The sequence below is a fragment of the Bubalus kerabau genome, chromosome 14 (assembly GCF_029407905.1).
Source record: "Bubalus kerabau isolate K-KA32 ecotype Philippines breed swamp buffalo chromosome 14, PCC_UOA_SB_1v2, whole genome shotgun sequence".
NCBI classification, from domain to species: Eukaryota; Metazoa; Chordata; class Mammalia; order Artiodactyla; family Bovidae; genus Bubalus; species Bubalus kerabau.
The window spans coordinates 13,627,944-13,772,122 of NC_073637.1; the positions used below are offsets into that span (position 1 = coordinate 13,627,944).

The 144,179-nt window shown below is 39.9% G+C and overlaps 3 long non-coding RNA genes across 3 annotated transcripts; 1 reads left to right on the forward strand and 2 right to left on the reverse strand.

The window, feature by feature from the left end:
- Window positions 1–19,713: 19,713 nt before the first annotated feature.
- LOC129626591 (uncharacterized) lies at window positions 19,714–24,647 on the reverse strand. The gene is made up of 3 exons (XR_008702054.1): window positions 24,320–24,647; window positions 21,058–21,175; window positions 19,714–20,214 (listed from the first exon to the last, which is right to left on the reverse strand). It is a non-coding gene; the product is annotated as an uncharacterized LOC129626591 (long non-coding RNA).
- Window positions 24,648–24,760: 113 nt separating this feature from the next.
- LOC129626597 (uncharacterized) lies at window positions 24,761–73,333 on the forward strand. Its single transcript, XR_008702060.1, has 3 exons — window positions 24,761–24,951; window positions 26,156–26,197; window positions 73,082–73,333. It is a non-coding gene; the product is annotated as an uncharacterized LOC129626597 (long non-coding RNA).
- An 18,117-nt stretch (window positions 73,334–91,450) lies between these two features.
- On the reverse strand, window positions 91,451–93,987 carry LOC129626598 (uncharacterized). Its single transcript, XR_008702061.1, has 3 exons — window positions 93,743–93,987; window positions 92,802–92,913; window positions 91,451–91,721 (listed from the first exon to the last, which is right to left on the reverse strand). It is a non-coding gene; the product is annotated as an uncharacterized LOC129626598 (long non-coding RNA).
- Window positions 93,988–144,179: the final 50,192 nt, after the last annotated feature.

Sequence of the window (144,179 nt, forward strand, 5' to 3'; positions counted from 1 at the left end):
AGTATAGCACTTTCACAACATCATCTTTCAGGATTTGAAATAGCTCAACTGGAATCCCATCACTTCCATTAGCTTTGTTCATTGTGATGCTTCCTAAGGCCCATTTGACTTCATATTCCAGGATGTCTGGCTCTAGGTGAGTGATCATACCATAGTGGTTATCTGGGTCATTAAGATCTTTTTTGTATAAGTTCTTCTGTGTATTCTTGCCGCCTCTTCTTAATATCTTCTGCTTCTGTTAGGTCCATGCCATTTCTGTCCTTTATTGTGCTCAGCTTTGCATGAAATTTTGCCTTGATATCTCTAATTTTCTTGAAGCACTCTCTAGTTTTTCCCCTTCTATTGTTTTCTTCTATTTCTTTGCGTTGATTGCTGAGGAAGGCTTTCTCATCTCTCCTTGCTATTCTTTGGAACTCTGCATTCAAATAGATATAGCTTTCCTTTTCTCCTTTGCCTTTAGCTTCTCTTCTTTCTCAGATATTTGTCAGGCCTCATCAAATAACCTTTTTGCCTTTCTTTTTCTTGAGGATGGTCTTGATCACTGCCTCCTGTACAATGTCATGAATCTCCATCCATAGTTCGTCAGGCATTCTGTCTATCAGATCTAATCCCTTCAATCTGTCACTTCCACTGTATAATCATAAGGGATTTGATTTAGGTCATTCTTGAATGGTCTAGTGGTTTTCCCTACTTTCTTCAATTCAAGTTGGAATTTGGCAATAAGGAGTTCATGATCTGAGCCACAGTCAGCTCCCGGTCTTATTTTTGCTGACTGTATAGAGCTTTTCCATCTTTGGCTGCAAAGAATATAATCAATCTGATGTCTGTATTGACCATTTGGTGATGTCCTTGTGTAGAGTCTTCTCTTGTGTTGTTAGAAGAGGGTGTTTGCAATGAACAATGTGTTCTGTTGGCAAAACTCTTGTTAGCCTTTGACCCGCTTTATTTTGTAGGTCAAATTTGCCTGTTACTCCAGGTAGCTCTTGCCTTCCTACTTTTGTGTTCCAGTCTATAATGAGAAGGGTATGTGAAGATAATAGAGCAAGGATGCTCAAAATGCTACAGGGACCAGGGGAATAAAGAGCAGCTGTGAAGCAGGCCAGCTGAGGATTCTGGGTAATATGTCAGGTGGGGACTGAGATAACACATGATCTTTTCAAAGGAAGAAAGAGCCTCTCAGCCCCAATCTATCATTCCCATACAAGAATCCCAGCCAGAAGTGCTGACACTTCCAATTATTTGTGGGAAGCTCTAAATAGAGATTTCCACATGATATAAACTGAACTTTAATTTTTTTAAAATTCAAGAGGAGATAGGAATTAAAATATTCCAGTGAATGAAAGAAATAAACTTGCATGAATTACCTATTCTATAAAAGCAGGCTGATCATTGAAGGGAATGTGAGTCACTTGGTTTAATTACTTGACTCTACCCAGCAGTACCTGAGTACCTGAGTGTCCCAAATGTATTGTATCAAAACTAATAACATTGAGTAACAATTGAAGCCACATGGCTTTGCTTTAAAATCTATTACATACTTGATGATCTCTACTTAACACCTGTCACACGCTCTCCCATGCTTCTGACACATTAAGTTGCAGAATACTCCTTGGACACAACAGACTTTTCACAGCACTGTGCTTTCTCAAATGCTGTTTCTTCTGCATGAAATTCTTTTCCGATTACTGCATAGTGGAGCTAAGGATTTTTCTTTAAACTCCAACTCAGGTGTAATTGTTTCTATCCCCCAGTTTAAGCTTGCTATGTAGAAGTATTCATTTTGTGTTTCGTATTCCTATAGTTCTTTGCTTATATTCCTGTAATAGAATTTGCTAAGTTGAATTAAAATATGAGACATTTTTTATTTCAAAAGACAGAGCATCTAAAAGTTAGGAACTAAATTTTCAACCTGTTAGACCAGCACACAGAGAGGTTACTGAAATATCATGGGTTCTCCAGAAACATTTGTTGAAAGGATAAACAATAGAGTTCCATTTCTACTTAATATATAGAATAGTGGAAAGAGTATTGAGTGAAAGATTATAGCTTTTCTTCAACCCAGTAAGGACTGAAACTAGAGGGAACCATACAGACAGAAATCTGAGGAAAAACCACTGCTGCTGAAGAGAGATAAATACAGGCATGCACACTGTGTCTCTATACACAAGCAATTTTATTTATCCACTCATCAGTATACACATAGGTTTTCCTCATATTTGGCTATTGCGTATAATCCTACAATTAACATGGGAGTTTAGGTATCTCTTTCAGATACTGATCTTCTTTCCTTTGGATATATACTAAGAAGTGGGATCACACCAGCTGTGTGGCATAATGCATAGTGGGTGGGATAATGTCTAAGTACCAAGTTTTTCTTAATGTAATTTCTGCACTTATGATAAAAACATATCTCTTGAATGACTCCACATACAACATTGATTAGTGGAAAGCTATTTGTGTCTATAATATTTTTAATGTATACATATCTCAACACATGACATTATGCCCTTAGTATACTTTTTACTTATTTATGACTCTCAGCAAGTTGGTTGGGCAGTGACATTTGGTGAGCCACACTGTGAAAGGTCTCAGCCAATGACACGTGACTTCTACCATGCTAGCCTGAATTGAGAATGCTCTGCAACGGGCCACCATGCTGCCCACTTCACCGAGAGCCACCTTTCCCTCATTTATATGTATACTGTACCCTGTGGTTTTTCCAAAGTTAAGATAGCTGACTGAAGATGTGTAAGACATGCTTTAGGTGTGTTACAAAGTAGCTAAAAAAGTATCAGGTTGAGTGCTGGTCCTCTTTCAAGTACATGGTTGAGGAAAGAAGGGGTAAAGGTCAGAAGGCAATTAGAAACTGGTGAAAGTCTTTTGACAATATTTCAGATGTCATAATACCACTATAGCCTGGAACAATTATACAACACTATTTTAACTGTAGTTGGCAGAAACCCTGGCTGGAGGTATGCTTCAGGCAAATTTAGGGAATTGAAGAAAATAATTTCTAAAACCAGTTAGCTTTCCCGTTCTCTAGGACATACCCAGTCTCTCTCACACTCTTCAAATTGGTCATATGGTCATTTGTTGAATGAATGGCCTGACAATTAATTTATGACTGCTATGAATGAGTGGTAGATTAATGACAACTGTACATGGTAACTAAAGACTAGGACTACACATGTGGTCTTCGTAGGATGTTGCTTGTGTGTATAACTTTCAAGTCCTGGGGTGAGGCTATCCAATATCTGTAATACAGAGTCAACATTAGATTGTACCTAACTGAGTAATCAGTTCTTTATGTTGAGTCCAATCATGGCTTCTTTGGCTAGCTGTTTTTAAGATCACACCTGCAAAATTTCTTCCCATGTACTACTTAAACCTCTGATTCTAAGGAGATAATTCCCCAAATGATGGTTTCTCAACCTTTGCCACTCATCTCATATTAGGGTATAATCTTTCATTTGAAAGCACAGAAAGAAAATATAAACCAACAAGTGAGAGAAAAAGATTATTTTGCAATGTACCTGGAAAATTGTGAAATTTTGGAGGGTCTCAGATAATATCAAGGTGTGTGATTATATCATCTTTGAGGTGATTCCATCTGATTGGGTAACTGCCCTTCTCAGGACAATCAGTGAAGACACTTCAGTTCAGTTCAGTCGCTCAGTCATGTCCGACTCTTTGAGACCCCATGAATTGCAGCACACCAGGCCTCCCTGTCCATCACAAACTCCCAGAGTTCACTCAGACTCACGTCCATTGAGTCAGTGATGCCATCCAGCCATCTCATCCTCTGTCATCCCCTTCTCCTCCTGCCCCAATCCCTTCCAGCATCAGAGTCTTTTCCAATGAGTCAACTCTTTGCATGAGGTGGCCAAAGTACTGGAGATTCAGCTTTAGCATCATTCCTTCCAAAGAAATCCCAGGGCTGATCTCCTTCAGAATGGACTGGTTGGATGTCCTTGCAGTCCAAGGGACTGTCAAGAGTCTTCTCTAACACCACAGTTCAAAAGAATCAATTCTTCAGCACTCAGCTTTCTTCACAGTCCAACTCTCACATCCATACATGACCACTGGAAAAACCATAGCCTTGACTAGATGGACCTTTATTGGCAAAGTAATGTCTTTGCTTTCAATATGCTGTCTAGGTTGGTCATAACTTTTCTTCCAAGGAGTAAGTGTCTTTTAATTTCATGGCTGCAGTCACCATCTGCAGTGATTTTGGAGCCCCCCAAAATAAAGTCTGACACTGTTTACACTGTTTCCCCATCTATTTCCCATGAAGTGATGGGACCAGATGCCAAGATCCTCGTTTTCTGAATGTTGAGTTTTAAGCCAATTTTTTCACTCTCCTCTTTCACTTTCATCAAGAGGCTTTTTAGTTCCTCTTCAGTTTCTGCCATAAGGGTGGTGTCATCTGCATATCTGAGGTTATTGATATTTCTCCCAGCAATCTTGATTCCAGCTTGTGCTTCCTTCAGCCCAGCGTTTCTCATGATGTACTCTGCATATAAGTTAAATAAACAGGGTGACAATATACAGCCTTGACGTACTCCTTTTCCTATTTGGAACCAGTCTGTTGTTCCATGTCCAGTTCTAACTGTTGCTTCCTGACCTGCATACAGGTTTCTCAAGAGGCAGATCAGGTGGTCTGGTATTCCCATCTCTTTCAGAATTTTCCACAGTTTATTGTGATCCACACAGTCAAAGGCTTTGGCATAGTCAATAAAGCAGAAATAGATGTTTTTCTGGAACTCTCTTGCTTTTTCCATGATCCAGTGGATGTTGGCAATTTGGTCTCTGGTTCCTCTGCCTTTTCTAAAACCAGCTTGAACATCTGGAAGTTCACGGTTCACATATTGCTGAAGCCTGGTTTGGAGAATTTTGAGCATTACTTTACTAGTGTGTGAGATGACTCTACACATGGGCATCACCAGATGGTCAACACCAAAATCAGATTGATTATATTCTTTGCAGCCAAAGATGGAGAAGCTCTATACAATCAACAAAAACAAGACCAGGAGCTGACTGTGGCTCAGATCATGAACTCCTTATTGCCAAATTCAGACTGAAATTGAAGAAAGTAGGGAAAACCACTAGACCATTCAGGTATGACCTAAATCAAATCCCTTATGATTATACAGTAGAAGTGAGAAATAGATTTAAGGGCCTAGATCTGATAGAGTGCCTGATGAACTATGGACTGAGGTTCGTGACATTGTACAGGAGACAAGGATCAAGACCATCCCCATGGAAAAGAAATGCAAAAAAGCAAAATGGCTGTCTGGGGAGGCCTTACAAATAGCTGTGAAAAGAATAGAAGTGAAAAGCAAAGGAGAAAAGGAAAGATATAAGCATCTGAATGCAGAGTTCGAAAGAATAGCAAGAAGAGATAAGAAAGCCTTCCTCAGAGATCAAAGCAAAGAAATCGAGGAAAACAACAGAATGGGAAAGACTAGAGATCTCTTCAAGAAAATGAGAGATACCAAGGGGACATTTCATGCAAAGATGGACTCAATAAAGGACAGAAATGGTATGGACCTAACAGAAGCAGAAGATATTAAGAAGAGGTGGCAAGAATACACAGAAGAACTGTACACAAAAGAGCTTCATGACCCAGATAATCATGATGGTGTGATCACTGACCTAGAGCCAGACATCCTGGAATGTGAAGTCAAGTGGGCCTTAGAAAGCATCACTATGAACAAAGCTAGTGGAGGTGATGGAATTCCAGTTGAGCTATTTCAAATCCTGAAAGATGATGCTGTGAAAGTGCTGCACTCAATATGCCAACACATTTGGAAAACTCAGCAGTGGCCACAGGACTGGAAAAGGTCAGTTTTCATTCCAATCCCAAAGAAAGGCAATGCCAAAGGATGCTCAAACTACCACACAATTGCACTCATCTCACTTGCTAGTAAAGTAATGCTCAGTGAAGACAGGTAGATGTCAACTTGAACCTTGTGTGTCCATCCCTGTAGATTTGGAATAGGATACTTTTCTTTTCTTTTTTTTTTTTTTAATATTATTTTATTTTTAGACTTTACATAACTGTATTAGTTTTGCCAAATATCAAAATGAATCCGCCACAGGTATACATGTGTTCCCCATCCCGAACCCCCCTCCCTCCTCCCTCCCCATTCCATCCCTCTGGGTCATCCCAGTGCACCAGTCCCAAGCATCCAGTATCGTGCATCGAACCTGGACTGGCAACTCGTTTCATACATGATATTTTACATGTTTCAATGCCATTCTCCCAAATCTTCCCACCCTCTCCCTCTCTCACAGAGTCCATAAGACTGTTCTATACATCAGTGTCTCTTTTGCTGTCTCGTACACAGGGTTATTGTTACCATCTTTCTAAATTCCATATATATGCGTTAGTATACTGTATTGGTGTTTTTCTTTCTGGCTTACTTCACTCTGTATAATAGGCTCCAGTTTCATCCACCTCATTAGAACTGATTCAAATGTATTCTTTTTAATGGCTGAATAATACTCCATTGTGTATATGTACCATAGCTTTCTTATCCATTCATCTGCTGATGGACATCTAGGTTGCTTCCATGTCCTGGCTATTATAAACAGTGCTGCGATGAACACTGGGGTACACGTGTCTCTTTCCCTTCTGGTTTCCTCAGTGTGTATGCCCAGCAGTGGGATTGCTGGATCATAAGGCAGGTCTATTATACTTTTCAATGAAGAGAAAGACTGTTGGCAAAGGGGAGATGAGTAACATGGAGCTAGCTTATATACTTTTCTGATGCTGTGACTCCTGGAACCCAAAGGATAACTAGGGTGGGATCAAAAATTCATTTGCTTATGTTTTTTGCTCTAACTGGATTGCTCTCTACCAACTTGCAAAATATCTATCTAACTTGCAAAATATCCTCATGATCCTTTGTTGTTGTATTTTGTTTAGTCGCTAAGTCATGTCCGACTCTTTTGTGACCCCATGGAATGTAGCCCGTCAGGCTCCTCTGTCCATAGGATTTACCCAGGTAAGATACTCGAGTGAGTTTCCATTTCCTTCTCCAGGGGATCTTCCCAACCCAGGGACCGAACCCATGGTCTCTCCTGAATTGGCAGACAGATTCTTTACTACTGAGCCACCAGGGAAACCCCACGATCCTTTATTTGTCCATAAAACCTCCAGGATAGAATGAATTACTCTTTTTTTCTGAAATCCTATAGCACTTATTATCTAAGTCACATTTTCAGTTAAAACCAATCCACTATTCATTTCTTGCACTTATATCACATCTAAGACATTCTGCTAAGGAAATGCAGAGATAAAAGGGCCTCTGCTGGCCATTAGGCCATTTTAAATATAACGTGTGAGATCAACATGTCCGCGACCAACCACAGATGAGGCAGTCTTGGCAAATGTGTACTCAGACACCATGTGCTTTCCTGCCTCTGTCTTGTTAGTGCTTTTTTCTTCTGTCTGCAATGCCCAATTGTTGGGGGACAGTGTGAGGCACTCCGCCCATGGCAAAGGTCATGAGGAAGGAGGCTCGACATACGCAAAGGCGGGATCGAGCCTCAGGAGTCCCCCTGGAAATCCTCGAGCATCTACCCCCATAACCAGAGCCTGCCTACTTTACTACTTTGTGCTCTTACCTACACCTCTGACTTTACGGGGGGCTGTCCCCCACCACCTCTTTCGGAGAAGGAGTTAACCTAGAGCTCCAGTTAATAATAATTCCTGGGTGTGATAGGAATGTTTCAACCTACAAACTCCTCTGAAGGTTCTCTAGCCTACCTGACAGGCTTGTCCGGCCACATGTGATTGCTCACAGCCTCCCAACTGTGAGAGGCACGAGATGCTTTAAACCTTCTAAAAACAGGTTCTTTAGAAAAGTTAGAAAATTATTAGTATAAGTATAATGGGCTGGTTAGAAATTGTATTGATGAAGGGTTTTTTCATTTGTTGAGCCAATGTTTGTTGCTAAGTCTCCATATCCCCTGCCCTTACCCACATTAATGAATATATAAAAGAAATAAGTATTAACCTTTGATATAAATCACGTTAGACCTTAGGCTAAGTAAATTCTTTCCTTAACTAAAACCCACTACACCCTCACCCTATAGGAATGTAACTTTATTTGGGTGGCGTCTGTTTTAAGAATAATCACCCTTGGAGAAATAAGTGTCCTGGTTGACTGACCGCTGTCACAAGGAAAGGGTCGTAAATTGTCAGCAGGCCCCCTGGCCAGAAGATGATGTAACACCCCTAAGACCTCTGTATACATTTGTATGAAGCACCTGACTTTGATAAAAGTCAGGACTGCTGACCCCACGTGACTTTTGCATAACATCTCAGTGTATAAAAGAAGACCATGGAAAATAAAGAATTGGGATCAGTTCCTCGAAAGACTGGTCTCCCCATGTCTCTCTCTCTCTCACTCTGGTTGAGTCTCCATCTGGAGCGCGGAACCCGCCATGCTTACTAATTATGCCTGGGCTTCTAAGATCCGACCGGGGAGGCCTCAGTGTCTCCTCTCCTTCGGGAGAACGGAAGGACGCCTGTGGCCTACGTAAGTGGTGCAAACTTCTTGTCTTGAAGTTTTATTGGTCCCCCACGTAAACCAAGCTACTCAGCCTCTTTTCTCCACTGAATTTTCCTACTGAGCTATCCTCATTCTATTACTCTTTATATCCTTAATTAACGTTTAATTAAGCAGTTGTTCCCTGACCCTCGCCTACGCCGTCTCTCCTTCGAATACCCTGGATCAGCTGGGGCTGGACCCCGGCACCCAATCCCTAATATTTATTTCAGATAGAGCCCAAATGTTATTTTCTCTGCAGACCAAGACATTTTTTCTATTAATACACTTCCTCCATAAAAGAACTAGGCTTATAAAAGCAATAATAAGTTATTTGTTCTTATGTGTGTTTCTTGTATCCCACTATAAATGTCTGAAGGGCAGTGGGGATGTATTATTTAATGCCCATTTTCTGGCATGTAGTGTATCAGCACAGAGTAAACCATCAATAAAAAGAAAACAAACATATCTTTTGCCTCTTGTGTGAGTGAGCATGTCAAGTCCTGTTGGAGCTAGGGGCATGGAAAGCAATCTGTTACAGGAGAAATCACAAACGTTTAATAATTTCCAATGTCATTGTACTCTTAACAAGAACCGTGTGTACTACTAAAGTATTTCCATTTTATAGGTGCAAAAACCAAGGCACAGAAGTGAATTGACTTGCTCAAAGTCCTGGGGCTTTAAATGATAGAGCTATGATTTGAACCAGGCAGTCTAGTTCCAGTGTAGGGCTCTTTAGCAATTTTACTGCCTCCCTAAGAGAATACTATATTTTAAAAATGCATACTATATTCCTAGGATTCAACAACTATTATTTAATTTTTGTCTCCCTTTTATTCTGACTTACTTCCATCCCTGTCTTAACTGAGCAGAAATTCAAAAGCCAGTGCTTATGGAGGTGCTGACATCTTACAAAGAAAATACTCTTCCTAAAAAGACACCTAAAGGCAATGATTGGAGAACTTCTCTATATATTTTCTCAAACGTTAGAATCTAATTCTCTTGGTTCACTTTGTCTCATTCTGGAGACAGCATTTCCATTAGACCACATGTGAATTTCACTGAAATACCAAAGATTCAAATGAGAGCATAGCCCAGAGACATTCACTTATACTGAAAATAGGCAGAAATCAGCAAATGCCAAGTGATGTAGTCAGAGGTCTCTGGCACAGACCCCTGTGGAGCTTTCATCTGCTGGAAGCATGTCACTCATCTTGGCATTTTGTGGGGAACCACAACTAAAGGACCAAGGCACATTCCCATAAAATGGTTATCAGATGCAAGTCTGCAGTTTCTCAAAGAGCACCCTGTGGTTTCGAATTAGCAGTTCACCACAGAGCTAAAGACAATTCCAGAGGCCTCCTTCAATTCTCCTCAGAAAAAGGAAATTAGTCAAACATAACTGAAAAGATAAGTAGTTTATTCCCTGTGATTGTCAGATACATTGACTTACCAGAAACACTATGTTGGAAAAAAAAAAATTAATGCAACTTCTTACACGAGAGATGAGACAGTTACAGAATAACCTCAAACTCCCAGTGACATTGAGATCTTTAAGAAATAGTTGCATAGAATAGAGAGGATTTGCTGTTGTTGTTTAGTCGCTAAGTTACGTTTGATTCTTTGCAACTCCATAGATTATAGTGTGCCAGGTTCCTCTTTCATGGGATTTCCCAGGCAAGAATACTAGAGTGGGTTTCCATTTCCTTCTCCAGGGGATCTTCCCAATCCAGGGATCAAACTCATGTCTCCTGCTTGGCAGGCAGATTCTTTACCACTGAGCCACCAGGGCTCAGCTTAGTTAAAACTAATCTGCAAGAATGCTCAGTTCAGTTCATTCGCTCAGTCATGTCCGACTCTTTGCGACTCCATGAATTGCAGCATGCCAGGCCTCCCTGTCCATCACCAACTCCCGGAGTTCACCCAAACTCATGTCCATCGAGTCGGTGATGCCATCTAGCCATCTCATCCTCTCTTTTCCCCTTCTCCTCCTGCCCCCAATCCCTCCCAGCATCAGAGTCTTTTCCAATGAGTCAACTCTTTGCAGGAGGTGGCCAAAGTATTAGAGTTTCAGCTTTAGCATCAGTCCTTCCAATGAACACCCAGGTCTGATCTCCTTTAGAATGGACTGGTTGGATCTCCTTGTAGTCCAAGGGACTCTAAAGTGTCTTCTCCAAACATAAATACATTCAGAGTTTTAAAAAAGTTTTCTGGATATCTTACTGGTCCTTTTGACTAATTGAATAAAACAAAAAATTGCAGCCCATGTCGTGACATTTACATCGAATAAATACCCATGAAAGAGATGTGATGTAAGTTCATTGTGAAAATTTCAGCTTTCAATGAAATGAAGACTTAGCCTATATAATTTGTCCATCAAATATTCCAAACAAAATTTGACTTGCTGAAATGAGCTTAGGAGACAAATAGCTATGATTTGCCCACAGATACTGAAGAAGGCAATGGCACCCCACTCCAGTACTCTTGCCTGGAAAATCCCATGGATGGAGGAGCCTGGTGGGCTGCAGTCCATGGGGTCTCTAAGAGTCACACACGACTGAGCGACTTTACTTTCACTTTTCACTTTCATGCATTGGAGAAGGAAATGGCAACCCACTCCAGTGTTCTTGCCTGGAGAATCCCAGGGACGGGGGAAGCCTGGTGGGCTGCTGTCTATGGGGTTGCACAGAGTTGGACACGACTGAAGAGACTTAGCAGCAGCAGCAGTCCTCAGATATAAATAAGAAAATGTAGACTCAGCAGGGTGCTTGGATTTCCTAAGATTCTGTAGGTCCTGCAAATAAGCAGGGCCTTCAAACATAGCCCTCCTAACTCTTAACCCAATGTGTCTTCTACCATGAATACAGTTGTGGTTGAAAAAGATGTCTGAATTATTTTCTACTCTCTTAAATTTATTGAGACTTGTGGCCCAGTATATAATCTATCCTGGAGAATGTTCCATAGGCACTTGAAATAAATACTTGTTTTTTCTGTTTAGGGATGGACTGTCCTATAGATCAAGTCCAACACATCTATTTTCTCATTTAAAACTGTTGCCTTCTGTTGCCTTATTTTCTGTTTGTTTGAAACTAAACATCAGTTACAGGAAGAAAAATGGGAAAATACAAACACACGATGACTGAACAACGTTACCATGACAACAAAAAATTTAATGGATCAATGAAGAAATCAAAAGGGAAATCACAGAAAACCTTGAGACAAATACAAATAAAAACATAACTTTCTAAAATCTATGGAATGCAGCAAAAGCAATTCTAAGAGAAAAGTTTATATCATGTCTCAAGAAACAAAAATAATCTCAAATAAACAACATAGCCTACCATTTAAAAATAAGAAAAAGAAAAACAAAAAAAGCCCCAAGTCAACAGAAGGAAGGAAATAATAAAGATCAGAGATAAAATAAACGAATGAAAAAAAAAATTGAAAATGAAAGTAAGAACTGTTTTTCGAAATGATAAAACAAAATTGTTAAGCTTGTAGGTTCATTAGAAAGAGGGACAGGGGCTTCCCTGGTGGTCCAGTGGTTAAGAATCTGCCTTGCAGTGCAAGGGATATCAATTTAATCCCTGGTCCAGGAAGATCCCACATGCTGCAGAGCAACTCAGCCTTTGCACCACAGCTACTGAGCCAGTGCTCTAGAGCCCATGAGCCACGACTACTGAAGCCCGCACTTAGAGCCTGCATTCCACAAGAAAAGTTATTGCAATGAGAAGCCTGCCCACCATAACTGAGAGTAGCCCCTGCTCGCAGCAACTAGAGAAAACTGATGTGCAGCAACAAACACCTACCACAGGCAAAAAATAAAAATAAATCTTAAAATAAAGGGTAGGAAAAGAGGACCCCAATAAACGAAACATGAAATGAAAGAGGACATATTATCAATACCACAGAAATACAAAAAATTATCAGAATACTCTGACCAGTTATATGTCAACAAATTGGAAAATCTAGAAGAAACCGATTGATTCCTAAAAGCATACAATCTTTTAAGACTGAATCAGGAAGAAATATATAATCTAAGCAGAAAAATTACTAGTATTGAAATTAAATTAGTAACCAAAATACTCCCAACAAAGTTCAAGATCAGATAGTTTCACAGGGGCATTCTACAAAACATATAAAGAAGAGTTAAGACCAAAAAAGAAAAAAAAAATTGAAGAGAAGAGAATGTTCTCAAATTCACTGTTAAGAGGCCATGGTTAGTTACGCACATACCAAAGACACTACAAACACAAAAAAGAAAATTACAGGTAATACCCCTGATGAATAGAGATGTAAAATTCCTCAAAATATTAGCAAACTAGATTCCACAATACAATACATAAAAAGTATCATGCTCATGAGCAAGTGGGATTTGTCCCAGGGATTCAAGGATGGCTCAATATCCATAAAAATCAATATGATCCACCATTTTAACAAAAAGAAGGATAAAATATCACATGGATTCTGCAAAGCAATTATCCTTCAATTAAAAAATAAATAAATTTTAAAAATCACATGGATTAGATCAATGGATGCAGAAAAAGCATTTAGCAAAATTCAAAACCCCATTATGAGGAAAACCTCTCAACAAATATAGAAGGAACATCTCTTAAAGTAATAAAGGCTATTTATGAAAAATCCATGGCTAATATCATCCTCAATGGTGAAAAGTTGAAAGTTTTCCCTCTAAAATCAAGAATAAGACAAGGATGTTCACTCTCACCACTCCTACTTAACACAGTATTTGAAGTTCTAGCCACAGCAACCAGAAGAGATAAAGAAACAAAAAGCATCCAACTTAGTTGGGAAGAAATAAAACTGTCACTATTTCCAGATGGCATAATACTATATACACAAAGCCCTAAAGTCTCCATGAGAAAACTATTAGAACTAATACATGAATTCAGTAAAGTTACAGATACAAGAGTAATAGACATCTGTTGCTTTTCTGTATGCTAATAATGAACTATTGGAAAGAGAAAGAAAGAAAACAACCCTCCATTTATAATCACACCATAAAAGAATAAAATACCTAGGTATAAACCTAAACAAGGTGGTGAAAGACCTATGATCTGAGACCTGTAAGACGTTGAACAAGGAAACTGAAGATGATACAAAGAAATAGAAAGATATCCCATGTTCATGGCTTTGAACAACACTGCTAAAATGTCCTTACTACCCAAAGCCATCTACAGATTCAGTGCAATCCCCATCAAAATATCCATGACATTTTGCACAGAACTAGAACAAATAATCCATAAAAGACCCTGAATTACCAGAGCGATCTTGAGGGAAAAGAACAAAGCTAGAGGTATCATGCTCCCTGACTTCAGACTATGATAAAAAGCTAAAGTAATCAAAATATGATAGTGGCACAAAAACAGACACAGATAATTGGACAAAATAGATAGCCCAGAAGTAAATCCACACACTTCTGGTCAATTAATCTACAACAAAGGAGATGTACCCAAGGTGAGAAAGACATTGTCTTCAAGGAGTGGTGTTAGGAAAACTAGACAGCTATACATAAGAGATTGAAATTAGAACATTTTCTCATACCATATGCAAAAATGAACTCAAAGTGGATTAAGATAAATATAAGACTGGAAACCATAAAACTCCTAGAAAAAAACAAAAAAGGCAGTTCAGTCTTTGACATAAGTCTTAGCAATACTTTTTTGGATCTATCTCTTCAGGTAAGGGGAACAAGCAAAAATAATCAAATGGGACCTATTCAAACTTAAAAAGTTTTGTATAGTAAAGGAAATCATCAAAAACAAAATGAATAAACAGCTTAGTGAATGGGAGAAGGTATTTGCAAATGATATGTTGCATAGGGGGTTAATACCAAAAATATATATAAACTCAGTATCAAATAAACAATCCCAATTAAAAATGAGAAGGCCTGAATAGACATTTTTTCAGAGAATTCATATAGATGGCCAACAGACACATGAAAAGATGCTCAGCATCACTAATCATCCATGAGGTTCCAATCAAAACCATGATGAGATATCGCTCCACACCTTTCAGAATGTCTATCATCAAAACCACAACAAATAATAAACGCTGGTGAGGATGTAGAGTAAAGGGAACTCTTAATATACTGTTAGTGGGAATGTAAATTTTTGCAGTCACTATAGAAAAACACTATGGAGATTCCACAAAATGTTAAAAATAGAACTGCCATAATAATATCTAGTAATTCTAATCCTGGGAATACATATGAACAAAATGAAAACTAGAAAAGATATGTGCACCCTGATGTTCATAGAAGCATTATTTATAATAGCCAGGGTATGGAAGCAACTTAAGCATCCTCCAACAGAAGACTGGATAAAAAGAATATGATTATGCACACTGGAGCATAGTCAAAAAAAGAATGAAATTCTGCCATTTGCAACAACATGAATGGACCTGGAGAATATCCTTAATAAGTCAGACAAGAAAGGCGAATGCTGTGTGTTTTCATTTGTGTGTGGAATCTAAAATAGTAAAATGAATGAATACAAGAAACATAAACAGACTCAGATACAGAGAACAAACTAATGATAGCCAGTGGAGAGAGGTAGGGGAGGGACAAAATAGACAAAGAGGATTAAGAGGTAGAGACTCCTGGGTACAAAATGAATAACAGACTACTGAGTATACGATAAATAACATACAAGTATGTAATGTGAAGCACAGGGTGTGTATATATAATTCTAAATGGGGTATAATCTATAAAACCATGCAACTACTATGTCATACATAGTGAAACCAACATTGTAAATCAACTCATTAAAAAAAAAAATACATAAGCACTTGAAGTTACTAAACCCTTCAATGTACATGGTAACGACACAGAATTCACAAAACTGAGAACCAAGTAAGTATAGAAACTACTTAAGGATTTGAACAAGAATTTCTTCAGAGAGTTTGAATGAGATAATGTGAGTAAAGCACCTAACAGAATTAGTGAATATTTATCGAATAAATATCAACTTAGAAACAATGCCTGTGATGATGTTTTGTAAGCTGAGATATTTAGTTATTCTTGTGTTGAGTCTTAGTTGTGACTTCCTCCCCAGCCTCTTAATAAAAGAATAAAATTTCCTAAGCTCACTCTTGACTAGGCTCTCAGGCACATTCACCTTGCTTCAGTATAAATGCTTAACTTGTAAACCATAATTTGGAAGAGTTTGTAAATGAGATGATGTCACGTTGGGTACATTCTCCATGTGCCTTGAAAGGAAGTATGAAAAATTGCTGTTGGCCTGTGATGGAGATAGGCATTTTCCTCTCAGAGAATTAAGCTCATTCTACATCTCTTAGATTAATGTTAGTGCATTCTCCTAACCAAAGGAATTTTGCATTAGAGTAGGCAGCTGGTTTCACCTCTCCAGCTGCACCTCCTCAACAAACTCAGTTGATATTCATGTAGAACACAAGGCTCCAATGCGGGAATAATTGCTAGATTAGCTAATAACAGAGGTTCCTTCTTCCTGCTTCTATTACCCTTTGAATAGCTATTCTGACTGTTAAATCCATTTTTATTTCAGACAGAAGAACAAATTCCAGCAATTAGTGAACATTTTACAGTTCTTGACCTGTTTATAAGAGCATGTTTCTGTTGTACATATTATATGAGAACTCAATAAGTAGAGCATGCTTCATTAATTGCAGCTGCTTTTATGCATGCCAATTTTTTATACCACATGCACTAACTTAAAATGCAGTAGCTCAAAGAACAAAATACAAAAAATAATGTTTATTATTTACAGCCAAAGTTGTTTAACTAAGGAAAATGACTAAAATTCGAAATAATACCTTTAAAGAAAAAATTTAACCTCAGCAATTGCTTAAAGAGACAGTAGTCAGCCAGAGTTTTGAAAATATTTCTACCCTGTATAAAATAATTATTTAATAGTGCTTTGGAAAATGTTCATTGTTATAAGCACAACGTCAAGGTATCTTCCATTCCATTAGTTATACATTTTGATACTGGTACTGAAATACAATTTATATGTAACAAAATTCACTTATTGTAAGTGAGCAGCTCAATGATTTTTAGTAAATTGTTGTTGTGCTAATAGCTCAGTCATGTCTGACTCTTGTGACCCCATGGGCTATAGCCCACCACACTCCTCTCCATGGAATTCTCCAGGCTAGAATACTGAAGTGAGTTGCCATTCCCTTCTCCAGGGATCTCTGGCCCAGGAATTGAACCCAGGTATTCTGCATTGCAGGCAGATTCTTTACTGTCTTAGTCACCAGGGAAGCCCATTTAGTACATTAATACAGTTGTATAATCATTACCATTGGAGAAGGCAATGGCAAGCCACTCCGGTACTCTTGCCTGGAAAATCCCATGGACAGAGGAGCCTGGTGGGCTGCAGTCCATGGGGTTGCACAGAGTCGGACACAACTGAAGTGACTTAGCAGCAGCAGCAGCATAATTGTTACCCAAATTCAGTATTAGAACATTTCCATCAACTTTTTGTCCCTTTTCAGTACTTTTCACTCTAACCTTCAGTCCCAAGTAACCACTGATATAGCTTTTGTCTCTATTAATCTGCTTTTCCAAGAAATTTCATATGAATATATCCATACGATATGCAGTCCTGTGTATCTGGATTCTTTCATTTAGCATAATATCTTTGATGTTCAACCATATTGTATCATGTACCTGCATTTTTATCTTTTTATTGTCAAAGACTATCCCATTATATGAATTGCTGTTGTTCAGTTACTCAGTTGTGTCTGACTCTTTGCAACCCCAAGGACTGCAGCGTGCCAGGCTTCCCTGTACTTCACCATCTCCTGGAGTTTGCTCAAACTCATGTCCTTTGAGTCAAGTGATGCCATCCAACCATCTCATCCTCTGTCACCCACTTCATTATAAGGGTATGTCTTTTTAAATCCATTCACCAGTTAATGGGCATTTGGATCATTTCTACTTTTTGTCTACTATAAATAGTGCTGTTATGAGCAGTGTGACTTGCTTTGGCCAAAAGTATTTCCTTGTAAATAGTGATGATTGAAATGTACTTCCTATCTTGACTTTGGGTTCATCCATGTGACTTGCTTTGGTCAATGGGATATTCACAGATAAACAGAACCAAGCTTGTGTGGTTAGGTTTCTCTCTTGCATCTCTGCTGTCACCCTGAAAAGTCTTCCAAGACTCTTCTGGTGGTTCAGTGGTTAAGAGTTGACAACGTTAATTGTTAAACCTGCCAATGAAGGGAACCTGGGTTTGATCTCTGGTCAGAGAAGGTTCCACATGCCACAGGGCAACTAAACCCATGCACCACAACTACTCAGCCTGAGTTCTAGGGCCTGTGTGCCACAACTACTGAAGCCCACATGCCCTAGAGCTCATGCTTTGCAACCAGAGAAGCCATGGCAATGAGAAGCCCACACACCGCAACTAGAGAAAGCCCACATGAAGCAAGAAAGACCCAGTGCAACCAAAAATAAATAAATTAAATTAAAAAAGAGTTTTCTCTGTAGTTACTGCCTCACAGCCTGGACCTAAGCATAAAACACAAGTGGAAAAGACATGCATTCTAACAACCGTGAGGAGCAAAGCCCAGATTCACCAGCATCCTGAAATGGAACTGCCCTGCTGAGATCAGCTTGTAAGCCAGCTGAAGCAGCTGCTCCTAAATTTGATAGCAGAAACGTTATGGGTAATAGTCACTTAAAGCCACTGAATTTTGGAGTGTTTTAGTGTACAGGGCTTCCCTTGTGGCTCAGGGGATAAAGAATCTGCCTGCAATGCAGGAGAGACCTGGGTTTGATCCCTGGGTTGGGAAGATCCTCTAGAGAAGGGAATGTTACCCACTCTAGTATTCTTGCCTGGAAAATTCTATGGACAGAGGCACCTGGGGTCCTACAGCCCATGAGGTGACAAAGAGTCAGACATGACCGAGCGACTGAGACTTTTCACTACACTTTAGTATACAGCAGTATTATGGCAATAGCTAATGAATATAGAAGCCATGCTTAACCGTCTGCCTCTTGCCTCACCAAACTTACTTCCTACTGTTTTCACTCTTCTTGTTCTAGCCGCTCTGACACGCTTCCATATGGCCCAAACTCACCACATGGGTAGTTCTTCATCAATGCTATTTCCTCTACCTGGAAAATTGCTTCTCCTCTGCCTTGCCTAACTCATCTCCCCGAAGCCTTCATATTTTAATTGACATATTTTTGCCTCAGAAAATCTATTACACTTTTGCTGAGTAACAAACTGCCTCAAAGCTTAGTGACTTAAAGTACCATTTTATTCTCATGAAACTATGGGCAAACAGTGTGGGTTGGGCAGTTTTGCTTGGCTTCTAAGATCACTGCTGCATTTTCAGTCATCCAAGTCATCAAGTGAAGAAAGATAGTTTGAGATTCATGACCTGGCATATGTAGTTTTCAGCTGGGCCATGTCTCCAGCAGGCTGTCCTGAGCTGCTTCGATGGATGCAGAGTCTCCAGCAGCAAGAAAGAATGTTTCAGGGCACAAAATGACTGCCTGCATCACATCTTATGATGTTCCACCAGTGAACAGTCACGTGGCCAAGCCCAGAGTCATGCGTGAGAGGGCTACCCAAGGGCCTGCATATAGGGAGTCATGATAAAAAGAGGACTTACCACAGTTTTCCCTCTGACCCTAATGATTCATGTCCCTCTAACTTGCAAAACATATTAACTCCCTAAGAAGGGTCCCCAAGTATCATTCTATCATGGTATTAGTCTAAAAGTCTACAATCTTATAATCTGCATTAAGGCTAGATGCAGATGAAACTCCTTGAGAGCAGTTCCTTGACTATGGTCCTTAAGGATGCAGAGATGTGAGACATGAAGAGACAAGTTATTTACCACCAAATGACTAATCACAGTGGTGAAATAGAAACAAAAACTAATACATACTTTCATTCAAAAAGGGAAGGATGAAAGGAAGAAAGAATAGTCACTGATTTATCAAAATTATAAAGTACAACCAGGTGCAAGTTGTCAGGACCCCCTACTCTGACTGTGCTCTCCATAGGTTCCTCAGACTACTGTTATTCTGTAACAGAATAAATAATGAATAAAGACTTCTTATTCAAAGGAAAATGGGGGTTTGGAGGAAGGTCCCATTTTCTTTAATCTTAGATTGTGGAACTTTCTTAAAACTTTTTTTGGGTTTGCTGTGTATCACATTGCATCCACTCTAATAGTCAAAATCCACATCCACAATTCCTTTCTGAGATAACCTTCTATCCAGACTGTTTTGGGATTATGCTTGCATAGGAAGATGCTGCTAAAGTTCTTAGAAACAGTTTTGCCTAGCTGAGAGGGCCTATTAAGCATAACTTAAACGTTTTAGAGATATTAACAAAGAATTATAGAGCTATATTCTTGATTTAATCTAACTTGAGGCCATTTCTTGAAAAAAGGTTATGAAAGAGTTTTATTTTCCAACTTAGAAAGTCTTGGTTACATTATTGTCCCTCTATAGTGTTTACAAAGTGAGTAGTTCTCTCTTTAGCTCATCTCTCTCTTCCTGTACCTAACCACATGCAGCAAAAAAAAGGCCAATCAAGGGACTTCCATGGTGGTCCAGTGGCTAAGACTCTGTACTCCCAATGCAGGGGGCCCAGGTTCAATCTCTGGTTGGGGAAGTAGATTCTGTGTGCTGCAAGAAAGATCAAAGATCCTGCATGTTGCAACTAAGATCCAGTGCAGCCAAACAAACATATCAAAAAAAAGAAGCGAATTGATATTTTTTCAACCTTTCAAAATTGATATATTTTCATCATTCTTTTTGGTAATTTCCTGAGCAAAGCTAACCATGACCAATCCCAAAGTCAATGTAGAAGGGGTCCTCACAAGAGTGTGTTTTCAGCAAAACATATTCATTGGTGGCCAGCCCTTTTCTGCGAAGAAGCATTTCTCGACAGTCTAAATTACAACGCTTCATTTTATACCTTCTTAGTGCCCTGGAGTTTTCTTTAAAACAACTGTATAATTTGATATTTAACTTCTGACTCCCTAAATATATGCTGCTGGGGACAAAGATTATATTAATATCTTATTCACTGCCCTATCGTCAGCACATGAAAAGGATGTTTGTGCATGGCAGGCACTTTGAAGAATAAGTGATAGAATACAAATGGTCCTAAGGGAAACTCTAGTAGTCACAGTTTATTTCCTCATTTATTTGTTTAGTGTATCCTCTTCTAGAGTCGTAAGTCCCATAATGACAGGAACCCCTTCAATCATGTTCATAAAAATGCCTAAGCAAAGTATACCTTTAATAAATCTTTAGAAAGAAGGAAGAATGAAAATATTAAATAATAATAAATATGAATATATTAACATGAGAAAATAAATAGGCTAATGATATAAGCATATTAAAATAATATACTCATTCTCCATTCTGATAGGTTGTAGGATCAAAACTCAAAGGCTCCCAAAACAAACAACTCAAGACTCCAAGACAGGATATGGTCTCTCCTGGAATCTGAGCCAGACTTACTTCACTCTCTGGGAAAATTTTTCATTATGAGGTGGGAGGAAAAGAGATGGGAAAGCTGTCCTGCAGTGGAATCACGTGTGGGAAAGGCATCTCGATTCCTTGTGTCTTTGGAGGAACCCTGGATACAGATCACAACAGGCACAAAGATACGGGCAAGATGAGCATCCTCAGATAACAACAACACTGACAGAGCCAAGCTTTCCTTCCCTTCCTTAAACACCTCCCCAGTCATGACTGGAGATGGAGACGGATGTTTTGCGAGCATCCATGATAGCTCAAAGTCCCCACATGATGGCAAAGCAGCTAGGAGTAGCTCTACATCAACCTGGAAGTCAAGTGACCAACGTGATGGTTAGAAAGCATATTACGAATTCACTGGAAGGTTGCAGAGATTTATATCACATCTTTACATTCACTCATTCCTTTATGAAAACTTGAATTGCATACTTATTATAATGGTACTATAGGTGCCTAATCTATGTCGTGGAACTAGCACAGCATTCCCTGTGGTGGGAGGAGAGTGGAAAGATTTTATTGGTAGATGAAGGACAGAGAAGGACTTGCCCATTGATCACCGCATTGACAATCCGCAGATCAAGTCTGCGGGATATACAAGTGCCCTGGAGTGAGTGCATGGGAAGCCTCTGCCTGGCTCTAAAGAAGCTGGCTGGTATGTATGCCAGAGAGCCTGGGACGCTGGCGGCAGTGCATGCAAACCTTCCCAAAGGACACTTTTGTTCACCTGATCAAAGTTTCCTCACCATCTCTGGCAAAGCCTGGCCTGAGTTCCTGTGTAAGCCTTTGGTGGAACAGTTTTCACATCATCTGGTTCCAGAATATTTCCCAAGTTTCAGAGCCCCTTTGACAATAAGATATACGCAAATAGTCACTGGGCCCCCACAATGCACCAGTCTCTGTGCTCGGTGTATATCAAATCTGCTTATTTGCCTTTACACAGCCCTCGAGGTAGCGTTATTATCCCCGTAATACAGACAGAGAAATGGAGGCCTCCTCAGAGGAAGGGGGAAAAGAACATCCCTGCGACAGAAAATTGAGGCACCCTTTGACTCATTCAGCACATTCTGAGTGTCTATTCCACTCAGGGCCCATTTTTGAAGAAAATTAGTCTGCTTCCACAGTCTTGAGTTCTTTCTGCCAGGTCAGTCCAGTTACCAGAAAGGAGAGGGGGGTGGGGATGTAGAAACGGAAAGTGGGGCTGGAGGATGTGAGAGACAAGCGCCCTGGGTTTGCCTGGGACCAGCTCCCACCCCAGACCCCTCCCCAGTCCGCCTTCATCCTGACCATACCCTCACCTCCGCGACCCAGGCAAGTGTTCTTTCTCGAGCCTCTCCCTTGAAAGGATAACAAAAGTGTTTTCCCTGGCGCTGTTGTCCTGTGATCAAAGCATAGCTCAGGAAACGGGGTCCCTCAAAAGCTGTTTATCTAAAATCTCTGATTTCACCCGTTGGAGAGCGCATTCTGCATCTTATCTCCCAAGGGCAAATATTTCAGTTACCTGTGTCCTAAGAGCCAGGCTGAGGCCACACATACTTTGCTCAGGAAAAGAAAACATGGCTCTCCTGTCAGAACATTTCCCTTTGTGCTCATGTTCGCACCCACCGCCCCCGGCCCCCCAGCACGACTCCGAGGCCAGGAGGAAATCCTAATCTAGTCTCTCACAGGAAGTCTGACTGGTTCAAGGCAGGGAAGATTTAAAGACCAAGAAACTCTAAATCCAAGCTTAGGTGGGAGTGTTTTTTATTACTGATAAAACACAGAATCCCTTTTCTGGGTTATTCTGATGAGCCCAGAGTAAATATTTATCCTTTTAACTAATGGATCTGTACTGAACAGCCCTGGGACTCCCAGACAATCAAGCTGATGGATCACTTTTTGCTTCCCTGGTCCGAGGGTAGAACTGGGCAAAATTATTTGGCACGGGGAGCCCTTTTCCTGTGGCATGGCTCTCGGCATGTATGAGGCATAACATATCCCTCTTTGTGCCAGAACAGAACCGGGCGGGTGCCAGGGAAGGCCGTGCTGGGACCTCCCAGCTCCACGGCTCTGAGATGATTTAATAGTTACACCGTCAGTGTTCCCAGGGTAAACAGCCGCCTACCTCTGAGGAGAAGAAGAAAGATGGATGGCTGGATCTGTAACCTCCACCCTCCCCTTAGGCTTGAATGCAGTGCTTTGTTCTTCAGTGGTTTCAGGGAATGTAGTGTTCACAACACTCACACCCTGAAGACACACAGACACATATGAAAATTTACATGTATGAATGAATGAGGATACATATGGACACAGTGCACTGAAAGCATTTTGAGGCTGGAGGCTATTCCTTTTTCATATTTGTGTTCTATTGTCTAGCAATGCCTGGCACAGAGCAGATGATTAATATATACTTTTTTGAATAAAGACATGAATGTTGTTGTTGTTCAGTCGCTAAGTCACATACGACACTTTGCGACCCCATGGACGGCAGCACACCAGGCCTCCCTGTCCCTCACCATCTCCCCAAGTTTGTCTAAGTTTGTGGCCATTGAGCTGGTGATCCTATTCAACGATCTCATGCTCTGCCACCCTCTTCTCTGTTTGCTTTTTTTTCAGTCTTTTCCAGCAGCAGGGTCTTTTCCAGTGAGTTGGCTCTTCACATCAAATACATGAATAATTATAACCATTTACTTAGCATGTAATACATGCCAGGGATCGAAGGAAATTCTTCATAAGCATTCTCTTATTTAATTCTCACAACAGATGACTATATTTGGTGCTCTTAGTTTCCCCGTTTCACAGCTATGAAAAGTGAGGCTTGACTAGATAAGGTGTTTTAACCAAGGTTACACAGCAGTCAGTGGTAGTAAGGGATATCTAATGCCACAGCTGATACCCCTAACGCTTTCCTCTACAAACTCATCTTCCCAAGGTGTACGTTAAAGATGTTTCTACAAACGTCATCTACGAAGAGCAGTCATTGAGTTGCCAAGATGCCAAAACCCTACCTGGAGGCTTTGATTAAGCAGCGTGTCTGTTGCCACATTTCTTTCTTGTCCTTACTCCCCAGCCCCAATTACCAGACACAAAAGGAAGACATCAGATTCAGAGTAAAGATTTTGTGTTTTCAAGAAGAAAGACCCATGCGTTTAGTTCCCTTCCGACAGTACGGCAGTATAGACATTTTTTGAAGAGGAAACTGGCATAATCAGTTTTCTATCACCGCCAAAAGTTCACAGACTTAGCATTTTAATATAACATTCATTACCTTGTGTAGGTCAGGGGTCCTGGCAGGCTAAGCTGGGCTCTTCTCAGGGTATCACAAGGCTGAAACGAAGTTGTAAGCCAGCTGGACTCTTATCTGGAGGTGTTGGAAGAGAACCCACTTTCAAGCTCATTCAGGTGTCGGCAGAATTCGGTTCCTTGCAGGTGTAGGATGGAGGTCCTTGTTTCTTGGCTGGCTGCCAGCCAGGGACTGTTGTTTGCTCTTAGAAGCTGCCCACATTCCTTCTCATGTGGCCCCTTCCAGCTTCAAACAAACAAAAGCACATCCCTGTGCTATCTCATGCTCAAAAGCTTTCTGACGTCCTCTCTGGCAGCCAGCTGAAGAAAGTTCTCTTATTTTAAAGGTTCACGTGATTAGATTAGAACCACCTGGACAACCTCTCTTTAAGGTCAAATGTGCTGTATAAAATAATTATAGGAGGAATTCACAAACTGGGTATTAGGGCATGGGATCTTAGGAGCCATTTCTAAAAATAATTCCTGCCATACAGTCCTTTATTAAAACTGAGGACAAGGATAGGAGAAAGATTTATAGGGAGGCAAAGGGGATCAAGTCAGGCAGCAAGAATATGCCAAAGCAGAATGGAGGAATGACATCAGCACTTCAGAAATCAGGTAAAACATACCAGGACGGAGTCAAGAAAAAAATAAGATGGGACTTAGTAGATGCTTGATAAATGTGTATCTGACTACCTGTGTTTAAAGTGAACCATGTGTTAACACAGAGGAAGAAAAAACTCACCACACATTCCTTGGTTACATAAGCTGAGTTCATATACAGAGAGTCCTTTTAGGGCTTCCCTGGTGGCTCAGATGGTAAAGAATGTGCCTGCAATGCAGGAGACCTGGGTTCAATCCCTGGGTCAGGAAGATTCCCCTGGAGAAGGTCATGGCAACCCACTCCAGTATTCTTGCCTGGGAAATCCCATGGACAGAGGAGCCTGGTGGGCTACAGTTCATGGGATTGCAAAGAGTAGGACACGACTGAGTAACACACACATATGTGTATTCATTCATATTATCTTTGGATGAGTGTGTGATATTAGGATATTATCATCTCCATTTTACAGAGGAGGGACAACTAGATCAAGGAAATTGCTAAGCCTCGCATAGCTAGTGACTGTTACAGACAGGCTATAAAAACAGGAGCCTAGCTCCTGAGATGGTACATTTAGTTATTACAATAGATGCATCTGGAATTAGTCTTTTTGGAGTCTGGTCATAAAAGAAATGACTGGGGCAAAAGTTGGAACATAAAATAAGTATCTGTGGGTCTGTGACATAGGCTCAGTCCAATAGAGGTTCAGGGTTCTGGTGGAGGAAGTCTGGGATTTCATGTAAGACAATCTAGTGTCCAGGTGCAGCCATGAAAGTTATCAAGGTTGTGACCATGGGCAAATCATTTCAGTCCTCTGAGCCTCTGTTTCCTATCTGTAAAATGGGAATAATAACGTCTGCTTCTCAACCTTCAAAGGGGTGATGTGGTTTGATGCCGCAGCAAACATCATTTCAATGGGCTGTATAAACCTAAGATGGAAGTTTGTGAAAGTTTTAGTCACTCAGTCATGTCCGACTCTTTGAGATCCAATGGACTGTAGCCCACCAGGTTCCTTTGTCCATGGAATTCTCCAGGCAAGTATACTGGAGTGGGTAGCGGTTCCCTTCTCCAGGGGATCTTCCCAACACAGGGATCGAACCCAGGTCTCCAACCCAGGTCTCCCACACTGCAGGCAGATTCTTTATCATCTGAGCCACCAGGGAAGCCCATAAGATACAATAGTGCAACTTTCGTCTGTTATTTGTGTTTTGTTTCTTCTAGATCCCAGGGGTCAGGTGCTACCAAGAACTTTACCTTTGATGGGTAAGAATATTTTTTATATCCTTAGGCTTAGTTCTTGCTCACCTATAGGTTTCATGTTAATCCTTAAAACAACAACCATTCTTTCTGTCTTTTTCATAGTCTGCCTTTGTGTTTCCCTTCACACTTGTGAAGCCAACAAGAAATAGTTTCATTTGAGGAATTCTATCAGCCATTAGTAGAGGGTATCTTCATACAACCTGAGGGGGAAGAAAGAGACTGAAGGTAGGAGAGACTTGGAGAATGGTCAGAAAGTAGATGCATTAATCAGGCTTCTCCAGAGAAACAGAGCAATAGTATCTATCTACCTATCTAGATATATAGGTATAATTTATTTATTATAACAATTGACTCATGCAGTTATGGAGGTCAAGAAGTTCCACAGCCTGCCATTTATAAGCTGGAGACCCAGGAAAGCTGGTGTAGTACTGTAATTCAGCCCCTGTCCAAGGGCCTGAGAACCAATGTCTGAGAGCAAGAGAGGATGGATGCCCCAACTTAAACAGAGAGCAAATGCTCCTTTCTATTCCCTGTTGTTCTGGTCAGCCCTCAACCGTGGGCTGGATGATGGCCACCCACATTGGCGTGACTTAACTCAGTCTGCGAATCAAATGCTAAAGTCTTCCAGAAACACCTTCACAGACACATCAGACACAATGTTTTACCATCTATCTAGGCATCATTTAATCCAGTCAACTTCCCACAAAAAATTAACCATCACGAGACTGAAGGGACAGCAAAGGCTGAGTGAAGCCATAGGGGCTCTGATCTTTCTCTATAGATGGATAGAAGGGTGAGTAGACTGGAGAATGAGAAAACTCAAGAAAAGACGTTATAAAGAGCTGTTTGGAAAAAAGAAAGGATACTGAGTAGACGCACATTAAAGAGTTATCAAGAAACACTTAGAGCCTATCTGAGACTGGAAATCATAAATTTGTTATGAAGTTAATTAGCATGATTATGCAATTTTCCGCCAGGTTGCAGCTGAGGAACAGAAGCAAAACTCCCCAATGTTTGCTTGAAGCTCAGAAAGAAACAAACATTTATTAAGCATTGGCAATCCATCCATTTATTATTTACAAAAATATTTAATAAATAACCTACTATGTCCCAGAAACTGTTCTAGGCGTTGAGGATGATACAATAGCAAGACAGACCAATTTTCATTCCTACTTCAGCTTGTAGCTTTGCAGTAGAAAACTGTTAAATAGGTAAATAAATAGCTAATTAAGAAAATTACAGATTGTAATTTATGTCTCAACTATATGTGTATATATCAACATTAACATACATGTATATATATAGATATTGAGATACACTTGCAGATGCCTATATATCTATATAGATATATATGTATGTATCTCTATTTTTCTATCTATTTAAAATCACACTGAATTATCACACTAGTTTGTTAAGCACTGTTCACTCCCTTTACATATGAGGCTCAGGTTGAAGATCTTTGTCAAGGTCAGACAGATAATAAAGATCAGAGCCACGATTTGAACACAGACACTATGACCCCAGAGCAGTGCTCACTCTATGGTTTCACCCAGCTGCACTACTAAGCTCCCTGGCAGGGTGGAGAGTGGAAAATAGGAGGAAAGGGATTCATGACCAATCTGTTCACAGAGTAGCAGTGGAAACGCAGACATAGAGAACAGACTTATGGACAAGGATTGGAGAGAAAAGGGAGAGGGTCAGAGAGTAGCCTGGATGCATAGACACTAACATATGTAAGTAGATAGAGAGTGGGAATTTGCTGTAGGACTCCGGGTACTCAAACTAGGGCTCTGTAATTAACTAGAGGGGTGGGAATGGGCAACTCAAGAGGGAGGGGACATACGTACACCTATGGTTAATTCATGCTGATGTATGACAGAAATCCAGCCAATTTTGTAAACCAGTCATCAATCAATTAAAAGTAAATAAATATTAAGAAGAAGAGGAAAGGGATTGTATGGTAACGATCAGGGTGAACTGGAAATGACTGACAAGAAGGAGCAAAAAGTTATGAAGTCAAAAAGGGGAAGGAAAAAAAGGGTGTGGCAGGAGGTCCTGACTTGGAAAACAGGAGGAGAGTTTGCAATTTTTCCAGAGCATTTCCAGGATTTCAAGTCAGGCTTCCCTGTGGCAGATAGTAGGCTCCTGCCAAGTTCTCATCAGTATTTTACTGGGAAAGGATAGTTTAACATGTAAGCTTCTACTTTAAGATGATGTTGGTCTTTTCTTGATGATAACTATTCTGTTATTCTTAATCAAGTTTCTGGGTTCCTTACAATGGGGCATAATAGTAAGTTTTCCATTAATTGTTCTTTGAATTAATTTAGGTGTATAACGCACCTAACAAATAGTAAATGCTCCAGCATTTGGTAAGAGCTCCATAAACAGTTTACTGTTGCTATTGTCATTGCTTTCTTCCTCCAAGTGTACTTGTGATTTAAAAATCAAGAATTCCTACCTTTGCAGGGAGGAAAGGGTTTACTTGCTTCTAGAACAGGCAATTTCTTAGGCTCCAAGCTATGCACAATTAGAGAAAAGAGAATCCCTTTGTCGATAACACAACTTTTGACAAGGCATTTGATGAATACACTTGGGATCATTTAATGAGCTGAAACCACAGCCTCCTTGATTTTGCTTTGTCTGACTTAAGGGGAAGAGCAGTATTGTTTCTTTTCCCCTCAAAGACCTTCACGTTAACAGTCGGACTCACTCCGCATTACCTGAGTCAGCATATCTTTGCAAATGACAGTCTAGTTCAGTGAACAAGCAAAATGGTTTATTTATAAGCCTCTTTCCCAACTGGGATCCTGGGAAAACTGCTGTTCTCAGAAGTAAATAAAGGTCAGGATGCCTTAATATATACTCAGTGGAAAGTCTAGTGATGATTCTTTCGTGATGGGTGAGACTGGGAACTCAGAACTATTCTTGGATATGTTGGCATAAAATTCTAGGGGAGAAAGTGCCATATTGAACTCTTCCCCTCAGCAATTTTCTTATTCATTGCCCCCACCCTAGTTGACACTCTTATTATGTGGTCTGTTACAATAGCTTCTTAGCTGGCCTCTCTATTCTACTCACCCAGGATGGATCTATATTTCTTAATCACAATTCCTCCCACTTCAGCTCCTCTTTCCATAAAGCTCAAAGCATCAAATTAAAAGCCATCATTAGTGGATTTCTTTTTTTTTTTTGCCATGAGGTGGACAATTTACATAATCATTTTTGTCTGTTTGCATTTATAATTTAGTACTTAGAATTTTTGAATTTTATATACCTGGTACAAAGATGGCATAAAGAATAGTAGTTGAAAAAATAAATGATAAAATTTTTTCTTCAACACCACCTCATGTGGTGTGTATCACTTACCTATTTCAGGGATGTGAAGTTGATAATGGTCCAGTTAATTTACCCAGGACTGTAGGAGAGAAAATCCAGGCTTAAAATCTAGGCCTAGTTGATTTCAGAACTCATTAGTTAAATCAATTCTGGCTCAAATGGCATTTTAATAACTGCCCTAAGTAATTCGAAACAATAAGCTCAGCCCTAGTTGGCTCAAGTTATCCAGAAGAACCCATAACCTTCTATTGTCAACATGTCTTATATGTTGGACTTCATTTCATTCAAATCCTGTTCATCCTTAAAATCTCATCACACTCACCACCTTATCCAAAAAGCTAATCCAGGTGGTATGTATGATATGTAATTTTCCTTTGAATTCTGCCACAAACTCACCCAAGCCTCATAGTTTGATGCTAACTATTAGCATAAGTTGAATTTTAGGGGAGTGAGAGTCCTGTTGAAATTTTCTATTCCCCACAGGTCCTAATACAGTTCTGGACATTTGAAAGGGTCTTAGTTGTTTTTAGCTCAATCATGTCAAATTTGATGTCAACCCCTGTCAACTTCCAGTTTCTCCCATCAGCAGTAGTGAAGGCACATTTACCAAAAAATACTTTCTCTAGTTCGAGAAAACGTCATAAGCCAGAGAGCACTTTGGACTAATCCCAAGAAGCAAAGTTCCTCATTGCCTGGACAGAGGCTGAGAAAAGGAGTTTTTAACTTGTGCTTCTGGGCATTACTCCCAGACTCCCCTAATTTCTGAAATTGAGCTTCTGGGAACAGTCAACGCCCACGTGCCTCCCCAGTCCCCAGCACACACACTCACACACCCCTTCCATGGAACTTTACCATGCCCAGCCTTGTGAGCAAGAATCTGAAAGTGGGGTGACACAGAGAAATGCACAGTGGAACCTCAACAGGGCAGTATCTACTATGGGTTTTCTGCTACTGAGAAACAAGGCAGGAGAGCCGTCCTTACAAAAGAAACAAAGACCATATTTCTGGTGCATTGATTTGGAAATCATCAAATAGAATCCTAAATGCCAAGGTCTGAAAACCTATCTCTGCTGTTCTTTCCTTCCCTTTTAAGGCTGGCAGGACTACAAGCTGGGATAACACCAAGGTATTTTTAGCAGTGTATATTGATTTTTTTTTTTTGTCCTTGGAAGCTACTATAGTCTATTATAACCCAAAAACAACAAATGAAAAAAGCCAGCTGTGGCAAAACCTCATTGAAGGCAGCAGCATGATAATGATATTAAAATAATATGTTAGGCAGTATCTGAAGTTTCAATACTTGAATCTTCTGGCATGAAGCATCTCCCTTGAATGCTTTGCTCTCTGAATAATGCTCTTTGACTGATAACTCTATAGCAAAACTACTAGGTAAATAAAAATGTTAAGATGTGTTGCACTCACATGTTGGCAAAGCATAAATAGTACAAGAGAGGGATAGTCAATATCAATAAGTGGCACTGGTAAAATAATCATAAAAAGCTGAAAATGTGTACATTCATTGCAAACTGTTTTCATTATCCCGACTTTCTGTCTCCATCAATAACATCATCATCTATGAATTGAAGTGACTTGTCTTAAACTGTTGCTTCTCTGTACATGGGTAGTCTCAGGTACAAGACTAAATAGATTTTATGACTTCACTTGCTCTAGTAATATACTGAAGCAGAAAACCTCTTTTCTTTTTCCCCCAAGACTCCATCCACTAGCAAAGTTCTCTTTTCTTGCCTGGAAAATCCCATGGACGGAGGAGCCTGGTGGGCTGCAGTCCATGGGGTCGTGAAGAGTCGGACACGACTGAGCGACTTCACTTTCACTTTTCACTTTCATGCATTGGAGAAGGAAATGGCAACCCACTCCAGTGTTCTTGCCTGGAGAATCCCAGGGACGGGGGAGCCTGGCGGGCTGCCGTCTACGGGGTCACACAGAGTCGGACACGACTGAAGTGACTTAGCAACAGCAGCAGCACCATACAGCTAGAACACCATAGCATCCTATACCTGGATTCCTATTTATTGCCTTTTTGTGTAGGCGATACTGTTTTCTTTTAGAGTGTTTGTCTGGGTCCATAAAATTGACTTTGCATCATTCTCAGAAGAAGCATTGGCCCTTTCCTCCATTCCTGCTTTCACTTCTTTCCATAGGAATAAGTTTATTTAGTGGGTTTGTGAAATTAGTAAGGTATTAATATGCATCATCTAACCTTCTTTTCTCTTTAATTTTGCAGAGGAGCTTTTTTTTTTTTTTTTGAGACTCACAGATTCTTGTTTCCTCCATGCTCTAGTCTGGACTGAGGAGGCCAGTAGTTCTATAGAGATGTCTGTTCCTCAGGAATTACATGAGAAACTTTGATTCTGATAATATCTCAAGCCATAGTCTCCAACCCATTTTTATTCACAATAAACAGGCAAATGCATATCCACATACTTGCCTTCTGAATAAGTCCTCGAAGTAAAATCACAGTGAACCATCACACTCGTGTGTGAACCACTGTTCATTCTCATTTTACCAAAGAGGCTCAAAGAGTTTAAAGACTTTCTCAAGGTCACACACACGTAAAAGTCTGGGCTAAGACTTGAACCCAGGTACTATGGCCCCAGGCAGTCCATCCTGTGGTGTTACCAAACTATATGATGGGGCTCTCAACACTGGGCAAAGGGGAGGGTAAGAGAGAGAGAGAGACCCCTCGGCACTGATGGGAGTGAACCAAAAGGGGAAAAAGAAGACAGAAAGGGGAGGGGGGGCAAGGGTTTTCAATTTTCCTGGAGGGTATCAAGGATACTAAGAGAGGAACAGAGATGGAGAAAGTGAATAGGTCTGAACTCAATGGAAGACAATCATCTAATTTCCAAGTAAGTGCACCCAATGTTGAAGATGGCACAGCTTTTATTTATCACTGCTCTAAAGCTTTCCTCATCCTGAATTGAAAGCTATCTTGGTATATCACGCATTAGTCTTGGTGAACAAGTTTGGACCAGCATAGATGAATTTATTTTTTTTTTGCTTCCAAGGATAAAAATAATGTGGGTGAGTTGATATGATTTGCAGTTGATATAAACTTAAGTCCAGTTTTGGCTGATTCCAAAGTTTGCACTTTAAACTTCTATACTCACCCTTGATTTTTCTTAATCATGGAACATGGACTTTACTATGGAAAGTTCATGAAAATGGGAATCATTTGCTAATGAAGTTTTTCTCTTAATAGTATCTAGTGTAAAACCAATACATAGAATTAGGGGATATTTGTCGCATTTTTTTGCAAAATTTTGAACCATATTCCAAACATCCAGAAACATTCTGGATGTTTTCAAACATTGATTCTGTCATTTGCCTTTTATTCTGGTTTCATGCCACCTGTACATTTATTAAGCAGATGTTTTCATCTTATGGAATGGAGAGGCATTGTGACATAGTGACCTAATGAATGGATTTTAAGACCTTGTTGCCTGGGTTTGAAACCTGGCTTCTCAAATTCGTCCTGTATTACCTTGGGCTATAACTTTTCTGTTAATAGGAAGAAACTAGGATCTTCTGGGCTTCCCAGGTGGTTCAGTGGTAAAGAATCCACCTGCTGATGCAGGAAATGTGGATTTGATCCCTGGGTTGGGAAGATTCCCTTGGAGAAGAAAATGGCAACCCACTCGGGTATTCTTGACTGGAAAATCCCATGGACAGAGGAGCCTGGTGGGCTATAATCTATGGGGTCACAAAAGAGTTGGACACAACTTAGTTACTAAACAACAACATCAAAGGATCTTCTAGGAGTAGTATAAGAGGTATGATCCACTTTATATAGCATTTGCTTTTATAACAAGTTGATAAAGACTATCAGGGGACACCTTGTCATATATATTGCTAACATCAAAGCAATGTAAAACTTATGTCTTTCTTCTCTTCAAATATTCTAATGACTTCATCAAACTAGGAAATAAAACCTTAAGTTATCCCGAGTGTACTTATATGGGCTTTCTAGAACACCCATTGGTTTGATATGTTATAACTATATATATATATGGGAGGGATTGGGGGCAGGAGGAGAAGGGAACGACAGAAGATGAGATGGCTGGATGGCATCACTGACTTGATGAACGTGAGTCTGAGTGAACTTTGGGAGTTGGTGATGGACAGGGAGGCCTGACGTGCTGCAATTCATGGGGTCGCAAGGAGACGGACACGACTGAGCGACTGAATTGGACTGATATATATATAAATAATCTATCCCAGAATTTTTCTTGGGATTAATAAAGGATCTTATCTCTTTGTTAGTTTTATAATCTGTCAGAAATCATGGTAGCACTTGCTCATTTCCGTTTTTTCTAATACTTTTTCCTTCTACATGATTCTATGAGATGACTTGCAATTCGTCTCTACTCATATTAACAAGATGTTTTGGTACCTTGGAATGTAATCTGTCTGCATCTGGAAACTTGAATGAATATAAAGAAGGTAGGGCTTGCTCCCTAATTATCTTATCATCTATTGTAGCCTTCAATTGCCGACTAACTGCATCTGTTCTATGCTTTGCAGTTTGAAAATTATCCGCTTTGAGTCAAACAACAGGTGCTTAAAAGCTAAGCAGCTCTGGTTTACTTTGCCATCTGTTAACACGCCACCTGCCACAAGCTTTGGCCTCCCCTTGCCTTCTTTGTGCTTTATTCCTTATCATTTACAACTACCGATCAGAAAGTTACCTCGTAAAGTCTCCCACTGGATTCCTACCTATCAGTGTTTCATTCTAAGAAATCAACCTTTTAATAATATTGATGATAAGCAGCTTGATTCTCTTTCTTAGTTCTGAGTTCTGTTTCTTTCTTTAGAAAAACTGTCCCTTCCATGCTACTAAATAATTTTCAAACCCTTAGGAAGTCCTTGCTTATGTCTTTAGAGTCTTTTTGTATCTCCAATGAGAGTATGAAGATCAATGGTAATGGTGTGGCACACCAGGTGAGCCATATAATTTATTGTGCAAACTTTTGAAATATGTACTTTTGAAAGTGGAAAGGTCACCATTACCATTACAGTTACACCAGTACAACATACTGGGACAGTTTTTGGCAACTGGAATGTAGGTAAACCCATGGCATACGTAGCAGTATTATGAAGGTAGTCAGTGGTTTTTATAACAGAGAGGAATCTGGGTGCAATAAACTAGAGACCCAAAGCCAACTGAGTAAGATCAGTAGCTTAGAATCAAAATTGATGATTATAGAATACTAATCTTCTTCAGATGTTACTGGTGATCACCTCTGCTGTAGGTGCTCAGGTCACAGAAACGCTATCCTCAAGAGATCTCTCAGAGGACATTGCATATGCTCTGTTTTCAGGAAAGGAATGGTGGTGTGGGGTATGGCAGTAAGAGAATCTGGATCCCAACCGGAACGGTGTTCTATTTCCCAGGTTCTGCTCTCACAGGTGCATCTAGCCAAGCATGTCCTAACTGCATATAAATGATGCAGAGAGATAACTTTGCTTGGCGTATGGTTTCCTGCAATGAGGAAACTTTGGTTTTTCCCGTGTTTTGGATTTGGTGATTAACAAAAACTGGATGTTCCATGTGTGTGTTCAAGGTGATACAAGAAGTCAGTCTAAATTTTGTCTCTCATGGCAAGGATAGGATGCAGTTTTGTTTCTCCATTTGGGTAGGGCAGACCTGGGTTTGAAGGTTATCTCTGTGACTTACTAACTCTGTGCTCCATCTCCTTAGTCTTCAATTTCTTCATCTGCCAAATGGGGGCAATAATCACTCCCTCATAACTTTATCATGAAATTTGGTGAGGTAATGCCCATAAAGCCTATAACACCCTGTCCAACACAACAATCTGATTTTGTTAGAAAGTACCAGGCACTATTGTCATTATCAGACCTTTCTTGGTTACTTTTTCTGTCCTTGCCATCCTGATTAAGCATCCCAGAACTCACAAATATGGAGGCTCAAGATTCTCAGAACTCGCTGGAACAATCAAATCCAAGCTGCGTCTTTTGTAGATGGGGAAACAGAATAGTAGAGAGTGTAGATGCCTTGTTCCAGATCACACAGGTAGTAAACTTGCTATCTGGGGGATAGAAAATAGGTTTCCTGACTCCTAATTCAGTGATTACTCTTACCTCATCTTATTTCCAAAGGCTACCCAAAGGAGCTTTTATTGCCTTCAAGTTCAGACCCCTAGATGAAGCAGTTCTTTATTGATCAACACCAAACAAAGATGTAGCGCTTTTTGTTGATTCAACAGCCATCAGCAACTAAATGCTTTGAACATTTTAATTTCGTTAATCCAGACAGAATCATGTCTAGAACTAACATACCATGTGTAAAACCTCTTTCACCTACCTCTCATAACCATCCACAAGTAAAAATGAAAATGCATGTATTCCCACAGCAGAGACAGGAAATTACACTCCACTTTGGCTATGAGATTACATCTTTTGCATTAATACAATTGCCTACAGTGCTCTGAGTTTTTTTTGTTTTTGTTTTTTTTCTTTTTTGCTAGAGTCTTAAAGCCTTCACCTTCTACTTCTTTCCCTACCTGCCACACTCTGGAGAAAGCTTGCAATAAAATCTCCTAATTATTTTCCATATATTTTTATTCTTCTAGCAATTCCTATAATAAAAAAGATAGTACTGTGGGAGAAGTGGTTGCCATGGAAACTGACCAAGGATAAACAGTCTCTCAGAGCATGGTATGGGGCAAGAAGACGAGAGCAGAGCATGGCCCTCAGGGGTGGGAAGGGAGCTGCGGGTCCTAGTGCGCTCCCAGCTCTATCTGCTGGGCTCTTTGGACCTTAGAGGAATGTGGTACATTTGTCTATTTTAAGGGACTCTGGAGATATGAGATGGGCATATGACACATCTTCGGGTATGTCTAACACAAACAAGAGCAGCCCACTGGATTTGCAGACACTAGCGAGTTTCAAAGAAATACACTTTTGTTGACATTCTGAGTGGTTTCCCTGGGCTGGTGCAAAGAAACTGGGTTGGTGATTCAAGCATACTACCACGTTCCTGTTGTAGTTATTCAGTCGTTAAGCTGTGTCTGACTCTTTGTGACCCCATGGACTGTAGCCCACCAGACTCCTCTCTCCATGGGATTTCCCAGTCAAGAATACTGAAAGGGGTTGCCATTTCCTTCTCCAGAGGATATTCCCAAACCAGGGATCAAACTCACTTCTCTTGCATTGGCAGGTGGATTCTGTATCACTGAGCCATCAAGGAAAGCCCCAAACTACCTGCCTACCCTAGGACAATCCAAAGTTAGCAAAGAAATTTACTAGCTCTGTTTCTTGTTGGTTAATAGTGATTAATACATAAACTTTTGGTCAGCTTTCATTGGTTCAAATTCTAATTCTTGAGACTTCTGTAGAGGTCCAGTGGCTAAGACTCTGCATTCCCAAAGCAGAGGGCCTGGGTTACTAGATCCTGTATGCTGCAACTAAGAGTCTGCAAGGCATAACTAAAAGATCTTCCATGCTGCAATACATATTGAAGATCTCACATGCCACAATTAAGATCCAACACAGACAAAATAAATATAAAAAACAAACAACAAAACAAATTCTAATTCTTATCTCTTCATTTTATATATATATATATCTATCTTATATATCACCAATCTTCAGTGTCCTTATATGCAAAACAATGATGTTGGGACAATACAACTTGAACATCCCCTCCACACAGTTCCCTTGTGATTAAACATCTTCCATGGTGCTAACTCTGTATCAGGTCTGCATGGCCTTCAACATTACTTATCTTCCAGATTGCTGGAGCAATCTCTGTGCTATCTGTGTAGCTCCAGAGTGAAGCAGAGTGACTGAAACAAGGGCGTGTTCAGTGTTTATCTATTGAATTGAACAGACTCTATCCAATAAAAGATTCTTTCAGGATTTACACCTTCTTATAAAAATCCCCCAAATCTAGAGGAAAATATGGCTTCCCAAGTAGTACAGTGGTAAAGAATCTGCCTGCCAACGTAAGAGATGCAAGAGACACGGGTTCGGTCCCTGGGTCAGAAAGATCCCTTGGGGAAGGAAATGGCAATCAACTCTAATATTTTTTCATGAGAAATCACAAGGGCAGAGGAACCTTGCAGGCTACTGTCCACAGGGTTGCAAAGAGATAGTTATGACTGAGTATGTGTAAACTCACACATATACACACACAACCACACACACACACACACACACACACACACACAGGAAAATATATCAGAATTCAGGCTCACATTAAGTAGTTATGAACCAAATGACCTGGATCTCTTTTAGCTCTTTCACAGACTAGCTCTATAGTTTGGAGCCAGCCATTTTGCAACTCAAATATTAATTCTTTTCTATCTTTTTCTCCTTCACTATCCTTCTAGCCCTCTCTCTTTCTTCCAGTATTATCCTATACACTAGGATCTATACTAGATGCTGGAGATACACAAATGAACAGATAGAATTCCTACCCTCAACATTAAGTGGACCTCGAGTTGACTTAGTCCAGGGTTTAATAGGGACCAAAAAGGAGTAGAAGCCACTTACATCAAGGTGGGGAGCAGGGGAGTAATGAAGTGAGTCAATGCGTGAATAGCAATAATGTCTGTAAGAGCTATAAGGATTTTAGTTCCTTGTACTACCTTTATCGCTACTACAAGAGGAGGCTATAATGTGTTTGTATGAGGAACAGATAGCTCCAGTGGTAAAACAGCTGCTTCTAGGCATAATAAAATAAGTCATAATCAACTACAGTTGTGAGAATCCATTAGCAACCATTCACTTGCTAGACTACTTTCTGAGCTGGTGAGTATGTGTGACCAGGACACTTGGGAGTCTGCAGAACACAGGTAAATTAGATGAAGCAGCCAAGGAAAAGGATAAGTTAGCGACTCAACAGCTGCTAAGGGAGGGTCATTTAATGGCAAAGAAGGGGCTCCACCAATACAGTATACTAACGCATATATATGGAATTTAGAAAGACAGTAACAATAACCCTGTATACGAGACAGCAAAAGAGACACTGATGTATAAAACAGTCGTTTGGACTCGGTGGGAGAGGGAGAGGGTGGGATGATTTGGGAGAATGGCATTGAAACATGTATAATATCATATATGAAATGAGTCGCCAGTCCAGGCTCAATGCAGGATACTGGATGCTTGGATCTGGTGTGCTGGGACAACCCAGAGGGATGATATGGGGAGGAAGGAGGGAGGAGGGTTCAGGATGGGGAACACATGTATACCTGTGGCGAATTCATTTTGATATATGGCAAAACCAATACAATATTGTAAAGTTAAAAAATGAAATAAAATTAAAAGAAAAAAAAGAGTACAAATATAAAACAATGATAAAGCTAAAAAAAAATAAAATAAAAGAAGGGGCTCTACAAGGTAAAATCTAGGCGAACTGTGTTGTGAGAATGAATGGAGTTTAAGTGAGAACGCAGACACCTGCATCTCCAATCCAACAGTGAGGTCTGAGCTTCTGCACATCATTTGTGTCATGGTGTGTGTTTGTGAGGGTAAGATGTAGGGAATAGCACACAGAGTGAACCATGCAAGAGACAGAAACATGCTGTTAGGAGATTGCTGGATAACGCATCTCTCAACTTTGCCTGGAGTCATATTCATAAACATCTGATGCTGATTATGAACCAGCACTGGATCAGAGGTCCAATTCATCCTCCCTCAAATATCTCTCTTCATGTTCACTGCAGACACAGGACAAAGCAAACATTATCTCTCACTTGTAAATGAAAATAACTGCGAGTCCGTGGAGATTAAGTTATATACCAAAGGTAACACAGCCATTAAGAAGCAAAATTAAGACTGGTCTTTTGTTTGTTTCCAAGTCCAGTACTTTATTTCCCATCCATAGATACAGATAAATGTGTCGATTAGCACCATTTGGATTGCTTTATGGGTGTTCACAGTTTAAATTTGTGACCTCTCATTAATATCAATAAAGGCAGGCTATCTTTTGTGCAGTTGCATGAATGTTTAAAATTCTGGGGCACGTTCTTGTCCATAAACTGCTCTGGAGAGAGTGATAAAGTAATCACTAAAATATGAGAAGGGTTTCTGGGGGTCCAGAGCAAAATGTCTTCTTTGTTAAATTTACTAATGTAAATTTAAATAGTCACATGTGGCTGTTAATATCCTTATTTGAAATAATTTTAGTCAATGATGTCATCTTGACAACGTGTTTTATAGGAGAAGGCAGGAAAGTAGACCGAAGCAGGGAGATGGAGAGGCAGGGAGGAGGGGAGAGACAGACTAGAATAATATAATTCTAGAATGTAGAAACTAGAAGAAATCTTGGAGCTCATCTAGTTTAACCCCTTTCATACAATAATGAGGGAATTGAGAACTAGAGAAATACACACTCTTATCAATAGCTATAACTTCACAGGTTAACAAAATGCCAAGAGGAAGATCTCATGTTTTAACTACATCCAGATTTCCATCTCACCAGTTGGCAACATATCCTTAAAACTAAAAATATTCACACCTGTACATCCTCTTGACAAGTCAGCACATGCCAAGCTCTCTCTTTCTTGACCACCAAAACCACTGGTTTTTAGCATGCATTTGAACATCATCTTATTCTCAGAATAACCAAAGCATCTTTGTGTTTAGAAGGACCAAAGAGGTCATCTGAAGCAACTTCCTCTGCAGTGCAGGAATTGCCTTGAGCTGCTCTGAGTGGTGCCCTTCTGTCTCAGCACTTCCAGGAAATCTGGCAAATTATTCCACTTTTGTAAGTTTCCATTTTGTACCTGCATAAAAGAACATTCATGATACTAAACTTAAAGGTCTATTTGAGAAATGAATACAGTAATCTATTATTTAGTATTGCCCTAGGTACACAACAATCTCTTAATAAGTATTAACTGCTGTCAATGTCTCTTTTCTCATTATTTTTAGACTTTGGAGAAACTCACACTAAGATTAAGGAGAGTCAGAAAGAGGAATAATACAATTTATGGAAAAACATTTGTCTTGGAATCATGAAACTCATGTTCTAGCCTATTTCTATAAAAATTATATTATGATGTAGCAGGAAGCAACATGGCCCAGTGGGAAAAACAGACACTTTAGAGTCACAGTATTTGAAATTCAAGTACTGTGGATTTGAATCTTGCCTCCACAGCTTTTAAACTACACACAACAGCTTATAAACTATCCTATGTGACCTTGAGTAAGTAATTTAATGTCTCTGAGCCTTAATTTTATCTTTAAAGTACAAATAAATCCAACTATCCTACACAGTTGTCTGATTAGAAGTGTTGGGTAGCACGTATAAAGGACCTGGCACTTAGAAAGCCATCAGTACTTTTCCAACTTACTCACTCATTTTAGTACAGGCTACAGTTACCTTAGAAAATTAGAGAAATTGATCTCCAAGGCAACTTTAAACTTTTTAATTTATCCTATTTAAATAAGTTAAAACTTATAACAACAATTGTAGGCCTCCCTGTCTGTATTTTTATCTAAAAGAACCAAAGTTTCTACAGAAATTAAACCTAATCAAAACAGCAAAAGTATAGATTTTTTTCATATAAAAAGATTTCCTGGCCCAATTCATCACTGCCTGGGTAGCTTTGCTTCCTGTTACTATGGCTACAAGAGTTTGTTTACACAAGGAGCACATCTTTAACTATTTAAAAAAATAAGACATAGGGACAGATTGTACTCCACTAAGAAACAAAAAGCCACAAATTCATCTGGGGAGGCTGGATATGATAGACCCTTTAATTTCAAAAGTAACATGGTTAAGGAGTTCAATGAAGAGATGACTTAATTTTATATTTGGTTTGAAGATGAAAATCTCTACTTTCCTTCATCAGCTACGGAGCACAATGCAGCAATGTGGGTTTATAAGAGATGTTGGCAAAATCCACCCAGTCGTTTTCTACTGTTGAGCTTTGGAAGCCTTAAACAGTTCTAGAAACATAGAAAGGATAAAGCACTTCAGTTCAGTCACTCAGTCATTTCCAACTTTTTGCAACCCCATGGACTGAAGCACGCCAGGCCTCCCCATCCATCACCAATTCCTGGAGTTTACTCAAACTCATGTCCATTGAGTTGGTGATGGCATCCCACCATCTCATCCTCTGTCGTCCCCTTCTCCTCCTGCCTTCAATCTTTCCCAGCATCAGGGTCTTTTTCAGTGAGTCCATTCTTCACATCAGGTGGCCAAAGTATTGGAGTTTCAACTTTAGCATCAGTCCTTCCAATGAATATTCAGGACTGATTTCCTTTAGGATGGACTGGTTGGATCTCCTTGCAGTCCAAGGGACTCTCAAGAGTCTTCTTCAGATCACAGCTCAAAAGCATCAATTCTTCTGTGCTCAGCTTTCTTTATAGTCCAACTCTCATATCCATACATGACTACTGGAAAAACCATAGCCTTGACTAGATGGACCTTTGTTGACAAAGTAATGTCTCTGCTTTTTAATATGCTGTCTAGGTTGGTCACAACTTTTCTTCCAAGGATTAAGCGTCTTTTAACTTCATGGCTGCAGTCACCATCTGCAGTGATTTTGGAGCCCCCAAAATAAAGTCTGTCACTGTCTCCATTGTTTCCCCATCTATTTCCCATGAAGTGATGGAACAAGATGCCATGATCTTAGTTTTCTGAATGTTGAACTTTAAGCCAAGTTCTTTACTTTCCTCTTTCACTTTCATCAAGAGTTCTTCTTCGCTTTCTGCCATAAGGGTGGTGTCATCTGCATTCCCCCAGTAATCTTGATTCCAGCTTGTGCTTCATCCAGCCCAGCATTTCTCATGATGTACTCTGCATATAAGTTAAATAAGCAGGGTGACAATATACAGCCTTGACATACTCCTTTCCCGATTTGGAACCAGTCTGTTGTTCCATGTCCAGTTCTAACTGTTGCTTCCTGATTGCATACATATTTCTCAAGAGGTAGGTCAGGTGGTCTGGTATTCCCATCTCTTTAAGAATTTTCCACAGTTTGTGGTGATCCACACAGTCAAAGGCTTAGCAGTCACCTATTAGAAGCTCTCAGATTTATGCATAGAAATTGGTGGCCCAGTGAAGGAGTGTGGCTTGCCCCCATGAATGGATATTAGAGCTGGAGTGAGATCCAAGGTCCAAGGCTCCTTTCATTATGCTGCTCTTTTCTGTATTTCAAACTGAGAGTAAACTTCGCTTTTAAATGATAAACCACAAACAAATTGGAAATCACATTTCCTACTGTGCAGATATAGATCTATTCGCCCAATGGGTTGGGTGGTAGATTTTCTCAACAAGGCCATTGAACTGGGTCGCTGTGGAAGCCAATTTAATATTGCTCCACAGCAGCCTATATCTGCTTACAGTTTCTGTGACTTTTCACTTTATTCTTATGGATTAGTCACACCTAGGTACATCACCACCACGTGCCTTAGTCAAAATGTTGAAAACCACACATGAAGAGAAAGGACCCAGAGAGAAATGAAACAGTGCATATAGGGAAACTGTGATTTGAATTAATATAGACTACTCATCAGAAACCATGAGGATCCGAAGACTGAATGAAAAATGATTTCATATAAAAGAGTAGGAATTTGTTTCCAGGAAACCTGTACTATCAGAGATACTAGAGGAAGTTCTTTGGGCTGAAAGGAAACAATACCAGATGGATATTTGGTTCTTCAAAAGGAACGAAAGGAATTTGAAGAAGTAAATAACTGGGCAAAAATGGAAGGGTAGCTCCCTTTTCAGTTACTTCATTTTACTTATGACTGTGTGAAGCAAAATTACAACATTGTTTTGTTGGAATTATGTGTATACATAATGACAACTATAGTATATAAGATAGAATGAGAGTAGTGAATGTACCTACCTGATTGTAAGGTTTCTACATTTTATGTCAAATGTTACTATCAACAGTAGGTAGAATGTGAAAGATTAAAGATATATATGCTAAGCCCTACAGTAATCACTAAAAAATAATCTAAAGAAGTAAAGCTAAAAATCCAATAGATATATTAAATTAGATTCTAAAAATATTCAAATAATTCAAAAGCAGACAGGAAAAAGGGATAATAATAATAAATAAAAGATGATGTAAACATAATAATGTGTGATGCAAATAAAGCAATGAATAGTGAGAAATTTATAGACTTAAATGCTAATGTTATAAATGTAAATAGTCTAAACAATGAACTAAGATTCCACCCTAAGAAGTTAGGGGATAAAATGAACATAGTAAATTCAATGGAAGTAAAAGGAAATAAATAATATAGATAGGTGCATAAATCATTGAAATGGAAAACAACCAAGCAATAGTGAAAAAAAAAAAATCTGAATCTTTAAAAAATCACCAGAATTCATAAAAGCTTAGCTAAACTGATGAAGACAAAAAGAGAATAAAAATTACAGAAATGGAAGAGGGATTATTACTATAATCCTATATATATTAAAATAATGAGATTATTAATAACTCTATGCCAATAATTTTGACATCTAAGATGAAATGGCAAATACTTGAGAAAATGCAATTTACCATAATGGACCAAAAATGAAAGAGAAAACCTGACTGACTTTATTAAACACACACACACACTCATACACAGAGACACACACACATACAAATTCACTTCTAAATGGCTTCATTGATCAACTATCTTGAACTCTGCAGAAAAAAAGAATATGAATCTTTTACAAAACTTTCAGAAAAGAACTAAATTGTATTGTAAAACCTGAATAACCTGAATATTAAAATCTGGCAAAAACATTAAAAAATAAAATTCCATACCAATATTCCTCATGGTCATGAATGTAAAAATTCTTAACAAATATTAGCAAACTGATTTCAGAAATCAATCAAAAGAGGTAATGTATTGTGATCCTAAGAATGTAAACTTGATATAATATTTTAAAACCAGTCAATACAATTCACAGTCATAACAGAATAAAGGAGAAAATATGATCTTTTTGACAGATATATAAATAATATTTGATAAAGGACAAAAATCCACTCATGAAATAAGCTCTCAACAATCTAGAAATAAAAGGGAACTTCCTCTGTCTAATAAAGAACACTCTAAAATAATCTATATTTACCATTCTACTCAAGGATGAAGTATCAAATATTTTCTGCCTAAGATTGCAAACAAGCAAGGATGCCGACTCTTACCTTAAATTCAACATTTTACTGGAGGTTCTAGCCAGCATAAAAAAGGAAGAAAAAAAAACCAAAAAACAAAAACGTGTGAATATGGAAAATGCAAAAGTTAAACTACTTCTATTTGCAGATGAATAAATGCTTATGTTGAAAGCTTTTTGGCTTCTGCAAAACAATTATGAGAAACAGTAAATTTAGCAAGTTCTTATGATGCAAGATTTCTATAAAACAAAACCTAAATTGTATTTTTATATACTAGCAGCAAATAATGGGAAAATAGACCAAAGCATTGACTTCTTTCACAATGGCATACTTGTCCTATTTCATTGTTCTTGAGTTTATTATCTCCCCAGATGTGTTAAGCCACTGAGGTAGTGCCTCTGAAATACCTCAGTTGGTTTCCTGCCTTTCTAAGCCTCCCAACCTAGTTTAACACCAGTGAGTGTTTTTTAAGAGTAACCTGTTACCCCATTCCGGGGGCTTTTTGTACTCCAGTTGTCATCCATGAGAGAAACCTTGTCAGTCGACAAATGGGTAAAACAACTCTAATATCCTATTTTAGCATCTGCTTTCACAGACCATTCTGGGAACAGAGTTAAGTCAATGTTCCATGGGGGAAAAAAAAACTAAGGTGGTATTAGCTGGCAGGTGGTTTACCAGGAAGTGTGCTCAGGAATAACATCTGGGAACAGGAAGCCTGATTCGGGAGAGGAAGAAGTTGAATTGTGATGCAGTTACAACAGGGCCCTCGGTGGATCCCACAGGGTGCTCTGAAGAGTGGATAGCCTTTCAGCAGCATCTTAAACTGTGGCATGGGACCGTACGCCCTTGAATTAACCAGTTACTACCAGCGAGTTGACACTGAAGAAGGGAGGTCGCCTTGCACAAAGCAATTATTCAGAGAAATTATCAGGAAGATATAAAACAAGCAACTGTCTATAGCCGCCACTTCTGGAGGCTGTGGAAATGTGTGTGTTTCTCCTGAAAGGGGTAGCAAGATGGCAGATCACAGAATCCACTACCCCTGGTCAGGAAGCTGTTGTTGTAACTCCATCCAGAGTTGATGAGGTTAAGAAAGCATCAGAGAACATGGGGAGAAGGAGGAGAAGTTGATAGTTGAGAGATAAGACTGACATGGCTTACTAACAAATAAATACAGCAGATGAGACAATAATGAGGCTGTTTTTGCTACTGAAGTTTCAGCTATCTTAGAGTCTCACTGGAATAGTTAACAATGTACATTTTTTTTCCTGAAATGGAGATACTACTAACCAGAGGAAGTCATATACTTGAAATCGTACACTATGTAGTTGCTTCTTTTCCCCCAGACTTCTTTTACTTAGCAATATGCACATAAGATTCCTCCACGTCTTTTCATGATGTGATCGCTCTTTTCTATTGAATAATATTCCATTGTCTGGATATACCACAATTTATTTGCCCATTCCCCTACTGAAAGACATCTTGATGGCTTCCAGATTTTGTGTTTTATGGATACAACTGCTATAAACATCTATGTGCAATTTTTATGCAGACGTAAGTTTTCAACTCCTTTGGGTAAATACTGGGGAGAATGACTACTGGATGTATGGTAAGGGTGTTCAGTTTCATAAGAAACTGCCAGACTGTCTTCCAAAGTGACTGCACTATTCTGCCTCCCCACCAACAATGAATCAGAGTTTCTGTTGCTCCACCTCCTCACTAGCATTTGGTGTAGTTCTGGATTTTGGTCATCCTAATAGATTTGTAGTGATATTTCATTGTTTCCTTCATAACACATATGGAGAGCATCTTTTCATATATTTATTTGCCACCTGTATATTTTCTTTGGTAGGTTGTCTTAATATTTCAAGTCCATTTTTTATATTATACTTTTTTGTTTTCATGTTGTTCAATTTTAGGATTTCTTTGTATACTATTTTACAGAAACATTTTATCAGATTTGTGTTTTACAAATATTTTCTCCCTGCCGGCAGTTTGTATTTTCATTCTAACATTGTCTTATGCAGAGCAGAAATTTTAAATATTAATTGTAATCCAATTTGCTGATGTTTTTCTTTCATGGGTTATGCTTCTGGTGTTGTACCTAAAAGATCATCACCAAACCAAAAATGTAGACCTTTTCCTATGTTGTCTTCTAAAAGTTTTATAGTTTTGTGTTCTACGTTTAGGTCTATGATGCACTTTGAGTTCATTTTTGGGAAGAGTATAAATCTATATCTAGGTTCATTGTGTGTGTGTGGATGTGGATTTCCAGTTGTTCCAATACCATTTGTTGAAAGAAGTATTCTTCCTCAACTGAATTTCCTTTTTCCCTTTGTGAAACATTAAATATATTTGTGTGCGTCTATTTTTGGAGTCTCTTTTCTATTTCATTCAATTTTTTCCCCAGGGATACACTGTCTTTATGACTGTAAACTACATAATCATTTTTGAAATAAGGTAGATCCCATGAGCACAGAGTAGAACCCCTTGGCACAATCTTCAGGTTGAAGAAGTCTCAAAAAAATATTAGTTAGACTTAAAGGTATGAAGGGTGCTACAAAATGAGAGAGAAGCATGGTCAAAGGCAGAGAAATTAAAAAAAAAGATAATACATACATACATAAATGGTGAGGAAGAAAGTCCATTTGGGTAATGAGATGTATACTTTGTGACTTTAAAAGACATTGTCTCTTTTAGGTTTGGGTGGGAACATATAGATCCGTCAGGAGACATCGAGTCACACTCATCCTCCTCCCTGACTGTGCCCATCATCCAATACTGCCACCTGGCCTTGGGTACCACTAGCAAAACATGCTAGGGAAGATGCTATCAAGAGAAGCTTACCCTTTGTCTCTACTCGCCCAGCCCTGCTGACTGGCCCTGCCCAGCAGCACTAGATGGAGCTCTATGGAAACTCTTCTAGAGGTAGAGAAAGGACTGCAAGGGAGGAGTTAATAAGTTTGTAGGATTGAAATTTCTCAACTGGAACTGAGCTTTGCTCCCTGGGACACAGCCCTACAGATGGTGCCCACTGATGGATGGCCTATTTCTAGATCATTGACACCTTAGGTTTATATATAGAAACACCTAGACAGCTGGAATCACAAGAGTCGTGCTTAGGACATCATGTGCCAGAGGGAGCAAGGGCTCTGAAGTTCACACAGAAGGCTCAGGGAGAAATTCCAGTTCTTCTGTGTAAAGCTGATCATACTTGGGCAATGTCTGTCACCCCTCTGAGACTCAGTTTTCCCATCTCTAAAGTGGTGAAGGCATTGCCTCTTTCACAAGGTTGTGCTAAAGACTAAATGAAGTAGAGGGACTTCTCCGGTGCTTTAGTGGTTAAGACTCTGCCCTTCCAGTGTAGAGGGGCACAGTTCAATTCCTAATCAGGGAACTAAGATCCCACACGTCATGCACTGCAGACCAATAAATGTTGCTAGAAAACTTGAATGCCTCTATGCAAAAATATAGCAACAACAATTGATCATACCTTGAATCATATACAAAGATTAACTCAAAATGGATCATAGATCTAATGTAAGGCCTACAAGTAATTTTTTTAAAAAAGACTAAATGAGGTAGAGAATACAAATCTGAGACACCTGGTATACAGGAAATAATCAATACATTAGGCTCTGTGCAAGCATGAACTTGGGAGGAGGGGAAGAGATGAATGTACATGGTAATTGGCAATGCTAGAAAATGCTAATGCACTAATCTGACACCTCCACTGCTTTTTAAATCCTTAAGAAAAGGGTAAGCCATGAGAGAATAGTAGAGTGAAGATAATCAGAAAAGCATCCTATCCACTAAAGTTTAAAATCCTTGAAGTACCATTTTTTTCATATAATAGCACCTCTTAGGACAACTCTAGAAGATATTAATAGTAACACTAATATTACAGCTGACACTTACATAGCCTTGATTGCCAAGCAATTTTCGAGATATTTCACATGCACACCTTCATTTATGCTTCACAACGACCCTGTCAGGCTGGTTCTACTATCTGTCTTATTATATATATATAAGGTTACAAGGTCATGCATAGGATAAGTAATTTCACACTTTTATTCACTGGTACCCTGATCTTGGACTTGAAGCCCCCAGAAGTGTGAGAAATAATTTCTGTTGTTTAAGCCCCTAGTCTATAATTTGTTGATAGCAGCCTCAACTGACCAAAACACAGAGTAAGACAAATGCAAAAATAAGACAAACAGTGAGCAATGAAGCAATTCCCAGATGAAAAATACACTCATTTTCTCCATATGTTCAGGGAGGTAGGGCATTAGTTTGAAGTCATATGGGTCATTTATTTATTTTTTAATATTATAGCAGAGTACTCTCTAGTGCTAAGAATTTTACATCCTGATATTAGTTTTTTAAAGAAAGTTGATATTTTATTCCCATTTGTTTTATATAGAACTATTTCTTATGGCACATTTCCATAACTTGCCTCCCATAAATTTTGAATCACTTTTGAAGCACAGTAAGAGAAATGTACAAATCTTAAAACTGCACGGAGAGCACATTATATATGTTCTGAAGAAGATAGCTAATTTAGAGGCAGCTTCAGGTCACTAGACGGATACAGAATAAGGCTTCCTCAGTAAATGGAAGCGCGGCACTTAGGCCTTTATCACAAGTTAGCTCTTATTTTCTCAGCATGACCCATGCATGCTATTCCCAAAAAGTCTAAAGTCCAGGGCAGGAGCATTCATGCTCACTTCTTTTCAAACACATATTATTGTTTATTGTTTCTGAGGCTCCTAAAGTAAAAAAGAATGTGTTGAGTGTGTGTGACAGAATTGTCTCTGCCGACAAAGAATTTAAAGCCCAGCCAAGGAGCAAAATAATAGTAACATCTTATGTTTGCACAGTTCTGTATACAGAGCACTTTTATCCTAACTCTGCAGCACTTAATGGTCCTCTTAGTGATACTCTCAGGATGCATGGAGTAGAAAGGCATGGGGAGGGATGGTGTTGGAACCTTGTTGGGGTCCTAATGTTTCACAATATGACAATTGCCTTGGGTGGTTATAGCAGGATTGGAATTCCAGGCAACATTTCAGTATTTGAAAGCAGATGACTGACCCCAAAGAAGACTTGGAGAACCCATGGGAAAAACAAACAAACAAAATTAACAACAGAGTTAATGAGAACTAACATTTAATCATCATTTGCTAAGTGATAGAGGTATGCCAATACCTATTTATTACTGGTGAGAATTAGATAAATAGTAGTATTATTATTCCAGTTTTGCTGAAGAGGAAATTGAGGCTCGGTAGACTAAATAATTAGTTCAAGATCACAGTGTGCCCAGTAGCTGGGACTTGAACCCAAGCCTCTAACTCCACATCTCCTGCTCTTAAGCACAAAGTTTCAGTGATGTCAACATCTTAGATCCTAGGATAACAAGTCATACAAAAGTTCAGGAGAATCAGACAGTATATGTGCTGTGAATACAGAGATGAAGAAGATGCAGCTCTGCCCTTGAGAAACACAATGCTTCACAAATCGGCCAAGAAACCTTGTAAGTGTGGTGAAATTGTACTGTGTGCCAGGACTGCGTAGCCACAGGGCCAGTAGGGCAGCCCAGAAGGAGAATGGAGAAGAGCTTTTCGGAAGAACGTATAAGTCCCTTAGGGGTGGGAGCTGCCTCATCCTTAAGCTTCCCAGAACTTCTCCATAAGGTCTAGATCAGATGTAACCCAACTGCCCAGCACAATTCATCCCACTTTCTGTATGTCAGTCTTCTTGAATATTTGATGCTATTGACACAGAGGGCATGGAGAAAGGCAAGACTCAAACAGCAAAGTGCAACAGATAGAGTCACAAAGGAATGAAGATAAAGTACTCTGAGAGGGAAAAGTGAGTAAGCATTGATTTTATGTTTGGCGTAGTAGAGGTGTCTTCCCAAAGGAGGCAAAATTTAAGTGGGATCTTGAAGAATGAGCTGAAATTTGCCAGGAGTAAGAAAACGCTGTTCAAAACATGGGTCAGCCTATGCAGAGATGTCCAAATCAAATGACTAAATGAATCTTTTGGAGAACGTGTAACAAAAGAAAACCTTAATTCATTACCTTGAGATTCTGATTCAAGTGATCTGGAGTTTGTTTGGGAGCTTGTGTTTGTACTAAGTCACCCAGAACTCTTCATGAACTCATTGGCAAGCTGTTTTAGAGTGATGCCCTAAATACACACATTTGTTTGTGAAAGGCCAGAATGTGTCAAAGAAAAGGTAAGCATTTCCATGAAGCTTTTGAGGGGGTTGACTGAAAAGAAGAGGTGAGAGATGTGGCAGAAAACATAGGTAGGAACTGGAGTGTGGAGAATCTGACTGTCTCATAGGCACCGGGGGGCATGCAGTTGTCAGGCAGGGGAGCCCCCTTATCAGGTGGCATTTTTAGCAAGACACTTAAAGGCAAAGGGAATATACAAGAAGGTATTGTAATAGTCTCATGAGTTCAGTTCAGTCGCTCAGTCGTGTCCAACTCTTTGTGACCCTATGGACTGCAGCATGCCAGGCTCTCCTGTCTGTCACCAACTCCCGGAGTTTACCCAAACTCATGTCCACTGAGTCGGTGATGCCATCTAACCATCTCATCCTCTGTCGTCCCCTTCTCCTCCTGCCCTCAATCTTTCCTAGCATCAGGGTCTTTTCCATTGAGTCAGCTCTTCGCATCAGGTGGCCAAAGTACTGGAGTTTCAGCTTTAACATCAGTCCTTCCAATGAACATCCAGGACTGATCTCCTCTAGGATGGACTGGTTGGATCTCCTTGCAGTCTAAGGGACTCTCAAGAGCCTTCTCTAACAACACAGTTCAAAAGCATCTATTCTTCCGCGCTCAGCTTTCTTTATAGTCCAACTCTCACATCCATATATGACTACTGGAAAAACCATAGCCTTGACTAAATGGATGTTTGTTGGCAAAGTAAAGTCTCTGCTTTTTAATATGCTGTCTAGGTTGGTCATAACTTTCCTTCCAAGGAGTAAGTGTCTTTTAATTTCATGGCTAGGATGGCCTTATTTAAGGGAGTGAGCATGGAGAGAAAGGCAAAGGACTGGAAGACAGTTCTAAGATGAAAAGGCCAAGGCTGCCATCAATCATTTGGTTTTGCTTTTCTTTGGTGGTATATATGACATTCATTCTTTGTCATTACTTGAGACTTGTTATGAAAACTCTTTATTGAAAAAAAATTTTTTTTCCCATCTCACTTCCTTAACAGTCAAGAAAATCAAAGAAAAACTGACATTTTTTGGTGGGAAGATAAAATGTTTTCATCTAAAATCAGGCTACATAATTCTTCAGACAATGTCAGACTTTATATGGACATCAGTTTGTTTCAGGACTTGAAGGAGAATCAGATAAACCCTAGGAAACAAAATGTTCCATATGTTTAAGACTGAGGGAGGCAAGTAGAGAAATTGGTAGCATTTTGTGACAAATTCTAGCCACTTGTCCCCAAGTATTTTATACTTTAGCATATTTCTTTCATCCACCCATCTGATGGCATCACTTTGGGGTCTACATTTAAAACAATGGAGGGGGGATTTTTGAAGATGAATTTTAATAAATATCAAAATGTAGGCTTGTGTGGAAAAAATGAAGGGAGTGGGAAAATTCATTTAATATGCTTCAGATGAAAATATAATTTTATAGATACCTATAAAAATGTTCATACCTTTTAAGCAGTAATTTCCCTACTGAGCATTTATCCTAAGAACATAATTTTGAAAGAGAAAAAAACTTATGAAAGCAAAAGCTTTGGAGCAGCATTATCTATTTAGCAAAAATCAAGACAAAAACAAACAAAAAAAGATAAATCCCTAACTATTCCAAGCACAATAGGATGGTTAAATAGGTTATGCTAAATAATTGATAGAATAATGAAATTTTTTTTACCAGAGTTATAACTGATCAAAAAAGGGTGATTTTGTTCTTTAGAAATTTGATAATAGCAGTTAGTAAATATAGTCCACTGCCTGTTTTGCAAATAAAGTGTTATTGAAACATAATCATGCCCCTTCCTGTACAGATTTCAAGGTACACTGGCAGAGATGAGCAGCTGCACAAAGACCAGAAGGGCTGAGAAACTTAAAATCTTCAACTTCTGGATCTTTACAGAAAAAAAGTTTGCTGACTTGTGCTTTACACTATAGGCACATTTCTTAGATGTGTATACTATGAGTTCTCACAACAAAGCGTGGAATCTACGGGCATGACACACGTGACAGACACAAGTGTGCATGTTGGCTCCGCCACTTTCTACCGTATGACCCTGCAGGTAGAACTTACTCTCAGAGCCTCAGCTTTTTGATCTGGGACGTGAGGATCACTCCATCCTTAGAGTGTTTCTAAGGGTATTTGAGATTATGGTTGTAGCACACATAACTTGATGGTGCAGACGTGGTCATGTCACAGTCCTGGGTACCACCAGGACTCTCCGAGGGTCAGACACACAGAGTTCAAACCCCCACGCAACTCTGTGACCTTGGGGGGAAGTTACTTATCTCCGTAATCTCTGTAAAATGAAGATGATGATGAGATTCTATCAGCGGTTCACCCCTTACATGAGAAACCAACATGAGAAAATATCTGTAAAATATTTAGCATAGTATCTGGTACCTATGTCCATGCTTTTCAACAGGTACCTAATATCCTGCTCCCTCTCAACATCCCATTTCTATCCCATCACACAAACATGATACTGACACCCTTTTGCTTAAGTTCATGTGTCCCAATTACCTTCTCATTCCAACCCCAAAGAAAGGCAAGGCCAAAGAGTGCTCAAACTACCGCACCATTGCACTCATCTCACACGCTAGTAAAGTAATGCTCTAAATTCTTCAAGCCAGGCTTCAGCAATATGTGAACCATGAACTTCCAGATATTCAAGCTGGTTTTAGAAAAGGCGGAGGAACCAGAGATCAAATTGCCAACATCCACTGGATCATGGAAAAAGCAAGACAGTTCCAGAAAAACATCTATTTCTGCTTTATTGACTATGCCAAAGCCTTTGACTGTGTGGATCACAATAAAATGTGGAAAATTCTGAAAGAGATGGGAATACCAGACCACCTGATTTGTCTCTTGAGAAACCTGTATGCAGGTCAGGAAGCAACAGTTAGAACTGGACATGGAACAACAGACTGGTTCCAAATAGGAAAAGGAGTACGTCAAGGCTGTATATTGTCACCCTGCTTATTTAACTTATTATGCAGAGTATATCATGAGAAACACTGGGCTGGAGGAGGCACAAGCTAGAATCAAGATTGCTGGGAGAAATATCAATAACCTCAGATATGCAGATGACACCACCCTTATGGCAGAAAGTGAAGAAGAACTAAAGAGCCTCTTGATGAAAGTGAAAGAGGAGAGTGAAAAAGTTGGCTTAAAGCTCAACATTCAGAAAACTAAGATCATGACATCTGGTCCCATCACTTTATGGCAAATAGATGGGGAAACAGTGGCTGACTTTATTTTTCTGGGCTCCAAAATCACTGTAGATGGTGATTACAGGCATGAATTTAAAAGACACTTACTTCTTGGAAGGAAAGTTATGACCAACCTAGACAGCACATTAAAAAGCAGAGACATTACTTTGTGAACAAAGGTCTGTCTAATCAAGGCTTTGGTTTTTCTAGTAGTCATGTATAGATGTGAGAGTTGGAATATAAAGAAAGCTGAGCACTGAAGAACTGATGCTTTTGAACTGTGGTGTTGGAGAAGACTCTTGAGAGTCCCTTGGACTGCAAGGAGATCCAACCAGTCCATCCTAAAGGAGATCAGTCCTGGATGTTCATTGGAGGGACTGATGTTGAGGCTGAAACTCCAATACTCTGGCCACCTGATGCGGAGAGCTGACTCATTTGAAAAAACCCTGATGCTAGGAAAGATTGAGGGCAGGAGGAGAAGGGGACGACAGAGCATGAGATGGTTGGATGGCATCACTGACACGATGGACATGGATTTGGGTGGACTCCGGGAGTTGGTGATGGACAGGGAGGCCTGGCATGCTGCGGTTCTTTGCTAGGGTCACAAAGAGTCAGACATGACTGAGAGACTGATCTGAACTGAATTAACTTCTCAGTGAAGTCTGGACTCCTTAACTTCACAAGGACCCTGAAGACTGGTTCCTGCTACCCTCTACAGGTTTATCATCCCACGTCTCCATCTTGCCTCCTCCCTCCTGTCCCACAGCTACAACATTTAGCATAGTTCAGTGGGCCTGCCTTATTGCAAGGGGTTCTGCATCCTTGGATTTAACCAACCATGATGGAACATAATCAGAAAGAAAAGTCTAGAAAGTTTCAAAAAAGCAAAACTTGAATCTGCCACACAGGAACTATTTACATAGCATTTACATTGTATTAAGTATTATAAACAATCTAGGGATGATTTAAAGTAATAAGAGTATATGTGTGGTTTATATACAAATTCTATAACATGTTATGTAAGGGACTTGAGCATGTTTGGTAGCCACTGAAGTCCTGGAACCAATGCCCTGTGTACAATCAAGGGGCTACTGTACCTAAATAATAGCCCAGTAATAGCTCTTTTGATTTTTTTAAGTTAATGAATATTGAGTAGGTTTTGAATGGAGACATATGACTATATTACTTAAAAATACAAAACAACCTAACACCGACAGTATGTGGTATCTGCTATGGTAAGAGCTATATAAAACTCACTCATGGAGCCCTTAAACCAGTCTACAAGGTGAGAATACCTATAAGCTTCATTCTGTAGCTAAGAAAACTAAAGCACAAAGATGTTGAATAATTCATTCAAAGTCACCTAGGTGGCAAGTAACAAACCTAAGATTTAAATTCAAGCAACTAGGTGCAGAATCTGCTTTGTTTAACACATTGTTAAATTTCACCTTACAACATAAATAGAACTGAAATTAGAGTTGACAGAATAATTTAAAAGACTGGTAATGCAAAGCCTGGTTGAAGATGCAGAGCAACTAAAACCTTCATATATTTCTGGTAGGAGTGTAAATTGGTACAACTACTTTGAAACACTTCTTCATCAGCATCTCTTAAAGTACATGCTTTATCCTATGACTCAGCAATTCCCAAGAGATAGGAATGCACGTGAACGTGAAAGTCACTCAGTCATGTCCTGCTCTTTGTGATTATACAGTCCATGGAATTCTCCAGGCCAGAATACTGAAGTAGGGAGCCATTCCCTTCTCCAGGGGATCTTACCAACCCAGGGATCAAACCCAGGTCTCCCACGTTGCAAGCAGATGCTTTACCAGCTGAGCCACCAGGGAAGCCAACGAATGCATAGGTCACTTAAAACAATGGTTCCTAACCTTAGTGGGACTAGACATGAGTTTCGTGGAAACAATTTTTCAATGGACTGGGTGGTGCTGAGGGTGCTTTGGGGATGATACAAACACATTCCATTTATTGCGCACTGTATTTCTATTATTATCACATCAGCTCCACCTCAGAGCATCAGGCGTTAGCTCCCAGAGGTTGGGGAACTTTGACCTAAAGGACATGAACAAAAATATTTACAGCAGCTTTCTTTAATAAGATTCCCCAAATGGGAACAATCCAGATAGGTGAAAGAATACATTAGAATAAATCTAATGTATTTATACAACAACATAGTATTACACAATAGTAAAATTGAAAAAACAAGTGCTACACAAAATAATGAGTTACTTTTCCAAACATATTAATGAGCAAAGTAAGCCAGACACAAAGAGTGCATTCTATACAATCCCACTTATATACATTTTAGGAACAGACAAAATTAATCCATCTGAAAAGAATCACTTGGATGTATGTGTCAGGAAGAGGGTAAAATGTTTGATTAGGAAGGGGCATGAGAGCTAAGGACTCCTTCAGTCCTGAAAATCTTCTGCTTCAGCTAAGTAGTTACATGGGGCCTCCCTGGTGGCTCAGCTGGTAAAGAATCTGCCTGCCAATGCAGGAGATGCAAGAGACATGGGTTTGTCCCTGGGTCCAGAAGATCCCCTGGAGAAGGAAATGGCAAGCCACTCCAGTACTCTTGCCTGGAGAATCAATTCCATGGGCAGAAGAGGGGCAGGCTACAGTCCATGGGGTCACAAAAGAGACACAACTGAGCACCAAAGAATTGATGCTTTTGAACTGTGGTGTTGGAGAAGACTCTTGAGAGTCCCTTGGACTGCAAGGAGATCCAAGCAGTCCATCCTAAAGGAGATCAGTCCTTCAACTGATGTTGAAGCTCCAAATGTTTCGCCACCTAATGCAAAGAACTGACTCATTTGAAAAGACCCTGATGCTGGGAGAGATTGAAGGTGGGAGGAGAAGGGGACGACAGAGGATGAGATGGTTGGATGGCATCAACAACTCAATGGACATGAGTTTGAGTCAACTCTGGGAGTTGGTGTTGGACAGGGAAGCCTGGCATGCTGCAGTCCACGGGATCACAGAGTTGGACACAACTGAACGACTGAACTGAATTGAAGTTCTGGTTATATTTCTGCTATTACATAGGTATATGACCTTGGGCTAATTATTTCGTTGCTTTAACTTTAGTCTCTTGATCTGAACAATAAATCAGTGCACTATTAAGTCTCTTCAAAATACTGTGGGTTTGTATCCACCACATTTAGCTCTAAAAGTCTATCCGTTCTTATTTCCTGCCATAGTACAAAAAGAACCACATTAAAACTAGAGACAGTTTTATTTGAACTAGAAATCTGTTGGAAATTCAAACCACTCAATCTATTCTTTTCCATAATAAGATTATTTAAAAATACCCACTCTCACAGAGAATGATTTGTGATGAAAGGTCTGAGATGTATAACCAAGGCCAGATTTTTAAAATACAGCATCATTGAAGTGAATAATGTGCAAAGTGACCTGAGAATGTTTGGGACAGAAAAGATGTAAATATTTTAAATAGTTGAGTAAATGAACATTATAATAGAAAATAGTGATTTTCTTTTATAATATGAAAGAAAAAGAGAGCTTTGAGTTTATGTTGACTCACAGTTTCATGAAACAGTTTTCAGAAAGTTCTCGTATCTGTGCTTTGCTATAGAATTGTGAAGGTGACAGCTTGAGCAGATTGATCTCCTGTCTTTCCTAGTGGAAAATTCTTATTTTCTCTCTAAAGTCTTAGGTCTGGGACCTATCTACCTGAATTCATACTATTGGAATGAAAACTCAGGATTCCAGAGGTTAAAAAAAAAAAATTCAACCCTTTGCTATTTAGTAGAGCCATAAATGATAGTTTTCTATCTCAGCCAGCTCAATATTTAAATGATAGTAAAAACCGGCCTTTCTTTGTTTCGGTTCAACTTAGTAATTGATTGAACTGCTACATTTATAATGTAATTTGTAAATATAACTGCTATATTTACAGGACAAAGGTTTCTAATTGTAAGAACATACTTCTATTAGGACTGAAATGATAATAAGAGAAAGTAAATGTACCAAAAGCATTAGGTTGATGTCTCATAAATACCATAAAGGAGCAGAATTTAATATAGTCTTTGAAAGTCACAGAAAACTTCTTGGAAGAAGTGACTCATGAGTAGAGTTTCTAATGTAAGTAGGAGTTATCCCCTGTAGAAGGAAATGGCAACCCACTCCAGTACTCTTGCCTGGAGAATTCCATGGATAGAGCAGCCTGGTGGGCCACAGTCCATGGGATTGCAAAGAGCTGGACACAACTGAGGAACTAACACACACACACCAGGCGAAGTATGAAAGGACAATCATAAAATATGTCATAGAAAAGAACTATACTAGACATGATATGATGATAAGTCGCTCAGTCATGTCCGACTCTTTGCGACCCCATGGACTGTAGCCTACAAGGCTCCTCTGTCCATGGAATTTTCCAGGCAAGAATACTGGAGTGGGTTGCCATTTCCTTCTCCAGGGGATCTTCCTGACCCAGGGCTCAAACCCAGGTCTCCCGCATTGCAGGCATACGCTTTACCATCTGAGCCACCAGGGAATTCAAATATCTGAATTATGTAATTGAAAAGAAATACTTGACATAGCTGCCTTGGTGCTTTCCAAGTGCCATCAATCCTCCTATTTGGGCAACTTGTGTATCTTTCAATCCGGCCTCCTTAACTCTGGTCTGTGCTCAACTGAAACTTGTTTCAAAGATTTTCCAGGTCATTAATGTATTTTCCCTGGGTTGAGAAGATCCCCTGAAGGGGGGCATGGCAACCTACTCCAGTATTCTTGCCTGGAGAATCCCATGGACAGAGGAGTCTGGTGGGCTACTGTCCAAAGGGTTGCAAAGAGTTGGACACAACTGAAATAACTTTGCACACAATGTATTTTTATGCATAAATCACAGGGGAGGTCATTACAAGAAAGTGAACAAAAGTGATGTAAATACCATGTGTTCATGGATTCACTTTATCCAGTTCTGCTTCTTATTAAGGAAAGGGGGCCAGACCTTTGTTGCCACACTCACCATTTAATGTGACTTTTAACTTTGAGGAAGGTCTGCCCTGGTGGCTCAAGATGGTAAAGGATTTGCCTGTAATGCAGGAGACCACGGTTTGATCCCTGGGTGGGGAAGATCCCCGGGGGAAGAGAATGGCAACCCACTCCAGTATTCTCACCTGAAGTATTACATGGACAGAGGAGCCTGGCAGGCTACAGTCTGTGGGGTCACAAAGAGTCAGACAAAACTAATCAACTAATACATTCACTTCACTTACTTAACTTTGAGTAAAGCAGCTTCCTAAGGCAATTCTCAGACTCAACTGTGAGTCACCAGTGATGGACACATTGGACAGATGGAGGAAGAAGCACCTCAGCCTCGAGAGGGAATCTGGTTGGTGAACCACAGTATCCACTATGGCTATCATATTACTTCACCTAATTAATCTACTTAAGGGTAGAAACAGCTAATCGTAATAATGTTTCAACCCTTGCTGAAATTATGTATTAAATCTGTTCTAGGACTGAAACTGACAATATATCACAAGATACTAAAGTTATTCCTCTGATACTTAGAGCAAAAGTCATGTATCTATCCTTCCTGCATCATCAAGGAGACAGTCTAGTGAGGGACAGAAGAGAACTAATAAGCCCCTATAACACACAGGAACATCAGACAAATGTAAGCCAATGGATCACTTTATTTTATATTGTAAGTAGACTCTGATGTAGGGATTCTATCAAGGTAGGAAATGTATAATTACATCAGGAGATTTCCAACACCCCTTGACTTTCATCACCTCTCAGCTCTCCTACTCTGAAAAGCTCCCCTCTAGCTACATTGCAAAGTATTTTCATGCCTTATCTAATTTAATCCCCATAACAAACTTATGAGTTCAGTATTCCCATTCTCATTTTACAGATTAGAAAATTAACGCTCAGACAGCTTAAGTCTCTTATCCCAATATACCAGATAACAGAACTGGGACTTTTACACAGATATGTCTGGCCCCAAAGCCATACAAAACCTTTACTTTCTAGTAAACTGCTCCTGGAAGCTTCAAATTAAAATGTACCTCTAAGGAGAAAAACAATCATGAATTCACTATTGAGGAAAAGAATTTTCTAGAAATTTCTTAGACTGGAAAGAACTAATTATAAAGACAATTTGTCTAAAATCTAAGCACTTTGGAAGTGCTATCATTGTTCTCCAGAGAGCCATTTAGTGCCAGAAGAAATTCCAGGTGTTTCACTTTACTAAAATAGTAGATTGCTAGTAAATAAACACATACATATGTACATACACATGCACACACACATACCCCCAAGATGAATTCGATCTTCAGACAATTCACTGAAGAATAACAGTAATAAAATCCTAAAACTCAATGGAATTAAAAATAACACTTTATTTCTTGAATTCTAGTAAAGTCCTTAAACTGGCCAGAAGGCATCAAAATTAGGCATAAATGGGGGTGATGACTTCTCATTCATGAAATGTCTACTACTAAGGAAAAATCTGGGATTATAGGGGAAATTATATAAATGCTGTCAACAATTATTGGTCAGCGATACACAGAATTCAAGATGCACATTGGAGGGCAAGAGTAGGGAAAATGTCTTTGGCTTATAGTCACAGTATCCTCTAGCGAAACTGAAGCTGATATGTGGAACTATTGGGGTTTTGCTTGTAAACTGAGGAGGGAATGTTTAGATTACCCGACCACATTTGGTCTCTCTTTCTATATGGAAATCCAGTTTATGTGGATGAGAACTCTTGGTGCATTTAATTGGTAGAATATTACCTTGTCAGGGAAGTTGATGGTTAGGTATAAAGGAAATAATACAATCTTTGAAGTCTGATCTTTGGGATGTTATTTAGCTTTTCTTAGTTTGAGCTTCTCTGTCAGTGAAGGGGGATGAGGAGTGGAGGTCATTTACTTCACTGTAATGCAGGGAGAAATAAGTGAAATTACGCATGAGTCACAGCAAATGCTCTATTTTGCTCTTCTTTCCCTTTTCCATGATGAAATTGTGCTTAGGATTTGTTAAAATAGTAACAGATCATATGTGAATGAATTTATTATATATGTTAGGTAGGAAAAAGCAGTAAGTGAATATTCAAACAATACATTTAATCTTTCAGAGTCATGTTTTAAAATAACTTTCTTCAGAATATTGAGAAAAAAATAATAGTTAAATCTGTATCATTTTTACAAGTTGTGGTTAACAGAGGAATTAAATTTCATTGGTGAAGATAAAAAATGTATACAAAGTGACTAGCGCAGAGCCAGAGGTGAAAGAGGTGCTCAGTAAATAGTAAGTTTTATTATATGTATAAATATGCTCAATTTTCTCTAAATTAATGGCCTCTGTGTGTTTGAAATACCCAGGATACTCATTCCTAGCTACTTCTTTTTGGACCCAAACCACTCCTAGCTCCTGGATTCCTGGAACTTTTGGTTCCCCATCTTTATTACTACTTCCTCTCTATGCCTCTTTGATCCATAATTTAGTTTTATTATTATTAGCTGGACATTGAACTCAGTCATCCCTTCTGAGCATAATTCCTGGCTTCTGCCGTCATCTCACAACCAATATGTGTTCATACAAGACAACACACACCAGGATATTGTATTATTTCAAGGTCATACCTGACCTGGTCAACCCTCAGCTAGTCACTCACTCAGCTCACAAGATATATTTGACCTCAGAGGTTTCTTTGAAGAGAGCAGCATATCTTACTATAATACAAATAGAGGAGTGATGATCTGCCAAGCACTCCTTGGTGCTTGGCAGAGTGTGAGTATTTTATCAATGTGGTAGATTGTATTATTTCTCCCAGTTCTTATCCCCTCCCTATGGTAAAAAAATACATCCATCAATACATCCACAATACATGTGATTTTGTAGCACTTCCCACCAGAGCTGGTAAGAATGTATTTGCCCATTCCATTGATGCTGGGCTTGGACCACAGACCTGCTTTGGCTGGTAAGAAGTTGGCAATTATGTATGATGTGGGAAGATGCTTTAAATGAATACCGTGATTAGGCCAGACATCTTGTCCTTCTGCCTCCACAACTGAATGAACACCCTGGGAGCTGCTGGCTAAAAAGAATGAGGAGGCAACATAACTCACAGCTTGTTTCATAGTCAAGGCTTTACAACGTGAACAAAATGGCCTAAGACAGTCTTCTGCACCGTTTCAGAAAGTCCTTTCCTTATCCAAATGCTTTCTGTTTTTAGATATAAAACAAGTACTCCATTTAGAAACAGTAAATTTTAAAAAAGAAAAATGACATTTAATTACAGATCACTTCTGAATATTTACAATGTACTTGACATGCATTATTTGAATCTTTACAGCCAATCTTTTGCTAATACTATAATTATCTCCATTTTTAACAGATAACCTTAGTCCTAGACGGATTTATTAATCTGTCTAAGGTCACAAAAGTGATGGACCTATATTTGAAAACAAGATGACTTTAGAACTACTGAAGCACTGTACTTAAGATTTCATTGCCATTACCTGTGAAAGAGGGAAAAGTGTAGGTGGTGTAACAAAATCTGAGTCCAAAGGGAATATATGCAACCAGCTAGGCTAAGTGTATCATTGTCATCAAGAAAGCTGCAAGTAGGAGATCAAAGTGATAGACATGGTATCTCCAAATAATGAACCAATCCCCCGGTAAAAGAGTCAACTGTAAATACCAACAAACTCCAGAAGCTGTGACAACCAGTTTATGCCAATGTTAATTACATAAGAATTTTTGTGCTTGCTTTCTTTCTCTCCAAGCCTCTCTCCAGTCCTAGAGAATCAGAATCCCAGATTCACAAAAAGCAACCTACAAAAATAGAGATCAAATTAACCAGGTGGCCTCCAGAAAGCTAGACTGCAGCAGGCCTGCAGGGATGAGAAAGGGGAAAGCTATAACTTTGATTGATAATTTACATCTTTCAGTATTCAGTGGATAGAACAATTAGTGATGGAGAAGTCTTTTATTACCAAAATAAATTTTACTCAGGTGCAGGGTAAGCACTACAGTTTTTGATTTTGTATCATAAGATCTGAATATTAAACTTAATGGCCACTATCAGTTTCTTCCTTTTTTTTTCTTTTTGGCCATGCTGCACAGCTTGTGGGATCTTAGTTCTCTGACTAGGGATCAAACCCAGGCCACAGTAGTAAAAGCTCTGAGTCCTAACCACTGGACCGCCAGGGAATTCCCCAGACTGTAAGTTTACTGAAGGAAGTGACTCTATGTTCTATCTGTCACATTCCTTTTCTTGTCAGGCCTCTTCACTCCCACATGACAATCTGCAAAAAGCGATTCCCTTGCTGGTCAGTTGCATTCAATCCTCAGAATAGGGACTTCCCCGGTGGTCCATAGCTAAGACCCCATGCTTCCAAAGCAGGGGTGCCGGGGTTCGATCCCTGGTCACAGGCTACAAAGAAGAACAAAGATTCCACATGCTGAAACTAAGACCTAGTGCAGCCAAATGAATATTTATTTATTTTTTTTTAAAATTCTCCGTTCAGACTGGATCAGAGAAGCCAATCTATCAAATATACCTAGCCATATTTAAATAAAAATTACTTCTTCTTGAACTATATTGATTATTGATTATATACAGCAAACCTAGGTGATAGGAACAAATGAAATAAGATACAGTCCTTGTCCTCAAGATGTGCACATTCTTCTGGGAGAGAAATTTTAGTAGAAATTACAAGCCAGTATATTATACATCATCAAAGATATGGTCAAGATACTGAGAGAGTAGATTAAAAATTAACACTGCAAAGCGGCTCAGTGAATGTTTACAGAAGAGATTTTTTTGAGCCAAGTTTTCCAGGTATGAATGGTTGTACCAGGTGGACAAGAGGAGCTTTTCAAAACAGAGAGGACAACATTTTCAAAGTATCAGATCAGATCAGATCAGATCAGTCACTCAGTCGTGTTCGACTCTTTGCGATCCCATGAATCGCAGCACGCCAGGCCTCCCTGTCCATCACCAACTCCCGGAGTTCACTCAGACTCACGTCCATCAAGTCAGTGATGCCATCCAGCCATCTCATCCTCTGTCGTCCCCTTCTCCTCCTGCCCCCAATCCCTCCCAGCATCAGAGTCTTTTCCAATGAGTCAACTCTTCGCATGAGGTGGCCAAAGTACTGGAGTTTCAGCTTCAGCATCATTCCTTCTAAAGAAATCCCAGGGCTGACCTCCTTCAGAATGGACTGGTTGGATCTCCTTGCAGTTCCAGGGACTCTCAAGAGTCTTCTGCAACACCACAGTTCAAAAGCATCAAGTCTTTGGCTCTCAGCCTTCTTCACAGTCCAACTCTCACATCCGTACATGACCAAAGGAAAACCATAGCCTTGACTAGACAAAACTTTGTTGGCAAAGTAATGTCTCTGCTTTTGAATATGCTATCTAGGTTGGTCATAACTTTTCCTTCAAGGAGTAAGCGTCTTTTAATTTCATGGCTGCAGTCACCATCTGTAGTGATTTTGGAGCCCAGAAAAATAAAGTCTGACACTGTTTCCACTGTTTCCCCATCTATTTCCTGAAGTGGTGGGACCAGATGCCATGATCTTCGTTTTCTGAAGTATAGATTTGTTAAAAATAATACAGGTGAAAATGTGATATATTTAAGGAATCACAAGCTTATGGCTGGATCATAGCATGTGTAAGAAAAGCAAAAACCATAGAGCTAGAAGGAAGGTGGATCCTCATTATGATAGCCACATATTGGCTGGAAAAAGACTACTTAATTGTTGATTTTCCTGTGTCAAGGAAGGCTGTTCACCACTCCCTCCAAGTACTGGAGAAAATCCAGAAAGGCACTATTTCCATCTCTCATCCATTTTAATCCATTATCAGGGGGAGAGGTTATTGCATCAGAATTGGACAGGAAAGTTGGGTTTGATCCTGTAATCATGAGGGTCTTGACTCATATTCCTTTGCCACATGTTATTGGATTCTTTAAAAACCATGTTTAGAAACAGAACAAGCAATTCGCTTTTCATCAGTCCAGATTTAGCAGTGGTGAAGTTGATGCTGTATTTGATTTGTAGCTGGGTCCTCAGGTCCATTTGTTAAATCAGTTGGAATCAGTAAGAGTGGAGAAACTGTTGGCAATACGTATCCTTTATCCCTTCACTTCTGTAATGCCGATAGATCTGAACTATGATTGTGAGCAAGATGGAGACTTGGAAAATGTTTTTAAAGGTGCCTAATCTGGTGAGATTTGCCAAGTCCACATGAGTAATGAGATAGCTTGTGAAGAATTACTATTTGAGTATATACTTTGAATGATCCAGACTTTTGTAGGTGGAGATGAAGTGACATTCCTGACAGAGAGGACCAATAAGGAAAGTGGAAATGATAGGTGTTTTCAAGTAATGTGATGAGAAATAATGTTGCATTGCTGGAGAATGAGTGTAATGAGGAACTGGAAAATAAAGCTTTGAAAAGTAGATCTGTCTGGGGAAAGGAAAGCATAGAAAGCTCAGGGTTCATGTATTTGGGGTCCGTAATAGGAAATCATTAGAAATAATAACTTAATAAGATTTGTCAGTATTTGAATAGCCCACCATATCAAATATCATGCTGAGATGTGTTTGAGTATTTGCAGGTTTTTTGTTTGTATTGCTAATGTTAAAATGAACAAGGTAAGGCTGATATTCACTGAAATTTGAACTTAGGCAAACCAAAATATATTTGTATGTGTACCTGTGTATGCATTTGTGTGTGTGTGTTTGACTATGCAATCAAAAATAGCAAGATATTTATACACATTCATTGTTTAAGCATAGACATTCCTGCTAAAATCTTTTATTTAAAAAAGTTATTTTCACTCTTATTTGTTCTTTAAATAAAAGACAAATTTTACCAGACTTTGGGATTCTCCAAATTTGAGCTATTTTTTTTTTCAAATGCCTTGGGTTTGGCAGGTCTCAAAGCCAAAGTTTGCCAAGTCCTTTTCCCCTTAATTTTTAAACCCACATGTATTCTAAGGGAAAGTTAACGCATATGTTTTTTATTCGTTTACACTTAACTCATCAAAAGTTTTAAGAGCGTTTGAAGCCCAATAAACCTTCAGAGTCTTTAATATTAAAACCTAGAAATTGCAATTAAATCTTGGAAACTCAAGATTGGCATTTATTCAGAAATTAGGACTCTACATCATGAGACTTGAGAATTACTGTCAAGTGGCCACCAAGTTAACTTCTTGGCAATAAGGACTGAACTTACACAGGCAGAAATCAAGCTGTGCTCTACTGCTGAGATTCTGATATCTGAGTGATTCTCCACAAGTGGCAATTCCCCCTTCACTGTCAGTATTGGAAGAAATGCATCTACGTATTTGTTTGTTTGATTTTTGATTAAAGAAGGTGTGAATTTGGGGGTGTAACTTTCCTTTTCGGGTTAAGGAAAAAGTCAAATTTCTTACAATTTTCATGACTGTGAATTGAGGACACTGTGCTAGATTAATGGTTCTCAATTTAGTACTTCTTGACTTAAAGTGTTCTTTGTAGTTAGTAAGGTGGAGGATCCAAAAGCTATATTTCAATATTTTATAGGACATAGGGAAAGTAACGGGATCATTGTTTACTGTTTTAAAAATATTGATGTCATCATGCATGTTTTGAATAATGTAAAAGGAAAAATAATCTTTAGTTTTACTAAATGGAGGTTGGTCATTACAGTTTTTTTTTTTTTTTTAATGGAACAATTCTGTATTGTGAGGTAAATAAAACTGTTCAATAGTGGTAACCACAAGATGCAAACCATTGGGATTTTTTAGGTCCTTTTCAGTTTTAAGGCTCATAACGTCCATATTCTAATATTCAGAATCCATTTAAATAGAAGGTTTAATATAACACACATTTCTTGACGACTATAATTGAGGATTAATACAACATATCTTCCTGAAGTTCATTCTATGGAAAACATAGAAAGTCAATTATATTAAAAAGTCCTTTATTCATCCACTATCAATTGATTTGGTAAGTTAATTGATGCTTTCTATCCTTTCTATAAAAGGCAATGGCACCCCACTCCAGTACCCTTGCCTGGAGAATCCCATGGACAGAGGAGCCTGGTAGGCTGTGGTCCATGAGGTCGCAAAGAGTCAGACACAACTGAGAGACTTCACTTTGACTTTTCACTTTCATGCATTGGAGAAGGAAATGGCAACCCACTCTAGTATTCTTGCCTGGAGAATCCCAGGGATGGGGGAGCCTGGTGGGCTGCCGTCTGTGGGGTCACACAGAGTCGGACATGACTGAAGCGACTTAGCAGCAGCAGCATCCTTTCTATAAATTGTTGACTGATATCGTTGGCATTTCCGCATTCATAGCTATAAACTACTCTTGAAATTGAGCAGGATGTTATAGAGGCTCCTGGGCTTGGGAAGCCTTTCTAGTCAGCCTTCGTGACTTTCCCTGAGTTCCAAAGGGCAGATTTCAATTGTTAATCCAGGAAGAGGAGGGATGCAGATTCTAGGGATGAACAGTCAAGAAACAATAGTACAGCCTTGGTGCAGAGTCCTGGTTTGACCTCAAGGGACACCTGTAACAATACCTTTAAATCCTTTTATAGAATTAAAACTCAACAAACGGAAGATGTCAGTATTCTCCCTATCAGAAAAGACCACCTGAGGCGAGACTAGAGGAACCAGAGAAGCTCCTCAAGATTACCTGAGACCATGTGGCGCTAGTGGTAAAGAAGTCGCCAGCCAATCCAGGAGACACAGGAGACGTGGGTTCAGTTCCTAGGTTGGGAAGACCCCTCGGAGGATTTCCTCCAGATTCTTGCCTGGAAAAATTTCATAGACAGAGGAGCCTGCCAGGCCACTGTCCGTGGGATCACAAGGAGTCAGACATGACTGAGCACCCACACAACACAACATATTAAAAGAATGCAGGCTCTTCACACACCCTAAGCTTATTGGCAACCACATCCTTGAACTGATTGCTGTGAAACCCTTCATCAAATCCTCCTGGGTTGCAACACATAGTTTGTGAGGGCAGGAGTCTGCTGGGGTCCCCTTTGCCTGGCAAAGCAGTAAAGCTATTCTTTTCTACTTTACCCAAAACTCTGTCTCTGATATTAGATTTGGCACCAGTGTACAGAGGCTGAGATTTAGCCACTGTTCTCTTCTGCAGCTACCATGTCCCCTCCGCCCCCTGCCCTCCCCACCCCCCACTTGCTACATAACACCTGGGAAAATTGGAAAAAAGTTGATAAACTAGCTTCTTTAGGGAGAAGGCAATGGCATCCCACTCCAGTACTCTTGCCTGGAGAATCCCATGGATGGAGGAGCCTGGTAGGCTGCAGTCCATGGGGTCACTAAGAGACACGACTAAGGGACTTCACTTCCACTTTCACTTTACTGCATCGGAGAAGGAAATGGCAACCCACTCCAGTGTTCTTGTCTGGAGAATCCCAGGGATGGGGGAGCCTGGTGGGCTGCCGTCTATGGGGTCATACAGAGTCGGACACGACTGAAGTGACTTAGCATAGCATAGCATAGGGGGAAAGACAAAAACATTTCCTAAATTGATCATAAAACATTTCTCTGCTGAAAGAAAGTTAAGCTATCCCCAAGAGAGGAGAGATGTGCCCTCATTCAGACGTCCCCCACTCCATGCTCCCCCATGTCAATTACTAGTAATGTTGGCAGGATCAGATTGCCCCACACCATACCAGAAAGGCATGGCTCATTTTTGGCTCAAGGCATATCCTCAATAAATGTGAAAATTGACCTGGCGGAGGAGCTGATGTCCTGGGGGGTCTATAGGGAAAGTCACCTTTTCCCTGGCCCCAGCAGAAAGAGACAGGGATTGTGGAAGGAGCTGGTACGAGAATGAAAGGCAGCTCAGTGGGTGGGCAGGATGGAAGAACTAAGACCTCAGTCATTTTAGAAGAACATCTTTTGCTGAATTGAGAACAGCCTTTGTGGGTGCTGGTTCTAACTTCTTGCTTGGCACAATTTGTCCCCAGTGATATGGATGCCAAACTTGAAGCTTGTTGTTATTATAGGAAATTGAGGGTTGGCTTTTATTGCATTGCTAGTTTCCAAGAAATAAATCCTTTTTCGGCAACTAAAGAAGAGTGCTTGAACCAGAGTCTGGTTTAGGGATATTTGGAGGGCACCCTGCCTGTTGGTTTATATTTTCGTGCCTGTATTCTTACTGTCTACTCCTGTCCTTCTACATCATCACTGTACAGACTTACAATCTCGGTACACACATCCAGGACAAACTCAGTCTCTCTCTCTTTCATACCAAAGGTTCTAAATGTACATTTCAGATCAACAAATACCCAGAGACAGATGTGCCCAATTTGACACACCTGCCCAGTCCCAAAGGTTGTAACAGTTGTGATATGAGGCATCATGCTTTTTCTTTGAAATCTGGGAGACTCCTTGAACAGCCAAAGTCATCATTTCCTCAGCCTGTTTCCCTAGGGTGGCATGCCACTCTGGGCAGCACAGAGTCTAGAGTATGAAAGCTGGACTCATTCTTGGCTCCAGACCAACTCTCATCCTTATACTGACCTGTCAAAATGGGACCTGGGACAACAATCCCTCAATCAACTGTCCACAGATTTCCTCCAACCTCCTGACTTATCTTGGATCCCACCTTCTTCAGGATGCACAAACCAAAAGAATCCTTTTCTGCCTGAGTCAAATTGGGCATAAAGGCAGAGCAGGTGGTACTCGTGAGTTAAGTAGTAACAGAACACAGGGTACAACTTGTTTTCAAAAATAAATGGCTCTTCTTGCAAGATACAATCCAAGAGGACTGACAGAAATCAAAGTCAAATTCAAGGAAACTGTTTGATTAACAGTCAGCAAGATTACCATTCCCTTCAAACTAGATTGTAAAGAATTTAGAGCCTCTACCTTCCTATTTCTCCTGGTACTAAAACTGATATGTCTCATAGAAGAAAGCAAATAAGTAAGAATCAATCCCCACTTGTCAATATCACATTACTTTTCATACTTCTCATAGGTGATCTCACAAAATCCTCTCAATCAAAGATCAAAGAAGTCAGAGAATTCATATTCATTTTTCTGTTGAGAAGAGTAAGGGAACACAATTCATTGATTTTCCCAAGGTCAAAGAAATAGTAAGTGCTATAGACAAGCCTCAATCCTATCATTTATTCATGTATTCATTCATGTACTTTATTTAAATACTTAAATAAATATGCTTTGTTTATTATGCTTTATGCCTATAAAACTCTATAATGAATATCATCAGAACCCCTGCCTTCACTGAGCTTACACTTTAGGAAGGGGAGACAGGCAATTAAACTATGACAATAAAGAATGATGAAAGGAGAACTGACTATGGAGGTGACACAAGGACATTAGCATCTTGTTATCGAGTCTGGGGTGGAAGAGGATGACATGGGAAAAGAAATGAGTTCTTGGAGATTGCAATGCCTAAACTGAGGTCAGAAAAGTCAGGAGGAATCATTGTGGCAGAAATTGGGAGGTGAGGAGTACAAACAGAAGAGGGGGACTCGTATTCCATCCAGAGGACAGTAGATATATGAAGACCCGAATTAAGTTGAATTATGACAGGTTGAAGGGCAAGCTTGTAGTGTGGGATGGATGGAGATAAGCATGGGGAAGGATGAGTGGTTGGGGATGTGGCACAAGAAGAAAGCTGCTGCTGCTGCTGCTAAGATGCTTCAGTTGTGTCCAACTCTGTGCGACCCCATAGACGGCAGCCCACCAGGCTCCCCCATCCCTGGGATTCTCTAGGCAAGAACACTGGAGTGGGTTGCCATTTCCTTCTCCAATGCATTAAAGTGAAAAGTCAAAGTGAGGTCGCTCAGTTGTGTCCGACCCCATGGACTGCAGCCTACCAGGCTCCTCTATCCATGGGATTTTCCAGGCAAGAGTACTGGAGTGGGATGCCATTGCCTTCTCCAAGAAGAAAGCTAGGCCTGCAAATATGGAACCTCATTTTCACCTTCAGTAAAGGAGCTTGAATTGTGCCTTAAGGATAATGGGGACCACTGAAGGTGGAGTGCAACAGCTTGGAAAATGGCTTGCTGAGGATTAAAATTAAAGGCTTCAAGTTCAGTTAGAACCTGTTGAAGTAGTCCAAGACTTGGAATTAGATAATGGGGATTTGAGAGAATTGGATAGATTCCAATGACCTCAAGAAGTTAGATCTGACAGGATTTGTGGAATGAGTGAATTAACTGATCTGGAGTAAAGAGATGGGGTCAGGATGACTCAGATATTTGTCAGGCTGTGTGGATGATGAGGTGGTTGCCCTACCGTTAACTCTACGTGCTCAGTGTCTGTGTGATATCATGGTCTCTCTGATTACTTATGACTCCCAAACCCAACCTGGAAGGGTTTCCATTCCGTCTGAAGAGTCCTGTGAATGACATGCAGGAAGGACATCAGTCCAGTCACTCATAAACTGCTTGTGAATTGGATTTAAGGACAGAAAATACCAAAGAAACTTATTTTCCCTGGAATAGGCTTTTGGTGTATATTGAGGAGATTTTGGCTTCTATATAAAGCTATTAATGCCCCTTTCCTTGTTGGTGTAGTAAGACCCCAGTCAACTACCAAACCCAGGAAACTGAAAGGTCACTCTGAATCCCTGACCTTGGCTAAAGATAGATTTTTAATTAAAAAACAATTTTTTTTTATATTGGAGCATAGTGATTAACAATGTTGTGTTGGTTTCAGGTATATAGCAAAGTGATTCATTTACATATATACTTATTCTTTTTCAAATTCTTTTTCCATTTAGGTTATTACAGAATATTGAACAGTGTTCCCTGTGCTATACAGTACATCCTTGTGGGTTATCTATTTTGAATAGAGTAGTGTGAACATGTCAGTCCCAAACTCCAAATCTATCCCTCCATACCACTTTTCCCCCCTGGCAACCATAAATTTCTTCTCTAGAGCCTTTAAAATATCAAAGCAAAGGAGGATTCTAAAATTCATCAGGTCCTATTCATTCACGTAAACAAGAGGAAGACCTAAAGAGATAAAGTGAATTTCTCAGCGTCTCGTGTAAATCAATGAAAATTTAAAAAAATTTCACTAAAATTTAATTTTTAAAATTCTAGACCAGTGTTGTTCTTAAATTAACATCAAAGGATATTTATTATGTCTACTCTGCACTAAGTATTATATTCAGTGGTTAGGACATACTCTCTCTAAAAGGTAGGGATTGTGTTTTCAATCCAAACAAGGCTTCAAAACCTTAGAAATTTGACAGCACAAAACTGCCCTAGCCTTTGGTTGAATTTATATAACTCCAAATTCCATTTTCTTTCCAATATATCTTGCTACTTCTCAGTCTTTGTAATTTAAAGAAAAATCGCTAATGAAAATTTTGCAGATTAGAGTTCATTCAGGGTACCAGGTTTATAAGATGCCAAAGAGAATCATTAACTCTTTCCTCTCAACAGTCTTACATGGAAACTTGACCACCCCTCAGCTGTTGCTGGTGACCTGAGTGTTTATGACAAATGTAAAATACCAAACCCTCTTACCAAGAGCTTATTGTTTCGTGTAATCTCACGACAATGAATTGAGACTGCAGCATGTATCTAAATTGACTTAATTTTTTTATTATTATGAGAGAAAGTTGTAATTCATCATAATCTTTTCAGTGTATGACCTTGCCTTTTGTGTTTTTATTGGGGAAAACCTTTTTCTTAAAATAAAAGATTATTTAGAGAGGTTTCTCTTTTTCAGCCCATATGGTCCAGACTACTGCATTTTCCAATAAGAGAGTAGATGGGATAGTCCTCTGAACACTTAAGCATCGTTGTTTTGGCAGACCAACCACATGAGGCCCTAAAAGGGTTACAGCCATTTCTGGCACCACTCAATTCTGTGACGTATTAGAGCTTTCTCTCAATGGCCATTACATTAGGAAAAAATTTACAGCTCATGACCAACAGCTGTTCCTCTAAATAAAACAATGTCATTTATTCTTTTCCTTTTAGCATGCCAGAGTCCCATGCTGTGTGAGACCAGTACTTGCACTTGGCATTCTATGGAAACAACTTAATCCTTGAAAACACATGGAAAATTCAATCATTTGTTCACTTGTTCTTTTGCAAATGTGTTCATCTGTTCCCCCATCCATCCCACTTATCTATGCATGCATTAACTCATTCACTTGCTTGCTCTTTGCTTATTATTTTATTGTTGTAAAAAAAAACTATCTGTATGTATGTTTCTATGTGTGTGTATATATATATGTTGCCACTTAAACATTTTCAAGTGTATAGTTCAGTGTCTTTACTTTCTTCACATTGGTGTGCAACCATCAACTTGTTTCTAAAAGCTTTTATCATCTCAAATTGAAACTCTGTAATCATTGTCTTTGCTTATTCTTTTTTATTTTATTCAACAAATATTTATTAGGGGCCTAAACTGGCCAATGGCACCCCACTCCAGTACTCTTGCCTGGAAAATCCCATGGATGGAGGAGTCTGGTAAGCTGCAGTCCATGGGGTCGCAAAGAGTCAGACACGACTGAAGAGTCAGACATGACTGAACGACTTCATTTTGACTTTTTACTTTCATGCATTGGAGAAGGAAATGGCAACCCACTTCAGTGTTCTTGCCTGGAGAATCCCAGGGACGGCAGAGCCTGGTGGTCTGCCATCTATGGGTCACACAGAGTCGGACACGACTGAAGTGACTTAGCAGCAAACTGGCCAAAGTTATACGTGAGGGGATATGGAAGCATATAAACATTAACCTTTCATAATTTAATATGAAGGTCCCATCACTTCAGGCCAAATAGATCCCATCACTTTTCTATTCATGGCAAATAGAGCCCATGCAGTCCCATCTCTTCATGGCAAGTAGATGGGGAAACAATGGAAACAGTGACAGACTTCATTCTCTTGGGGTCCAAAGTCCAGAGGGTGACTGAAAGCCTTAAAATTAAAACACGTTTTCTCCTTGGAAGAAAATCTATGACCAACCTAGACAGCATATTAAAGCAGAGACATTACTTTGCTGGCAAAGATCCATCTAGTCAAATCTATGGTTTTTCCAGTAGTCATGTATGGATGTGAGAGTTGGACCATAAGGAAATCTGAGTGCCAAAGAATTGATGCTTTTGAACTGTGGTGTTGGAGAAGACTCTTGAGGGTCCCTTGGACTCCAAGGAGGTCAAACCAGTCTATCCTAAAGGAAATCAGTCCTGAATATTCATTGGAAGGACACCGAAGCTCTGATACTTTGGCCACCTGATGAGAAGAGCCTACTCACTGGAAAAGATCCTGATGCTGGGAAAGACTGAAGGCAGGAGGAGAAGGGGATGACAGGATGAGATGCTTGGTTGCCATCACTGACTCAATAGACATGAGTTTGGGCAAGCTCCAGGAGTTGGTGATGGACAGGGAAGCCTGGTGTGCTGCAGTCAATGGGGTCACAAAGAGTCAGACATGACTGAGCAACTGAACTGATGAAGGAATTAAGACTCTGATGGGGATATATGTGCCCTCCAGTAGCCCCAAGCCTTCACTGCCATTACCTTTTCATCTGGTATCCCCAATAGTGCCTTGAACTTCTGGTAGTATTCTAGAGCAGGTAGGACAAAGTACAGACTCACCAATCTGATTTGGTCCTCTGATTTTGCCCAAGCCACTCCCCTAACCCCAACTCCCATCACTATTTTTCACTTTATACTCTGGTCAATAAAGAGAAGGGAGCAATTAAAAACTGATTAATAACCAAAACACCACAATCAACCACAACTCCACCCCCAAAAGCAACAGTAAAACCACCAGCTCTACCAAGATACGACCCTTAATCACAAATCCCCAGCATCTGAACAGCTTTTACCACCTCTGGTTCTCAGTGAAAAGTCTTTGGAACCACTTGCTTATAAATAAACTGAAGAATCTTAGCCTTCAAACATGCTATTCTAGGTCTCCAACAGAATTATGGCAAAAAGATGAGCAAACTATGGGCTGCCAGAGAATGGCTTTATGAAGAATGCAGTCATTCTAAGTGAAGTGCAGGAAATTCTTCAGGAGTCACAGGGAAATCATGACTCAAGACAGAGGGAAGAATATAATATGTCAAAGGTTGAAATACTGGCTTTAGAGTCAAACAAATGGTTGATTCACATCTTAGCTCTGCAACTAACTTAGTTTGTATGTCTAGCTAATCAATAACTTCTCTGAGCCTCAATTTCTCCACTGGTAAAAATCAAAAAGTAGTGGTGATTAATGAAATTTATCTGGAGTAAACAGAAATAATGAAGGCAGAGTAAAATAATCTTGTCTCATGTTTGTTGAATGCATTCCATGTGCTAGGCATTGTTCTAAACCCTCCACTTGTATTCTTTTGTTTTATCATGGCAACACCATAGGTGGGTACTATGATCATCTCCATTTTTCAGATAGGAATAGTGGTACACACAAAGTTGAAGTAATTACTGAAGACCGTTCAGCTAGTACGTGACAGAGCTTTGTACAAACCTGAATTCTGGTTCCACAATCTTAGCCATACACATTGCTACCTCTTGAGAGTATCCAGCTAGTGCAAAATAGGTGAATGACTTTAGGCTAGAAAGTTAAAATTCATGAAATGATCATGATTCTTAGAGTTTCCTCCTACTTTCACTATTATAACCATACATCATCTCTTCCTTAGGTTAATAAAAGATGTCCTAATTTCACCCCCTGCCTCCAAATCCATCTTATTCAAAGTGAACAAAAGAGAGGGGGAATCATGTAATTCCAGCCTTCAAAATTCTTTAGGGTTCCTGCTTACACTCAATATCCAGGCCCCTGACCATGCCACTCAAGGCTTTGACAATCTGGCACCAACTATTTTTTCAACTTCTACTTCAAAACCAGTTCACCACCCACCCATACTGAAGTATGCCCCTTTACATCTTCATGCACACTTGTCCCTCTGTGTGAAATAATTTCCCCCCTCTTATTTGACCCAACAGTCCACCCTTTCTCTCAAAGACAAGCTGAACAGTTTTTCTCTCATGTCATCTTTTATGACTCTGCCCAAGTCATGTGTCTTCCTTTCCAAAAATTTATTCTAGTCATTTCTCGAACCTGATGCCCTCATGAGTTGCAATAATCTGTTTACAGATCATTGAAATCTGATTCCCTTCTAATCTGTAAGCTCTTGAGGAGAAAGAGTATTCTTTGTTGCATCTTTTTGGTTGTAAGCAATTAAAAATTGATGCAAATTGTCTTAATAAACACATATTTAACTGAAAATTCTAAACACACATAGCTCAGGTATACCTGGCTGTGAGTGGTTAGCTCAGGTATAGCTGGTTGTAAATGTTTTGTAGTGTCATCAAAATCAGATTCCCAACTTTTTTCTCTTCAGTTCTCACCTTCCCTTCCCCCTACATGTTATATATTTTTCAGATCTCTTTCCTTATAGATATTAAATGAATTCCAGTAACTTCTAGGCTCACATCCAGGATTCTAAAAAAACAAACAAACAAACAAACAAACAAAAACAAAAAAAAACCCTTCACTTCTTATCATTGGTTTTAATTGGGTTGTACTTTCAATCTATGAAGCTAGAAGGAAGTATATACTAATTGGCTTAAACTTAAGTTCCATGGTGTAATTTTCAGCAAAATGTGGATTCCATCCAGAACAACTGAGACTGGAGTGGGCTTGCCATGATCTCCTGGAGAAAATTAGAATATTTTTTTTTCTGAATACTGGAAGGGTAAATGTGTGTTGAGCAGCATGTATACACTCATGGATGCTCACACACACAAGCACACACACACACACATACACATACAGAATGTTACTTTTTAAATTCTACTGTCAGTCATGATCAATAAATGATAATGGATATCTGTTTAATGTGTATCTGTTTACTGATGCCTGTGAACAGAGGATAGAGAATACAGTAGAGACTGGTATGCCATTTTTTCCCTCAGAAAGAAGATGCTACATCAGCCAGTTTATGTTCTGTTATCCTTTGTACTCATGGTTTGGCACTAAATGAGTGGTTCCAGATCTACTAATTAAATATACCACTTTGCTTCATGTTAAGAATAGTTGAAGACTGTTTTCTTTTTTTCAAATGCAACTTATTACCCTATTTGATTCTCTCCATGAGTCATTGGGACTTGAGGTTATTATAATTTAATAAAAAACTAATAACTCAATGTTAACTTTTGGGGAAAGCTTTCATTCTTGGTTTCTATTTCTTTCCACTACCCCATCTCACAGTTACCACATTTTATGTTTCAAAAGTGCTTTCTTAACTAATATATGATAGATGCCGTTAGCAGCAGTCTATATGTACATTATCTCATTTTGTTTTTATCATCTAGGCTCTTTATAACAGACAATCCAATTCATTCATTCATTCAACCTACACCTATTTTTAAAGACTATATACACAGCTAGTCACCAGAGGAACGATGACAAAAATGGTATATTTCTTTGCCTTCAAAGAACTTGCAGTCTAGTAAGTGAAACAAGCAAGAAAGCAGGTAATATCACTAGAATATACAGAGTTAACTTTGGTTGCTATGGGACATCATAGCAAGTAGTCCAGTCCAGGGGTGGGTCAAGGAAGTAGGGGGACACCTGATGGAAGAAGTAAAACCTAGTTTAATACTGTGCCTCATTTTACAAATTAAGAAGGATATTTCTGAGAGGGTACATGACATTCTCACGGCCACAATGCTATAAAGTGAAAGAACTAAGGGACAAACTATTTTTTCAACATTCCAACCTACCCTTTTATATTAAATATTTGCCTAAATAAAAACTGTATAAGCAAGGGTGCATAGACTATAGAGAGCCTATCAAAGATCCATACATCAGCCCACAGTGGCACTCCTTGAAGCGTAAATGGGATTTCACATGGTAAAGTAGGCAGAGGATGTCATGAACAAGGGCAAGGACCAGCAAGACAGGATATATCTGGGGGACCCTGAGCTAATATTTCCACTAAGGGGTTTAATGAAGGCAAGGGTGAAAAATTGGTGTATGTTCAAAAGGCCAAACTTTGAAAGGCTTTGAAGACTGTCTGCAGATTCTGAGACATTATCAACATTTTTAAGCAGGGGAGTGACAAGACATGCCTTGAGTTCTAAGAAAATAGCAAGAGGACAAAGAGACATTGGATTAAGAAGCAGATCGATAGAGAGCTGATAGATGGGACGTAGATTGTATGTATATATCCGGTGTCTGATATGTTTTCTTCCATGATACTAAAAGCAATAATGACAAAATATTGAAGTCTTAGATGTTTTCTAGTATTCATCACTAATAATGATTTTTTAGGCACAGACTTTTGTTCCTGAAGTGGCTCTGTTTCAGCTTCCCATCTGTATCTGAAGCATGACCATGTAAATCTATGGTAATAAGCAGAGTGATTATAGTCATCACACTCCAGTTTAATGATTGTGTATACAATATATCTTAACATATATTGGAAAATATAACTAAAGCATCAAATCAGTGATTGCACATAGTATATTAGCTTATACTATGAGAGAACTGGGCTTCCCAGGTGGTGTTGGTGGTGGTGTTCAGTTACTCAGTTGTGTCCAACTCTTTGCCACCCCATGGACTGTAGCATGCCAGGCTTCCCTGTCCTTCACTATCTCCTGGCGTTTGCTCAGATTCATGTCCAATGAGTTGGTAATACCAACCAACCATCTCATCCTCTGTTGTCCCTTCTCCTCCTGCCTTCAATCTTTCTCAGGATCAGGGTCTTTTCCAATGATTTGACTTTTCACATCAGGTGGCCAAAGTACTGGAGCTTCAGCTTCAGCATCAATCCTTCCAATGAATATTCAGGGTTGATTTCCTTTAGGATTGACTGGTTTGATCTCCTTGCTGTCCAAGGGACTCTCAAGAGTCGTCTCCAGAATCACAGTTCAAAAGCATCAATTATTCAGCACTCAGTCTTCTTTATGGTCCAACTCTCACATCTGCACTAGTGGTAAAGAACCCAGCTGCCAGTGCAGGAGATGTAAGACGTGTCGGTTTGATCCCTGGGTCAGGAAGATCCCCTAGAGGAGGGCATGGCAACCCACTCCAGTATTATTGCCTGGAGAATCCCATGGATAGAGGAGCCTGGTGGGCTGCAGTTCCTAAGTTTGCAAAGAGTCAAACACCACTGAAACAACTTAGTATGCAGCATGCATGAGAGAAGCACGTACACAGAGGGTGCAGAGTGGTTGTTTGAGTGACATGTGAATTTGGCAAAACTGTGATTATGATGCGTAAATGTCTGAAGTTTGGGAAATAGTGATCTGGTGTAGACTATTTAAATTTTAGTTATGTGTATGCAGCCTCATGATGCAAAGAGCAGCAAAACTGAAGTGGAGAGAGAGAAGGCTTCCAGCTTTAAAGCTAATGTTCTTGAAACATCCTATGTCCTGCAAATGCTTCATGTAACAGCTGAGAAAAGTGTCAAAACAGGGTGACCAAATTTGCCTGAGAGTGTTACTACAGAGGGACCCAAAGAGGCTGCAGCAAGTCATCCCTAGTTTCTAATTGTCAGAAAACTATCTTTAAACAAACAAATTAACATGATGTGATCTTTGTAGTGAAATCAAAGGATTGATCACAATATATTCACTAAATTCCCATCTGAATGCTTAATTTTTTCATATTCATTAGTATTGAGTGGTATAAGCATTCCTAAGGATGTTTACTTTTTTAACCTCATTATGATTTAAATCTTTTTTAAAAATTTATTTATTTTAATTGGAGGCTAATTACTTTACAATATTGTGGTGGTTTTTGCCATACATTGACATGAATCAGCCATGGGTGTATGCGTGTTCCACATCCTGAACCCCCCTCCCACCTCCCTCCCCAACCCATCCCTCAGGGTCATCCCAGTGCACTGGCCCCGAGTGCCCTTTCTCATGGATCGAACCTGGACTGGTGATTTGTTTCACATATGGTAATTATACATGTTTCAATGCTATTCTCTCAAATCATCCCACCCTTGCCTTCTCCCGCAGAGTCCAAAAATGTGTTCTTTATATCTGTGTCTCTTTTGCTGTCTCGCATATAGGGTCATCATTACCATCTTTCTAAATTCCATGTATATGTGTTAATATACTGTATTGGTGTTTTTCTTTCTGGCTTACTTCACTCTGTATAATAGGCTCCAGTTTCATTCACCTCATTAGAACTGATTCAAATGCATTCTTTTCAATAGCTGAGTAATACTCCATTGTGGATATGTACCATAGCTTTCTTATCCATTCATCTGCTGATGGACATCTAGGTTGCTTCCATGTCCTGGCTATTATAAACAGCGCTGTGAGGAACATTGGGGTACATGTGTCTCTTTCAATTCTGGTTTCCTTGGTGTGTGTGCCCAGCAGTGGGATTGCTGGGTCATAGGGCAGTTCTATTTCCAGTTTTTAAAGGAATCTCCACACTGTTCTCCATAGTGGCTGTACTAGTTTGAATCCTCTTTGTAGTGTATTTTATATTCTGCTTCCTAGAAGGGCTTTTTAACTTCAAGTACTTTGAAATTAGGAACCTTGTCTTTAACCTTATTTTTATTGTATTCTATGACTTGGAATAGACCTTGAATCAATGGGTGTTCAACTTACAGTTGAATCTCACCTAAAAACTTGTAAATTCCCCATTTTTGACAAATCATATGATGATTTTTTCAACCATTCACTCATTCAAATATTTATTCAATTACTGTTACATGCCAGATGTAATCTAGCCTATCTCTAGTTTATTAGTAATTTTAAATTAATGAAGTCCAAATAAATGAGATCTCATAGTGAAAAGACATACTGAGGGTTAGAAAAAATTTAGTTACTTTATGAGTAGAAATATCAAAATATTGATATTTTGGGATTGCCTTATTATTATTATAGTTTTGCTTATTTTCCCCTAAGTTTTTTTTTAAAAATAATAAACAACTATTTCTTTATAAGGAAGAAAATATTTTACTTTAAATACATCTTCAGATTTAACCATAAAAGTTTTCACATTCATTTAACTCCTTTGTATTTGGTGGCTCAGTGGTGGAGAATTCAACTGCAATGCAGGAGACCACCTGCAATGCAGAAGATGCAGGTTTGATTCCTGGGTCAGGAAGATCCCATGAAGAAAGAAACAGCAACCCACTCTGGTATTCTTGCCTGAGAAATCCCAAGGACAGAGGAGACTGGCAGGTTACAGTCCATGGGGTCACAAGAGTCAGACACAACTTAGCCACTAAACAACCACTACCACATAACTCCTTCTTTACCTTCCCCTGAAAACTTCCTTCTTAGTTCTTTGGCCCATTTTTTGATTGGGTCATTTATTTTTCTGGAGTTGAGCTGTAGGAGTTGCTTGTATATTCTCGAGATTAGTTGTTTGTCAGTTGCTTCATTTGCTATTATCTTCTCCCATTCTGAAGGCTGTCTTTTCACCTTGCTAATAGTTTCCTTTGATGTGCAGAAGCTTTTAAGGTTAATTAGGTCCCATTTGTTTATTTTTGCTTTTATTTCCAATATTCTGGGCGGTGGGTCATAGAGGATCCTGCTGTGATGTATGTCAGAGAGTGTTTTGCCTATGTTCTCCTCTAGGAGTTTTATAGTTTCTGGTCTTACGTTTAGATCTTTAATCCATTTTGAGTTTATTTTTGTGTATGGTGTTAGAAAGTGTTCTAGTTTCATTCTTTTACAAGTGGTTGACCAGAGTTCCCAGCACCACTTGTTAAAGAGATTGTCTTTAATCCATTGTATATTCTTGCCTCCTTTGTCGAAGATAAGGTGTCTATATGTGCGTGGATTTATCTCTGGGCTTTCTATTTTGTTCCATTGATCTATATTTCTGTCTTTGTGCCAGTACCATACTGTCTTGATAACTGTGGCTTTGTAGTAGAGCCTGAAGTCAGGTAGGTTGATTCCTCCAGTTCCATTCTTCTTTCTCAAGATCGCTTTGGCTATTCGAGGTTTTTTGTTTTTCCATACAAATTGTGAAATTATTTGTTCTAGCTCTGTGAAGAATGCTGTTGGTAGCTTGACAGGGATTGCATTGAATCTATAGATTGCTTTGGGTAGTATACTCATTTTCACTATATTGATTCTTCCAATCCATGAACATGGTATATTTCTCCATCTGTTAGTGTCCTCTTTGATTTCTTTCACCAAAAAAAAAAAAAAAAAAAAAAAAAACTTCCTTCTTGACAAAAATATCTCAAGATCATAGGTGTAATATCATCATTTTAATTTCTGTTTCTGCCTTTATTCTGAGACTGGAAATTTTTACTTTTTAAAAGAAAATTTTCTTCTAAAATTAAAAAGGTAGTGTACTACTATAGAAAGAGCCATTGGTCAGAAAGACCAGAAGGCATCTCTATTCTACTAGCAGTAACTTGGAGAAGTTATTAAATCCCTCCCAGTCCTAGTTTTCTTATGAATAAGTGTGGAGTCAATAATACCTTCATGATTGTTTGCAAAGGGGATTAAATTATGATGTAATGCCTGCCACACAGTAGGAGTATTCCACAAAATACTTTGCTTCTTATTGCACTTTCACACTGGTATTGAAATTGAGATGCCCCCCGCCCCACATAATTTAAGATGTTTTGTTGACATCAGCAGAGAAGCCAGACTTGAACTCATTGCTTTTAATACCAATTCAGCTCTCTGTCATCTATCTCACAATGATTTTTCTAATGGAATCACGAATTAGAAGCATCACATCTGGCATTTCCACGTCCTGTATGCTTCATAGCTCCTATTTCTAGGCAGCAAAAAAGCACGTATTCCTTAACATTTAATGACAATTCTGTTTATTTGACAATGGCCTTTGATCTGGCAAATTTATGGCTTTATCTGTCTCCCTACCTCCTAAGGATCAGGTGAGTGTTCTCAAGTATAGAAAGAAAAGAAGTCAACCATGCATCACAGAGACAAAAGCTCACTTTGTTTGTTTTAAGTTAAGCCACCTTGTAGAATAAGCATGCTTGAGATCACTTAGCTCACGGTCACTTAATTCTTGGGCTGCTCTTACTTCTTCCCAGACAAGTCATTTCCAGAACTATCCCTCTTAGAGTAAGACAAATAAATTCACTAATGACACTGTGTTAGGACAACACTACTGAGCCATGTTTCAAGCAGGAGGCCAACACCAGTGTACTTTCTTAAGCTAAGTAGAAGTGGTGATTATCCGCAGGTGTGATTGAGTTATCAAGGATCACTATGGACCAGACTAAGAAAGTATGTTTATTGGGGTTGAATAGCCATTTTTTCAAAGAGCAAACACTTGGAAATTGATATCAGAATAGATCAAACTGTCATTTCTTCTATTGCAGACCCTGAAATACATGGTAGGTGTTTGGAGCTACAAGGAAGCTTAGAAATCTCTTACCCAAACTTTCTGCATTATTGGGAAGAAACCTTATAGGGGAAATCTGAGGCTCAGACAAATTATTGGTTGAACCGGAATTGCACTTGTGCCTTTAAATACCTGTCAGCCCTCTTCCATATGCTACACTGATTTTCCTAATGCAAGTGAGATATTAGAAGCACCAAAAATGGCATTTCCAGTTTAGCATACCCATGCATGACATGTATGGATGTGAGAGTTAGACTATAAAGAAAGCTGAGTGCGGAAGAATTGATGCTTTTGAACTGTGGACTTGGAGAAGACTCCTGAGAGTCCCTTTGACTGCAAGGAGATCCAATCAGTCCATCGTGAAGGAAATCAGTCCTGAATATTCTTTGGAAGGACTGATGCTGAAGCTGAAACTCCAGTTCTTTGACCACCTCATGTGAAGAGCTGACACATTTGAAAAGACCCTGATGCTGGGAAAGATTGAAGGCGGGAGGAGAAGGGGACAACAGAGGATGAGACAGTTGGATGGCATCACCGACTTGATGGGCATGAGTCTACGTTAACTCTGGGAGTTGGTGATGGACAGGGAGGCCTGGCATGCTGCATTCCATGGGTCACAGAGAGTCAGACATGACTGAGTGACTGAACTGAACTGAACATACCCAAGACAGTCAAATAATATCAAAGTACTTATTCCTTGATATTTGTTTTTTTCAACAAATATAATTAACGATCCCTTGTCATGTAACACATCCTCATCAAGGAGAGGTAGATTTAACTGATGAATGAAATATCTTCATACTGAAGAAATGATGGGACATCTCTTGTATATTATGGACTTATTCTTCACCTGGGGCTGAGCAAAAGGGCATTTTCATTCAGGGCTAATAAACAATGACACAAAATGTCTCTGGCTTTCTCTCTAAAGAGACTTTGTAAGTATTTCCAGGAAGTTAGTCATAGCACTTGATTACATGTTCAGTTCAGTTCAGTTGCTCAGTCGTGTCCGATTCTTTGCGACCCCACGAATCACAGCACGCCAGGCCTCCCTGTCCATCACCAACTCCCAGAGTTATGTGTAGGAATATCTTTAAAAGAAGACTACTTCCACCTTCCACCTTGGAGTTTCATGATTGCTTCAATATTTTGGGAGCTTCCCAAACCAAGGGTTTGCTTTCCTTTGGACCTGGCTCCTGATTGGATAAAAGGGGATTCCCAGGGGCTTATATCAAACTTTTCTTGAATTGTATAAGCAATGAGTGGAGGGAATGGAAAAGCATTTGAGAAAGAGATGACTAGAAAGAAGTATGAATAAACACATAAGTCAATGAGAGCTAACTTCCTAACCATTTGGAAAACATATCTTGTGTTTCTTAATATTCTGCCCACACTGAAAACAGATGCATAAAGACAAATCATAATGTTATAGATTTTGTAATCCAGGCCATAGAATCTACTTGTAACCAAAGTACCTCTGCCTAGTACCAGTCAGAATCCAGCTCTTCGTGCTCCATCCTGGATTAGCATTTTATTTGGGATCACAGCATAGTATTTAGAAATGGAGAGATTTACATTGATTCCAGACACTTCTATTTTGTTCAGTACACTTTGTCTACCTTGCCCTCAGTTTCTCCAACTTTCAAGTGGGAAAATAATAGGATGAACCATCTTATAAAAAAGAGATGCTGTGATAATCAACTGAGATTATGTATATGAAAGGAGTTGGAACATAAAAACTGAGTTCTATAGATGATATCTATTATGATTATCACTATCTTTAATCACTCCATTAAATCGCTTGTACTAAAATGCTCTGTAATGGAATTCACTCTGTACGTCTCAGGTTTCCCACTAGAGTTTAAGCTCCTTGAGAACAGAGTGTATTCATCTTTAAATCCCTCATCATCCACTGGAGTTTGTGTAAACTTCTTCTGTTTCCCTTCCAGATGCACATCCTGGGTTAGGGAGTTTCTCTTCCCCTTCCTGGTAAGCGATGTTCATCATGGTGGCCTTTAGAAAGGGCTTGAGCTCCTTCTTCACCTGGACTCTGCAATTTAATTTTAGCCATGAGTGTTGATGGAAAAGGTCACAGTGTTCAAACCACTCTTCAGTGGAAATGAAACTGGAGAAGGGCACGAGGCCAAAAATAAGGCCCTTTCTAAGTAGTGTCTGGGGACACGGACTTCAGCACTTCAAGTGCCCATGATTCCTTCCCTTGCTCCCGGCCTGTCAGAAGCCCCTGTGCTAGCCTGCACAGGGACATGAGGGTCCTGCTATAAAAAAGCAGAGTTGCTCTTTCCCGACACCAACCTCTGCAGAAAGGAATGCCCCTCAAATAACCTTGTTCTTCAGTAATTGCTTATGGGAACCATAGTTCTGAGGGTCCCCCTCTGTTTGCAATAGACACATCTCAGGAGGACAGCTGTGGATAGCAAAGCAACAATGAGTTTTGTTTAGAGGAAGGAATTGTATGAAATAACATTAAGGACTATCTCTGGAATGTCTCCTTGTCCCCATGAAGGAGGGGTACTGGGCTAGAGGAAGAAATTGTGTTCTATGTTAAAGGCTGTGCATTCTTGTATATAGTTCCCTAAACACATTTTGGATTCTATTTATTAAAATCCTTGAGAGCCAAGACTATCACATCTGCCTTATTTTAAACAGTATATCTGCTGCTAACAAAAAGTGCTAACTTATTACAGCTTATAACTTAAATGTTTGCAATTATGATTAGCAAGAAGATTTATGTTGCTATGAATCCTTTTTTGTTCCTGGTCTTCTTCTATGTCACTGAGTGTCCATGAATCAGAAACTCCATCTTTGAACTTCCAAACAACCTTGATATGCTTGCATGAGTTGGCAGTTCAATTTAAAAACCATTACTCCAATGCATTTAAAAACCATTACTCCAATGCATTTGCAGTCTGGTCATATTTTAATTTTCACTCATATTTTCCATGCACAGTAGTACTGTGAACTTATGGGCTGGCCCACTGTAATGATTGTAATTAAGGCAATTACATGCCCTTTACCTCAACCAATGACCTGACCACACTGTGATAGGCACTATTCTAGTAACCGATGGAAGCTGAATGAAAGTCTAAGCTTCCTAAAGTGAGAAGACACAGCTCCCTATACACAGGCTCAACCTAGACCCCCAGGTTTCTCTCTTCTGCTTTCTCTGACTCTTACTTGTCTATCAATATTGAAGTTTTGCTTACAGTTTTCTCCACCCAGAAAGTATTTCATTCCTCCTTGACTTCATGTGTGTTGTTCCTTTCATTTGGATTGACTTTCTCCATGTCTTCATTTGGCTGACAGCAGATCATCTTCATAATTCAGCTGACACGTTATCATAGAAAGTCTCCCTGACAGTCCCCTTCACCTGCTGTCTAATTAAACAGTAATCATCTAATTTATCACCATATGCCTCCATGGACAAGTAGTTAACATAGCATATTTCAAATGATATTACAATTGCCTTTTTATTTCATGTCTCTGTCTCTTACTAGGAACTCCTAATGGTGAGAGACCTTACTGTGGCTTGACTATTTTTAAATATCTCTTGAAACCCTGTAAAGATATGTTGAAATCCCAACCCTGGTACCTATAAAGGTGAAGTCACTTGGAAATAGGGATTTTGCAAATATAATAATGAGGCAAGTTAAGATGAGTTAATACTAGAGTAGGGCAGGTCCTTAGTCGAATATGACAGGTGTCCTTATAAGACAAGAAGCAATAAAGAAACATGGGGGGAAGATGATCAAGTGACAATTGAGGCTAAGATTGGAGAGACACAGTTGCAAGCAGAGGGACATCACAGGTTGCCAGCGATTGCCAGAAGTAGGAAGAGGCCAGGAAGGTTCTCCTCTAGAGCCCTCAGTGAGGGAGGCCCTGCCAGCACCTTGACCTCAGACTTCCAGCTTACAAATGAGAGAGAATACATTTCTGTTTAAGCCACCTGGGCTCTGGTAGGTTGTTCTGGCAGCCTAGGAAACAAATAGAACTTTTTCTTGTTGAACATCATAGTTAAAGTGTCAACATAAATCTTGTCACTTAGTAGACATTCAAATGACTTTGCTATCTAAACTAAACTGGAAACGCCTAGAATGCCCCACTGCTTCCTTCACCCCAGTCCTGCCCAACCACAAAGACCCACGGAAGCCTCTCTCACCCTTGGGGAACCTCCCATCATCCAGTCCTTTTCCCTCTGGGCTATTAAATCCTTTTACTATGTATAATAATTTTAATCCTAGCTATTTCAGTGATCTAGAATGCATAGATCTATAATGCATATAATGCTTGCCTTCTCAAAAAATTTTACACACTCTGAAGCCCAGAAGAAACTCCATCTCAGTTGTATAGTGTTACTTCTGTATCAATCATTTCACACTCAGCATGTAACCTATTCATAACTACATCCTACATTGCATATACAATATATATAACTATTTCCTACATTTCAAATGGTAGTGAGAGAAGTAAGGCTCAGATTGATGGAAAAACCTGCCCAAGACATCAGGATAAGAAGTGGCAGGGCTGGGATTGGAACTCAAGCTTATAGAGACCATGCTTTTCCCATGTCTGCCTTTTAGTAAGACACCAGAGCGGTAACCACTGACAGGAGTCCTCAATTGCCCTTGCTGTCACTGAAGAAGAAATCTGAGACTTTTGACCAGCAGCAGGAGCTGAGCATTCAGATATGTGGGACATGAAGACCCTGCCAGCCTAGAGAGCTAAAAACCAGAGCCAACAGCAGACACACAGAGTCCTCTTGTAATCTCCTGACATGAAGTCCCATGTCTCCTAGTTCCCTGTTGGATGGCTCACTCTGATCCAAATGCCCAAAATAGCAATTCAACTTTTAGTATGTGCAGTTGGGTTTCATTTGTAAATGGTAGCAAAAAAAAACACACACAAAAAAAACAAAAAAAACAAAACATTGAGGGAGCTACCAACAGATCATCTTTACCCTATTTTTAGTCATTATTCTCTGAGTCCTCCTTCCTTATACCTGCAGGCATAAGATTGGAGAGGGAGAGTTTCTTAATCAAAACCAGGAATTCCTGAGCTGTATGGAAAATACACAAATGCGATCAAATTCTATCCTAAAGTAAGACTATATGCCATAAAACATTCTGTAAATTTCTAACAGTGACAGTAAGAGACAGTGTCATTACTTTAGAAATATGCACATGACATTTCTTGATGACTTTCATAGAACTGAGAATATTTTTCATTATCTTTAATTAATTATATTTTTATTATATAAGTTACAGATGTATAATATAGTGATTCAAAATTTTTATAGATTATACTTCATTTATAGTTACTATAAAATATTAGCTATGTTCCCTGTATTGTACCATATATCCTAGTAACTTATTTTATATCTAATAATTTGCTCTTCTTAATTCCCCACCTCTAAACTGTCCTTTCCCTGCACTGGTAACCACTAGTTTGTTCTCTATAAGTCTGTTTTATTTATTTATTTTTGTTGTTGTTATATTCACTAGTTTGTTGTATTTTTATTTTTTTAGATTCCACATATAAGTGATGTGTGTGTGTGTTAGTCACTTAGTCGTGTCCGACTTTTTGTGACCCCATGGACTGTAGCCTGCCAGGCTCCTCTGTCCTTGGAATTCTCCAGGTAAGAATACTGGAGTGGCTTGCCATTTCCTTTTCCAGGGGATCTTTCTGACCTAGGGATCAAACCCCCATTCTCCTGCATTGCAGGTAGATTTTTTACCATCTGAGTTATAGGAAAGTCATAAGTAGTATCATACAATATCTGTCTTTTTACTTATTTCCCTTAATATAATGCCTTCCAAGTCCATCCATGTTGTTGCAAATGCCAAAATTATTTAAAATCTATTTTTATTATATTGCTATTAGATTTGTTAAAATAGTGTCTTAGCCAGCTTGGGCTGCTATAACACAATACCTCAGATAGAGTGGTCAATAGTCATATATTTTTCACAGTTCTGGAGGCTGGAATGCCAAGATCAAGGAGCCAGAAGATGTGGTTTGTGGTGAGGACATCATGCTGGCTTACAGATGGCCTCCTTCTCATTGTATCCTTACACAAGGGGAGAGAGCTCTGGTCCCTCTTCCTCTTATGATGAGTAAACTAATCCCAACATGATTGCCCTGGCCTTTTGACTTCATTTAAACCTAAATACTTCCCAGTGGCTCCACCTCCAAATAAAACCCTCACATGGAGGGTTAGAGCCTCCATATATGAATTTTGAAGGTGGGGACACAAACATTCAGCTCACGACTAATAGTGCGTGATTTGAAACAATAACTTTGCTCACCTAACAAAACCCTAGCAATGCTATGAACTGAAAGGAAGATAATGCTAAATGTTTAATTCTGAATATTCACAGTCATGAAATGTTTATTTCATTATTCTAAGAAACTTAACTATATTTTCAAAATCAATGCAGTGAGAAACCTATGTCTTACTCCTGAACCCAGAATTTACCAGCTGTGTGACTTGAATAGGTAACCCAAGCTTTTTGATGGGGCAATCAAATCTCAGACCTTTTGCATGTGCATATCAATGATGATAGTAAATGTTTATAGCTCATTCAGTAAACTAGGAATCCATGTGTCTTCAATGATATAAATGAATAAATAAGTGGGGCAAGATGAGGGCTCTTTGTTACAATAATAAATATGGATGGAGTGATGGAGTTTAAAGTTATTTGATGATCATCAAAGAAATAATTTGGGTGAGAAATATCAGTGGATGGTAAAACTAAAGGATGGAAATGAGATGTAAAATAGGATTTTGCAGACTCAAAGAATCACCTCACGAGATACCTATTATTGCAAAAATAACTATGGACTAAACTAGCTGATACCAGGTGACCAATATTAATGCCACCAGTAATGAAAAAGTTGGCATCTTGTACCATTTGAATGGGAGACAATGTAAACACAGCATCACTTCTGTTGATATTCTAGCCAAAAATGTATGACCTGGGTCTAATCATGGAGAAACACTGGAGAAACCCCAAAAGACATTCTACTAAATAATTGATCAGTGATCTTCAAAAATGTGACGGTCAGAAAAACCAAGAAAAGACTGAGCAACTAATGCAGGTTGAAGGAGATCAGAGAAACGTGACAACTCAGAATGATATATAACACTAGATTGGACCCTTTGATCATAAAGAATATTATTGGGACAACTGGTGAAATATCAACAGGATATCTGGGTAAATGAAGATATATCAATTCTTTGCACTAATCTTACATGAACAATTTTTTTAAGGTTTGAAATTGCTTATAATTAAAAGTTAAAAAAATATTTTAAAAGATAACTTGAATTCTGGATGTAATTCCATTTTGTGACAGGAAGCAAACAAGTTCCAAATAGCATTTTGAATTGATAATTAGATTGAAATGAATTTGAGAAACTTCAGTTACCATTGTTCTTTTCCAGAATAGAGGAAGATATTTTTGTTCTTGATGGATTAATGCTAGTGCTTGAAAAAAAAAAATCTAAGAAACTTACAATGATCTGTTGCTTTGATCTTATGATGTTATTTAGGGGAAGCTGGAAAGCAAATGAAATTTTTCTCAATCACGTACATGGTGCATTTAATTATAGGCATTATTTAGGGGATACATGAAAGCATTTTGTTGGTATCTTTTGTTTCTTTCATGATAAACAAGGGAATTGTTTTGTGTCGGGGGGAGTGGATTTTTTTTTCCAGAAGATAATGCATTTTAGAGGCTCTGCATGCTTTAAGTGTTTCTCAGGGCTGATTAAAGTCTTGCATTTGGATTGGAAAGCTAGTGCTCATCTGTGTAATGAATGTCCTTTCATTGCATGAAAGAAGGACTTCTTAAGTCAGAGTTAGAGACACGGCAGGATTGCACAAGGACAGGTGGCAGAGAGTTATGATTGGGGAAGAGCCAACAGGGGAAGGCGTGGGATTCAGGGAGTAAGGGACATTCATTTCCAGAATTATTAAAATTTTTATTTTCTTGTGATTTAATCAAGTTAAATATTCCTTCTCCAAAATGTATATATTTTAATCTCCATTGTAGCCCAGCTACACAAAAGTGAAAGTGTTAGTCACTCAGTTGTGTCTGACTCTTTGCGACCCCATGAACTGTAGCCCACCAGTCTCCTCTGTCTGTGGGATTCTACAGGCAAGAATACTGGAGTGGGTTGTCATGCCCTCCGCCAAGGGATCTTCCCAATCCAAAGATTGAACTCGAGTCTCCCGCATGGCAGGCAGATTCTTTACCATCTGAGTCGCCTGGGAAGCCCAGTTACCTAGAGCAACATCAATAAATAACTGATAATTGATTTGAAAAGTGAATAAATGAGTAACAATGGATGACTGAAATGAATGCCTGGATTATGTCCTTTTATCTGTTTTACCCTGTCTTTCTAGACACTCCAGAGCAGGAATCAAATTACCACTCACGGGCCAAATCTGGCTTGCTGCCTAGTTTTGTAACTAAAGTTTTATTGAAACACAGCCATGCCCACCTATCTACGTGTTGTCTATGGCTGCTTTCCTGCTGCAGTAGCAGAGGTGAGTACTTACAATACAGGCTTCACAAGCCATCACCCCCACCATGTTGACTGACTCCTTCCATATAAATGTTTGCTGACTCCTGTTCTAGAGAGTGTTCGAGTGCTTAGAGTTTAAACGGTGATAAAGCCCAAGAGATACAACCTGATAGCGTTTGCTTCTAGGATATGATTCATAACTATTACTTCAGCCTCTTAGAGTCCTTTGAAGACAACTCATAAGTAATAATCTTCCCGTTTGCTCTTCATGTTCTGCATTAGGAAGCAGTCCTTTCTGGGTATTACGAAATAAGGAACTGGAAACAGATGACTGCTGACAAAGGTGTTAGAAGGACTAGAAGGATAAAGGAAACCAATACAATATTGTAAAGTAAAATAAAATAAAATAAAATAAAATGAGACAGTCACAGGTTAGTAACTAGGAGACTAATATAAGACTATCCCCCTAAGGCTGCAGAAACAAACAAGAACATAAATGGTTTTACTTGGCCCTCACCCTTGCCCGCTACCAACACTGATGATATTGGAACCGAGCTGCTTGAATGGGAGCCCGGGACTGCACACACACCATCTAGCACTTGCAGCCACTGCTGGAGAGGCCACCAAAAGATGGGGGAAAACATACTTTTTCTTCTCCACTCCTTCCAGATTCCCATGTATGCCTCCAATGGCCTAAACAGACAAGGAGCCTGTTGGCAAGGGTGTCTGGCAGATGTGGCTTATGAACTGTTAGTCCCAAGAGTCAAAAGGAGGGATATGGACAGTGACTATGAGGCTGAAGGACAACAGAAACGAGCTGCCCAAAACTCATGATACCTCACTCGCTTGATCATCAGGTTTATCTCCTCATCAGAAGGTCCTCTTCAGTAGTGGCGGTGGTGACGGTGAGAAGAGTGCCATAAAATGATACAAGAAGAGAACACAGCGTCTACAAAGCCAAAGAGTTGATAAAGAGTATGATAAGAGCGTCTGATATACTTTGATTGAAAACACATGATGGGGCCAAAGGACTGCTGTTTGCAGAAGCTAAAGAGGCAACGTTGGACGGGGGAAACAACACGAGGAACCCTGCACATGATGAAAGAAGTGGTGGCACGAGCAAGACATAAGCATGGCTGTGGGGTCTGACCAAGCTTTAGCTATTCCAGGCCTGATATTCCTCAAGAGAGGAGTCAGATTCCAGGTACCTGGGCCAAGGATCAATGAAAGGAACCACAGGGAAGTTTCTGTTTTTATGATGATTCAGACTGATCAGCCATGGGTGCCAATAGATCTGAATTGTGAAGGATTCTCACCACCTCCAGCTTCACTGGGAAAGAGCACCATGGAGCCTGCCACCAGCACAGACATGGTACACTGCGTCTTATGCCTGCTGCTATGATCTATAGTAATCAATGTATATACCTGGGAGTATTCTTTAACTTAGGTGTTTCCAAAGACAGCAAAAGGATTTGTTGAGAATGAGTGCTATGACTAAATAAGTCTTCAGTACATAGTTTTATGGGGAAAAAAGTGTCTGCAATAGATTCTCACATTAGTATCCAATTGTTCTTACTTTAAAAAAAAAATGGTGATAACATGAGTAACTATTGCTAAGGGAATAGGTTTTTGGCTGGTCTGACTCAGACATACTTCTGTGGGTTGTGCTGGTTCCATGGCTACTTGCCAGAGTTAGATATGTTGCATTAGAACACAAAAATTCTTCCTTCCTACAGAGAGCACTGGTTTTAGTCCACAACCATGAGAAATAAACATACCTTTATTTTGTATACATTAACTTAATTTCTATATTGTTTCAATGACATGTATAGTTATAGATGAGAAAACTAAACTGATTAAGATCCTTGCCTCCCATTTCCCTCAAGATGAGTTTTAGAATAACAGAGACCACCCAGTCTCTTATAGCGGCTGATCTTGTTTGATATTCAGTGAGTCTCCCATTGAGTTGCTGTGTTGGCTACAAGTCCTCTTTAGGCCTTGGATGTACACAGCAAAAGAACTGATTCTGGGCCTTGCCAAGCTGTGGAAAGTCTTTTCAGAGACTGCTCGCCTGTGCACACAGAACTCTGCCTTCTTTTGGTTTCTTCTTGCCATACTAAAGCCTCTTCTGATCATCCTCAAAGCTGTGCTTCCATAAACCCATCTTGGCCTGTCATCAGCTTTCATGCAGATGGCCAAAAAATTACACAATCTCAGGGATCCATCAACCTCTGCACTCTCAGTGGCTCCCTTCAGATCTTTCCCATTCATGGAAGTTGGGGAGCATTAACTATGCAGAGTGAGGTGAGAGTAAGGGTAAACGTAGGAAACCTTTAAACCAACAACATTCTCCCTACATTTGCTTCTGCAGTTACTAAAAAATAGCCTTTAGTTATTGAACCTTTATGTGTTAATGTAGAAACTAATGCAAAAAGCTGCAGGTCTGATATGTGCATTTTTTTCAGATCTCCCTGAGGTCTGTCTCTTCTATAAGGAATCATTGATTGTTTCCTTATTTCTCTCTTTGGTGCTCTTTCCACAAACACAAAAAGGAAATAAGTAAAGGAATGATAGAGGTAGATCCCACATTCTGTAGATGAGGAAACAAACAAGCCAGCTTGACCTACAATTCACGTACCTGATTCATGGCAGAGTCAGTCGAGAACCAAGGCTTTCGATTGTGAGGTCAGGGCACTTACCTCCAGAGCTGTGCTTCTCCAAACATGGCGAGCGTGGGGAAAATGGGTCAAATGACTTGAACTGACATTTCACCAAAGATGATCTGCAAATAGCCAGGAGTACATTATTAACCATCAGGTTAATTAACTGTTAGTTTCCATGGTGGTGCCAAGAGTTGGACACAACTGAAGTGACTGAGCACTCACTCTTGTTGGCACTAGTGATAAACAGTCTGCCTGCCAATGCAGGAGATGCAGGAGACAGGGATTCAATCCCTGGGTTGGGAAGATCCCCTAGAGAAGGGCATGGCAACCCACTCCTGTATTCTTGTGGGGAAAATCTCATGGACATGGAGCCTGGCTGGCTACAGTCTATAAGGTCGCAAGAGTCTGACATGACTGAAGTGACTTAGCACACACAGTCTCCACTGAAGTGAAAATAAGAACTGCCATGTCATGCCATGTCACTAGAATGGCAAAAGTGAAAGAGACTTAACATACCAAATACTGTCAAGAATGTGGACAAACTGGAACTTTCATACATTGCTGGTAGGAATATGAGAACTCTATAGCAGTGTCATATAAATTTAAATATATATTTACTCTATGATCCACCATATCTACTATTATTTATACAAGAGAAATAAAAATATATGCCCACAAAAATAAGAATGTTTATAAAATCCTTATTCATAACAGCCCCAAACTTGAGACAATCTTTATGTCTATGAATAGGACAATTGATAAAAATTTTCATATACTCAGTATTCACTAATGCTACTCAAAAGAACAAATGATAGATACCTATAGCAAAATGACTGAATTTCAAAAATATGTATAAAGCAAACCACACACTTATATACACTGTGTAATTCCATTTATGTCCACAGGACTGGAAAAGGTCAATTTTCATTTCAATCCCAAAGAAAGGCAATGCCAAAGAATGCTCAAACTACCACACAATTGCACTCATCTCACATGCTAGTAAAGTAATGCTCAAAATTCTCCAAGCCAGGCTTCAGCAATATGTGAACCGTGAACTTCCTGATGTTCAAGCTGGTTTTAGAAAAGGCAGAGGAACCAGAGATCAACTTGCCAACATCTGCTGGATCATGGAAAAAGCAAGAGAGTTCCAGAAAAACATCTATTTCTGCTTTCTGGACTATGCCAAAGCCTTTGACTGTGTGGATCACAATAAACTGTGGAAAATTCTGAAAGAGGTGGGAATACCAGACCACCTGACCTGCCTCTTGAGAAACCTATATGCAGGTCAGGAAGCAACAGTTAGAACTGGACATGGAACAACAGACTGGTTCCAAATAGGAAAAGGAGTATGTCAAGGCTGTATATTGTCACCCTGCTTATTTAACGTATATGCAGAGTACATCATGAGAAATGCTGGGCTGGAGGAAGCACAAGCTGGAATCAAGATTGCCAGGAGAAATATCAGTAACCTCAGATATGCAGATGACACCACCCTTATGGTAGAAAGTGAAGAGAAACTAAAAAGCCTCTTGATGAAAGTGAAAGAGGAGAGTGAAAAAGTTGGCTTTAAAGCTCAACATTTAGAAAACGAAGATCATGGCATCTGGTCCCATCACTTCATGGGAAATAAAGGGGGAAACAGTGGAAACAGTGTCTGACTTTATTTTTCTGGGCTCCAAAATCACTGCAGATGGTGACTGCAGCCATGAAATTAAAGGACGCTTACTCCTTGGAAGAAAAGTTATGACCAACCTAGATAGCATATTGAAAAGCAGAGACATTACTTTGCCAACAAAGGCCCATCTAATCAAGGCTTTGGTTTTTCCAGTGGTCATGTAGGGATGTGAGAGTTGGACTGTGAAGAAAGCTGAGCGCCGAAGAACTGATGCTTTTGAACCGTGGTGTTGGAGAAGACTCTTGAGAGTCCCTTGGACTGCAAGAAGATCCAACCAGTCCATTCTAAAGGAGATCAGCCCTGGGTGTTCTTTGGAAGTAATGATGCTAAAGCTGAAACTCCAGTACTTTGGCCACCTCATGCGAAGAGTTGACTCATTGGAAAAGACTCTGATGCTGGGAGGGATTGGGGGCAAGAGGAGAAGGGGGCGACAGAGGATGAGATGGCTAGATGGACGTGAGTTTGAGTGAACTCCGGGATATGGTGATGGACAGGGAGGCCTGGCGTGCTGCGATTCATGGGGTCGCAAAGAGTCAGACACGACTGAGCGACTGAACTGAACTGAAATGAAACCTATGGTGACAGAAGTTAGAAAGAGGGTATCTCTGGGCAGAGGTTGGGAACTAGGAAAAGACATGGGGAACTTTCTCAGGTGATGAAAATGTCCCATGTCTTGTTTTTGGTGGTGAGGGCCATGTGTAACCAGTTTAATTGAGTCAAGTGAATAAACTGTACACCAGACTTACCATTTAGGATTTGTACACTTCACTCAGTGTATACTATACAGACTACAGTAAAAACATATCAGAAATTAAGTAGCAAGATAGTGGCATTAAAAAAATGTAAGGTCCTGAAGCAAACCTGCAGAGACTTACAAATTGGCTTCTTTAATGTGTCCAATCAGATATTCCAATCAGATAAGTCTGGGCAGAGATGAGGACTCTGCCTTTTAATTAGCCTCCCAGATGATTCTGACACAGGTGTTCAGAGAACCACACTTCAAGAAATACTACTCCTCTTTGGTGCCAGGATATATTTTTAACACCATTTTTAATGAGCTTTCCTTTGATTGCCAATTTTCCTCTTCCATGTTACTGAGTAACTTTTCTCTACATTTCAGCACTGATACAGGTTAAAACAATCCTGTTTTGTAGTCTGGATATCTGGATTGGTTTCTTGGGCCTATTAATTGGGTTTGATTATGTGAACTTTCATAAAATATTTAAATCTATTAATTAAAACACTAATGGGAATCAGAGTTCCCTTTAAGACAGGGATTTGCTTTCATCTAGAAACCTCTGTACCTGACATATGAACATTGTTTTCCTGTGTGTGTGTGTGTGTGTTTTTTTTCTCTTCAGCTAGAAAGCATGAATAAGAAAACATTATCTTGTCGGCACAATGCTTACCAAAGAATGCTGTTCATAATAGGTGTTTGATAAATGGAGATGCTTGAATGGGGAAAAAATAAATAAATATAGCAGCTCTGTGAGAGAATGAGCTTGAAAAGATTTCAAATAAATGAAGATACTTCAGACATTTTTTATTCTATGTATTATGTTTGGCACAGTGTTTTCTCATAAAATCCCCATGGTTCCTTTATAAAGGAGGTATATATTATCCCCATTTTACAGATGAGGAAAGAGGCTTGAAGTGGTTTAGTGGCTGAGATCAAACAACTATTGCAACAGATTTTTCAAGTTCGTGAGGCAGAAATGAACAACCAAAGCTATTTCAGAGGCTTGTAACAACACATATTTATTTTTTGTGGATCAGCCTTGGCTTGTTTCATGTGTCTGCATGGTCAGATTTGGCTAAAAGGGGGGACTCTGAAAAGAACTTGGGAGAGGTCACAAGTCAACCACATGGGCTTTTAAATCTCTGCCAGGTCATCACATTCATTCTGCTCCCATTGGCAATGAGTGAGAATATCGGAGCCCCTTACAGGGAATGGTAGACTGAATGCTTATTGTTATGGGCTGAATCTTTGTGTCCCTCCAAAATTCGTATGTTGGAACATAACCTCCAGTCTGATGGTATGAGGAAGTGGGACCTTCGAAGGTACTTAGGTCATGAGTCTGGAGCCCTTATGAATGAGATTGCTGCTGTTGCTGCTGTTTAGTCACTAAGTTGTGTCCAACTTTTTTAGACCCAACAGACTCTAGCCCACCAGGCTCCTCTGTCTGTGGAATTTCTTTAGCAAGAATAGTGGAGTGGGTAGCCATTTCCTTCTCCAGGGGATCTTCCTGACCCAGGGTTTGGACCCGAGTCTCCTGCTTGGCAGGTGGATTCTTTACCACTGAGACACCTGGGAAGCCCATGAATGGGATTAGGTCCCTTATAAAAAAAAAAGACCCCAGAGAGCTCTCTTCACCCTCTTTATCTGCCAGTTGAGCATACAAGGAGAAAATGGTAGTTTGCAACTTGACTAGGTTGCAACTCTGATCTCAGACTCTAGACACCCCCAAATATGAAAAATCATTTTTGTTTTTTTATAAGCTGCTCAGTCTGATGGCAACCCACTCCAGTACTCTTGCCTGGCAAATCCCACGGACGGAGGAGCCTGGTAGGCTGCAGTCCATGGGGTTGCTAGGAGTCAGACACGACTGAGCAACTTCACTTTCACTTTTCACTTTCATGCATTGGAGAAGGAAATGGCAACCCACTCCAGTGTTCTTGCCTGGAGAATCCCAAGGACGGGGGAGCCTGGTGGGCTGCTGTCTCTGGGGTTGCACAGAGTCGGACACGACTGAAGCAACTTAGCAGGAGCAGCTCAGTCTGATATTCTGTTATAGCAGGCTGAACTGGCTAAGACACTTAAAGGAAATACTAACAATGGTAACTGACAAAGCCAAAATTCAAATTCATATTTGTATGGTCTGTGCTCAGTCACTCAGTTGTATCTGACTTTGCAATCCCATGGACTGCAGGCCACCAGCCTCCTCTGTCCATGGGACTCTCCAGGCAAGAATACTGGAGTGGGTTACCATTTCCTTCCTGACCCAGGGTCTCCTGCATTGGCATGCAGATTCTTTATTACCACTGCACTACCTGGGAAGCCCATTTGTATGGTATTAAGGCCCTTAATCCTTCCACTAAGATCATTCATTCACTAATTTATTAATTCAGCAAATCTTTTGGTGCTATTATTAACATGTACTGGCTCTTAAGATGTAATCTGACTCCAGAAAGAACTGTGAATCCTGTCTCTCACTTAACTAGTCATAGAATAACTAAAATTATATTCACCTCATAAGGGAGGATAAATTTCAAATATTTTCCTCAAAAATAATGACATATGTACAAATTCCACTTGTTCAAGTGTCAGACTTTATATTCAAAGCCTGCTTCACACGGATCCCTGAAATCTTCATTTATCTCTCTGACACATTCTCTGGTTTGGATGGATCCCAAATTTTAGGATTCTGAAGATTAAGAACATGTTAACTAAAACATTTTTGAAACTGATTTTTATTTTGACACCTAAATACATTAAATGAACTATCATCTACCATTTCACATCAGAAGCAAAATAGGATGAAGAATACATATAAAATTTTTCAGAATGCAGAAAATTTTAAAAAGCAGAATGAAGATATAATTCACATATTACCTTGCTTATAGTTGTTTTCTTACTGCAAATTCTTCAGTTTGGAATGCTTCCTTTATCACATTATTGTAAAAATATTCACGTAGGTTTTATGATGTCGATTGAATTTAACTTCCTAGTATTATTTCACTTAGTTTGGAATGTGTGGGAAAACTGAGAGAAACCAAGAATACTTACTAAATATCTTACTAAACTTCTCCCATATGCTCGTCCACACAGAAAGCAGTCAAGTGTCCAGTGAGAATGCAGAATTATTTAGAAGAGTGTTAGCACGTGGCCTAGATTCCCCAAAAATGTCTGAGATGCTGGGATCTGAGAACACGTCATCCTGGACTGAACTGATCTGAGGACCAGTGTATTAGAAGAGTGAGTTTCTAAGTCCAAGAGCTGAAGAAGCCACACACTGGTGATGATGGCTCAGGTAGTCCTTAGATCTGATTCATTTAATTCAAAAAATGTTTTTGGGTACCTATTTATGTGACATATAAAATTTCTAGGCTCTGAGAAGGTGGCACTGCACAAGATAGGAATCTGACCTTAGATTTTAGTGATGGTGATGCAGCCTCTGCTGAGCACCAGTGCTCACAGATGACAGCTGGTAGGACAGTCGTTAATAATTCTGTGAGACACTGCAGCATATTGCAACCGTGATTTGGTCAGCCTTCCTTTCCTTCTTCATTCATTTAGCAAAGGACTAACAGCAGTACTACTAGGCTCTGTTAAGATGTTGCTTGTTTTAAATCCTGCCCCTGATTTAATTGCATGTGACTGACATAAAACTGACCCTGCCATTCCTGTGTTAAGATACTTCCTTGAGTAGAAAGGTTGAACAAGGTTGATAGACAAGGCTCTGAAGGATCTTGCAGAGTGCCACTTGGCATGCTCCAGCACATCTTTTTTCTGATTACTTCAACTCACCAAACATTTTTCATGTCTCTGGATCATTGCCCTTGCTCTCTGTCTTCTCTACCTTTATGCTCCTCCCTCCACTCTACACCTGGATAACCCCTATTCATGCTTTAGAGCTAAGCTAAATGCCACTGCTCTATAGCTGCCCTCCCTCACTCAGCCTAAATGAGCCCTCTTCCTCCAATTAGCTATATTTTACTTATAACATCCTTTTTTTTCCCATTGTGCCCTGAATATAGGCAACAGGCTTGAACTGAATTCTTTTCATGGAACTGGCTCCTGAGTCTAATATTAAAAAATCCATATTCAAGAAAATTCAGCTTTTGAGCATCATCAACCCACCATCAGCACTGTCCTCATTATAATGGCCAAAGCTAATGTTACCAAAAGGTTTCTCCATGCTAGAAACTGGGACACTTACATTAAATGAATTATTTTTTTAATCTCACAGTGATCTTATAAAGTAGGTAGTATCATTATGCCCATTTTAAAAATAAGAAAACTGAGGCTCAGAGAATTTCATTTAGTTGTTCAGTGCCTTGAAGCTAGTAAGGGATGCATCAAGGATTTAAAATTATGAGTCTGATATTAGCACACATGTTTTTAACTACTTTACTGACAGGTGGTACTCAGTAGTCATGATGGAGACTTCAGGGTCCAGATGTAGACTTGTGCTTTAATCCCAGGCCTTTCTAGATAGGGAAATTGGGGTCTAACGATTTGTGCCTGATCTTCTCCCGTGAGCTCAGTAACTGGAGAAGACTTCAGTCTACAGGAGAAGTCATCTCTGAAAAAGTAGAATTGAAGCAGGAGAAGAAAGGAAACTGACATGATCAAGAAGCAATAGATAAAACCCCTTGATGATGGGAAAACCACAGACTCCAAAGCATCCCATTTCATCCTCTTACTGTCTCATCCTTGGGAAATTATTTCTTAGCTAGAACCAGAATCTGTCTCCCTGTATTTTGTACCAGTGGCCATGAAAAGTGATTTTCATCAGATTTCAGGGCAATCATCACCTCTCTTAGTCCATCTTGTAGCTCCCATTGATGAAGAGAGAGTCCCTTTATTATTTCTAGGTTAATGATATTGGATTAATATTTAAATTGTTCAAAGCCCCTTTCCCTGTATTCATTTATTTGATCCTCACAGCATTTACAGGACAAGGGTTATTATCACTACTTTTTTTCATTTTATTTTTTTATATCTTTTTAAAAATTAATTTTTATTGGAGTATAGTTGCTTTACAATGTAGTATTAGTTTTTCTGTATAGCAAAGTGAAATAGCTATATGTATACATTTAGCCCCTCTTTTTTGGGTTTTCTTCCCATTTAGGTCACCACAGAGCACTGAGTAGAGTTTCCTGAGCTATACAGTAGGTTCTCATTAGTTATCAATTTTATATATAATATCAATAGTATTGGGCTTCCCAGGTGAAGCTGGTGGTAAAGAACCCACCTGCCAATGCAGGAGATGTAAGAGACACGAATTCAATCCCTGGGTTGGGAAGACTCCTCAAGAGGAGGGCATGGCAACCCACTCTAGTATTCTTGCCTGGAGAGTCCCATGGACAGAGGAGCCTGGCAGGCTACGGTCCAGGGTCGCAAAGAGTCAGACATGACTGAAGTGACTTAGCATGCAGCATATACATCAGTAGTATTATCACTACTTTTTGGATGATAAGGCGATGGCACCCCACTCCAGTACTCTTGCCTGGAAAATCCCATGGGCGGAGGAGCCTGGTAGGCTGCAGTCCATGGGGTCGCTAAGAGTTGGACACGACTGAGCGACTGCACTTTCATTTTTTCACTTTCATGCATTGGAGAAGGAAATGGCAACCCACTCCAGTGTTCTTGCCTGGAGAATCCCAGGGACGGGGGAGCCTGGTGGGCTGACGTCTATGGGGTCGCACAGAGTTGGACACGACTGAAGTGACTTAGCAGTAGCAGCAGCAACTGAAGATCCAAGATGCTTGATCCTTGTACAAGTTAGTATGGCTAATGAGAGACAGAGCTAAGGCTAGCTCTCACTCCCAGTCATCCATGCCCTCTAAAGTGATCATTTCAAGGCTGTTTCATCCTTACTTCCCTGGTTGCTTATTGGTACCTGGTGAGCTATGCCCTGAATCTCATGGGACAGAGAGTCAGTTGGGCTGGGGAGAGCAGGCTTCTTGTTGTCCACACAGCACTTGCTATACACAAAATTGGCCTGGTTGGGCTGACAGGATGAAAGCTATAATTTCTCAGGAAAATGGCAGACTAATAGAAAAAAGGTCATAAATATCATCAAATACAAGGCCTGACATTTACCAAGGACAATTGTTCCATGATAAAAATCTCAGGCTTTTGGAGCCTTTCAATTAAGCCCTCACAAGACATCCTGACTCTTTACCAAGGAGGAGGAAAGGAAAGGATAACAAAGTGTGTATATGTTCAGGGTCGGGGTGGTGGATGGGGGTGGAGAGTAGCAATGGCAGATGACAAGAGGAAGACCAAAGGGGACATTCCTGTGGTTTCAAGAGTCAATTGAGCTCCTAATTCTTTGTGACCAGTAGTAGGATTAAGAGTTCAGAAGGGCAGGTCAAACAAGGGCACAGGGTCAGGCTGGGTCTTGCAGAGATGTGACTCAGGAAATGCTGGCAGACTGGGCCCCCATACCTTCCCCAGCAGGCCTCCAATTAGGATTTAATGGCCAAATGTGGAATGCATTAGGAGTTCTGAGCAGAAAGTGTGTGTTCAAAGGAGCCGCCTCTTTTTAGCTAAGTAGGAAAACATTCCTTCATGGTCAGTCTCCTCCTGAGCCATGCTAATTTTGGGGGCCTCGCTGGCAGTGGTGCCTTGCAAAGATTTCACTTACAAGTGGCCTGGGCATAACCCTCTGTTTCCCTTGAGGATGACACAAAGAATCAGCAGACCCACTGGCTCTGTTTGGTATTTGGGGTGACATGGGAAGTAGGAAGAATCATCTGACCTGGGATTCTTTGTGTTTGTGGATGTGGTAAATGTGTATCCCACATATATAAGATACATCCATAGAGAATGCAGGTGCATTAGCAGTTACAGGCAGATGATGTAAGATAGAGCTAAAATATTTGCCTACTTCTGTGTGTGTTCCTGCTGTGTCTATCTAGCTACTTATTGATATATTGATATATTTCTTTTTTTTTATGTTTCTCTTTAAATGCTGTCTTGTCACAGAGGGGAATTCAAGCAACTTTCCAAGGTATACTGTGCATGTGTGTGTACATGAGTGTGTGCACGTGAATACGTGTGGTCATGTATGGATGTGAGAGTTGGACTGTGAAGAAGGCTGAGCACCGAAGAACTGATGCTTTTGAACTGTGGTGTTGGAGAAGACTCTTGAGAGTCCCTTGGACTGCAAGGAGATCCAACCAGTCCATTGTGAAGGAGATCAGCTCTGGGATTTCTTTGGAAGGAATGATGCTAAAGCTGAAACTCCAGTACTTTGGCCACCTCATGTGAAAAGTTGACTCATTGGAAAAGACTCTGATACTGGGAGGGATTGGGGGCAGGAGGAGAAGGGGACAACAGAGGATGAGATGGCTGGATGGCATCACTGACTCGATGGATGTGAGTCTGAGTGAACTCCGGGAGTTGGTGATGGACAGGGAGGCCTGGCGTGCTGCGATTCATGGGGTCGCAAAGAGTCAGACACGACTGAGCAACTGATCTGATCTGATCTGATCTGATGAGTACATATGGGTGTATAAGTGTATAGTATATAAACATGTATGTGCATATATATGAATCTGCATATCCCTTATACCTCTGAGTGACTGAACATAGGAATTAGGAAAAACGTTAGCATCTGTGAAAATGCTTCTGGAAATGAGGGTACACAGAGCATAAAAGATTAACTCTGCTCTCACCAGTATGTGTAATGGCATATTTTGCAAGTGTGAATGCAATGAATCTTTCTCTGATGATATATTTTGCTCTGCGTGTTGCTTCATGTGAACATGAATGATACATAGGATCATGTGTGGATACATGTAATACCTTTGTTGAGACTGTATGTGAATGGGTATACATAGCACTTTTGCAGTCTGTATATTTGTGTGCAAATATGCAATAATGTGAATACCTATGAATTCCACATAAACTAGAATGTGCATATGTATGGTTATGTCTAATGAATGGATGTCGTGTCTGACTCTGTGTGACCCCATAGATGGCGGCCCACCAGGCTCCCCCGTCCCTGGGATTCTCCAGGCAAGAACACTGGAGTGGGTTGCCATTTCCTTCTCCAATGCATGAAAGGGAAAAGTGAAAGTGAAGTCGCTCAGTCGTGTCCAACTCTTTGTGACCCCGTGGTCTGCAGCCTACCAGGCTCCTCCGTCTATGGGATTTTCCAGGCAAGAGTACTGGAGTGGGGTGCCATTGCCTTCTCCAATGAATGGATGTATGTATTGGATTGGCCAAAAATTTGTTCAGGTTTTGTCATATGATGTACATTTTTGGCCAACCCAATGTATTACATTATATATACTTATATTCATACACAGGCATATACATGTCTACACATATACAGGCAAACCTTGTTTTATTGTACTTTATTATACTTTGCAGATTTTGTGATTTTTTTCAAATTGAAGATATATGGCAACCCTGCATTGAGCAAGCCTTCTGGCACCATTTTTTTCCTGTATTTGCATTTTTCTAGCAGTATTTGCTTACTTCATATCTCTGTCATGTGTTAATAATTCTTACAATATTTCAAACTTTTGTTATTGTCGTATGTTGTGGTGATCTGTGATCAGTGATCTTTGATGTTACTACTATGACTCAATAAAGGCTCAGAGATTCGTTAATATTTTTTAGCAAAAGAGTATTTTGAAATTGAGGAATGTACACTGTTTTCCAGACATCATGCTATTACATGCACCTTTAGATGCACTGAGAAGCCAGACACTTTGTGTGACTTGCTTTATGGGATATTTGCTTTATTGTGATGGTCTGGACTCGAATCTGACCTGCAATATCTCCCAGGTGTGCCTGTGTTATACATATATTTGTGTTTATACATATATATGCATATATGTGTGTATATGAATGCATATGTGTGTGTATATATATTACAAAAATATGCTAGTTATGTTCTCCCAGCAATTTTAACACATTATTGACTGGAGACATATTAAAGCCACAGGTGTTTTTTTCTGCAAAAACCCCCGGTCAATTATGTGTTAACAACAAACCCTGTCATCTTCCCGAAGCACCAGCTGTTCCTTGAGATCTCACTGTGAGCTATGCAGTGGACTAGGTGCCAGTGGACATGACACAGAGCAAAACTAGCCTTCCATGGAAAGATTGCCCCTAATGAATGGGGCAGGGCAGGTGGCCAAGGGTTGTTCTGGAAGCTAAACCTTCATGTGCCAGACATGCAGGGAAGGCTGAAGAGAAATCAGTACTGTGCCTGGAGGCTTGTGCTGTGCTAGCACTCAGAGTAGACACAACAGGGTCCCTCCCAGCAAGGTGTTCACAGGGCTATGGAAACATAGATTTCACACGAATAATTATAATCCACCGCCAAGGCGATGCTCTAATTAAGGCAAAGAAAGTGGAACGAACTAAGCTCTTGGGAGCTGTAAGAGGCTTGTCAGAGTGAAGAATGTAACAACACAAATTTGCCTTCTAGGATGGATTCACTAGGCAGAAAATTGGTGGTGGGTGGTTGGGGTAGATGGGTTTATGGAGGGGTGGTGCAATAGACATCCCAGAGGGTGAGGATGAGAGAAACACGCACAGAGTTTCAGAAAGGAGGAATCTCCCACGGTGGCCAGAATATAAACTCCAGGATGTCCGAAACCCTTCTCCAGACTGGGCTGTCTCTGCAGCAGACCTAGTCGCATGTTTCCCCCGGTATTGCACACCACCCGTGGGCTCTTGGTAAATGTTAGTTTGGTGGATGAAGGGATATCACAAAGAATGGGCAAGCTATGAATAATGTATTTGCCCTGCTGAGGATTCTGCACTTTATCCTGGAGGTAATGGAAGATTTTAAGGAGGAGAATCATGTGATTCAAATTTATGTTTTAAGGAAAGTCAGTCCAGCTGGAGCAGACGCAGCTGGTTGTGGGAGATATGGAGAGAAAACCTGAGGCAGAGAGCTGGGTCAGGAGATACCCTGAGTGGCCCTGATACCACATGCTAGAGGCCTGGGAGCAGACAGTGGCGGGGACCATGGAGAACAGGCAGCTGATCAGAAGGGAAACTGAACAACCTCTGATTCCTCAGATCTCCATTCACATATGAACATTTCTCTCTTCTCCTCTAAGAGCACAATCTGAGATCTCTAAAAACTGTTATGCTTCTGAGCCCACATGATTCATTCACAGCAGCAAAGTAACGAGGTGCTACAGGGCACTGTAGTAAAAAACCACACATTTTTTGGCCATGTCACATGGCATGTGGGATCTTAAGTTCCCCGTCCAGGGATCGAACCCATGCTCCCTGCAGTGGAAGCATGGAACTTTAACCACTGCATCGCCACAGGAATCCCAGAATAAAATGAACAAAACCCTGGGTCTTAATGCAGCATACCTGGGTACTATTTCCACTTCTGAACTCTTCTACTTAGCAGCCACCTGACTTTGGCTGAGTCCTGTATCCTAGCTGCTTGTTGCATAAAATGCAAAACAGTAATATCAGCATTGTAGTGTTGTGGGGATTTGCTGAGGAAAATACATGTGAGAGTTTCTTTAAAATCTTCAAGCAACCATGCAAGCACTAGTTATTAATTATGTAGAGACTCAGAGAAGGATTGACATCAGCGATTACCAAGTGAAAAACATAAGGCTGCCTTGATTTGGGGGCTTCCCTGGTGGCTCAGACATTAAAGAATCCACTTGCGATGCAGGAGACCCAAGATTGATCCCTGGGTCGGGAAGATCCCCTGGAGAAGGGAATGGCAACCCACTCCAGTCCTCAGAATTTTGAATTTTGTCCCTGTCTTCCACAGGACAGTTTTATATATAAAGAATACTCTCCCAGGCTGGTGCTTTAAAAGAGAACAGGACTTAAGCCAGAAAACTAATAAGATTAGCATCAGTGCTCATGGGGTTCCTTCTGGAGGGACACACTTTCTGGAAGCGGCCTCTCTGGGCATCCTTAAGAGAAATACCTGTGAGCACACAGCCTGTTAAATACCCTGGGCCAAAACCTCTGTTTACTGCTCCTCTCAAGTGTGTGACCCTTCGCTCTTTGCACACACTTTATTTCAATTAACATTTCACAATTCCTCTGTCCCCGTTTTTCTTAGGCTACCCAAACACTGACTTTTCCTCATCTCAGTAGCTCAGAGAACCCTTTAGGCTCTGCTAAAATCAGCAGACATATGTCCTTGATTAACAAGAAAGACAAAGTGTGACCAGGGTCATAGACCCAGTTTAGATCCATCAAGCATCTTAAAGTCTTGAAAACAGAAAGACTTTGTCCAGAGTCTTAGGTTTTGATATAAATGTGAGAGCCTTGGCTCTCCCTGTCATTGTGAGAAGTGGGAGCGTGGAGGTTCAGTGTCACAGACAGCTACTGTTCAGTGAGACTCTCAGATCATCCTGTACAACGGCTCCTCAAGTACCTTCTATCAACACACACTTGTAGAAACCTTCTGTTAATTCCAGGTAATTTACTATGGGCTGGGACCATAATAAAGAAGGCTTGGCCCTCAGTCTCCAAGGGTGGGGACAGACAAGTTTATTCATTTCTTCCTTCCTTCATTTATTTGTTCTATAAACATTCATTTGACGTTTAGTATGTAACAAGCACTAAGGTAGATAATAAGTATCAAGTAATAAAATGCATGCTCTTTGCTCATGGAACTAACAGTCAGATGGGAGAGACATTTAAAAATGTTAAAACAAAAAATATAAAACATTAATACAAAGAAAATACATCACTAGGACTTCCCTGGTGGTCCAGTGGTTAAGAATCTGCCTGCCAATCCAAGGACAGTTCCATCCCTGGTCCAGGAAGATCCCACATGCAACTAAGCCCATGCACCATAACTCCTGAGGCCATGCTCTAGAGGCCACAGACCATGACTACTGAAGCCTATGTGCCCAGCACATGCTCTGCAACAAGAGAAGCCACCACAATGAGGAGCCCATGCACTGCAACTAGAGAAGAGTCCCTGCCTTCGACAACTAGAGAAAGCCCACATAGCGGTGAAGACCCAGCACAGCCAAAAATAAATAAATAAAGTCTTATTTAAAAAAAAAAAAAAAGTACATTTCTCTGCTCAATGTTATGTGGCAGCCTGGATGGGAAGGGAGTTTGGGGGAGAAAGGATATATGTATATGTATGACTGAGTCCCTTTGCTGTTCACCTGAGACAATCAAAACATTGTTAATTGGCTACACCCCACTACAAAATAAGTTCTAGACTACTACCCCGTTAAAATGACAAACTATAGTAAAGCTATGTAGAGGCCCCTCATCTAGTTTGAGGTTCAGGAAAAGTCTTTCTTTAGGAAGTGACACCTGGGCTAGGATATGAAGAATAAATGACAGTCAACTAACCAGTGGGTTGAGGGTCAGGAAAAGTGTTCCAGGTAGAGAGAAAAGACTGGGTCAAGTCTCCAGAATCAGGAGGAAATGAGAGGAGGCCAGTATGGCTGGAGTTCGGGGAGTAAAAAGAAAAAAGAATGAGGTAAGCCTGGAGAAGACTCAGAAGTCATGCTAAGGATTTGTTACTTATCTCAAGAAGAGTGGGAAGCCATTAAAGCCTTGTAAATTAGAATGAGGAGATTACATTTACCATTTGACATTACTCTGTCTACATATAGATCAGAGGGCAAAGGGGGGAAACGTTTTTCTTGGTGTAGGAAGGTTTTGATGTGATTCAAGTCAGAGGTGCCCATGGCTGGACTAGGGTAGAGACCATGGACATGGACACAGCTCACCCAACTGGAAAAAATGATGACCAGGTAAAATGACAAGTGCTGCAATAAAGGCGAGTACCAAGTTCTCTGAGTGCTCCAAGGAGATGAAGAGAACATAGCTCACAGAACAGTGGTCCGCTTAAGATCACCGAGCCAGTGGATAGTAAACATCATTCTTCTGCTCATCCTGTTCATCTTCCTCCCAACCCTCCATGCAATTTAACCACAGCCCTGCAGCCCACTGCCCTTCCAGCTCCAGACCCTGCACAGAGTGTTTCCTGCTGTCATTGGCCACAATAATCTGCCTTTTGTCAAGGCTCTTGAGTGACACTTAAGAGCCCTGACCTGCAGAATCTAACATACATCTTAGTTTCAACCCCTGGGTCCATCTGACTCATGGGTGAAAATGAAGAGAATTAACTCATGGGAGCCACCCATGTGAGGACTAAGGAAGTGGGGAGGGGGAAACCTTTCAGATCACACAACAGAAAACAAAAGCTAAAGAAGCAATTTCAAGCATTTCTCAGGACTGCATGAACTGAGTCTTGATTCAACCATTGCTCCAAAGGCACTACGAATACCCGGCAGGATGCATTGAGCATGCATTGTCATTGAATCTTAATAAGCTTCTCTATGCTGTAGGTATGATTAGTTGTTATTGTTTTCTTCCACTAGATCATAAATCTGTGAAGCCATGGATGTGATCCTTGTGTTCATCCCAGAGAAATATTATCTGTAGCACAAAATAATAATAGTGATATTAGTCACTCAGTCATGTCCAACTCTTTGCGACCCCATGGACTATAGCCTGGTCAGGCTCTTCTGTCCATGGGATTCTCAAGGCAAGAATACTGGAGTGGGTTGCCATTCCCTTCTCCAGAGGATCTTCCCGACACAGGAATTGAACCCAGGTCTCCAGCATTGCAGGCAAATGTTTTACCATCTGAGCTACAGGGAAGCACAAAATAGGTACCCAATTTATACTTTTGAATAAATGAATAAGAATAAGCCAATTAAATAAATGCTCAAGATTATAGACTTTTTAAGTGAGGGTAGGAAAGAGGGTGCTAGGATTCACACCCAGGTCTGTTTGACCCCAAACTCTACAGTCCTTCCATTATACTACACTGTCGCATGCTAGAGGCAAGGGAAAGACCCACTGGGATTTCTAGTTTGAGTCCTTCCTGGGTTACTGAGATGAAACTGAGACCCAGAGAGGAAGAGTCTTGTGTCCTAGGACATTGGCATCAGATCTGGCCTGACAATCCAGGTCTCCTGGTTCCAGTCTCTTTGTGCCTTCTTTCACCTGACCTCTTAGGAAAGATAGAAAAGGCCAGGTGGTGCTCTAATCATGAGCATAAGTCCCAGAGTCAACCAGGCATAAATTATAATCCAGGCAACTCTTTTTTGAAGTCTATGATCTTGGACAGGATGTTTCTTAAGACTCAGGTTTCCAATCTGTTTAATGGGGTTCATTAATAAGACATTATAGCAAATAAATCTGTTGTGAAGATTCTATGAGATAATCTAGTACAAGTGTTTGGGAAAATGTCTCATCTACAGAAAGCACTCAGTAAATGTTATCAATTTTGTGTTTATGATTAAAAGGGTGTAACTATTTATATAAGACCTGGTTTTCTTATATGAAAACTGGAGGTAATAATAGCGCCTAGCTTCAAAGTTCTTTTTATGAAGATCAAATGTGCTTAAAATGGTACCTGAAAAATAGGAAGCACCAAATAAATGTAAGTTGCTGTTACTACTATTACTATAATGATGATGATAATGCTATTTCTCTTGGCATTTCAGCAACTGATACTATAGAGGGAGTGAGCAATGCTCTAAGTGACATGTAACAGAGATGTGTCTTTCTGTTCAGGTGGAAATGCAGAGAAGGAATGGGGTATCACTGGCCTCTTACCAGGCCAGATCTCCATCACCCAAGTAACTATAAATCCTCTTCCAGAAGGAGTCATAAGAAATCAGATTCTAACAAAGCTCAGATCATAATGGGCACAGATCCAGGAGGATAATCCTTGGTATATTTTACCTTTTGCTTATTTAGGGGGTTTTCTTTCCTTATATTTTCCCATTTCATGATGATTTAGGCCCTTTTTGAAAATCGCAGCCTGCCCAGCAGTGTCCAAGGACTATGTTTCATTCCATCAAGTGACTGAAGGTTTATAAAAAGGAAAGGACAGTCTTGTATGTCTTCTAATGGTCATCTTAGAGTAATAAACATAATAGCTACTGTTTGCAAAATGCCCTGTGGAGATGAGGCATTTTATTTAGTATGATGGTTGACTTTATGTGTTAACTTGACTAGGCCATGGAGTGTCTGGTTATTTGGTCAAACAGTATTCAGGATGTTTCTGTAGGAGTGTTTTTGGATGAGATTAACTTTTAAATCAGTGGATTGAGTAGAGCAGATTACCCTCCCTAATTTGGTTGAGCCTCATTCTATAGTGAAGGTCTGAATAAAATATAAAAGCTGACCCTTCCTTGAGTAGGGCTTCCCTCATAGCTCAGTTGGTAAATCATCTGCCTGCAATGCAGGAGACCCAGGTTTGATTCCTGGGTTGGGAAGATCTCCTGGAGAAAGAAATAACAACCCACTCCAGTATTCTTGCCTGGAGGATCCCATGGACAGAGGAGCCTAGCCGGCTACACCCCATGGGGTTGCAAGAGTTGGACATGACTTAAGGACTAAACCACCAGCACTTTCTTGAGTAAGAGGGGATTCTCTCCATCTGTCTGTCTTTGAACTGGGATATTAGCTTTTTTCCTGCCTTTGGACTCAAAACTGAAACACTGGATCTTCCTAGGTCTTGGGCCTGCCAGTCTTTGGACAGGAGCGCCCATCAGTTCTCCTGGTTCTCAGACCTTTGAACCAACCAGACTGGAACTGTACCACCAGTTCTCACCTTCCAGCTCACCCTGCAGATCATCACATGATTTTCCTGAGAAATCTGTCACTACCTAAGAGGCTGTTTTTCTAAAGCTCAGGGTACCTCACTCTGGGTTTGCTCCTGAATTCCTTTCATGGTGTATTACCACTCAGCAATTACAAAGGCTAGTAATTTCACCTTTGTAGAACTCGATGATGAGCACCATTTGCTGCTTCACACATGACTGATTAAATCACCATCAGTGGCAACTGATTGGGTGATTTAATGGATGTTCAGCCCTTTCTCCTCCCCAGAGATTAAGCGGATGAGACTGAAAGTTTTCAACCTTCTAAACATCTGGTTGTTTCCTCTGGTGACCAGCCCCTACCCCCAAACCCATCTTTAGTTGAATTAGGATGCCTTTTGAGTCACCTCATTAACATAACACAAGACACCTTTATTATTCTCACCACCTAGGAAATTCCAATGTTTGTAGAAGCTCTGGTGCCAGCAATAGGCCTGGGGACCACATGTGTGTTAGTCGCTCAGTCATGTCCAACTCTTTCGTGAGCCCATGGATGGTAGCCCACCAGGCTCCTCTGTCCGTGGGATTCTCTAGGCAAGAATACTGGAGGGGGTTGCTATTTCCTTCTCTAGGGGATCTTCCTGACCCAGGGATTGAGCCTGGGTCTCCTGCATTGTAGGCAGGTTCTTTATCATCTGAGCTACCAAGGAGGCCTCAGGGATCACACATATATTTCTTATTATAAAGCACAATTATTAACACACTCTTAAGTAGTATTGTTTTGTTTCTGATGAGGGTCATGCTTTACCATGTTCTACAAAGTGGAGAGACCAGAAATGTTATGTCAACTAGTCTCCCTACAAATGAAAGGTAATGGGGGAAGCTTCTTCCCCCAAAGCCTCAAATACACATCTGGAACATACAGTATACTAACACATATATATGGAATTTAGAAAAATGGTAACAATAACCCTGTGTACGAGACAGCAAAAGAGACACTGATGTATAGAACAGTCTTATGGACTCTGTGGGAGAGGGAGAGGGTGGGAAGATTTGGGAGAATGGCATTGAAACATGTAAAATATCATGTATGAAACGAGTTGCCAGTCCAGGTTCGATGCACGATACTGGATGCTTGGGGCTGGTGCACTGGGACGACCCAGAGGGATGGTATGGGGAGGGAGGAGGGAGGAGGGTTCAGGATGGGGAACACATGTATACCTGTGGTGGATTCATTTTGATATTTGGCAAAACTAATACAATTATGTAAAGTTTAAAAAAAAAAAAAAAGAATCACTAGTAGAACATTAAGGTCTGTGTGCAGACCTGTTTTTAAATGCCAGCTCTGTCACCTGCCTCAATGGTGAGAATTAAATGAGATGATACATGTGAAGATTTTAGGATGTGGTCAATAAATTATGGCAATAATAACAACAACAACAACAACAAAAAGAATTCTCTCTTCACTCCAGTATTAGTATTAGTACTCCAGTACTAGTCATGTGTATACAAATTACTTCCCAACATATACAGTGAGCTACTATGTGAAAGTCTCTGTCGTGTCTGACTCTTTGCAAACCCATGGACTATACAGTCCATGGAACTCTTCAGGCCAGAATACTGAAGTGGGTAGCCTTTCCCTTCTCCAGGGGATCTTCCCAACCCAGGGATCAAACCCAGGTCTACGTGTATTGCAGGCAGATTGTTTACCAGCTGAGCCACAAGGGAAGCCCAAGAATACTGGAGTGGGTAGCCTACCCCTTTCCCAGGGGATCTTTCTGACCCAGGAATCAAACTGGGGTCTCCTACATTGCAGGTGGATTCTTTACCAACTGAGCTATCAGGGAAGCCCAAGCTACTATAAGGCAGAGATTAATAACTGCCCCCAATAAATCTGAGTGACTTCAGTTTCACTTTCATGCATTGGAGAAGGAAATGGCAACCCACTCCAGTGTTCTTGCCTGGAGAATCCCAGGGACGGGGAAGCCTGGTGGGCTGCTGTCTATGGGGCCACACAGAGTCAGACACGACTGAAGCGACTTAGTAGTAGTAGTAAATCTTACAGCTACTATAAGGCAGAGAATAATAACTCCCCAGTAAATCCAGGCACGGTACCCAACTAGCAGTCAGTATTATGTAATGGGGCTTTCCGAGTGGCACAGTGGTAAAGAATCCTCTTGCCAATGCAGGAGATGCAAGAGATGCTGGTTAGATCTCTGGGTCAGGAAGATCCCCTGGAAGAAGTAATGGCAACACACTCCAGTATTCTTACCTGAAAAATTCCATGGACAGAGCAGCCTTATTTATGGACTGCAGTCCAAGGGGTCACAAAGAGTCGGACATGACTGAGTGACTGAGTACACACACATTACATAATGGAAAGCAGTACACCCTGGAGTCAGACTCAAGTATTTCCATCTGATCATTCCCATTTGCCTCTACTAGAATTGTAATTTTGTTGTACTTAATCTCTCTAAACTTCAACTTTCTTATCTGGGGAATAAGATTATATATTTTCTGAGCTACTTTGAATACCAATTGACATAAAATATCTGGAACAGAGTAAGTGTTCTTTTAACATTATTTTCCTTTTGCCTTTTCTCTTCTATTTCAATAAACACTTCCTCATGTAGAGGTCTCCTGATTTTAAATAGCTAAGCCTCAGTTTCCTCACCTATGCTAAAATCTAATAACAGCTCTAAGATTTGTCAAGCCAAGTAAAAAAAAAGGAATGTGTAAAGTCCCCAGCAAAGTGGCTGGCTATGGAACAGAAAAATTCTTTGTAGTAGTAAGATACTTAAATAGATACTTAGGTTTTGTTGTTGCTGCCCTTGTTCTAGTTATTAGTCTAGAGAAGGTGCCACATGGGGTGGGGGGAGGAGATGTCCGCCCAGAAAAGCCTCATGTCTATAATCCTTAACATTCAGTTAATCCAAAGTAGTATGAGTAATTTTGCCTGTAAGGTACAGAGTACATGTCTCTTTAATCACATCTGCTTCTTAACGTCCTAATGGGCAGACTATCTGGGATCATTAATGTCTGCAATGTATTTTATGTTCTTGTTAGCAGAGGCCAAATGTGAGTGCATTTTTAACAAACCCAATCAACAAATATAATCATATTCACTCCAGAAATGCCCAAGCCATTATCCTGTTAAAAAACCATAAAACAGAATGTCATGCCTCGTAGAGTCAGAAGGTAGAAATTTGGGCTGCTGTCTCTTTAGCAAAAGAGAGGGTTGTGCATTTAAAGTTCATGACTTGCAATGAAACTTTCTCCCACAGAAACATGAAGCAAAAAAGTCACTTTGACTTTTGGAGCAACTGAAATAAAAATGCAGACTCATGTTTTTATACTTTGGGGGGATATAGGAAGCCCATTATGTAAAAACTTGATCCTTGAAGACAAAGTATCTAAAAGGGAAGAAGAATTTCTCCTGAGAGCATTTAGGCTCATGATGGCTTTTCCAAAGACTCCATAGCAAAGGCTGGCAATGCATTTGAGCAGCAATTCTTTTAAAGATCAAGGTGATTCCACAAAGTATATTTATATCAACTCAGGATGTAAAAGTCAGAATGGGAGACAAAGCTAAACCATATTGATGGTTTAGGGGAAAAATACACTTGGCTCTTTGAAGTCAGAATTTTCCAGAAATCATTGGCTATGAAATCATTTCAAGTGGCATGGCCAACTATTAATAGCAATGATATTGATAAAATAGGGCAAAATCCCCAATCATAATTCGAAATCCAAAAGGTTGTAAAAACGGAAATATTTTGTAATTTAATGCAACTCATTTGATAACTAAATTTCATGTGAGGCTGTTTATAATATTTCTTACTCTCACTTAGAGTGAATCTTTATGCATTTTGCTGAAGAAAAATTAATATATTTGGTTACAGAGTTATTTCAAATCCTTCTGGGGCAGTTAACACACATACACATACACAGAGACCCACACACTATCTGAATTACCTTCCTAAAAATGCTCACTCTCTGAATTCTAAAGAAAATCTGATCCTGTGGGCTTCAGATAAACAACTGAATATGGATACTTCTGAAAGAAAGCAGTATTTAATTATTAGATCAACTGTATGCCTGGAGCCTGAAAATTAGTTTAGATTCCCACATTCCTTATTTGGACAGAAACTGCTTTATTTCCTGGGAAGATCATGATGAATTTATGGAAAATTTTTTGATCTCTTTGGAGGATAAAAAAGAAATATAAATAACAGAAAAAAAGGATGTCGTTATATGTGCTAATTTTGAAAAATTGACTGAAACTTAGATAAGAATACATACCAGTTTTCCTGGAATAAAACTGGTTTATAGCTGTTACGTGTCCTGATAAAAGTATTAGTAGCATTACCTTTCCCAGTCAGAAATTTCACATTTGTAATAATACACTCCTTGCTAAATCTTCAGTTAATGAGAACATGTAAAAGGAATGCAGTATGCACAGCTTAACGTAGAAAGATGTTCCTTGGAGTATTATTTATAATATTTGAAAGTGAGAAGCAGCATAAATGCTCAGCAATAAAGAAGTTCCTAAATTAACAATGGGTATCCCACATGTGAATATTATGCTATCATTAAAAATAATGACTTAGACCTATATTTAGGTCTTTCCTACAAGGAAAGATGCATATGATACATTGTTAAACACTGAGAAAGGCAAGTTTCATAATTAGGATGTTTCATTGTTTTTTCCCTCTAAATGAAAAACAGAGAGAAGAAAATAGATTTGAAGGCAGTCACAGCTTGTATTTAAACCTCTGCTCTTCCATTTCAGAGTAGACGAGACCAAACCAAGTCATTTAGCCTTTCTAATGACAAGTTTCCTCGCTATAAAACAAAGTAAAAATAAAAGCTGCTTCTTGGTACTACTTGACTTAAAAAATAGTTACAACCTACACATTCAGAGTTCTGTTTTATTTGGTGGGAATTTTTAGGACTTCAAGCCCCAGAGACAGCATCTCAAATAACCCTGACAGGACTGTTCCAATGAGCGGTGAGGAGGGGTCGGGGGTGAGGGGTGGGTGGGGGGTGAGGGGTAGGGAGAGTCAGGTCATACAGAAGTTTTACAAAAAAGGGTAAGTAGTACGAACCTCAAAAGATTATTGCTAATTAAAGAAAACCAGATATCCCAAATTAAGAAATTTAGAGCTTTTTTTTAATGTATGGGAAGATGCAAGAATTTGGGTGCACTGAAACCATTCCTTTCCTACACATCTCGGTTGTGCGGGGCTGGCATAATGCATGTTTTCACATTCTCCCCTCCCCCCAACCCCCATTTGGAGTGCCGATGGCTGTGAGACATCCTTGTTTATTGATATGGCAGGAAATACTCCATTTCTCTGTGTTGTTCCAATGAAATAGTATATTTAATGCATTTTAACCTGGTGGTTTTCAACCAGGGACAATTTGGTCTCCAGAGGACATCTGGCAGAGTCTAAGAGATGTCACTGGTTGTTAAAGCTGGTTTTGGAGATGGGGTGGCTCTACAGGCCTCTAATGGGACGTGGAGCTGGGAATGGTGTTAAATACCCTGAGATGCCCAGGATAGCCCGTGCAACAAAGAATTAATTATCTGACCCCAGATATTAGTTGTGATAAAGTTGAAAAACTATTTTAGACATAATCAGCACTCAATAAATGTATGTGAATGCCATTATTTATTAATATGCTAATTGTGTTGATCTTTCCATGGTAGGATGTATTGTGTGTATGTGTTTCCATTTAATATCTTCATGTTGTATTATTGACTGTGTTAAATACAGATGGTGGTTGTTTAGCTGCTAAGTCATGCCACCTCTTTTGTGATCCCATGGACTGTATTCCACCAGGCTCCTCCGTTCATTGCATTTCCCAGGCAAGAATACTGGAGTGGGTTGCCATATCTTTCTCCAAGGAATCGTTCCTACCCAGGGATCAAACCTGTGTCTCCTACATTGGCAGGTGGATTCTTTACTCTGAGCCACTGGGGAAGGCTTGAACACAGGCTGCTACTGCTGCTGCTAAGTCGCTTCAGTCGTGTCCGACTCTGTGCGACCCCATAGATGGCAGCCCACCAGGGTCCCCCGTCCCTGGGATTCTCCAGGCAGGAACACTGGAGTGGGTTGCCATTTCCTTCTCCAATGCGTGAAAGTGAAAAGTGAAAGGGAAGTCGCTCAGTCGTGTCCGGCTTTTAGCGACCCCATGGACTGTGGCCCACCAGGGTCCTCCGTCCATGGGATTTTCCAGGCAAGAGTGCTGGAGTGGGGTGCCATTGCCTTCTCCGAACACAGGCTACTTGAGTACTAAAATAATAAATACAGTTAACACTTCAACACTAATTTTCAATGTCAATCTTTTAATGGCAACAATCACAGATAATATAGCTGGAAGTCCGTATAAGTCAGAGATCACATTTCATCTGCCTCTGTCAGGCCCAGCATACAGTAGAGCCTGCTAAGCTGAAGAGAAATGCACAAAGCTGCAGTCCCGAGGAGGGAGAGGACACTAGCTTGTATGACTCGACAAATTTTTGTTAGTCTTCTAACAAAGTGGGTGGACTAGTTTGTAATCAGTACATCTACAAATATGTAAATTACACTGCAAACATCCTGTCTGGAGAGAGTCCGTCAGCTAAACATTAGTGTTCTATGATATACTCTCACCAACTGCCACACCCATGTACCAAACAATCACACACACAAATTTAAAGGCTGTCAAAGTTAAAATGTCTCCCAATAATAAACATCCTGAAGGTACAGAGGGTTTTTTTGTTGTTTTTTTCCCCCTCATTCTACAGTGTGCATTACCCTCTGTTGTGTAGTGCTTTGATATGATTTCAAATCCACTTGTTTATGACAAATTGATGTTGTATTTATGAGCTGCTTTGATATTAAATAAAATTGTGTCTGTCTGTAGCTCAGCTGCTCAGGGGCCCTGCTGAGGCCTTATCAGTAACAATATGTGAAGAGGCAGCTAGCACCAGGGGATATTTAGACTGTAAATACCCAGAGTGTGTAAGGACTAACCAAGAGTGTTTGGTCTGGGCAAGGCCACTCTTTCCTGATCTAAATAGCTCTCCAAAGACCTTAGGGTATTAGCTCCTGCTTGGGCAAGGCGACTCCGCTCTGCGATGGTATAAACCGTGCAGTGGCCCCTGCAAGGAGATCATCTTGCCCGCCAACACTAGTGCCTCTGTTCCCTAGCAACATCTCTAACAACAAGGGACTTGCGTTTTGGTACCAGCAGCTGGACATCATCTCTAGGCTGGCTATGCAGTTTCTCCTGGGAACCAACTCACAGAGAGGTAGGAGAGCCTAGTCAAATTAAATTCATACTTCATTCCTTTCATCTTCCCTGCCTGGAAAAATAACATAGTTAATATATCATTAGTTTGCAGTATATCTCCTTATTGGCGTATTAAGAGACATCTTACTGCATGCTATTGGCTTGTAAAATTATTACAATCCCTTCAGTGAACCTGTGTTAAATAAAATATTGGCAAAGAAAATGTGCCCCTAAATAAAAAACTCTTTCTAATTCAACAATGTTGTTTCATTTTCTTGCTGGATAATCTGCCCCAAAACATTAGAAAAAAAGAGAGAGAGAGAGAGAAAGACTCTGTTCTTATCCTGGAGAGTCCTTGAGAAACAGTGTTAACTTGTGAAGTTACATGAGACTGAGTAACACCTCTGAAGCTCCATGTCCTTAACTGTAAAATGAGGAGCATAACACTTATGTTGTGGGATTGCTCTGATAATCAAATGAGATAATGTGATATAAAGAGCAATACACATCACTGACAGTGAAAGGTAGTAGTCGTCATTCTTTCCAAAAGATGGCCACTTTGCAATTTGCTATACCTGCAAAATGCTAACCCCTAACCCTAATCAACACCAATTTCTCTTTCAGTCCTGTCCTGGGAAAGAATGGTGAACACACGCATGGTATCAGTCACTAAGAGATACATACCATGGTGTCATGGGTCTACAGTCGCCAAAGAGCGAAGCCAAACTTTATCAACATTATCAACGTTCCTTAATGTGTTAATATACATTATTTGCTTCAAACCAGAAAATGCACTAACCACATTTAGCATTAGTTGAAATTTGGAAAATAATTAAATGCCACAGCCAACTTGGTAAAGCTCTTCCTGTAAGTCATCTTTCCAAAATCCTCATATCCCGCTCCGCCCACTACTCCAGGGACGTTTTTAATTTATCTCTCTTCTTGCGTCTTTGAGAACAATACTTTGAATAACTCTAGAATACTTAGGTGGTCCCAAGGAATCTTTTTCTTGTCTCGTTTCACAAGGTCAATCAAAGGAAGCCTTCACTGTTCCATCACTGAATAATCAATCAAGTCAAAAATAATTGATCTGCTCCAAGACTGTCACCAACATATCGATCCACCCATTGAACTCTGCTCAAAGACAAGGAAGGTGATGAAAGCGATGATTGCATTGAGAAATGAGCAAATGAAGGACCCTGTGCAGCAGCTTCCCCTCTGTCTTTCTTCATTATCTTGTTATTTTGTAAATTGATCTTAAGGCAATTAACACAGGAATCTGTATGCTCCATGACATGGTGGAAAGAATCAGGTCAAAATTTTCTCTTGGCCACCTTACTGTGTGAGCATAAACACACCTCCTTACCTCCAGTGGTTTTAGTCATAAAACAGGAATCTTTCTGAGACTTTCCATGGAGAGGCTTGACCATGAGGGAGCCAATGGAAGGCAAGTAATTAATAGCAAAGGCCTTGGAGTCAGATGACCTTGATACGGATCCCAGCTCTGCAGAGTCTTTGTTGGCATACCTTGTACAATGGACTTAATTTGCTTCTTAGTTCTCTTCCCTATAAAATTGTTACAAAAGCAGTAACTACCTCACAGTGCCTTTGTAAGTGATAGAACAGAAACTCATACAGTGTTTATTTTAGAGCACCCTGCTTTGAAAGCATTCAGAAAAGCTAGCCTTATCATTTCTGTCTTTTGAAACTCCTTTCATTATCTGTTTATTTCTTATGGTTTTTCAGTTTGTTTCACACATATTGAGCAGCTACACTGGATGAGATGGCCACCGCTGCTTGTTCAGCAAAACCCAAATCCCAGGACTCTCCTAGTTATAAAATTTCCTGGTATTGACTAGATATATGGCTTCCCAATTCTAGATCGAATTTCTAATTCTCTCCTGTAGCTAGATGTGGTAATATAAGCACTATGTAACTCATACAATAAATGGGGGTGGGTAACTCCCAGGAAGTACTTTTAAGGGAAAGAAGTGTGTTCTTTTCTGCCCCATTTCTCCTTTAAAGAATTCTGTGAATTTTCATGTGAATATTTCAGCTGGAATGGAACTATGAACTTCAAGATGAAGTTGAAAACTTAACCTGTAAGTTGGAAAATGGGAGTGAAGGACAGCAGAGCAGAAACATGGATGCTTGGGGCTGGTGCACTGGGACGACCCAGAGGGATGGAATGGGGAGGGAGGAGGGAGGAGGGTTCAGGATGGGGAACACATGTATACCTGTGGCGGATTCATTTTGATATTTGGCAAATCTAATACAGTTATGTTAAGTTTAAAAATAAAATAAAATTTAAAAAAAAAAAAAAAAAAAAGAAACATGGAAGGATTCTGGGACTCTGATTATGGAATCCCATAGCAGTGTTGGATCTTCTATTAGGATTCATGGCTGAGAATGAGAAATGTAGTCGTGCTTTATTGAAGTGACTGCTAATTGCAGTTGAGGAAAATTCATATGATAATGCTAAAAGGACTCACCTTGGCATTATAGAATCCAGTATTTCCACAGTGCTGGCTGAGAAAATGCATGTGGATAATAAAGAGATAGGATAAAAAACTATTTGCATGAGTGCATAGATTGAAGGGACAATAAATGAAAAAAAATAATTTAAAAATGTGAAAGAATTTGCTATAGTCCAGCTCAGTCTATTTCAAAACAATATAATTCAGCTTTCCTCCCAAAAGTCTCTGATAATTAAGTTTAAGTCATGTATGTTTAGGCAACATAGAGTATAGGAAAAAATACAGGGCTGAGAATCAGGGACCTGGATTCTGTTCTACTACTTCTTGAATTAACTAGTAACTTTGAGAATTCATTTTTTTTCCTGAGCTTTAATTTTTCTGTACTATGTCCACCAGAACATCAACATGTGTTGCAGGAAAGGTTTTTGATAGGCTCATAAATATGTATCTTGAATCATTAAAATGTCAAACATTCATAAGGTATCATTATAACTAGTGCCATTGATGATTGATATTGACTGAAAGTTTCCACGGAAGAGAAGCACCAAGGGGTGTTTTGGAATCTAAAATTCTGTCGATGTACCAGTTGGCGGTACATCCTACCGGAATTGAGAATATGCATTTATGCATGAAAGTCTGCCCTTCACCCTGCCCCCAACCCAATCCCTGCCCTCTGTGGGGAGACACAAGCCTGCTATTCATCACAGTCTTTGCATGCCACCAAGAATGCACTGCCGCTCCAGCCCATTGGAACAGGCGGTGGGTTGGCAAAGCCATCAGACACCTGTTGAGTCTGAGTCATCTCTATTCACGGGATGTGCCTCACTGCCTGGGTGTAGCATGTTCAGTTAAGGATGAGAGCCCTGGGTAGCACAAACTGGTGCAGCTGATGCCCTCATTCATTAGCAGCTTTTAGGGGAAACCAGAGAGCCATGATCTAATTTCACTTGCTCCTTATCTTCTCCTTTGACACATGGATGTTCGCAGTGGAGTGGTCATGCACATTCGTTCAGGCTCAGGAGCTTTATGAGGAATTATGGTAGGCTTGAAGGAAATCAACTGTTTCATTGAAATTAGAGTGAGTGGTTGGTGGCATTGATACATTACCTCCTCGATTCCCTTGACACTTTCTCTCAATGTACTCAGCTTTGCTAGCATGACTGCTCAAATAAAATCCAGGACACTATGTCAATTCCAGAACTAACAGGTCTTTCAGATTAAATTCATTCATCAGTCAATAAACACTTGATGCTAACTGGTACTTTTGTATTTGCTAAATGAATCCACAAGTATTGAAGTTGTCATAGGAACTGACTAGTCATCAGTATTGGGGTTTTTAGGACACTCTGGATAGTTAAGCCTGTCTCTCAATTGCCTCTTCAAAATTTCTATTTAGAAGGAGTTCAGGAGCTACAACACACATGTAAGGAAAGGGTGTGAGTCTTGAGAATAATTTCCTATGAATTTTACAGGACACTGGAGATGTGCTCAGTCACTTCAGTTGTGTCCAACTCTGCAAATTATGTACTGTAGCCTGCTAGGCTCCACTGTCCATGGGATTCCCCAAGCAAAGATAATGGAGTGGGCTGCCATTCCCTCCTCCAGGGGATCTTCCTGACCCAGGAATCAAACCCATATCTCCTGAGTCTCCTGCATTGCAGGCAGGTTCTTTATCCACTGAGCCACCAGGGAAGCCCATTTCTAAAAACAGTTGATGTCTCATAACCACCTGAGTCTTTACTTTTCTACTGGCATTGCCTTTATCTCTCTGGATGATGAATTTACTGAAACACAGAGATACAAATAAGAACTGACATATTAACTTTGTTACTGACAAAGCAAGGTCAGAGTACGCAGTATGGCTTGAAACTGTATACAAAATAAACCTTTCTTCTTTCCTGCTGAATTAAACTGATCAGCCCAGTCACAGATACAGTGGTGGAGCCTGAGGGTGTTCCTCTCAAAGATGCTATCTATGTTGGTCAGCTTACTTCAGGGAGGAAACTGGCCAGCCTCCAGGCAGGCAGGCCCCATAAAAGAGAGCCTGAAGAAATCACAGTGACTCTCTTCAAAGTAATCTAATTTATCTTATGGAGGGCAGTACACCAAAGGTAAAGGGAAAGACAGAAATTCTTGACTCAGTATTTGGGAGAGAGCAAAAGTATGGACCAGTGATACTGTTGGGTAAAAAAACAGCCCTTTCCTACATTTTCCAGGATTAAATAAAAAGGCAGACATGGCATGGAAGGGTGAGAAAACCCCTGGACTTGGAAGGAGATGAAACTAAAATTGAATCCAACTGCTATCATTTACTGGTTTGGAGCAATCTTTATCTCTGTGTGTCTTCATTTTTTTTTCCCCCCCTCTTAATAGAACCAAGTTGGAGGAGGAAATGGCAGCCTACTCCAGTATTCTAGCCTGGAAAACTGCATGATCAGAGGAGCCCAGTGGGCTACCGTCCATCGGATCACAAAGACTCAGACAAGACTGAACACGCACGCACACACACATGCACACAGAACCAGGGGTGCTGAGATTTCAAGGTTTCCTTAAGAACAGTAGAGTGAGATGCTGAGTAGAGTGAGAGTTGAGCATCCTAGAAACACCTAGTTTAGTGAATCCTTGTTTCACTGTTTTCTAAATACCAGTTTTTACATTTGTAAAATAGAGAATATGCAGGAAGAACTTAAGGCAAAATAACTAAATACCTAATTGTTGTTGCTAAAAACAAACAAACAAACAAACAACTGCTATTTAACTTTATTTAATCATTTCTAAGTTTCGGAGTTTAAAGACTGTGACATCTTATGACCTATAATAAGAAACACATTTGGTATCATCCCTTTCTAGCACACACCACCTAAAACCCTTAATATTTCTTAATCAGGAGAGTGATAAATGTGTCTTTTGTTAAGTTAATGAGTTGACTTTTGGGTTGCCCCTAAATCACCTAAAGAGGAACCAACCTTGTGTTTAGCAGGTAGAACTTTCAGTCCCATCCTTCTCACCTCTGGGGAGGGGAGAGAGGCTGGAGGTTGAATCAATTAACAATGATCAATAATTAATCAATCATGCCAAGTCACGTAATGGAAGCCTCCATAAACCCCCAAAAGGACAGGTTGGTGAACACACAGTGATGCAGAAAAACTGGCTTACCAGGAAGGAGGGGTCCTTTCTATGAGGCCATGACACACACACTTAGCAAAGGAAACCATGGAAACATAACCAGATACAAGGTAGGGAATCAAAGGCTCTAAAGAAGGGGAAAGTGTTAGTCACTCAGTCATGTCAGACTCTTTATGAACCCATGGACTGTAGCCCACCATGCTCCTCTGTCCATGGAATTTTCCAGGCAAGGATACTGGAGCGGGTTGCCATTCCCTTCTCCAGGCAATCTGCCCAAGCCAGGTATTGAGCCCCGATCTCTTTCATTGCAGGCAGATTCTTTACCATCTGAGACACCAGGGAAGCTCTAAAGCAGCATGGAAATACTGTTACAACCAATTTTAGAAAATTCATGGTACCAGTATGCTTTTCAGAAGACAAGGACACTGTCATCTTTCAGTCAGTTGAACAAGTCAAAAATCAAATTATGATCCTAGGTCTGTCTCTTACATTCACATTCACATCCAATTAATCAGAAAATTCTGTCAACCCAAAATGCATCACAGATCTGAGGTTGTCTTCATCTTCAGGACAACTATCTGAGTTTAAGCTGCCGGTATGTCTCTGACTTGATGGCTTTAGGAGCTTCCGGATTGATCCCTATTTTTCCTCCTTTTGTTTTTCTCTGTAAAGCAGCCAGCAAAATCATTTCAAGACAAGATTCAGGTTATATCCCTCCCTGCTGCCAAAATCTTTAATGACAAAGTGGATCACAGTCCAGTGATAAACAGAGCAATTCAAGAAGATATAAAAATTCTAAATGTCAATAAATCTATTATCAGAAGCAGAGAACATGGAAAACAGATAGTGACAAAGTAGATCTGACAATTCTATGCTTACAAACGGTGATTTTTTTTTTATAGCTCTTTCAGTAATTGATAGATCGAGCAAAGGGAAATTATGGCATACGCCTTAATGGGCTACAGGTAGGCTGAGACACTCATCCCCCTAGCCAGATGGGCTCTCTCCTCTGAACTGTTATGTTTATAAATGTTTGTAGGAAGATTGGGAAGCACTGCCTTCAACCACCTCTCAAACAATAACCTGTACCAGAATGCTCATTATAGTATTTTGGAATAGTGAACATTTTGAAATAACCAACATATCCATTGGCAGAATTAAAAAAAAAAAGTTGTATGTCTACACCATGGATTACACATTCATAGATAAATCTTACAAATATAACACTGAAAAAGAAACAGTTGCAGGAAACATGCAACATGATGTATAGAAATGTTAAAAATTCACTACACAGTATTGTAATTATTCAAGGATTCATGGGTATGCTTTAATAGCATAAAGAAAACCAATAAAGACAAGTATGGCAATGAAAGTCACCAAATTCAGTTTAGGGATTATGTATTGGAAGGATGGAAGAAAAGACAGGAGGAAAAAAGTTATAGTAATGAGTTCATGAGGGAAATGAAATGGGTTTAAGTCTTTTTTTAAAAAAAAAATGTTTTCTCTCTTAAGGGGCAATGGTACATAGGTTCTTTTTATACTGCTATTTTTACATATTAAAAAGAAAACAAAGTTCTATCCCAAAGCTTACAAAAGAACATGCACACACCACACTCAGGAATATATGCATATGTGAACATGTCTCTTGTGCTTTCCTATTAAACTCTTTATTCTGGTTTCCAAAGCATACATTATATGATCTCTGCCCACCTTTCAGACCCAATATTGTAGCACCCTCTGTGTGTCAGCTTGTTCAGATCCTCTAAAAGGTTGAGTTTATTCCTGCCTCTGAACATACTTGCTTTCACTGGTAACTGTCTTCCTGACACCTTACCATTTAGAAATCAGCTTTGCTGCTGCTGCTGCTAAGTCACTTCAGTCATGTCTGACTCTGTGAGACCCTGTAGACGGCAGCCTACCAGGCTCCCCCATCCCTGGGATTCTCCAGGCAAGAATACTGGAGTGGGTTGCCATTTCCTCCTCCAATGCATGAAAGTGGAAAGTGAAAGTGAAGTCGCTCAGTCGTGTCTGACTCTTAGTGACCCCATGGACTGCAGCCCACCAGGCTCCTCCATCCATGGGATTTTCCAGGCAAGAGTACTGGAGTGGGGTGCCATCACCTTCTCCAGAAATCAGCTTTGGTGTCACCTAATTAAACAGCCTCTCTTGAACACACAAGCTAAGGTAGTCACTGCCATTCTCATGACTTCACCTGAGTTTACTTCTCCCATATAGTTTCTGGAAATGTTTTGCTTATATGATTGCTTCTTGCTTGAACTCTGCTTGTCTAGAACTTGAGCTCCATGAGAGTAGGGATATTATTTGCTTGCATCAACAGTTCTCTGAGCAGTATTATTATCACTATCCTCGAAGAATTGATGCTTTTGCACTGTGGTGTTAGAGAAGACTCTTGCGAGTCCCTTGGACTGCAAGGAGATCAAACCAGTCCATCCTAAAGGAGATCAGTCCTGGTTGTTCATTGGAAGGACTGATGTTGAAGCTGAAACTCCAATATTTTGGCCACTTCATGCGAAGAGTTGACTCATTGGAAAAGACCCTAATGCTGGAAAGGATTGGGGGAAGGAGAAGGGGACGACAGAGGATGAGATGGCTGGATGGCATCACCGACTCAATGGATATGGGTTTGGGTAGACTCCGGGAGTTGGTGATGGACAGGGAGGCCTGGCGTTCTGTGATTCACAGGGTCACAAGGAGTCAGACATGACTGAGCAACTGAACTGAACTGAACAACTTTTTAGTTCAATAATTTCTCCCTAATAGTTAGCCTCAGTCTTCCAAGTTAGTATTGCTCAGCCTCTGTGAACAAACTTCCTAGGCTTAGATATTGTTCTTCTTGTTAGCTGTGTGATTTTAGGCAAATTCCTTAACCTCTCTGCAAAATGGAGCTAGTAACGCTAGCATCCACACCACAGGATTGTTGTGAAGATTAAAAGAGCTACTGCACATAAAGCACTTAGATCAGTGCCCAGAGCACAGTAAGCACCATGCAAATGTCAGCAATAAACATTCTTCTCCTATTAACTTTGGGACACTAGCTTTGACCTTTGTGGTGACCAGCAAGAGTTGGTCACCTTCACTCATAGTTTACATAAGATTTTAAACAACTCGACTAAATCTCTTCTGATTCCTGTGTTGGTGAACCTCTGGAGTGTTGGGAAGAGCAGCCCTCTCTGAAAGCATAGAAGCTCGGGGCCCTTTCCCCCATACCTGGCTCTTGGCATCTCTTTTATTTGGCTGTTCCTGTATCCTTTTATAGTAAACCAGTAATCGAGTGAATCAATGGGTTGTTTTAGTTCTCTGAGCTGCTCTAGCAAATTAATGGAACACCAGGAGAAGATTGTAGGAACTTCTGATCCAATAGCTAGTTGGTCAGAAGCACAGATAATAGCCTGGCCTTGCAACTGAGGTCTGGAGTGGGGGGAGGAGTGCAGTCTTGCAGGACTCAACTCTTATCCTGTGGAATCTGATGCTGTGTACAGGTAGTTAGTGTGTTGGAATGGAGTTGAATAGTATGACACTCATTGGTGTCCTGAGAATTGCTTGGTGGTGGTGTGGAAATGTTCCCCCTTCTACCTCAACACACACACACACACACACACACACATATTGAAATTGGGTCCAGAAATCCAAAAAGAGGTTTAGGATATTTCTTCATGGTGCCAACAATATTGGTTTAGGTTTTTTTCCATAAAATATTACATACTGTCCAACCCCATAATTCAGCATTAATAGTTATTGCATACTTTGTGGCAAATAAGTCCTTTTAAAATAAAATTTCCTGTGATTTTAATTTGCTTTGACTTGGATGGCTAAGGGTGTAATGCATCTGGTCCTAAGCTACCTCTCTGTTCCTCCCCTTCTCATTTCTTCTTTTATACTCTGTGCAACTGTCCTTGGAAAATGTTTCCAGATCATTCCTCAATAAGGTTTTATTGAACTGAATTAAAATCTGAAACGATTATGATATCAGACAATTGGATTTTATTCTATAAGCCCAACTACTATTTCTGATCTTTAAATATTTACTAAACTTTGCTTTTAAATCCAAAGTATTTTAATCTCTAAAATTATATATGAATGGCAGTTAGAATAGGGAAATTTCTTATGGCTCCTTTTACCAGGCATTCTCAAGTTTTCACAATGTTCATTATTTACTCACACAATAAACAGAGAATGTTTATGATGTACCTGCCTTCATGTGTATCAATTTGGAAAAAGAAAAAGACATTTCTCCTTAAGGATTTCAAAATCTAGTGGGAAGAAAGATATATATGAAGAAAGAAGGAAAAGAAGATTTTAATGTGGGAAATTAAGTACTATGGAAGAAATAAGCATAGGGGATTTCTATAGAGTTCAGAGCTAATCCAGTTTGGGATTAAAGTAGGATTAGAGTGCCAAGAACACAAAAAGCTGTGCAGTGGAGCTGACACATGCTGAATGTCAAGGATATGGGCAAAAGCAGCCCATACCTACAGAGGTAACATTGTAAACAAGTTCAATTCCATGTGAGAAGGCCCCTCATTTGGGGTCTGCAAGAGTTGAAAGACTGATCATTCTGTTTCCCTTTTGCAAAGGATAAAAAGAAAGCTTGAGGTTGGGATGGCACCTTTCCTTAGCTTCTTCCTCTGCTGAAGGAAACTTACACTGTGAGAAGAGGCTTTGTGGTTCTTTGCAAGGATTCAGGCTCAGAAATAAAGACTTGAGAGGTGTGGAATAAAAGTCAGAGACATCTTGAGTCAAGCTATTTTAAACTTGTCAGAAAAAGTGCCTTAGAAATCCCCACTTGTAGCAAACATCAGATCTTGCAAGATTGGAGCTCTGTCTGAATTTGACCTTCCTACGTGTGGTTTACCAGTGGCTCTGTGACAAGTGCAAGACCTGGAAGAAACCTCCATCTTCAGAGACTTGGAAAAGGTTGTCCAGGAACCTGTGTGGACAAAAACCATCCCTCTAGTAGTGGCCTGAGCAGATTATCACAACACCAATGTTGCCCTGAACACTGCATTCAAGATTTGAGAAGATTTAGTTCACTTCAGTTCAGTTGCTCAGTCGTGTCCAACTCTTTGCAACCCCATGGACTGCAGCACGGCAGGCATCCCTGTCCATCACCAACTCCCAGAGTTTATTCAAACTCATGTCCATCGAGTCAGTGATGCCATCCAACCATCTTATCCTCATTGTCCCCTTCTCCTCCCACCTTCAATCTTTCCCAGCATCAGGGTCTTTTCAAATAAGTCAGTTCTTTGCATCAGGTGGCCAAAGTACTGGAGTTTCAGCTTCAACATCAGTCCTTCCAATGAATATTCAGGACTTATTTCCTTTAGGATGGACTGGTTGGATCTCCTTGCAGTCCAAGGGACTCTCAAGAGTCTTCTCCAACACCACAGTTCAAAAGCATCAATTCTTCAGCACTCAGCTTTCTTTATAGTCCAAATCTCACATCCATACATGACTACTGGAAAAACCATAGCCTTGACTAGACGGACCTTTGTTGGCAATGTATTGTCTCTGCTTTTTAATATGCTGTCTAGCTTGGTCATGAAGAAGGCACCCCACTCCACTACTCTTGCCTGGAAAATCCCATGAACAGAGGATCCTGGAAAGCTGCAGTCCATGGGTTGCTGAGGGTTGGACACGACTTCACTTTCACTTTCACTTTCATGTATTGGAGAAGGAAATGGAAGCCCACTCCAGTGTTCTTGCCTGGAGAATCCCAGGGACGGGGGAAGCCTGGTGGGCTGCCATCTATGGGGTCCCACAGAGTCGGACATGACTGAAGTGACTTAGCAGCAGCTTGGTCATAACTTTTCTTCCAAGGAGTAAGCATCTTTTAATTTCATGGCTGCAATTACCAACTGCAGTGATTTTGAAGCCTGAAAAAATAAAGTCTCTCACTGTTTCCACTGTTTCTCCATCTATTTGCCATGAAGTGATGGGACCAGATGCCATGATCTTCGTTTTCTGAATGTTGAGCTTTAAGCCAACTTTTCCACTCTCCTCTTTCACTTTCCTCAAGAGTCTCTTTAGTTCTTCTTCACTTTCTGCCATAAGGGTGGTGTCATCTGCATATCTGAGGTTATTGATATTTCTCCCGGCAATCTTGATTCCACCTTGTGCTTCATCCACCCCAGTGTTTCTCATGATGTACTCTGCATATAAGTTAAATAAACAGGGTGACAATATACAGCCTTGACATGCTCCTTTTCCTATTTGGAACCAGTCTGTTGTTGCATGTTCAGTTCTAACTGTTGCTTCCTGACCTGCATACAGATTTCTCAAGAGGCTGGTCAGGTGGCCCGGTATTCCCATCTCTTTCAGAATTTTCCACAGTTGATTGTGATCCACACAGTCAAAGACTTTGGCATAGTCAATAAAGCAGAAATAAATGATTTCTGGAATTCTCTTGCTTTTTCAATAATCCAACAGTTGTTTGCAATTTGATCTCTGGTTCCTCTGCCTTTTCTAAAACCAGCTTGAACATCTGGAAGTTCACAGTTCACTATTGTTGAAGCCTGGCTTGAGAATTTTGAGAATTACTTTACTTGCGTGTGAGATGAGTGAAACTGTGAAGTAGCCTGAGCATTCTTTGGCATTGCCTTTCTTTGAGAAGATTAGGACTGCTAAGAGATCAAGCCCTGAACCTTTGGAGTGGGAGCACTGACTCCAAGACCCTAGACTACCACTATTCTTAGGGAGTATCAAATAGTGAGAACTCAAACAAAGGAAACCACTTGAATACAAGACCTGGCATCACCCAACCACCAGTAGCACCCTGTGCAGGACATCTCATCTACACAACAAATGAAACAAAACAAAAATATAAATCCAATCATCAGCAGACAGGATTAACACCTTACTCAGCTTTGCCCATCTGAGGAAAAACAAATGAACAAACAAAAACTCAGTGCAAATCTCACCCTATAAGCTTACACAAACCACTGGCCCAAACTTAGGAGGGCAGAAATGAAAAGGAAGAAAGAATTTAACCTTGAAACTTGGGAAAAGGAAACCTCAAACACAATAAGTTAAAAAAAAATAATGAAAAGACAGAGAAATATTATATAAATGAAGGAACAAACTATAAACACAAATGTCCAAATAAATGAAGAGGAAATAGGCAAACTACCTGAAAAAGAATTCAGAATAATGATAGTAAAGATCACCAAAAACTTTGAAAACAAAATAGAGAAAATGCAAGGATCAATTAACAAAGATCTAGAAGATTAAAGAACAAACATACAGAGACAAACAACACAATTACTGATATTAAAAATACTCTAGAAGGAATAAATAGCAGAATATCTGAAGCAGAAGAATGAATCAAGAAGATAAAATGGTGGAAATACCTTCTGAAGAGCAGAATAAAGTAAAAAGAATGAAAAGAACTGAGGATAGTCTCAGATACACCTGGGACAATATCAAATGCACCAGCATTCAAATTATATGGGTCCCATAAGAAGAAGAGAAAAAGAAAGGGTATTAGAAATTTTTTGAAGAGTTTATAGTTGAAAACTTCCCCAACATGGAAAAGGAAATAGTCAATCAAGTCCAAGAGGCACAAAGAGTCCCATACAGGATAAACCCAAGGAGAAACACAACAAGACAGATACTAATCAACCTAACAAAGACTGAAAACAAAGAAAAAATATTAAAAGCAGCAAGGGAAAAGCAACAAGTAACATACAAGAGAAACCCCAAACATTTAATAGCTGAATTTTTCAGCAGAAATTCTGCAGGCCAGAAGGGAATGGCAGGATATATTTAAAGTATTGAAACAGAAAGCTCTACAACCAAGATTACAGTACCCAGCAAGGATCTCATTCAAAATGTATGGAGAAATAAAAAGTTTTTTAGACAAGCAAAAGTTAAGAGAATTCAGTACCACCAAACCAGCTTTACAACAGATGTTAAAGGGACTTATATAGTCAATAAATACAAGAGAAGAAAAAATATCTACAAAATTCAAACAATTAAGAAAATGGCAATAGGAACATATATATCAGTAATTACTTTAAATGTAAATAGATTAAATGCTCCAACCAAAAGACACAGACTGCCTGAATGGAAACAAAAACAAGTCCTATGTATATGCTGTCTACAACAAACCCACTTTGGACCTCAGACACAGTTAGACTGAAAATAAGAGGATGGAAAATTATATTCCATGCAAATGGGAAGCAAAACAAAGCTGGAGTAGCAATCCTCATATCAGACAAAACGGACCTTAAAATAAAAAAGATTATAAGAGATAAGGAAGGACACTATATAATTATCGAGCAATCAGTCCCAGAAGAAGACATCACAACTGTAAGTATCTATGCACCCAACACAGGAGCACCTCAGTACATGAGACAAACACAAACAGACAAAAGGAGAAATTGACAGTAACACCATAAGAGTAGGGGACTTTAATGCCCCACTTACACCAATGGACAGATCATCAAAACAGAAAATTAATAAGGAAACACAGGTCTTAAATGATACATTAGATGAGATGGATCTCATTGATATCTTCAGGACATTGCATCCAAATGCAGAAGAATACACCTTCTTCTCAAGTGCACACGGAACATTCTCTAGGATAGACCACATCTTGGGCCACAAATCAAACCTCAGTAAATTTAAGAAAATGGAAATCATGTCAATCATTTTCTCTGATCACAACGCTGTGTGACTGGATATCAATTACAAGAAAAAGGCTGTAAGTAACAAAAACACATGGACATTAACCAACATGTTTCTAAATAACCAACAGGTTACTGAAGAAATCAAAAGGGAAATAAGAAAACTTTCTAGAAACAAATGACAATGAAAACACAACTCAAAACCTATGGGATCCAGCAAAAGTACTTTTAAGAGGGAAATTTATAGTAACACAATCCTACATCAAGAAACAAGAAAAACATCAAATAGACAACCTAACTTTACATCTAAAACAACTGGAAAAAGAAAAACAACAACAACAACAACAAAATAACACCAAAATTAGTAGAAGGAAAGGAATCATAAAAATCTGAGCAGAAATAAATGAAAAAGAAATGAAAGAAACAATAGTAAAGATTAATAAAACTAAAAGCTGGTTCTTTGAAAAGATTAACAAAATTGATAAACCTTTAGCCAGACTCACCAAGAAAAAGAGAGAAGAATCAAATCAACAAAATTAGAAATGAAAAAGGAGAGGTTACAACAAACAATCTAGAAATACAAAGGATTGTAAAAGACTATTATGAACAACTATATGGCAATAAAATGGATAACCTGGAAGAAATGGACAGATTCTTAGAAAAGTTCAATCTTCCAGGACTGAACCAGGAAGAAAAAGGAATTATGAGCAACCCAATTATAAGCACTGAAATTGAAGCTGTGATAAAAAATCTCCCAAAAAAACAAAAGCCCAGGACCAGATGGCTTCATAGGAGAAATCTATCAAACATTCAGAGAAGAGCTAATGCTTATCCTTCTAAAACTCTTTCCAATAGTTTCAGAGGAAGGAATACTTCCAAACTCATTCTAAGGCCACCATCAGCCAATACCAAAACCAGACAAAGACAACAACAACAAAAAAGAAAACTATAGGCCAATATCACTGATGAACATAGATGCAAAAATCCTCAACAAAATTTTAGCAAACAGAATTCAGCAACACATCAAAAAGCTCATACACCATGATCAAGTTGGGTTTATTCCAGGGATGCAAGGATTCTTTAATATACGCAAATCAATCAAGGTAATACACCATATTAACAAATTGAAAGATAAAAACCATATCATCTCAATCGATGCAGAAGAAGCCTTTAACAAAGTTCAGCACCCGTTTATGATTAAAACTCTTCCAAAAATGGGCATAGAAGGAGTCTACCTCAACATAGTAAAGGCCATATATGATGCCTACATGGTACAAAACTGAAAGCATTCCCCCTAAGATTAGGAGCAAAACAAGGGTGTCCACTTTCACCACTATTATTCAACATAGTTCTGGAAGTCCTAGCTACAGCAATCAGAGAAGAAATATAAATAAAAGAAATCCAGATTGGAAAAGAAGAAGTAAAGCTCTCATTGTTTGCATATGGCTTGATACTGTACATAGAAAACCCTAAAGATAGTATCAGAAAATTCCCAGAGCTAATCAGTGAATTTAGCAAAGTTGCAGGATACAAAAATCAATACACAGAAATCACTTGCATTTCCATATACTAACAATGAAAAATCAGACAGAGAAATTAAGAAATCAATCCCATTTGCCATTGCAACAAAGAGAATTAAATATCTACAAATAAACTTACCTAAGAGGACAAAAGAACTATACACAGAAAACTATAAGACACTAATGAAAGAAATCAAAGATGACATAAACAGATGGAGAGATATTCCATGTTCCCAGGTAGGAAGAATCAATATTGTGAAAAGGATACTACCAAACACAGTCTACAGATTCAATGCAGTCCTTACCAAATTACCAATGACATTTTCCACAATACTAGAACAAAAAATTTCACAATTCATAGAAAACACAAAAGACCTCAAATAGCTAAAAAGAAGAATGGAGATGAAGGAATCAAGCTTCCTGACTTCAGATTATACTACAAAGCTACAGTCATCAAGACAGTATGGTACTGGCACAAAAACAAGATATATAGACCAATGAAACAAGATAGAAAGCCCAGAAATAAACCCATGCACCTATGGGTATCTTATTTTTGACAATGGAGGCAAGAATCGAGAATACACAATGTGGCAAAGACGGCCTCTTCAATTAATGGTGCTGGGAAAACTGGACAATTAAATGTAAAAGAACGAAATTACAACACTTCCTAACACCATACACAAAGATAAATTCAAAATGGATTAAAGACCTAAATGTAAGGCTAGAAACTATAAAACTCTTAGAGGAAAACATAGGCAGAACACTGGATGATATAAATCAAATCAAGATCCTCTATCACCCACCTCCTAGAGTAATGGAAATAAAAACAAAAGTAAGCAAGTGGGACCCGGTTAAACTTGAAAGCTTTTGCACAGCAAAGGAAACACTAAGCAAGGTGAACAGACAACCCTCAGAATGGGAGAAAATAATAGCAAATGAAACAACTGACAAAGGATTAATTTCCAAAATATACAAGCAGCTCATACAACTCAATTCTAGAAAAACAAACAGCCCAATAAAAAAGTGGGAAAAAGACCTAAACAGACCTTTCTCCAAAGAAGACATACAGATGGCTAACAAACACAAGAAAAGATGCTCAATATTTCTCATTATTAGAGAAATGCAAATCAAAACTACAATGAGATATCACTTCACACTAGTCAGAACGGCCATCATCAAAAGGTCTACAAACAGCAAACGCTGGAGAGGGTGTGAAGAAAAGTGAACACTGTTGTATTGTTGGTGGGAATGCAAATTGATACAGCCACAATGGAAGATGGTATGGAGATTCCTTAAAAGACTAGGAATGAAACCACCATATGACCCAGCAATCCCAGTCCTAGACATATACCTCAAGGAAACCAAAATTGAAAAAGACACATGTATCCCATTGCTCATTGTACCACTATTTACAATAGCTAGAACATGGAAGCAACCTAGATGTCCACTGACAGATGAATGGATAAAGAAGTTGTGGTACATATACACAATGGGATATTACTCAGCCATAAAAAGGAATGCCTTTGAGTCAATTCTAATGAGGTGGATGAACCTAGAACCTATTATACAGAGTGAAGTGAGTCAGAAAGAGGTAAATTTTGTATTCTAATGCATATATACAGAACCTGGAAAAATGGTGCCGAAGAGTTTATTTCCAGGGCAGCAATGGAGAAATAGTCATAGAGGATAGACTTATGGACATGGGGAGAGGCGAGAAGAGGGTGAGACGTATGGAGAGAGTCACATGGAAACTTACATTACCATATGTAAAATAGATAGCCAATGGGAATCTGCTGTATGGCTAAGGAAACTCAAACAGGGGCTCTGTATCAACCTAGAGGGGTGGGGTTGGGAGGGAGATGGGAGGGAGGTTCAAAAGGGAGGAGATATATGTATACCCATGGCTGATTCATGTTGAGATTTGACAGAAAACAATAAAATTCTGTAAAGCAATTATCCTATAGTAGGATAATGAATAACAATAGATTACAAAAAATTCAATTGACCTATCAAAAAAAAAAAAAAAAAAAAAAAAAGCTCATTATCCATAGTGGAGAAGTAGTATTCTGAAAATCCATCTGCTTCAAATACCTAGATTAACAAGTGAACCATGGCCAATCCCGGAGAAGAAACTGATTTATCATTGGAATGCCCCCAGCAGTAGTCATCAGTGAGATGATCTGGCTTCAATTCTTTTCTAGGGATAACTTCAGGACCTAGCATAAGAGATGGGAAGCTCTGCAATAAGTCAATTTGGCTGAGAGTTCTGTGTAATCAGGTCATTAAGGTTTAGTAACTAGACTCTTACCACAAGTTCATGACCATGCCTCACACTCAATTTATACTGCAGCCTTCTCTCATTCAGCTGTTTATTCCACAAATATTTATTGTTGCCATTGATATGCCAGGTGCTTTACTAGGCATGACTGCTACAGTGATAACTAAGCTCTGTTCCCTGCCATTTCAGAAAACACTGTCTCTCCTTCATTCCTCCGAGTCTGATGCTCTGTCTTAGGTTTCTAGGCAGTTTCTCTGCAGACTTTTCAAGGCTCTGCTGAGACCTTCAGGAACTCTCAAATGCCATTCTAGAATTGTGGTTCCTATAGCTAAATCTCTTCTACCTTCTGCCAGGGCTCTAACATTGCATTTCACCCATTTTTGGCTTACCTTCTTTCTCTAAGTCTTGTGGATTTCCTTTTAAGTATTTATCCTAGAGGACCTGTCTACCTATCAAGTTCTGGTCCTCTTCAGGTTATCCCATCCTACCACAGATCAATAACTGGTCTGGGGCCCAAGGTCATTTGGTGAGTTAATGGAGACTTGGTATTATTATTTCATTTAATATCTATTTATTGAGCACCTGGTATATGACAGATGTTTGTTACATATCTTTCAAAGTTATTTACTTTCCCTGAGCTTCAGTTTTTCCAGATGGAATATTAATACCTACCTCTGGTTGGGTGGTAGTAAGAATTAATTGAGATTGTAGGCTTAGGTCAAAAAATTCCCTAGAATCAGAGTTGAAGGAAGGGATTCATTTAGAAGTGATTGAGTGATGATGTGTTTTCAGGTAAGACAATGAGAAAAGCAAGATAGAGAAGGAAAAGGAGCAATACAGAAGATAGTTTCAGATGAGGTCTAACTTTAGCCTAATCCTTGTGGATGCCAAGAGCATAGATTGCACCACAGAATCTGTCCTGGGCTCTGTTTTCAGATCAGGACTTGAGGGAAGTGGTGGTAGTCGGTGGGAGCTCATATTGTTGTTGCTATTTAGTGGTAAAGTCATGTCTGACTCTTTGCAATACCATGGACTGTAGCACACCAGGCTCCTGTATCCATGGGATTTCCCAGGTAAGAATACTGGAGCGGGTTGCCATTTCCTTTCCCAGGGAATCTTCCTGAAGCAGGGATTGAACTTGCATTCCCTGCATTGGTAGGCAGATTCTTTACTGCTGAGACACTGGGGAAGCAGGGGAAATATTGTACATCATAATCTCAGGTTGTCCAAGGATAAGAGGCTTCAGGAGTCCAAGGGGAAGCCTCTAAAGAAAGTTGTAAGTGAAAGCTGGGATCTGAAATACCCACAGCACCTAGGGGGTGGGGGGGTACACCCATCCAACAGGTTAAAGGGATCCTAAAGGACTTGCGTAGGGAACCAACATCATTGGTGATAATAGTCTTACAGTGGAGACAGAGAAGAAAACATGTTATTGTAAATTAGCGGAACTGATTGAAGCATAAAAGTGGGAGCTTTCAATGCTATCTGCCAACCAAGGGGGAAGAGCGACTTCTTGGAGGATGATGAAAGTGAATGTTGCTTTTAAGGATAAACAGATGGTACCCAGGCAAAACCATGTGCTAAATGTGGTCCTTCAAGGCTTTGACCAAGACCATCATCCAAAACCAACTTCCTTATTTCATAGCCCTACCTGACTGGGAGACACTTTTCTGTTGGGAAAAATCAAGAACCTGCCTTCTGACTGTCATTAGGATGCAGCATGACAAATCAATATCTGATGTGGTGAAACTGGGGTGAAGTTCACTTCTTCCCAGGCAGTTGTGCAAACACTCTGTTCATGCTAATACTCTTACAGCACAGCCCAGAAAGGGCATACCACAAATGCATAGATTGATATCAGCATGTGCTGGGCACAGCTCCAAGCTCAGCTTTCAGCAGTTTGTAAAGATGCACACGAAGCACAAAGCAAAAGATATAGATTGGCTTGACCCTGGAAGAAGGAGCAAACATACTGTTCTTGTAGGGTGTTGCCATTTGATTTTGTTCAGGGGCCTCTGGGGGCAAAGGCATGGACTAAGAGCATTTCATGATCCAAACGGTGGGAGTCAGAAAGAGCACATCTTATTAAAACCTCAGCTAGTCCATGGTTACGACACTTGAAAGATGAGAGCGAGAAGGAGAGAGATTAAGTTCAGTCTTCAGTGCTTCTGACTGGGGAGAAGGCATTGATTCATCCAGGAGATTGCTAAGAGCAGGTGTCTTGTGTAACTTATGGCAACACACAAAGTTGTTTGGGCCCTAATCCTTTTCCATCTGTTCCATAAGAGGGAGAGGAAACAGGAGAGCTTGTGAATAATTCTAGAACTTCAGCATCCTTTTCACCCTGGAATGTGGAAGTCCCACTTCCCTTTCACTGACTTGGTGATCTCCCGAAGATGACGGGGGAGCTTTCTGAGGAGGAAGGTTACTCCTCAGACATGAGCTCTTTCTCATCTCCTGTGATCTACGCTGGTGAGGCTTCCTGGACTTGAAAGGAGACAGGGAGGTGTTATGCATTTCTCTCAGTAGGGACACAATGGCAAAGTCCTTCTGTTCCTCCTTTCCTCTGCTTACATGGAACGTTGCTCAGGTTTCCTCCTGCCAGAAGCATCCTGTATTAGTCTGGGCAGAAGTTTTGGGAAGAGCAGAGCTGGAGAAGTGGGGCAGAGGGAACAATAGGTTCAGCACATCCACTCAATAGGCATTTTCCAATATAATAGTGCCTATTATCCACCAGACATGGTGCTTTTTCATGAGTCTGAACTTCCACGCATATTTCAGAACTTGGGAATACATTAAAATCCATTAAAAAAATATTTTGACTGTTTACACTATGCCCACTATTAGCTGAGAAGAGGCTCTAGAAGATTAGGTCTTCTTGATAAGGAAGGCTGATGTAGGTGGTCTGAAGACTACCAGACCCAAATGCATAGCAGGTGTGGGAACTCCCTCTGCCTGTGGGCACAAATTGGCTATGGCTCTTTAGGTGCGTTGTTTAACTTCTCGGATTAGTTTTTTCATTTGCAGAACAGAGATAATATTAGTGTTTTCAACTCTGAAAGGTTAGTATATCATAACAGATAATTTTTAAAGTGTGACATAAGTGTTAATTTTTATTTTCATATTATTACAGAAGAAACTACACAAAATACAAGACACATATGTTCTAAGTGGTACTTGGTTCTTCAGCAGGTGGGTTAGTATAAACTGAACTCTTAGGGTAATATTTGAGCTGATCCTTGAAGAAGAAATAGACTTTCAGCAGGTAAAGGTAGGAGAGAAATGTAGTAAGTCTATGTATTAGTTTCCTAAGGTTGCCTTTATAAAACAAACAAACAAAAAAAAGTACCACAAAATCAGTGGCTTAAAACAACAGTAATTGGGACTTGCCTGGTGGCCCAGTGATTAAGAATCTGCGTTGTTATCCAGAGGCTGTGAGTTTGATCCTTTGGTTGGGAAACTCAGGTCCTACATGCTGTGGAGCAACTAAGCTCTTGCACCACAACTTCGGAGCCTGCACGCTCTGAAGCCACGTGCCGCCACTAGAGAGTCTGGGTGCCACAATGAGAGATCCTACATGGTGCAGTGAAAACCCTTCATGCCGCCACTAAGACCTGACCCAGCCAAATAAACAAATAAATACTTTTAAAAAGTAGCAATTTATTTGCCCACATTTCGGGAGACTCCAAATTCAAAATCAAGGTATTGGCCAAACCATATTTGCTCAAGACTTAGGGGAAAGAGCTTCCCTTGTGGCTCAGCTGGTAAAAAATCCACCTGCAGTGCAGGAGACCTGGGTTCAATCCCTGGGTTGGGAAGATCACCTGGAGAAGGGAAAGGCTACCCTCCAGTATTCTGGCCTGGAGAATTCCATGGACTGTATAGTCCATGGGGTCGCAAAGAGTCAGACACGACTGAGTGACTTTCCCTTTCGCTTTAGGGGAAAATCCTTCCTTGACTCTTTCTAACATCTGGTGCTCGCTGGCAATCCTTGATGACGCCCGGCTTGTCGACCCATCACTGCCATCTCTGCTTCCATCATCACATGGTATTTCCTTGTGTGTCTGTGTTCACATTTCCCTTACAAGAGCACCAATCATTGGATTAGGAGCCACCCTAATTCCTGTGATCTTACCTTATTTGCATTTCTGAAGACCCTATTTTCACATAAAGTCACATTCATAGATACTAGAGATTAGGATTTGAACTTATTTTGGGTGTGGGGTGGGGGAAGTACACAGTGCAACTTGCTACATTATGTGAACAGAATTCAAGAGGGGAGGCATGAGATTTATTTAGAGAAACAGTGAGTCAATTATAAAAATAGTAGAAAATGTATCAGATGAGTGGACAACAATTCCAGAAGTGAATAGCAACCAACAAACAAGTACCACAGCAGGAGCTGGGAGCATCAAGATGAATAAGACCACTTCCTTAGAGAAATTTGATAAAGCATGGAACACCTTCCTGTATAGAGGTAACTGTACTCCAGGTGGTGAGTGCTCTCACGGATTGTGACAAATAGGAGATACGTACTCTGGGAACATTGGGTATGCCTCTTACTTCTTACTCATCATTAAAAGTCCAGAACCTAGTTTCTGATACACAGTGGGCACTAAATAAATACTGTTGAATAGGTGAATGAACACCTGCTTTTATCGATAATGAAACCAAATGAGAGCAACTTCAGGAAGCAGATAGTGATACAGCTGGCATAAAACCTGGCCTACTTGGCTTCAGAATCCATACTCTATTGACTATTTTGCTGACTCTCTGATTTCCTTCTTAACTCAGGAAAGTTTGTTGCTCTTTTTCTATTTTCCGCTGTATGTAGAGGGTAGAGAATACATGGCATCTTGACTTCCTGAGACCACAAGGCAAGGTTGTTCGTCAGGCATGCCATTTGACAGAGCAGTGGCCTTGATCTGGCTCCATTCCCTCAAATGACATGCTCACTTTCTCCCACAGATGTTAGGCAGAGCCTAGAGGACACAGTGACATTTGGCATCTGCAAAAGGCCATTGTAATTCTTCTGTCACAGGCATTGTCTTTCAGCCTTTTAATATCCATTCAAAATAGTGCCATATCCTGACCCTGTGCCAATGGAGATAAACAGTGTTCAGCAAGATGGGTTTGCCCCCAGGTATTCATTATTGAGTTGGGAGATAAAATGGAATTCAGGTTCATTAGGTAATGAAATCTCAGGATCACAAAGAAACTTAAAGTTCATCTGATTTTATCTGTTTTAAACAATGCTTGACGTACCATTAGCCCTGAACATACACACACGTACACACACACACGATTGTTCGCAAGACTTCCAAATACTTAGCTCGCAGACACAACCACACATAGAATCTTAGCCTTTGCCCTTTGAAGATAGGGATAGAATTCTTTTTGACTTAATAAGAGTAGTTCTTATAAAGAGGGAAATTTAATATTCCAAAAAAAGCAAAATGAACAATAGGCAGATTTACCCAGATTTAGCTGAAGCAGGGGGAAAAAAAAGATTAAAAAAAACCCACAGAACTTGTTCAATGCAGAGTGTAAACGAGACAATTAAGAAGAAATGGTCGTTAGTTCCAAATACTAGAGAGACATCAAGTAAAATTAATAAGAAAAAGAGAAGGAGGAGGAAGATGCTAGTGTTTATAAATGCCAATCCGAACCTGCTCCTTCCTTGGTGCACCCCATCTTAGCTAACATAACTAAGCTTAGCTAACACTTAGCTTAGTTAAGTGACTCCATTGAACACCAAGCCCCTGCCCCTAGTAGGACATTATCCTTAACTCCTGTGTTTTACATACATCTTCACCCATTCAATAGAAAACCTTTTCTCTAACCTCAATATATCAGATACTCATCACTCAAATACGTCTCACCACCCGCACTGCCTCAGTCCTTGTACACTCCCATCCTCTCTCCTTGACCACTGCAGTCATCTTCCTGTGGGGCTCTAGGCTTCCACTCTGACTTGACAGTGGTATTTTTTTTTTCTTAATTGCAGCCAAGCCAGTCATTGAAAACGTAAATATAAATACATCACCCCTTTTCTCAACACTCCCTCCCTTCTCCTTTCCTCCGTTCTCCCTTTGCACCACCCACTGTGACCTCCCTCGCCAAACACACCCTGCTCATCCTCCTGCATCAGGACTTTGGGGCTTGTATTCTCCATGCTAAATCACACTTCTCCTACACATCCAAATGGTTCACAC